This window comes from Gobio gobio (assembly GCF_949357685.1).
Source record: "Gobio gobio genome assembly, chromosome: 1".
Classification (NCBI taxonomy): Eukaryota; Metazoa; Chordata; class Actinopteri; order Cypriniformes; family Gobionidae; genus Gobio; species Gobio gobio.
Genome location: NC_137097.1, coordinates 4,271,348 through 4,415,526, shown reverse-complemented (window position 1 = coordinate 4,415,526; position 144,179 = coordinate 4,271,348). Strand labels below are relative to the sequence as shown.

At 39.8% G+C, this 144,179-nt stretch overlaps 4 protein-coding genes across 5 annotated transcripts in view; all 4 read left to right on the top strand.

The window, feature by feature from the left end:
- Positions 1 to 10,982, top strand: part of LOC307123694 (uncharacterized protein) — a 20,218-nt gene extending 9,236 nt beyond the window's left edge. Inside the window, exon 3 of the mRNA XM_079812336.1 lies at positions 6,638 to 10,982. Within this exon, the coding sequence (XP_079668462.1) occupies positions 6,638 to 8,052 (1,415 nt within the window). The 3' untranslated portion in view covers positions 8,053 to 10,982. The remainder of the gene's footprint in view (positions 1 to 6,637) is intronic.
- An 18,138-nt stretch (positions 10,983 to 29,120) lies between these two features.
- Positions 29,121 to 41,558, top strand: LOC307123702 (uncharacterized protein). Its single transcript, XM_079812350.1, has 3 exons — positions 29,121 to 29,176; positions 29,378 to 29,582; positions 37,857 to 41,558. Exons 2-3 carry the CDS (start codon positions 29,426 to 29,428, stop codon positions 39,269 to 39,271), a joined length of 1,572 nt encoding a protein of 523 aa, XP_079668476.1. The 5' UTR covers positions 29,121 to 29,176; positions 29,378 to 29,425; the 3' UTR covers positions 39,272 to 41,558.
- A 41,659-nt stretch (positions 41,559 to 83,217) lies between these two features.
- Positions 83,218 to 142,268, top strand: LOC307135464 (uncharacterized protein). Of its 2 annotated transcripts, XM_079831943.1 has the most exons (3): positions 83,218 to 83,374; positions 124,403 to 124,606; positions 141,149 to 142,268. In XM_079831943.1, exons 1-3 carry the CDS (start codon positions 83,254 to 83,256, stop codon positions 142,141 to 142,143), a joined length of 1,320 nt encoding a protein of 439 aa, XP_079688069.1. In that variant the 5' UTR covers positions 83,218 to 83,253; the 3' UTR covers positions 142,144 to 142,268. The 2 variants fall into 2 exon arrangements, 1 of the variants encoding a protein (XP_079688069.1); XR_013817692.1 differs by lacking the exons at positions 124,403 to 124,606; positions 141,149 to 142,268 and adding an exon at positions 109,752 to 110,208 and having other exon boundaries at positions 83,258 to 83,374.
- LOC307134298 (E3 SUMO-protein ligase ZBED1-like) lies at positions 95,746 to 98,779 on the top strand. The gene is made up of 3 exons (XM_079829922.1): positions 95,746 to 97,559; positions 97,674 to 97,821; positions 97,975 to 98,779. The coding sequence occupies exons 1-3, from the start codon at positions 96,253 to 96,255 to the stop codon at positions 98,386 to 98,388; spliced, it is 1,869 nt and encodes a 622-aa protein (XP_079686048.1). The 5' UTR covers positions 95,746 to 96,252; the 3' UTR covers positions 98,389 to 98,779.
- Positions 142,269 to 144,179: the final 1,911 nt, after the last annotated feature.

Here is a 144,179-nt window from a genome sequence, read left to right as displayed (position 1 = left end):
GTTCAGGAGTCTAATTGCTTGTGGGAAGAAGCTGTTCTGGAGTCGGCTGGTGCGTGTTCTGATGCTACGGTACCGTCTGCCTGATGGCAGCAGTGAGAGCAGCCCATGGCTCGGGTGGCTAGAGTCTCTGATGATCCTCTGAGCTCTCTTCACACACCGCCTGGCGTAAATGTCCTGGAGGGAGGGAAGCTCACCTCCGATGATGCAGCTGGCCGTGCGCACTACCCTTAGCAGGGCTTTGCGGCTGCGGGCGGTACTGTTGCCGTACCAGGTGGTGATGCAGCCAGTCAGCAGGCTCTCTGTAGTGCTGGTGTAGAAGCGTGTGAGGATGTGGCGGCTCATTCCAAACCTCTTCAGCCGTCGCAGGAAGAAAAGGCGCTGATGAGCCTTCTTCACAACGGCCTCGGTGTGGACGGACCATGTGAGTTCCTCTGTGATGTGGACACCGAGGAACTTGAAGCTGCTGACTCTCTCCACCGGTGCTCCATCGATGGTGATGGGGCGGTGTTCTCTCTCATTCCTCCTGAAGTCGACCACCAGCTCCTTGGTCTTGCTGACGTTGAGGGAGAGGTTGTGCTCCTGACACCACCGTGTCAGAGTGTGCACCTCCTCTCTGTAGGCCGTTTCATCATTGTCAGTGATGAGACCTACCACCGTCGTATCGTCAGCAAACTTGATGATGGTGTTGGAGCTGTGGGTTGCCACACAGTCATGTGTGTACAAAGAGTACAGGAGTGGGCTGAGAACACAGCCCTGAGGGGCTCCAGTGTTGAGAGTCAGTGGTGAGGAGATGTTACTGCCCATTCTGACCACCTGGCGTCTGTTTGACAGGAAGTCCAGGATCCAGCTGCATAACAAGCTGTTTAAGCCGAGAGCCCGGAGTTTAATGTCAAGTATGGAGGGCACAATGGTGTTGAATGCTGAGCTGTAGTCTACAAACAGCATTCTCACATATGTGTTCCTCTTTTCCAGGTGGGAGAGAGCAGTGTGAATAGTGGATGAAATGGCATCATCAGTGGAGCGGTTTTTGCGGTATGCAAACTGCAGTGGGTCCAGTGAGGGGGGGAGAACAGAGCAGATGTGGTCTCTGACTAGTCTCTCAAAGCATTTGCTGATGATGGGGGTCAGAGCAACAGGACGCCAGTCGTTTAAGCAGGTGGTAAACTTTAAAGACTTCTAACTGTGTACAGTATGCAAATGAGTTCCAAAGGGGAAAGAAGGGTATATTTATCAAACTTCTCATGTTAAGATGAAGAAATCTTATACCATTGCTTGATTTAAGTTCCTCTGGTGTTTGAAGCTGGGCCAGCTTTGGGCCAGGGTTGGGGTGAATGTTACCTGAAAGCAACAGCAGAAGCACAAGCACAAACCACTTTCTCCTCCCGTGCCGCAACTCCGATTGCTGTGCAGAAGGTCCTTGATCTGCAACACGCAGATGAAGGAACCTCGAAGTGAAGGTTTTGCTCTCCTGAGCTTAACCTTGTTGCAAATGTCTCTGTGTGTCTTCTGCCTCTGTGGGCCAGACACTCAAGACTTGGTCAATCCGCTTGGGTCTCTCTGGAGACTCGGGACGTGCTGTAGTCGTCTCGCTGGACGAAAACTCTGAACATAGTGTTTGTTAATGTCTCTTTCATCACAGGATGGAGGCTCAGAACGTGGTCGTATCTGTTGCTGCCTCACAAGCTGTAGACTCAGATCCTCGGATCTTTTGTTGTCTCTCTGGATTAACCAGAGGCTCAGAACTTGGTTGATCTGTTTCAGTCTCATCCTTGCAGGACTCAGACTCAGAACTTGGTAAACAGTTTGTCTCTCTGGATTAACCAGAGGCTCAGAACTTGGTTGCTCTATCACAGTCTCATCCTTGCAGGACTCAGAACTTGGTAAACTGTTTGTCTCTCTCAAGGAGAAACCCAGAACTGGTTGCTCTTTCACAGTCTCATCCTCGCTGGACAGACTCAGAGCAAGGAGTGTCTGTTGAAAGGGTACCTTTATCCTTTTCCGAATTGGAGGGGATTGCAGTTTGGCGCTTCTCCATTCCAGTGTTGCGATTGGCTGCTGGCATCAGAGGGCGCACACAGTTGGCCTACCCTTCTTTCCCCTTTGGAACTCATTTGCATACTGTACACAGTTAGAAGTCTTTAAAGTTTACCAATGCATTTCTCACTTTCCAATCCACCATCAGAATACCCTTGGCAATATTCTAAACAAATAGACACCAAACATGATAGAAAAAGATAAATAAGAACTGTTCATTACTTTGTTCAGTAACAGCTGAATCTGTGTAAGATTATGCATTACAAATAGCTGTCACTGAGAATACTTGTTTCTCTGAATAAGTATGAAATGGATGTGTGTGGTTTACATCAGTCTTAAGGTTTCCAAACATAGTTATGAATGGATTTGGATGGGTCATTGTGGTCTTTCTTTCACCCACTACTTCTAAGGTCCTGTGGAATTTTTATGGCAGTCACAGACCAGGACATTAGGGATTAGTCTCTAGGTGGGTGAAGGGCAGAAACTGCAAATGGACCAATGAGATGTCCTGTCTTTCCTAGGCTTTACCAGAGGTGGTCATCTTGGCCTCCAAGAGATGTCTGGCTGTTGTCCTAGCATCTTTATCTGGGGCCCGTTTCAGAAAGGAGGTTAAGTGAAAACTCTGAGTAGGTTAACCCTGAAATAAGGGAAACTCTGGGTTAACCCTGAAATAAGGGAAACTCTGGGTTTTCTGTTTTCTCCTCCCCCTTTTTAAAGCACCAGCAGTGTTTAAATAGTTTATTCATTCATTCAAACTGCACAAATGCTTTTCTTACTGAGTATTTTGGTCGTATTTCAAGTATAAATATAAAAAATGTATAAATTTAATCTAAATCTAAAGTAAGCGAAGTTTTCTTAAAACAAATTAAATTATCTGCCACTTGACAAAAATACAAAGTAAGAAAAGCATTCTTTGCAGTGCAGGAACATTCATTCATTGCTTATATTTTCATCATGAGGACTGTCAAAGTGACAAAAATGGCATGTCCTTTTATACAGGATCCTGACGTTCACTTGATAATCCTCTAGAAGTATCCCTAATAATTCGAATTTCCTTTAGGATTTCCAGTGGTTGGACGCATTGACACTCATATTCCCATCATCACACTTTCTGAAAACAGATTACTGTATGGAATGGAATGGAAGGATGCTGCCAGATGGTAGTACAAGATATATGCCATAACAACCACCACAGCTGTTAAATACATTTATTTACATTTTTTATAGTCATCTTTATTTCCTACAAGTACTTTATTCTTTTTCCTGTTGGATGTTAATATTCTTCCTCCATCTCCTCTTCATCTGTCAGTGGTGCTGGAGTTTGGCTGGCCTGAGTAGAAGTCAAATGTTAATGTCATTACCCTGAAAATGTAACAGCAGGGTTTTTCCTGGGTCAAAAATGGTCTTCCGTGGTGGCTGACAGACATGGTCATCCATACACACACACGCACGCACGCACAGTAAAAAGTACCCTACCCACGTGATCTGCAAGCGCAATACTGACAATACATTTTAAATAAATTCAAAGAAAGTTTGTAACTTTTGCTTATCTTATTTTGATCCCACATGAAAAAATACTGTAGTATATTATAGTAAAATTACTCTAGTAAATACTATAGTGTTTTTGAACCGTACTATAGTAAATATACTACAGTAAATTAACAAAGTGTAGTAAATACTATAATATACTAAAGTATTTTTTCATGTGGGATACCTTGATGTTTGTTTTTGTTCCTCATTTTTACACTATTTACTGATAATTGTTTTGTTATATAATCATATCAATATTAAAAAGTAGTAATAAAAAAAATGAACAAATAGCCAAATTTTCTGCCATATACAATTTCATAAAATGATCAGCTAGCTAACAACAACTTTGTTCTGGGTTCACCTCACTCCAGTCGAAACTAAGTGATTTATAGGCTATTTATTTTACTACACATTATGAACATAAATAAGCTGAAAGACTGGATAATTAAAACTAACTCTTACACCCACTCTTGCTAAATTGTGTAAGCCCACTTGTGTTTTCATTTCAGACGTGTTCAGATTAAATGATTAAGCTGATTCGTTAGTTCGGTGTTGGACAGATCAGTTGTTCTAACCAGTTGTCAGTTGTCGTTAAAATGATTCGGTTCAAAGGAGTCATTAGGTGGCGAATCGGACATTAGCAGACGCTTTGTGTGCGAATCCCGTCTGTTAGAACATCGCAAAAGATTTGTCAACACACAGAAAACACTTCATAACCGGATAGGATTTGTTTCCTGTTTATTGAAAGTATGGTATATGTCAGCTGGTCAGAAAATTCAGTCAATGTTTTTTGAGCGCATTTCACACCCAGCGTTAATTAAAGGAAAACATCGTCTGATAGCGCCACGTGAAACATGGATTCGGTCTTCCGACCTTTTGATTTTGATTAACGTAATATGTGAAATATTAGAAAGCTAAGAATGCTTATTTTGAAGACTGCGAGAATGCGAGAGGGGGAGGAGCTCTGATCGTTCTCTCTGTCACTCAGTTACAAGCGCAGCATCTATTCTACATCACTCATAAATCACAATAACTCATCAAATAAAGCTTTGGCGGGACAAAAATTTGTTTTGGCGGCCGCCAAAAAATTTTCAGTGTAGGAAAAACCCTGAACAGGTGGGATCAGAGAACATTTCATTATGTGAAAAGAGCATAGACCCTTTTCACATTTCTGGGTTTCCGAAGCTGAAGTCGTCATAGTTGGGTTAACTCTTATAGCGGTGAATGAGAGAATACATTAAATATATATTTTTGTGTCTCCATTTGCTCAAATAGCAAAAGAAAAACTCCACAATAGTGATTTCACAACTTTCAAAAAGATGGAAAAATTTGAGTGAGATTGATAACTGCAGTGAAAAGAGAGAAAGATGTTAATTTTAACTATCACTCCCATAGACGCTGTATTAGAAACGCTCTCACAGCAGCGGAAACTTGATTTTTGTAATTTAATGCAAAAGTAATATAATACAAAGTATTAGTGTTATAAATGTATACATGAAAAAAAAAATACAAAAAACGTTGCAGGATTTACGATATATTGATGACCATTAAAACACGTCATCACAGTCTGTGAAAAGGGTCTATGTGGGGAAAAGCTGCTGCACATTGGACACTGAATGATAATGTCAAATGTTTGTAAGAATTTAAACATTTTATGCTTAAAGCTTTTCCTGATTTAATTATGTTTTTTTTTTTTTTTTCATTTTTAGCTGCTGCCACATTCTTTGTTTGCCTTTTGGAAACCATGAAAATTAAACTTAATTAAAATAATTAAGAATTAAACTTGTATATTGACCCGGAAGTATGCAAACGTCTTTTTGTTGGGTGCTGTTGCCATGGTGAATCGTAATTTTGTAGCTCCATTGATCGTGGCTTTTCATAGTTGGAGTGCATGAGCATAACTCAGAGTCAGTCTACTCAGAGTTGATTGAACTACCTCAATTCAGCTGTTCTGAAACCCAAAACTCAGAGTTTCCCATCTCAGAGTAATTCAACTCAGAGTTCAGGTTTAAACTCAGAGTTGGTTGAACCTCCTTACTGAAACGGGCCCCTGATGGCGTTGGACAGTTTGTGTAAGTCCACCAAGATCTAATCAAAATGTAGCAAACCTTTGTCCACTGTTATGGACAGAGAGTGGCCCGGCCATAAACTGGGCCCTGGAATGTGCAAACTACTACAGTGTGATTGTGATAAACTCCCGACTTCTAGGATCATCTAACTGCGTGATGAAAATTACGTTATTGACACAGCTTCACATACTTCTGTAATTTATTTTGTTACGACCCCGTCTTCTATTGTTTTCTGAGGGTGTGATTGGCTGCAGACAACCACTCCTAAATGTTTAATTTATGGGCGTATAAGGAGTATAAAAGCGGTATTCACCTGCTAATCAGCACTTCCTCTGGTGGAACACCTCCAGAGAAGTAATTTTGCTCCATTTTGTTGTTTTTTTAGTTTATTTATTATTTAGCAACATTCCTCACCTTTTGGATTAATATCTTTCCTTTATTGTTTAAATCCCTAGACATGTTATATTTCACTAACAGATCACTCACTATCTTTATTTAATAAATAACCTTGCAAGTCAAACCATTCATGTGTGTGATCCTCTTTATGTGACGGCAGAGAACGAGCTGGCTGTGACAATTTGCATTCAATTATTTTAACGCATTAAGGACTTTAAATTAACCCGCAAACGCATTAGCATCACGACGGCATTGCTCTATTTTGTGCATGTGTCTACATTTAAAATAACGAACTTGAGTAAACAACCCCTTGATCAGTGGTTAGATCAGCGTAGCAGTCAATAAATGGGTAAAAGAAAGTCACATACAGGACATTTAGGCCCAATATACAGGATGCCCGAGCTAATACGGGACAGTTGGCATTTCAGAGTAGACTTCATGGGAGACCGACAGGAGAACGTGCTTAACTGTGCGAGACAGTGGCCCTCCAAGACCAAAGCTGCCCACCCCTGGTCCCTAGGATAGGATAGCTTGTAGATCATACTACCCTATACCCTGCTATTGATGCTTCAAATGTTTAAATTGTTTTATGTATGTTTCTGCCCTAGATCACATGGCATTGAAAGAGGCAAGTCATGAATTTAATGAAAGGGAAGAGGAGGAAGACCATTATGATAAACATCATGACTTCATGACTGGAGAAAGATCGACACAGGCTAAAAAGACTCCCTCACAAAGTTATTTCACCTGCAAAGAGTGTGGAAAGAGTTGCAGAAATAAAGGAGATCTTGACTTCCACATGAGAATTCACACTGGAGAGAAGCCTAACACCTGCCAACAGTGTGGAAAGAGTTTCAGTGAAAAAGGAAACCTTATAGTCCACATGAGAATTCACACTGGAGAGAAGCCTTACAGCTGCCAACAGTGTGGAAAGAGTTTCAGAGATAAAGGAAACCTTATAGTCCACATGAGAATTCACACTGGAGAGAGGCCTTACAGCTGCCAACAGTGTGGAAAGAGTTGCACAAGTAAAGGAAACCTTAAAGTTCACATGAGAATTCATACTGGAGAGAAGCCTTACACCTGCCAACAGTGTGGAAAGAGTTTCTCAAATAAAGGAGATCTTAAAGTCCACATGAGAATTCACACTGGAGAGAAGCCTTACACCTGCCAACAGTGTGGAAAGAGTTTCAGACATAAAGGAAACCTTGACACTCACATGAGTGTTCACTCTGGACAGAAGCCTTACACCTGCCAACAGTGTGGAAAGGGTTTCAGTGAAAAAAGAATTCTTGACAGGCACATGAGAATTCACTCTGGAGAGAAGCCTTACATCTGCCAACAGTGTGGAAAGAGTTTCAAACATAAAAGAAGCCTTGACAGGCACATGAGTGTTCACACTGGAGAGAAGCCTTACACCTGCCAACAGTGTGGAAAGAGTTTCAGACATAAAGGAAACCTTGACACTCACATGAGAGTTCACTCTGGAGAGAAGCCTTACATCTGCCAACAGTGTGGAAAGAGTTTCAGTGAAAAAAGAAGCCTTGACAGTCACATGAGAGTTCACACTGGAGAGAAGCCTTACACCTGCCAACAGTGTGGAAAGAGTTTCAGACATAAAGGAAACCTTGACACTCACATGAGAGTTCACTCTGGAGAGAAGCCTTACATTTGCCAACAGTGTGGAAAGAGTTTCAGTGAAAAAAGAAGCCTTGACAATCACATGAGAGTTCACACTGGAGAGAAGCCTTACACCTGCCAACAGTGTGGAAAGAGTTTCAGACATAAAGGAAACCTTGACACTCACATGAGAGTTCACTCTGGAGAGAAGCCTTACACCTGCCAACAGTGTGGAAAGAGTTTCAAACATAAAAGAAGCCTTGACAGTCACATGGGAGTTCACACTGGAGAGAAGCCTTACATCTGCACTGTGTGTGGGAATGGCTTCACTCGGGAAGTAAACCTTAGGGGACACATGAATATTCACTCTAGAGAAAAGCCATCTACATGTGATCAATTTTGAAAGAGTTTGAGATGTAAATTAACCCTTAATTGCCACATGAGAATTCACACTGAAGAGTAGCCATTCATAGTCTGCATTGTCTCTCCCCGGTTGCCTCACCGCCACTAATCGACATCCTCAATAAACCCGTCTCCGGCTTGATGCCTCTGATGTTTAGAATATTCCTATCTAATAATTGCCTCATCGGCACGGCATCCTCAATAAACCCGTCTCCGGCGTGATGAGACTGATCTTTCGAATATTCCTATCTAATAATTGCCTCATTGGCACGGCATCCTTAATAAAACCGTCTCCGGCGTGATGACTCCAATCTTTTGAATATTCCTACCTAATAATTGTTTAATCGTCACAACATCCTTAATAAACCCGTCACCGGCATGATGACTCCGACCTTTTGAATATTGCAATTTAATAATTGTTTAATCAACACGCAATCCTCAATAAACCCGTCTCCGGCATGATGACTCTGATCTTTCGAATATTCCTATCTAATAATTGCCTCATCGGCACGGCATCCTCAATAAACCCGTCTCCGGCGTGATGACTCCGATCTTTCGAAATATTCCTACCTAATAATTGCCTCATCGGCACGGCATCCTCAATAAACCCGTCTCCAGCGTGATGACTCTGATCTTTCGAATATTCCTATCTAATAATTGTTTAATCAACACGACATCCTCAATAAACCTGTCTCCGGCATGATGACTCCGATCTTTCGAATATTCCTATTTAACCCCTAGGATTCTGAGCAGTTTTGGGGCCCTTTAGAAGTTTTTACATGTTCTGATATTTGTGTTTTTTTAGTTGCTTATAAACACATTAATGGCAAAAGATTCATTACACTGTATTCAACACAAACTGGGCTACCATAATATGTGAGCAACATGTATGTATATGCTTGTATTTTTGAGAGAATGATGTTTGTGTGGTTTTTGAAAAAACAATATTGTTTTAAAATTAAGGCATATACAAGACTTTTAACTAAAGGGTGTATTTGCCTAGTTTTTGCTACAAACTGATGTGAGAATCGTTGAGCCTACACATTCACATAAAACAATACACCGATTTAATGCCAGTATGCGAGGAGGCGTGAACAATAATGATAATAATGAATAATAATGGGTATCACACCTGAGAGACAAAAGACCTGCATAATGACCTACATAATGATGAGCTTCAGGTGTGTGACAGAGAGCAAAAAAAATGCTCTTCTTATTTAGTTGAAATTGTACTTATCTAGTAAATGCATCTTGATTTAAGAATGTTTAAATATTTAGACTAGAAACAAGACAAAAATGACAATTTACTATTTTTTTGTTTTTGAAAGTAGTCTCATGCTAATTTTTTTTATAATAAATTAAGATACAATTTATACAATTCACAATTCACTTAAATTCACTGCAATTCACTTTCTACAAAACAAAAAAATCACTTTCTACCAAACAAAAGTCCAGAATCATTTATTTAGAATGTAGTCAACAAAGGCCTATTATATTTTAAATTATCAAAAGATTTGACTACACTGAAAAAAATGCTCTTCTTATTTAGTTGAAAATTGTACTTATCTAGTAAATATATCTTGATTTAAGAATGTTTAAATATTTAGACTAGAAACAAGACACAAATGACTTAAGAAGAGCATTTTTTGTACAATTTTTTTTTTTTAGAGAAAACCAAGCAAATCAAAACCAATTTTCAAAACCAAAAAACCAAGCACATGGAGGTCAATAAAATTCATTCTCAAACTAAATCTTGCATTACAGCATATTCTGATGCGTTATTAATGAAATATGATCCCAGAACAGCGCCACCCTCAGGTGAGTGTATGTAGCGACAGATCATACTGGACGTGTCATTACTGAACACACTCGTTCTCCAAGGACATCGTGAATTAGAGCACATTCTGAGGGGGGTGGAGTTCTGGGGATCATATTTCCATAATAACACATCAGAATATGTTCAATGAACGTTACCCCTCACATCCGTTCTGTTGTTTCTGCGCCAAAGCTTGTGCTTAAAATTCCCTCCAGAGCGCGTTTGCTCAGAGATATTAATGCCGTTCAGATAAGACAATCATTCCATCATTAGAAGCTAAAACTACAGCTAAAATACTCAATAATGTGTTCACAACTCATGTGTCGGGTGGCGGCAGATCAATGCCTTTATAACTCGCAATTGCGAGAAAAAAAGTCAGAATTCTGAGATAAAAAGTCGCAATTACTCTTAATTTTTTTTATTTAGTTTACAGGGGCAACAGACGCTGGCAGTAGCCGCGTTTCCATTACAGATTTATAAAGAAATCAAAATTTATAAAATTATATTTTCTAATGGTCGATAAAAAAAAACAGCGTTTTCATGAACTGATGTTATGCGACTAAAACAAATGTTTTCCTCTCGTGATAAGTCATTCCAAAAATTATGCTATGAAGGTTTTTAGGTTTATGTATATCCCAGCCACCGCTCGCCATTATTATTAATGGAAGGAAACGTGTGTGTGTGTGTGTGTGTGTGTGTGTGTGTTTCTCTCTCTTATCTGCTTCAAACTCTTGATAAATTGTGGCATTTGCTATTCTATTGTTTTTAATGAGTTTTCTTCTGTCCAAACACACCATCATCTGTAAAGAATGATCCACTTTTACATACGCAGGTTATTGAGACGCATTGCCACATACAGAGATGAGCGAAAAGTTTGAATGTGATGGTGGTAACTCAAAGGTTTTACCACTTCCTTATTTTGCCTTGTAATTTCGTTTGTTGGAAATATGAACTGAATTTAGAAATGCTTTTGAAATGAAAAACTTTGCGTTTAATGAACAAAATATATTTTTGAAATGAAGACAGCATTTGGAGTGCAGAATAATCTGTTCCCTGAGTCCAAGGCCTTTGCTGTTATTGTGAGTGTACACAAATAAAAGTAGACAGTTTACTGTTTATAATTATATCTTGCGTTTATCTGTATGGCGAAACATGATGGAGTATTGTGATTTGTTTCCGCTTTCATAAAGGAAAAAATCCATCAGAAGGTGCTGACGACTTCGTTGGACAGAGGGTTCAAGAAAACATAGTCTATTTAGTTTCATAGTTAGGCTATGTTTAAATATTATAATTTTTTAATTTCATATGTTGATTATGAAAAGTGAGCAGAATGAGTAAGGCACATACGCATATGTCTGGGGACATGGATTCTGAGCACTTCATTGAATTTTATTTTCTAGAAAGTCTTTCTTTAAAAATTAATTTTGTTTTGTATAAATTGTATTTTAATTTTGATCAATGTTTTATCAACTATTTGGCTGTATATTTAATAAATAAGAAGCAAACCAAAATCGTTGGGAATGGCAGGGTTTCCGCGGGGTCATAAAAAGTCATAAATTTAACAATATGAATTTAAGGCCATAAAAAGTCATAAAAACGTCCGGATTTTGCATACAAAGTCATAAAAAACATTTAGCCACGTCTTAAATTGATATACTCGTCCATTAATTTGTTCTTCCATCAAAATGCGCTCGCGGCGGCAATGGCATTCATTTGTTTCACCTGTTGTAGTTCTGTATGAGGAATCTGGGTGGTATCACACTGGTATCACAGCGTTCCAGAACTACAAAGTCCATGCGGCAGCATACAGACTCGTCGGAAGGATTTTCACAGAAACCCGTGCGAATTCCGAACATACTGTATCATACGGAGTCACTGCTTAGTTTAATTGAAATCATCCTGGCTATCACAATGGGAAAATGTACCTTTAACGATCTATGGCTCGAAGACGGTGCGTTTAGTAGCTGGCTCAAGCCCGTCGCTAGCATTTGGTATCAAGCCTATTGCACTCTGTGTAAGAAGAAGACGTTGGAGCTATCTAGTTTAGGCATAAAAGCCTTGAAGTCGCATGCAAAGTCGGAAAAGCATATCGTTGCTGTAAAAGGCTTGCAGCGGGTGCAGGCGATCCGTCAGTTTTGTTCGGCTCCGTCATTAACTTTACCCGGTCCAAGTACAGCGCGGGATTCCGTTTCTGTCGCATCCAGTGCCACACACAGTGGTTTCAGATCAACCTCCACACTGGTCCTGTGGGTGTTGAATACTGTGACTAAACACCAATCGTACAACGGGAACGAGGATATTGCCAAACTTTTCCGAACAATGTTCCCAGACTCTGACATAGCCAAAACATTTACGTGCGGGAAAGAGAAGACCTCATACATCACCTGGTTTGGCATGGCAGATTATATTAAAGTCCCTGTAAAGTCAAAACTAAACATGTGTTCTGAGTTCCTCACACCACAGATAAATGTGTTATTAACCACCCAGCCAAATTTGAATCATAAAAAAATCCGGGAAGTACATAAAATAGCTTATCACCTACCAGCATTCTCTGCTCTCAAACGCTGGGGGTGTGTCCGCTGTCGGCGCCGAAACCACGCCCACTCGCAGGAAAGCGGCAGTAGCACACAAGACAACACTCACTGATCACGAGCGTCTATGATCACGACGCACCAGATGTCGGCGGGACGGGAGGATGAAGGCCTGGGCGGGGGATAGTCGGTTCTGCAGCGGATTATCAGTGAATCCCAGTTGTCTTCGGTGAAAGCTTGTAAAACTATCCGGTGTAAAGTCACTGCAGAGGCAGGTGTCGGTGATGATCCTCAGCTCTCCATCAAGGTTGCTGTTCACAAAATTAATCCACCTCTTCATCGTTTTTGTTTTGTAAGCTGTTATGTAAGTTGTTGACTATAGTAACTAACAGTACTAACAGTAACTCGCGATCGAACTGATGCGAATGTGCTCTAGTTATGATCGTGTTAGGGGAGGAGCCAGGCTCGGTGGCTTCAGTGCGTCATCGAGCCACCGTTTTAGCCCCGCCCAGAAAATCCTGAACACAGCAACGGTGAAAAACTGTTTAACGGTCTAACTTCTGAATTCAGTACTTCATAGTTCACAGTCTTTGTAATGTGTTTCAGCAGTACATTTCTAACATTTATGATGTGTTTAGAAACAAATCTCAGAATTGCCTTTACAGGGACTTTAAAAAAGACCTCATCTCCAAGGTCTCGGGGCCTTATGTTCTCATGTTTGATGAAAGCTTAAATCACACAAGCAAGAAGAAACAGCTGGACATACACGTTCGGTTCTGGAATGACGACATGGTGCATTCCCGGTACCTGGGATCACACTTCATTGGCCATTCCATGGCCCAGGATTTGCTAAAGCACTTTAAAGTAAGTAATTAAAGTTTAATATTTAAAACAAATATGATTTCTAATGCTGCATGTAATATTTGAAATAATTTCATCTTCAAACCTACGACTATGAATAGCCTAAAACCTGTGTTTGATCCATTTATTCAAACCAATTTGGAGAGTAGGGAAACCGTAATATAATAATATATGTTAATGGCCTCTACTCTGCACCACTCTAGCCATACTCTTTTGAGAAAATAGAAAAATAACTATATATAATATAACTATATTTAATCAAAATATTTTAATTTGGTTCATCAATTGCATGGCGTGTGTGTGCATGTGTGTGTTAAGTGGTATATTTATTTATCCTCATCTTTTTATTGTTTTCCCTCAAGGAGTGTGTGCAACAGCTGAATCTCAGCAGGCTGGTCTCTGTATCGATGGATGGGCCCAATGTAAATTTAAAGTTCTTTGAGCTTCTCCAATCCGACTTAAATGAAATGTATGGGGGTGCTCAGCTGGTGTCCGTGGGGAGCTGTGGGCTTCATACTCTGCACAATGCTTTCAAGGCAGGTTTCTCCATGTGGCAGGTGGAAAAGCTGTTAAGAGCAATGCACATACTCTTTAACAATGTTCCAGCGAGGAGGGAAGATTCAAGATTCAAGAGTTTTATTTGTCACATACACAATATACAACTGGCAGTGAAATGTAAACAGGTCCGCTCCATGGACAGTGCAAATAACAGTTACAAGAACACAAGGGAAATTAAAATAGAAATAGAATAAAATTAGAATAAAAAGTATTAACATAAGTAGAGTTATAAATAAATCAAGTAAGATAAAAATAGGAAATAAGATAAAAATAAAATAAATAAAATAAAAATATAAAATATAAAGTAAGTGGATATGATAAGTGAGATAAACTGTAGACTTAAAAATAAGTGGTTAACATAAAATATATATATATATTTATATATAGAGAAGTATGATGTGCATGCAATAGGTATAATTGCAAATCGGAGTATAATGTGCAAACAGGAGTATGATGTGCAAACAGGTTTATTACAGGTTGTTACACAGTAACAATAGGAACGTAAAGTGCAGTGCAATGGCAGTATGTGAATGTTAATGTTTAAACTGGATGTTTATGCGTGTGCGGGGTGAAGTGAAGTCACGTGACTGAGTTCAGGAGTCTGATGGCCTGGGGGAAGAAACTCCTCCTGAGTCTTTCAGTCTTTGCCATCAGGCTACGGAAGCGCTTACCAGATGGCAGCAGGGTGAAGTGAGAGTTTGCAGGGTGATTTATGTCTCTGATGATTTTGGTAGCTCTACCTCTGCAGCGTTTGGTGTAGATGTCCTGCAGAGGCGGGAGAGCTGAGCCTGAGATGCGCTCGGATAAGCGCACCACTCTTTGCAGGGCTTTGCAATCGTGACTGGTGCTGTTCCCGTACCACGCTGTGATGCACTGAGTCAGGACACTTTCTATCGCCCCTCGATAGAAAGTTTTCAGGATGGCTGGTGAAACCCTGAATTTCCTCAGCTGGCGCAGGTGGTACAGTCTTTGCCTGGCTTTTTTCACCTGTGTCTGGATGTGTGTAGTCCAGGTCAGATCCTCGGAGATGTTCACACCCAGGTATTTGAAGCTGCTCACTCTCTCTACCGGTGTCCCGCTGATCATGAGAGGGGAGTATGACCGATGCTGTCTCTTCCTGAAGTCCACAATCAGTTCTTTGGTCTTGTTAACATTCAGAGAGAGACAGTTGTCCTGGCACCATGATGTCAGTTGCTCCACTTCGTCCAAGTATGCCGTCTCATTGTTGTTGGAGATGAGACCCAGGACAACAGTATCATCAGCAAACTTGATGATCGAGGTGGAGCTGTGTGTGGACAAACAGTCATGGGTGTAGAGAGAGTAGAGCAGGGGACTCAGCACACAGCCCTGTGGAGCTCCAACACTCAGGGTGATGGAGGTGGAGGTGAACTGGCCTACTCTCACCGCCTGGGGTCTGCCAGTGAGGAAATCTTCAATCCAGAGGCAGAGAGAAGAATTCAGGCCTAGATCCAGGAGTTTGTGTGTTAGCTTAATGGGAACTATGGTGTTAAAGGCTGAGCTATAGTCAATAAATAGCAGCCTGACATAGTTCCCACTTTTGCTGTCGATGTGAGTGAGGCAGGAGTGAAGGACGTGAGAAATGGCATCTTCAGTCGATCTATTGGGATGATAGGCAAACTGAAGAGGGTCCAAAGTGTCAGGAATGGAGGAGCAAATGTTGTTTTTAATGAGTCTCTCAAAGACCTTCATGACTAAAGATGTGAGAGCCACTGGACGATAGTCATTTAGGCAAGAGGGTTTACTGATCTTAGGTACAGGGATGATGGAGGATCGTTTGAAGGAGGTGGGGACAACAGATGTAGCAAGGGACTCGTTAAATATGGATGTAAAGAGCCCTGCGAGCTGATCAGCACAGGACCGCAGAACACGACCTGAAATACCATCCGGCCCAGCAGCTTTCCTGACATCCACACGTTTGAGTGCCCTCCGAACCTCGTCCTCCGAGACAGAGATCACGTGACCGTTGCTGCTCTGAGGGACTCTCTCTGACGCGTCACTCGCCGGAGTCGCGCTGCCGCGATTACCATCAAAGCGAGCGTAGAAAGAGTTTAACTCGTTCACCAGCAACGGATCAGCTCTCACCTCTGCAGAGGATTTAGTTCCAAAAGCACAGATGGTCCTCAGTCCCTGCCACATCCGCCGGGAGTCGTTGAGTTGGAAATGAGATTCCACTCTGTCTTTATAGCGGAGTTTTGCGGCTTTAACGGCGCGCCGGAGGGCGTAACATGAAGCTTTGTACTCCCTCATATCCCCCGTTAGGAGACCGGCATTGTAAGCGGTAGTGCGCGAGTTTACTGCAGTGCGAATTGAACTGTCCACCCACGGTTTCTGATTAGGGAAGGACGTTATAGTTATTGTTTGTGTGGCTTGCTCTGTCAGTGTGTTGATAAAGCAGAGCGCCACTTCTGTGAACTCGCTGACGTCTTCAGAACTCGCGCGGAACATGTCCCAGTCGACGTCATCAAGAGCTGCCTGTAGCGTGATCTCTGAATGGGATGACCAGCGTTTGAAGACTACGTGACAGTCACAAAGTCATCAGTGTTCCCGCTACCATAGCAGTGTTCCCGCTACCATTCTGAACCTGCCTGTGGTAGAGAGAGCTCTGGAGGTTTGGCCTTCACTTCAGCTGTATGTGGATGCGGTGAAAAGAAAGGAGCTGCCAAACTCTGGTACAGGCTCGTATGATACAATAGAGGCCGCTCAAAAGGATCCCCTGATCTTGGCAAAGTTGCATCTTAGATCTTAGATCCATAGTATTAATGTTTCCCGGGTAACCAGGGTGGCGTAGTCATGTTTAAGCTAGAGGTAGTATCCCTGTAATCGCTCCTCGTGTAGGAGAGGGAGCTCCGCTACATAAGCATATAGGTCACCAAAAATTAAAAGAAAATTAACTTACTTTGATATGCTGCAGCATGTCATCAGCTCTTGCGTGTCCCAGGAATTCGGAGGCAAAATATCTTGACTTGACACGACCATCCTCCCAAAAATGAATATGAATACCCATCTGTTTTTTTTATATATATAAATATATATATATATATATATATTTATAAATATATATATATATATATATACATTTTTACACTTATTTATGTTTTTGAGAGACAAAAATAAAAGGAAAATTACGTGTAAGTCGCATTTGATTGCATTCAGAAATAATACCGATAAATAAAGCGAAATGTTAAAATGTAGCTACTATAAACACTACAAACATAGCTATAGGCTATTTTAGTTCCCCTCACTCCACAATAAATCCTTAAAATGTAACGGCATTCAGAATAAGTAAGGCATGGAGTAAGAACAGATCAAGAATTAAAAAAATATAAGTAGGCTAGGCTATAACTATAAAACCAAAACAAAAATATAGCTGCAAGCAGCCATTAACGGGGCCAAGCGCAAAAGAAGCAAACAAGGAAGATAGCAGCAGACCAACTGAAAATTAGTAAAGACATTTGAAGCAAAACCGTTAAAACACCACATTAAAACATTGAGTTGTATAGTGCCAATGTCACGTTTTTTCTATTATAGCGCCACCAAGAGGTACAATCCTAAAAAACAAATGTATGTGTCCTCAGAGTGAGCCCATACATGTCTGGTGTTTTGGTGAAAATATCTAATTTCGTTTTGGAGTTATAGACATTTATATGAAAATACACGGCATTCAGAATAAGTAAGGCATGGACAAGAAACAATTGGTTTGTGCGAGAAACCTGACAGTATTTGTAATTTTTTTTTACCTCAAATACGTTCTATGTCCGACACCCGTTCAGCGCGCCATCACTTCCGGTAAGTGAGGTCAATGTACACAATCTGGCATAGAGATACGTGCGAGAGATCACTTCCGGCACTCTGTCTGATCATTTGCCAGCAGCCATTTCACCCTTTTGCCCAAGACTGGTTTCCCACTGAAGCTAAGCAGGGATGAGCCTGGTTAGTACCCGGATGGGAGACCTCTGGGAAAACCAGGTATATGTGTTAGTGAGGCCAGCAGGGGGCGCTCACCCTGTGGTCTGTATGGGTCCTAACGCCCCAGTAGGGGACACTATACTGTCAAAGAGCACCGTCCTTCAGATGAGACGTTAAACCAAGGTCCTGACTCTCTGTGGTCTTAAAAAAAAAATCCTAGGATGTCCTTTGGAAAAAGAGTAGGGGTGTAACCCCGGCATCCTGGCCAAATTGGCCTCTGTCCTTTATGGCCTCCTAATCATCCCCATATACCGATTGGCTTCATCACCCCATCTCCTCTCCACCAGCGCAATATGGCTGCTGTCGCATCATAAGGTGGAGCTGCACATCGGTGTTGGTTGATGAATTGCAGTCAGTGCAATTCAATTGGTTTGGTAATAGCAAGGGAAAATAGAATGAAGTGATCTCCAAAAAATAAGTACTTTTTTTTCCTTAAAAAATGTAATTAAGAAGAAGTAAAAGTATTGAATTTTAATTGTACTCAAGTAAAAATCCCCCAAAATAATACTCAGTAATCAAGTAAAATTACTCAAGTACTTTACGCCTCTGAGGCTAATGCATTCACTTGAAGCTTAAAATAAACAATTATGAGGTCTTGGGCGCTTGGATCACGTCCCTTTCCTGCATCAGCTAACTCTGTTTCCTCTCGACTATTTCTAGATGCACATTAGGCTCTGGCTCCGAACTAGCTCTAGCACTGCCTTGGTGGAAAAGGGGTATGAGATCTCCCGTGCCAGTTCAGTAGCGCAGAGTTTACTCTTTTTTTTTTGAAGGCTCAGAGTAAAGTGCTCCCACACTTTGGATGACTTTGTTCAATTAGTTTTATCTTCCGCTTTTTTCTTTCTCGAGCTTACTCCACTGCCGCCTGCCTCCGCCATCTCGCTGAATGCTGCAGAGACGCTGTGCGGGAAGCATGTGACATAAAACAAGGTCAGCTATTGGCTATTTGCTACTTCTCCTGCTGTACTGGCTGAATAAAACCTCCGGTGGCTCATTACTGCCACACTTTGGTCACCGCAGATTTAAAATATGCACGAAATGAGCCGCTTATGACAAATAAAAGTTATTTACCAACTAATCGATGACTAAATTAGTTGACAACTATTTTAATAATCGATTAAATCGATTAGTTGTTTCAGCTCTGCTCGGGACGTTCTGTAGTCGTCTCGCTGGACTAAAACTCTGAATGTAGTGTTTGTTAATGTCTCTTTCATCACAGGATGGAGGCTCAGAACGTGGTCATATCTGTTGCTGCCCCACAAGCTGTAGACTCAGATCCTCTGATATTTTGTTGTCTCTCTGGATTAACCAGAGGCTCAGAACTTGGTTGATCTGTTTCATCAGATCTGTTTCATTCAGTCTCATCATTGCAGGACTCAGACTCAGAACTTGGTAAACTGTTTGTCTCTCTCAAGGAGAAACCCAGAACTGGTTGCTCTGTCACAGTCTCATCCTCGCTGGACAGACTCAGAACAAGGAGTGTCTGTTGAAAGGGTACCTTTATCCTTTTCCGAATTGGAGGGGATTGCAATTTGGCACTTTTCCATTCCAGTGTTGCGATTGGCTGCTGGCATCAGAGGGCGCACACAGTTGGCCTACCCTTCTTTCCCCTGTGGAACTCATTTGCATACTGTACACAGTTAGAAGTCTTTAAAGTTTACCAATGCATAATTTCTCACTTTCCAAACCACCATCAGAAAACCCTTGGCAATATTCTAAACAAATAGACACCAAACATGATAGAAAAAAATAAATAAGAACTGTTCATTAATTTGTTCATTAACAGCTGAATCTGTGTAAGATTATGCATTACAAATAGCTGTCACTGAGAATGCTTGTTTCTCTGAATAAGTATGAAATGGATGTGTGTGGTTTACATCAGTCTTAAGGTTTCCAAACATAGTTATGAATGGATTTGGATGGGTCATTGTGGTCTTACTTTCACCCACTACTTCTAAGGTCCTTTGGAATTTTTATGGCAGTCACAGACCAGGACATTAGGGATTAGTCTCTAGGTGGGTGAAGGGCAGAAACTGCAAATGGACCAATGAGATGTCCTGTCCTTCCTGGGCTTTACCAGAGGTGGTCTTCTTGGCCTCCAAGAGATGTCTGGCTGTTGTCCTAGCATCTTTATCTGATGGCGTTGGACAGTTTGTTTGTGTAAGTCCACCAAGATCCAATCAAAATGTAGCAAACCTTTGTCCACTGTTATGGACAGAGAGTGGCCCGGCCATAAACTGGGCCCTGGAATGTGCAAACTACTACAGTGTGATTGTGATAAACTCCCGACTTCTAGGATCATCTAACTGCGTGATGAAAATTACGTTATTGACGCAGCTTCACATACTTCTGTAATTTATTTTGTTACGACCCCGTCTTCTATTGTTTTCTGAGGGTGTGATTGGCTGCAGACAACCACTCCTAAATGTTTAATTTATGGGCGTATAAGGAGTATAAAAGCGGTATTCACCTGCTAATCAGCACTTCCTCTGGTGGAACACCTCCAGAGAAGTAATTTTGCTCCATTTTGTTGTTTTCTAGTTTATTTATTATTTATCAAAATTCCTCACCTTTTGGATTATTATCGTCCCTTTATTGTTTAAATTGCTAGACATGTTATATTTCGCTAACAGATCACTCACTATCTTTATTTAATAAATAACCTTCTAAGTCAAACCATTCATGTGTGTGATCCTCTTTATGTGACGGCAGAGAACGAGCTGGCTGTGACAATTTGCATTAAATTATTTTAACGCATTAAGGACTTTAAATTAACCCGCAAACGCATGAGCATCACGACGGCATTGCTTTATTTTGTGCATGTGTCTACATTTAAAATAACGAACTTGAGTAAACGACCCCTTGATCAGTGGTTAGATCAGCGTAGCAGTCAATAAATGGGTCAAAGAAAGTCACATACAGGACATTTAGGCCCAATATACAGGACGCCCGTGCTAATACGGGACAGTTGGCATTTCAGAGTAGACTTCATGGGAGACCGACGGGAGAACATGCTTAACTCTGCAAGACAGTGGCCCTTCAAGACCAAAGCTGCCCTCCCCTGGTCTCTAGGATAGGATAGGTTGTAGATCATACTTCCCTATATCCTGCTATTGATGCTTCAAATGTTTAAATTGTTTTATGTATGTTTCTGCCCTAGATCACATGGCATTGAAAGAGGCAAGTCATGAACTCAATGAAAGGGAAGAGGAGGAAGACCATTATGATAAACATCATGACTTCATGACTGGAGAAAGATCGACACCCTCACAAAGTTATTTCACCTGCAAACAGTGTGGAAAGAGTTGCAGAAATAAAGGAGATCTTAACGTCCACGTGAGGGTTCACACTGGAGAGAAGCCTAACATCTGCCAACAGTGTGGAAAGAGTTTCAGAGATAAAGGAAACCTTATAGTCCACATGAGAATTCACACTGGAGAGAAACCTTACAGCTGCCAACAGTGTGGAAAGAGTTGCAGAAATAAAGGAGATCTTAAAGTCCACATGAGAGTTCACACTGGAGAGAAGCCTTACACCTGCCAACAGTGTGGAAAGAGTTTCAGTGAAAAAAGAAGCCTTGACAGACACATAAGAATTCACACTGGAGAGAAGCCTTACATCTGCCAACAGTGTGGAAAGAGTTTCAAACATAAAAAAACCTTGACAGTCACATGGGAGTTCACTCTGGAGAGAGGCCTTACACCTGCCAACAGTGTGGAAAGAGTTGCAGAAATAAAGGAGATCTTAAAGTCCACATGAGAGTTCACACTGGAGTGAAACCTTACACCTGCCAACAGTGTGGAAGGAGTTTCAGACATAAAAGAACCCTTGACAGTCACATGGGAGTTCACACTGGAGAGAAGCCTTACATCTGCACTGTGTGTGGGAATGGCTTCACACGGGAAGTAAACCTTAGGGGACACATGAATATTCACTCTAGAGAAAAGCCATTTACATGTGATCAATTTTGAAAGAGTTTGAGCTGTAAATTAACCCTTAATTACCAATTGAGAATTCACACTGAAGAGTAGCCATTCATAGTCTGAAGTGTCTCTCCCCGGTTGCCTCACCGACACTAATCGACATCATCAATAAACCTGTCTCCGGCTTGATGACTCTGATCTTTCGAATATTCCTATCTAATAATTGCCTCATCAGCACGGCATCCTCAATAAACCCGTCTCCGGCGTGATGACTCCGATCTTTCGAATATTCCTATCTAACAATTGTTTAATTAACACGACATCCTCAATAAACCTGTCTCCGGCATTATGACTCCGATCTTTCGAATATTCCTATCTAATAATTGCCTCATCGGCACGGCATCCTCAATAAACCCGTCTCCGGCGTGATGACTCCGATCTTTCGAATATTCCTATCTAACAATTGTTTAATTAACACGACATTCTCAATAAATCTGTCTCCGGCATGATGACTCTGATCTTTCAAATATTCCTATCTAATAATTGTTTAATCAACACGACATCCTCAATAAACAGGGATGCAAACACATGTATGGTCAAAAAAGAGAGAGGTAATCAAAGCCCTCTCCCCGCGGCAAATATCCAGATACATACATTGTCACATAGCCCTGCCATCCCCGGGCCACCCTTATAGGCACATAGAGTAAAATGAAATTCTGAAACATAGAACATTCCAAATTAGTGTCTATTTCATTTATTATTCTGAAACATAAACTCTTATTGAACCATCTAGCACTTCTTCTTGCTTTACTCCTTTTTCTTCTGCTATATATTTATATATGAATGCAAATTATTATATATATATATATATATATATGTGTTAGTCCTGGGCAATCAATTAATCGCATCCAAAATAAAAGTTTATGTTTACATAATATATGTGTATATATATATATATATATATATATATATATATATATATATATATATATATATATATATAAATATAAATATGTACACACACATGCATGTATATATTTAAGAAAGATACACATTAATTATACACAGTACAAACATATATATATATATATATATATATATATATATATATATATGTAAACACAAACTTTTATTTTGGATGCGATTAATCGATTGCCCAGCACTAATATATATGTATGTATATATATATATATATATATATATATATATATATATATATATATATATATATATATATATATATATATATATATATATATATATGCCTTCACAAATAATATACAATTACAAGATGTTTATTGTAAACGTAATGTGCAGCTTTTTAATGGGGCAAGAAAGATACGAGAGAACAAGATAGGCTTTTAATAATCTTTCAGTGCAGAAAACCATAATATGAAGCGCTTAAAAACAGAGCGGCACAAAGCGCTTATGCGCATCCCGGGTGCAGAATGATGCGCTTAAAGCAACATGGAGTCAGAGTCTATGGTCAGAGTGCGCATTGAAAAGTTCACGGAACAAAGAAAAGATGTTGAGCGCATAAATCCTAGTATATCTGTCCAACAGTTTACTGATAAACAAAAAAATCACTTTCTACCAAACAAAAAAATGCACTATCTACCAAACAAAACTACAGAATAATTTATTTAGAATGTATTCAACAAAGGCCTATTATATTTTAAATGATCAAAAGATTTGACTACACTTCAAAAAATGCTCTTCTTATTTAGTTGAAAATTTTACTTATCTAGTAAATGCATCTTGATTTAAGAATGTTTAAATATTTTGTAAAACCCCGCCCGCTGGTCCAATTCTCGGCGTCCAATGGCAGGGAGAAGGTGTTTCTGCGTATCGCTGTCTTTCCTTTTACACAATAAAACAGTTTAATTTAAACACATTCTTTTATATGTATTTACCTTGTTGTTTCATCTGACTCCATTAAATGAAAAGGTGTTAAATGATTTTGTTAACCATTAACTTTAGATTTATACTTTGTCTTTCAATTTAAATCGTTTATCTTATGTTATACTCAGCATTCAAGATTCCAGTAACGGTTTAGAGTTTCGCACCGGCCGGGTTTACGATCTCTGTTACGGACTAGTCAGTCTTGGTCATCAAGGCAGAGGCGACACACTGATATTCTGGACGCCCGTGCAATACGTTGATCATTCCAGAATATTTTTATTCAGTTCCCTTAGATCTGAATTCACTTAATTAATGCAAAACTGCTTCCAATCAGAGGCCATGACCATTATCACAGAATCAAGCGACCAACTTGCTAATTCTAATGATAACTTTCTATAATCATGCCGTGGTTTCCCACGTATACGTTAATTAGAACAATATTACAATAATCAGGAATTGAGGTTGCCCTATTTAGATTGGTCTAACAATTTATTATTGTTCTAAACGGAAAGACTTGTTTAGCCTATCAACCTCTGCAGTCCAAGTATACGTACCTAGTGCCAATGTGTTAGTCGGAGCTCTAAGACATCAATCCGGTGTGCTCTTTAAGCTTCACCAAAACCGTGTCTTAGTCCGTGTTAAACTAACCTGAGCATATATCCGTACTGTTATGGTTATAACATGAAATACTGAGTTAATAACACAAAATGCGTTGCAGTAAGTTTAAAACATAACGATTTATTAACCAGGTAAGAAACATCAATCAAAAGTCAACTCAAAGAGTGAAAAGCATCAATCAATCATATACAAAAACAATAATTCAAGAATCAAGGATTCTAGAAATCTTTACCTGGTCATGAAAAACTACACACAAGCAGTGTGGGAAATCTCAATACAGACTCCCCGATTCTTGTATCACCTTCCCCTAAATACCCAGATAATTCAATAAGTCTTTGAAGTGTTTGAGGTTATAATTAGATTTTGGTCCCTCATCCAGGGGGGTCACAAATGGGCAACCAGGATCTGTGTTTGAATGGGTTCTAGACATCTGCAAAGGAGGGCACTTATTTACATACAGGAGGCACATTTGAGTAGATGATCTGTGGGGGGTCACCTTTTGGTGAGACAGTATTTTTATCAACTTACATAACTTCTTGGAGGTTTGCATTATGATTAGGAGAATGAGACCATTTTACCAGACGCACTGATACGTTTCAAATGATACTAAACATGCATAGTTACACATTGTATACATTTAACGTTGCATAGATTTTGAATGAGTTTTCAGTGTGGGTGAGAGTGAGTTATACAGAGGGTGCTGTGCAGGGTGTGAATGTGTGGTGTGTGTGTGTGCCTCAGTGTGATGTGTCTCGGGTGGGGCTGTTGTGTATTTGGGGAAGTGTTCGAATGGTAATCTTTGGGAAAGTCCTTTGTTTCCGGGAAATCACAGTTTCTCTGTTCAGACTGAACGGCATCTCTCGGCCCAGACCGATCGGCACCACCTTACAATTTAGACTAGAAACAAGACAAAAATGACTTAAAGGTGAACTATGTAGGATTTTTGCAGTAAAATATCCAGAAACCACTAGGCCAGTGTTATACATTTTGTTCAGTTGAGTACTTAGAATATCCCAAATGTTTCCAACTATTTGTAAATCGTGAGAAATTGCTATTTTAACCAAGGAGCCGGGACGTGTGAGCTATGCGTGTGAGGGAGTCGCCTGTCGATTGCGTCATATCTGCGTCACCCTCAGTCTCCAGTTTTATTCAGTGAAACGCTTTACTCTCACTGCAGTGTGAACAAGTGTCATAGCAGCCGCCGAGCCAACGTCATAACTTCCTTTTCAACACACTCAGATATATCATATACGATAAACAGAGTTGCGTTACCTCATACTCATGACTGGAAAAGAGGAAGTGGCGCCGGCGACCGTGTCATAATAAAAGTCCCGCCAGCGACTATGCCATAATAACAGTCCCGCTCTTCAATCGCTCCTGCGGCCTTGCTCAGCTCCACAACACTCGGCCCTGCTCTGCTTCTCTACAGTGACGTTAATAATCGCATCCATGAACATGATTTCTGCCCGAGTCCTATCCTGACTGTTTTCCACCGGCTGTGAGGAGAAGAGCATTTTTTTTACTATTTTTTGACAAAACCAAGCAAATCAAAACCAATTTTCAAAACCAAAAAACCGAGCACATGGAGGTCAATAAAATTCATTCTCAAACGAAATCCTACATTACAGCATTATCTGATGCGTTATTAATGAAAATGATCCCAGAACAGCGCCACCCTCAGGTGAGTGTATGTAGCGACAGATCATACTGGACGTGTCATTACTGAACACACTCGTTCTCTAAGGACATCGTGAATTACAGCACATTCTGAGAGTGGTGCAGTTCTGGGGATCATATTTCCATAATAACACATCAGAATATGTTCAATGAACGTTGCCACCTCACATCCGTTCTGTTGTTTCTGCGCCAAAGCTTGCGCTTAAAATCCCCTCAAGAGCGCGTTTGCTCAGAGATATTAATGCCGTTCAGATAATAAGACAATCATTCCATCATTAGCAGCTAAAACTACAGCTAAAATACTCAATAATGTGTTCACAACTCATCATGTGTCGGGTGGCGGCAGATCAATGACTTTATAACTCGCAATTGTGAGAAAAAAAGTCAGAATTCTGAGATAAAAAGTCGCAATTACTCTTTTTATTTTTTTTTATTTAGTGGCGGAAATGGGCTTCCATAAATAAAATTAAAATAGTTAGCACATACAGAAAAGTTCTTTCCACAAAGAAAAAAAAAAACATACATTGCACCCACTGCTTTACTTTTTTAGTTTTCAAAAATATCTACATGTCAATGGTACTACTTACATCAGACTCCATTTCCCTTCCCAAAGCCAATGTCCAAAAATCAGCTCTTGTGAGGCATGTCGCTGCCCATGTCCAGGATGTATCTGAGCTGCAAAGGACAAAAGAAAGGACTTTGCCAATTAAATTGCTACATAATCTGTTTAGACAGGCAACATGTCCTGATAAAATGGACGTTTCAGCTGACGCAAATTATGGATGTTACAATAGAAGCTACTGTGGACAGTATGTTTTAGCATAACGATAGTAAAGACATGAACAACTACCAATGTGTCTTGTAGAGGAGTATGAGGCTTCTTCCAAGGTTGCGCTAAATACTCATTGGCATCCTCCACAATCATATGCTCATCCTCTTCCTCCATGGTCACATCTGCAGAGGTTATTATGGGAACAAAACAAAACCCTCTCAGTCACGCATAATGAACTGCAATGGAAAATCTATTGTTAGTTAGTGCAATTGCTTCATCCATACCCATGCCTTTTGCCCCTGTAACTGGCAGCAGCCGCCATTACAGATTTATAAAGAAATCAAAAAATATTTTCTAATGGTCGATAAAAAACTATTGCGAAATGACGGCGTTTTCATGAACTGATGTTATGCGACTAAAACTAATGTTTTCCTCTCGTGATAAGTCATTCCAAAAATTATGCTCCGAAGGTTGTTAGGTTTATGTATATCCCAGCCACCGCACGCCATTATTATTAATGGAAGGAGACGTGTGTGTGTGTGTGTGTGTGTGTGTGTGTGTGTGTGTGTGTGTGTGTGTGTGTGTGTGTGTTATCTAAGCACTGATGGATATGAGGTGTGTGTGTGTGTTTCTCTCTCTTATCTGCTTCAAGCTCTTGATACATTTTGGCATTTGTAATTCTATTGTTTTTATGAGTTTAATAAAGAACTCTGTCTTGTCTTCTGTCCAAACACACCATCATCTGTAAAGAATGATCCACTTTTACATTCGTCAGGTTATTGAGACGCATTGCCACATACAGAGATGAGCGAAATGTTTGAATTTGCATGGTGGTTACTTAAAGTTTTTTTTTAACCACTTCGTTATTTTGGCTTGGATTTTCGTTTGTTGGAAATATGAACTGAATTTAGAAATGCTTTTCAAATTAAAAACTTTGCGTTTAATGAACAAAATATATTTTTGAAATGAACAGCGTTTGGAGTGCAGAATAATCTGTTCCCTGAGTCCACGGCCTTTGCTGTTATTGTGAGTGTACACAAATAAAAGTAGACAGTTTACTGTTTATAATTATATCTTGCGCTTATCTGTATGGCGAAACATGACGGAGTATTTGAGTTGTTATTGTGAGTAGTTTAGTCTATTTAGTTTCATAGTTAGGCTATGTTTAAATATTATAATTTTTTAATTTCATATGTTGATTATGAAAAGTGAGCAGAATGAGTAAGGCACATACGCATATGTCTGGGGACATGGATTCTGAGCACTTCATGGAATTTTGTTTTCTAGAATTTCTTTTTCTAGAATACAAGGGCACATGACCACAGCCCATCCTCCTGGAGAAACTTCTATAGTTGTGTCCAATTGTTATAATTTCACAGTTACTCTCCAAATTAATGTAGAAACAACTATATATATTTATGTGAGTTGTAATTTGAAATAAGGTCAATTGATTGATCAATGTTTATTTATATGACTTTGAGGTTTGCTGTGAATGAAGTCCTGCATGTTTGGTGACCCCATGAATGAACTGAGTGTGTGTATTTCCACAAGCCGTTGAAACCCCGTGCTGAATATGTTACCGTTTGTTGATGTCGTTTCCTTCTCATAGTTAACCTGCTGCTGATTATTATCAGTCATTTCAAATCTCCAGTTGAACTGGTCCCATCATGATCGCATCAACCTGGCGCCCCCTGGGTTTTAATACTATTGTTCATAAAACTAGTGTTGCAGTTTAGTTTACAATGTGTGATTTTGGACATGAAATTAACCGTTTTGCCAATTGTGTGTTGGTGCGTTAAGAGTTTAGGAAATTTGTTTAAAGTATTGAAAAATTGTCACAGCGTTTGTAAAAAACTGTAAACTTCAAACCCTAAATTAACTTTTTCCAAATGTCAGGTCCAGCTTTATCAAGCTAACTTCAAAGTTTGTTTACTCATTGGTTAGACATTGTACACTTATTTTCAGGCATCTTTACACTCAAAGTAACTTTATAGCTATATATTATTAATATCAGGAGAAAAAAAAACACTGACATTTTTATCCATTTCAGTGCTGACACACACACACACACACACACACACACACACACACACACACACACACACACACACACACACATAAATAAATAAATATATATTTTATATTATATAAATTTAGACAAGTCTCTCAGTCTTTACTAGTTTCCTAATATTTTCAGCACATCACTGGACAACATGTCTTTAAATATGTATTTCACCAATACATTCAACTCTGAATTACTGTCATCTCTTGTATTATGTGTGTGTGTGTGTGTGTGTGTGTGTGTGTGTGTGTGTGTGTGTGTGTGTGTGTGTGTGTGTGTGTGTGTGTGTGTGTGTGTGTGTGTGTCCTTCTGTGAATGTAGACTGGAGTGTGTGAACGGGACTTTTATTTTGTTTTTGTGTATGACGTCATAAGCCCGCGCCGCGCTCCCGCATCTGTTGTGATTCTGCTGAAGAAAGGTTTGTTTTAAGCGTTTACAGTGTTTAAAGCGATAGAAACCATCTTCAAAGTTTTACAGGGCAGAGAGAATTAAACTCTCTATAGTGTTCATTATTAGTTTGTAGAGCTAGTTTTGAGTGTTACTGAGACTGAGCTGATACTGAACTAGAGATGATAGAGACTCACTCTTTTCTTTCTGTTATTATTCTCCTCTTAAACAGGACAAACACACTGAAAAACTCCTGGAGTCACACACTATTATTATAAAGATGGCCTTTATTAAAGAGGAGAATGAAGAGCTGAAGATTGAGTTTATTAAAGAGGAGACTGAAGAGCTGAAGATTGAGTTTATTAAAGAGGAGACTGAAGAGCTGAAGATTGAAGATGTATTCAGTTTGAAAGATGAAGAAACTGAGGAACACACAGGTTGGTTTTATTCTCAAAGCTGAACTCATTTGATCTTTATTCAGATCGGCATCTCTACAGAAATAAAGGATATTTGTTGAGAATGTCTTGTGAATGTCCTCAGTCCGGCTGGTTGGAGTAAACGTGTCTTTCTTCAAGTCTACACGCTCGCAGATCCTCTCATTATAACAAGCAAAGCTTATACTCAGTGTTTTATTTCAGTTTCCGCATTTCGTGAAATCAATGTTACGGTGGGATGTGTCCGTTCTTAAAGCGTAATTTATCCGACTATGGAAACACGTATTAAATGCTTTAAAAACTTAAACGATACACAATAATAATATATATTCATATAACACTGACTATCTCTTCATCTCCTGTTAGTGGGTGGGATATATTAGGCAGCAAGTGAACATTTTGTCCTCAAAGTTGATGTGTTAGAAGCAGGAAAAATGGTTTGAGAGTTTGACAAGAGCCAGATTGTGAAAAATATTTAGCCTGTGTTGTTTCTACATATTTTGGAACACTTTTAACACCAGCCATATCAAAATTCAAGAAATGTGTTTTTGATGCACCTTATATATATATATATATATATATATATATATATATATATATATATATATATATATATATTAGAGATGCAACAATACAGTTAGTCAATAGTTCAATACATACTTCAGTTTTTAACCACGGTTCGGTTCTGATGGCTTGTCACAATTTTTTTGCTATTCTATTCTTAGGCGACAGGAACAGCAAGAGGTTAGAGAGAAAAAAGACTATTTTTTATTTCAAAACTCTTTCTTTATTTTACTTAAAAGAATTGAAAAACCTTACTTAAACTTAAAACTTTACTTAAAAAAAACCCTTGTACACATTCCTAGTGTATTGGATAATATAAAATAAATATATATAAAGATTTACACTGGCAGCTCAGAGCTGTACAGCAGCATTTAAGTATGACATTGAATGAATGAATGTAAAAATAAAACACTACATAGACTTCACTATAAAATGTACACTGACTCTTATTAAAGCTACTGTATTAATGTTTTTCAGTCAAGAGCAGTGAGTGATTTTCTCTTTGTCTTTTATTGTTGTATTAAAGGGTTAGTTCACCCAAAAATGTAAATTCTGTCATTAATTACTTACCCTCATGTCGTTCGACACCTGTAAGACCTCCGTTCATCTTCGGAACAGAAATTAAAGGTCCTGTTCTTCGTGATCCCATTTTTCAAACTTTAGTTAGTGTGTAATGTTGCTGTTAGAGCATAAATAATACCTGTAAAATTATAAAGCTCAAAGTTCAATGCCAAGCGAGATATTTTATTTGACAGAAATTCCCTTTCAAAGCCTACAGCGAACGGCCGGTTTGTTCTACATCCCTGTACTTCCTGCTTTAATTACGTCAGTAGAACAGTAGAACAGACTAACCTCCGCCCACAAGAATACGCAAAAGAGGGGGCGTGGTCTTGTTGCTCCCACGTGGAGAAGAGGAAGTGTTGCGTTCGGTTCGGTTGCGTTTGTCGCCATCAGACGCTGTTATTTTCATCCCGGAGTCAAATCACCTTTGTTTGGCCTTCAGGGGCTGTACTTTGAGCGCGTTCATCTCCCCGTTATGGTAAGAGGCGTGACCTTTCCGGGCAACGTGCCCTAAGCTGCTGTCGAATCACAACACGGGAACCGCTGGCACAATCAGAACTCGTTACGTATTTCTGAAGGAGGGACTTCATAGAACGAGGAAATTCTCAGGCCGTTTTGAGGACAGTGAAAACAGCGGTATACAGATAAGTAAATTGTGTGAAAAAAACTGTGTTTTTTTACACATGAAACACGAACACATGTTATATTGCACACTGTAAACACAATCAAAGCTTCAAAAAAACATGAAAAACGGGACCTTTAAGATATTTTAGTGTAAATCTGATGGCTCTGAAAGTCCTCCATTGGCACAATGGTACTCTACACTCCCAAGACCCTTAAAAGGTACTAAAGACGTCGTTACAAAGTCCATCTCACTACAGTGGTTCTAAAATAACTTTATGAATCGGCGACAATAGACGCCCTAAATAACGTCTTACATAGTGATGACGATTTCAAAACAAAGCGTTATGAAGCTTCAAAGCGTTATGAATCAGTGAGTCGAATCATGATTCGGATCGTGTGTCAAACCGCCAAACTGCTGAAATTTGGCGATTCAAACCGCTGAATCGACTCGCTGATTCATAACGCTTCGAAGCTTCATGATGCTTTGTTTTGAAATCGTCATCACTATGTAAGTCGTTATTTAGGGTTTTTTTGCGCACAAAAACTATTGTCGCCGATTCATAAAGTTATTTTAGAACCGCTGTAGTGAGATGGACTTTGTAACGACGTCTTTAGTACCTTTTAAGGGTCTTGAGAGTGTAGAGTGCCATTGAGCCAATGGAGGCCTTTCAGAGCCCTCAGATTTCAACTAAAATATCTTCATTTCTGTTCCGAAGATGAACGGAGGTCTGACGGGTGTCGAACGACATGAGGGTAAGTAATTAATGACAGAATTTTCATTTTTGGGTGAACTAACCCTTTAACATTAAAGGGATATTTCACTCAAAAATTTTAATTCTGTCATCGAGAAATGAATACAGGTTTGGAACAATATTAGAGTGAGTAAATAATGACAGAACTTTAGAGGTGAACTGTCCCTTTATAGGTGAACTGTCCCTTTAAGGACCGCGTGTTCACTAGGCTGCGCTGCTGTCAATTAAAGACCTGCGTACATCTAATATACAGACACAATTGCGATTTTACTTTCACTTTAGACAGAACCGACTGTTTATGTTAACCTTGTGTGTATTTGACAGTATTAGTGCAGTAAGACGACTACTTAGTCCAGTAATCACGTGTTTGACAGGCGTTTAGTGCGCGCGCTCGGAGAAGCGCATGTTAAAACCACGCACGCGACTGAGCCGGCAAGGCTTTAAAATGCATGCAAATAATGAACTTTCTTGATTGTGAATATCTATAGTGTTCCGTGAGTATAACTCTACCACTAACGTGTGATGTGAATGTGTGTCGCGTTGTTCAGTATTGGGATGGAGGCAAATTATAGAATGATAGGCAAATTATGAAAATAATTAATTAAATGTGAAACCAAAAAAAACGCAATTCACAAGCGCGTATTGAACCGTGAATGCCGTACCGAACGGTTCAATATTATATTGAGAATTGTGGCACCCCTGATATATATATATATATATATATATATATATATATATAAATAATTTTTACATTTATTTATGTTTTTGAGAGAAAAATAAAAGGTAAATTATAGACGTTTTATGGCTGCTGTCGCATCATCAGGTGGAGCTGCACATCGGTGTTGGTTGAGATTTCCCCCTTCAATATGTAAAGCGATTTGAGTACCCAAAAAAGCACTATATAAATGTAACAAATTATTATTATTATTATTATGTACATTGACCACACTTGCCAGAAGTGATGGCGCGCTGAACGGGTGTCGGACATAGATCGTTTTTGAGGTAAAAATATTATATAAATACTGTTCGGTTTCTCGCACAAACCGATCATTTCATGTCTTGGGACATCAATGTGTCGTCACGAGCTGCGGGGTTTAATATGGATTTGTCTGTGCAGGTTTTTTTTACTCTCATAGATGATGCTAGTAATCATGTACCATTCACATGCATTATACGACTGACAGACTGCAACAGTTGAGTTAAACATCTTCATTTGTGTTCTACTGAAGAAACAAACACACCTACATGTAAGCAGATAAACATCACATTTTCATTTTTGGGTGAACTATCCCTTTAAGTAGAAGCTGATTTTCAAAATTGTGATTGTCAAGCGTCTTTTGGGGCTGAAAAGCCTCTCACTCTAATTTCCAGGGCTGCGTTTCCCAAAACTATCGTAAGCTTAGGTTGATCGTAGAACAATTGCCACCAATGGTCTCTACGATCAATTTAGGCTTACGATGGTTTTGGGAAACGCAGCCCAGGTCAAGGTGCAGTGCATTGTGGTAATTGATGCGACATGACGTCACTTCCAAAGGACCAATAAGCATGTCTGACCACTTTCATGGAATGTGAAAATGAATCTCATTGGCAGAATAAATACATTTAAATTAAACATTTAAATGAAACTGTGCATCAGCGAACCCATGAATTCAATTGGTGTGGTAATAGCAAGGGAAAATAGAATGAAGTGATCTCCAAAAAAGAAGAAGCACTTTTTGACTGTAAATAAAATTGTAAGGAGTAAAAAGTACTTTTTTCTTAAAAAATGTAATTAAGAAAAAGTAAAAGTATTGATTTTTAATTGTACTTTTTAAAAATAATACTTAAGTACAGTAATCAAGTAAAATTACTCAAGTACTTTACACCTCTGACGCTAATGCATTCACGTGAAGCTTAAAATAAACAATTATGAGGTTTTGGGCGCTTGGATCACGTCCCTTTCCTGCATCAGCTAACTCTGTTTCCTCTCCACTATTTCTAGATGCACATTAGGCTCTGGCTCCGAACTAGCTCTAGCACTGCCTTGGTGGAAAAGGGGTATGAGATCTCCCGTGCCAGTTCAGTAGCGCAGAGTTTACTCTTTTTTTTTGAAGGCTCAGAGTAAAGTGCTCCCACACTTTGGATGACTTTGTTCAATTAGTTTTATCTTCCGCTTTTTTCTTTCTCGAGCTTACTCCACTGCCGCCTGCCTCCGCCATCTCGCTGAATGCTGCAGAGACGCTGTGCGGGAAGCATGTGACATAAAACGAGGCCAGCTATTGGCTATTCGCTGCTTCTCCTGCTGTACTGGCTGAGAAAAACCTCCGGTGGCTCATTACTGCCACACTTTGGTCACCGCAGATTTAAAATATGCACGAAATGAGCCGCTTATGACAAATAAAAGTTATTTACCAACTAATCAATGACTAAATTAGTTGACAACTATTTTAAGTTGTCAACTCCCTCTGGCTCTCAGCGAAGGCGGACGCATTCTCTCCTCTCTCCTCTCGTCTTCCTCCTCCCTCCTCTCCTGCTTGCTTCTCTCGTCTCGTCTAGTCTACTGTTTTAAACTTGAGAGACTCTCCACGCACTGCTCTCGAACTAAAAATTATGGATTTGATCAACTGGTCTCTCAACGCAATTGACACCATCTTCTCGACGAGAAGCTTGGGTTCGGGGGAACCTGACTGCCCTGCCGGAACGTTTGCTGCTGGCTACACGATGGACGCGTGGGAGAGGTGGCATGTTGTGTGTCTAGCGGCACTTTCCGTAGAGGACATTGAAGACATCTACCTATTCGGTTTCATGGTAACAGGGTTTCTGCTGATTGGATCAGGCATTGCCCTGGGATATCGAAGAATTCAGGAAGCGGTGACAGCTGTTCAAAGCTCCACAAGGCTGCCCGTCATGATTGAAGCAGTGGGCAGAGCGGTAAACTGGGACTACTAACCGCAACATGGATAACATCATGGAGTTGCAACGCAAGATGGATATCATCACGGAAAAGCTCACTGCTCTGCAAAATGGTTTCAGAGACCAGAACGAACTAAGAGAGTAGTCATAAATTGTGGCTACTCGCTCCCAGACCAAACAAATTCCAATCTTATCTGCTTTCGGCTCCCTCAACCAGCACGGTCTTGGCCAAGGCCGCTGCTGAGACAATAACTCCCCCAGAAGAGCACTGCAGGAAGACGCTCTTGCACTCATCCCCCAACCACCTGCTGACTCGGCTGGGATCTGATCAAGGTTGTCTCCACAGCAACTTGCGGACTGGAGCACCGAGATTACGGTGCCAGGCGTGACTCTCCAGGCCTACACAAACATGCACATGAACTTTACAGACACACACACACACTTATGCACACACCCATCTCTCACCTTCGCCGCTTCGTACCCCCAGTCTGACAAGCGGGTCTGTGACCAGCGCCTGAAATGGCTGCAGGACCGGGACGCCTGGCTGTGCTGGGACACCTCAACCCCCCACTCCTCTCCCCTGTTGCAAGTCGTGTTTCATGTTGTAATGTGTGCTCATGTTGCTGAGATGTTTTTTTACTGTTCTCAAACTGTGCTCCCGTAGGAGCATAGTCTGGGGGTTGCTTTTTTTCATCTCCTCACCCCTCCCTACCTATCCTCATGTTATGCTGTATTTTCTGTCCAACTCAAGAAGGCGCCGCACGAATGGCGACTCGGTGTGACTCGCACAACACCAAAACACATTTCACTGCCAGCTGTATATTGTATATAACTGTGTATGTGACAAATAAAACTCTCTTGACTCTCTCTCTTGACTCTCTTAATAATCGATTAGTTGTTTCAGCTCTGCTCGTGACGTGCTGTAGTCGTCTCGCTGGACTAAAACTCTGAATGTAGTGTTTGTTAATGTCTCTTTCATCACAGGCTGGAGGCTCAGAACGTGGTCGTATCTGTTGCTGCCTCACAAGCTGTAGACTCAGATCCTCGGATCTTTTGTTGTCTCTCTGGATTAACCAGAGGCTCAGAACTTGGTTGATCTGTTTCAGTCTCATCCTTGCAGGACTCAGACTCAGAATTTGGTAAACTGTTTGTCTCGCTCAAGGAGAAACCCAGAACTGGTTGCTCTGTCACAGTCTCATCCTCGCTGGACAGACTCAGAACAAGGAGTGTCTGTTGAAAGGGTACCTTTAACCTTTTCCGAATTGGAGGGGATTGCAATTTGGCACTTTTCCATTCCAGTGTTGCGATTTGCTGCTGGCATCAGAGGGCGCACACAGTTGACCTACCCTTCTTTCCCCTGTGGAACTCATTTGCATACTGTACACAGTTAGAAGTCTTTAAAGTTTACCAATGCATTTCTCACTTTCCAAACCACCATCAGAAAACCCTTGGCAATATTCTAAACAAATAGACACCAAACATGATAGAAAAAGATAAATAAGAACTGTTCATTACTTTGTTCAGTAACAGCTGAATCTGTGTAAGATTATGCATTACAAATAGCTGTCACTGAGAATACTTGTTTCTCTGAATAAGTATGAAATGTTTGTGTGTGATTTACATCAGTCGTAAGGTTTCCAAACATAGTTATGAATGGATTTGGATGGGTCATTGTGGTCTTTCTTTCACCCACTAGTGCTACGGTCCTGTGGAATTTTTATGGCAGTCACAGACCAGGACATTAGGGATTAGTCTCTAGGTGGGTGAAGGGCAGAAACTGCAAATGGACCAATGAGATGTCCTGTCCTTCCTGGGCTTTACCAGAGGTGGTCTTCTTGGCCTCCAAGAGATGTCTGGCTGTTGTCCTAGCATCTTTATCTGATGGCGTTGGACAGTTTGTTTGTGTAAGTCAACCAAGATCCAATCAAAATGTAGCAAACCTTTGTCCACTGTTATGGACAGAGAGTGGCCCGGCCATAAACTGGGCCCTGGAATGTGCGAACTACTACAGTGTGATTGTGATAAACTCCCGACTTCTAGGATCATCTAACTGCCTGATGAAAATTACGTTATTGACGCAGCTTCACATACTTCTGTAATTTATTTTGTTACGACCCCGTCTTCTATTGTTTTCTGAGGGTGTGATTGGCTGCAGACAACCACTCCTAAATGTTTAATTTATGGGCGTATAAGGAGTATAAAAGCGGTATTCACCTGCTAATCAGCACTTCCTCTGGTGGAACACCTCCAGAGAAGTAATTGTGATCTATTTTGTTGTTTTCTAGTTTATTTATTATTTATCAACATTCCTCACCTTTTGGATTATTATCTTCCCTTTATTGTTTAAATCCCTAGACATGTTATATTTCGCTAACAGATCACTCACTATCTTTATTTAATAAATAACCTTCTAAGTCAAACCATTCATGTGTGTGAGCCTCTTTATGTGACGGCAGAGCTGGCTGTGACAATTTGCATTAAATTATTTTAATGCATTAAGGACTTTAAATTAACCCGCAAACGCATGAGCATCACAACGGCATTGCTCTATTTTGTGCATGTGTCTACATTTAAAATAACGACCCCTTGATCAGTGGTTAGATCAGCGTAGCAGTCAATAAATGGGTCAAAGAAAGTCACATACAGGACATTTAGGCCCAATATACAGGACGCCCGTGCTAATACGGGACAGTTGGCATTTCAGAGTGGACTTCATGGGAGACCGACGGGAGAATGTGCTTAACTGTGCGAGACAGTGGCCCTCCAAGACCAAAGCTTCCCACCCCTGGTCTCTAGGATAGGATAGGTTATAGATCATACTACCCTATACCCTGCTATTGATGCTTCAAATGTTTAAATTGTTTTATGTATGTTTCTGCCCTAGATCACATGGCATTGAAAGAGACAAGTCATGAACGTAATGAAAGGGAAGAGGAGGAAGACCATTATGATAAACATCATGACTTCATGACTGGAGAAAGATCGACACGGGCTAAAAAGACTCCCTCACAAAGTTATTTCACCTGCAAACAGTGTGGAAAGAGTTGCAGAAATAAAGGAGATCTTAAAGTCCACATGAGAATTCACACTGGAGAGAAACCTTACAGCTGCCAACAGTGTGGAAAGAGTTGCACAAGTAAAGGAAACCTTAACGTCCACATGAGAGTTCATTCTGGAGAGAAACCTTACACCTGCCAACAGTGTGGAAAGAGTTGCAGAAATAAAGGAGATCTTAAAGTCCACATGAGAATTCACTCTGTAGAGAGGCCTTACACCTGCCAACAGTGTGGAAAGAGTTGCAGAAATAAAGGAGATCTTAAAGTCCACATGAGAATTCACTCTGGAGAGAGGCCTTACACCTGCCAACAGTGTGGAAAGAGTTGCAGAAATAAAGGAGATCTTAAAGTCCACATGAGAATTCACTCTGGAGAGAAGCCTTACACCTGCCAACAGTGTGGAAAGATTTTCAGACATAAAGGAAACCTTGACAGTCACATGAGAGTTCACTCTGGAGAGAGGCCTTACATCTGCCAACAGTGTGGAAAGAGTTGCAGAAATAAAGGAGATCTTAAAGTCCACATGAGAATTCACTCTGGAGAGAAGCCTTACATCTGCCAACAGTGTGGAAAGAGTTGCAGAAATAAAGGAGATCTTAAAGTCCACATGAGAATTCACTCTGGAGAGAAGCCTTACATCTGCCAACAGTGTGGAAAGAGTTTCAGTGAAAGAGGAAATCTTGACAGGCACATGAGAATTCACGCTGGAGAGAGGCCTTACATCTGCCAACAGTGTGGAAAGGGTTTCAGTGAAAAAGGAAATCTTGACAGGCACATGAGAGTTCACTCTGGAGAGAAGCCTTACATCTGCCAACAGTGTGGAAAGAGTTTCAGTGAAAAAGGAAATATTGGCAGGCACATGAGAGTTCACACTGGAGAGAAGCCTTACACTTGCCAACAGTGTGGAAAGAGTTTCAAACATAAAGGAAACCTTGACAGTCACATGAGAGTTCACTCTGGAGAGAAGCCTTACATCTGCCAACAGTGTGGAAAGAGTTTCAGTGAAAAAAGAAGCCTTGACAGTCACATGGGAGTTCACTCTGGAGAGAAGCCTTACATCTGCCAACAGTGTGGAAAGAGTTTCAAACATAAAAGAACCCTTGACAGTCACATGGGAGTTCACACTGGACAGAAGCCTTACATCTGCACTGTGTGTGGGAATGGCTTCACACGGGAAGTAAACCTTAGGGGACACATGAATATTCACTCTAGAGAAAAGCCATCTACATGTGATCAATTTTGAAAGAGTTTGAGATGTAAATTGACCCTTAATTACCACATGAGAATTCACACTAAAGAGTAGCCATTCATAGTCTGCATTGTCTCTCCCCGGTTGCCTCACCGCCACTAATCGACATCCTCAATAAACCTGTCTCCGGCTTGATGACTCTGATGTTTAGAATATTCCTATCTAATAATTTCCTCATCGGCACGGCATCCTCAATAAACCCGTCTCCGGCATGATGACTCTGATCTTTCGAATATTCCTATCTAATAATTGCCTCATCTGCATGGCATCCTCAATAAACCCGTCTCCGGCGTGGTGACTCAGATCTTTCGAATATTCCTACCTAATAATTGTTTAATCGACACGACATCCTCAATAAACCCGTTTCCGGCGTGATGACTCCAATCTTTCGAATATTCCTACCTAATAATTGTTTAATCAACACGACATCCTCAATAAACCCGTTTCCGGCGTGATGACTCCAATCTTTCGAATATTCCTACCTAATAATTGTTTAATCGACACGACATCCTCAATAAACCCGTCTCCGGCGTGATGACTGCGATCTTTTGAATATTCCTATCTAATAATTGCCTCATCGGCACAGCATCCTCAATAAACCCGTCTCCAGCATGATTACACCGACCTTTGAATATTGCAATTTAATAATTGTTTAATCAACACGCAATCCTCAATAAACCCGTCTCTGGCGTGATGACTCCGATCTTTCGAATATTCCTATTTAACCCCTAGGATTCTGAGCAGTTTTGGGGCTCTTTAGAAGTTTTTACATGTTCTGATATTTGTGTTTTTTTTAGTTGCTTATAAACACATTAATGGCAAAAGATTCATTACACTGTATTGAACACAAACTGGGCTACCATAATATTTGAGCAACATGTATGTATATGCTTGTATTTTTGAGAGAATGATGTTTGTGTGGTTTTTGAAAAAACTAAATTGTTTTAAAATTAAGGCATATACAAGACTTTTAACTAAAGGGTGTATTTGCCTAGTTTTTGCTACAAACTGATGTGAGAATTGTTGAGCCTACACATTCACATAAAACAATACACTGATTTAATGGCAGTATGCGAGGAGGCGTGAACGATAATTATAATAATGAATAATAATGGTATCACACCTGAGAGACAAAAGACCTGCATAATGACCTACATAATGAATGAGCTTCAGGTGTGTGAGAGAGCAAAAAAAATGCTCTTCTTATTTAGTTGAAATTGTACTTATCTAGTAAATGCATCTTGATTTAAGAATGTTTAAATATTTAGACTAGAAACAAGACAAAAATGACAATTTACTATTTTTCTGTTTTTGAAAGTAGTCTCATGCTAAATTTTTTTTATAATAAATTAGGATACAATTCACAATTCACTTAAATTCACTGCAATTCACTTTCTACAAAACAAAAAAATCACTTTCTACCAAACAAAAAAATTCACTTTCTACCAAACAAAACTCCAGAATCATTTCTTTAGAATGTAGTCAACAAAGGCCTATTATATTTTAAATTATCAAAAGATTTGACTACACTGAATAAAATGCTCTTCTTATTTAGTTGAAAATTGTACTTATTTAGACTAGAAACAAGACACAAATGACTTAAGAAGAGCATTTTTTCTAAATTTTTTGTACTATTTCTTTTTTTAGAGAAAACCAAGCAAATCAAAACTAATTTTATGATCAAAACCGAGCACATGGAGGTCAATAAAATTCATTCTCAAACGAAATCTTGCATTACAGTATTATCTGATTATTAATGAAATATGATCCCAGAACAGCGCCACCCTCAGGTGAGTGTATGTAGCGACAGATCATACTGGACGTGTCATTACTGAACACACCCGTTCTCTAAGGACATCGTGAATTACAGCACATTCTGAGAGTGGTGGAGTTCTGGGAATCATATTTCCATAATAACACATCAGAATATCTTCAATGAACGTTGCCCCTCACATCCGTTCTGTTGTTTCTGCGCCAAAGCTTGCGCTTAAAATCCCCTCAAGAGCGCGTTTGCTCAGAGATATTAATGCCGTTCAGATAATAAGACAATCATTCCATCATTAGCAGCTAAAACTACAGCTAAAATACTCAATAATGTGTTCACAACTCATCATGTGTCGGGTCGCAGCAGATCAATGCCTTTATAACTCGCATTTGTGAGAAAAAAAGTCAGAATTCTGAGATAAAAAGTCGCAATTACTCTTTTTATTTTTTTTATTTAGTGGCGGAAATGGGCTTCCATAAATGAAATAAAAATAGCTAGCACATACAGAAAAGTTCTTTCCACAAAGAAAAAAAAAATGCATTGCACCCACTGCTTTACTTTTTTAGTTTTCAAAAATATCTACATGTCAATGGTACTACTTACATCAGACTCCATTTCCCTTTCTCAAAGCCAATGTCCAAAAATCAGCTCTTGTGAGGCATGTCGCTGCCCATGTCCAGGATGTATCTGAGCTGCAAAGGACAAAAGAAAGGACTTTGCCAATTAAATTGCTACATAATCTGTTTAGACAGGCAACATGTCCTGATAAAATGGACGTTTCAGCTGACGCAAATTATGGATGTTACAATAGAAGCTACTGTGGACAGTATGTTTTAGCATAACGATAGTAAAGACATGAACAACTACCAATGTGTCTGGTAGAGGAGTATGAGGCTTCTTCCAAGGTTGCGCTAAATACTCATTGGCATCCTCCACAATCATATGCTCATCCTCTTCCTCCATGGTCACATCTGCAGAGGTTATTATGGGAACAAAACAAAACCCTCTAAGCCACGCATAATGAACTGCAATGGAAAATCTATTGTTAGTTAGTGCAATTGCTTCATCCATACCCATGCCTTTTGCCCCTGTAACTGGCAGCAGCCGCCATTACAGATTTATAAAGAAATAAAAAAATATTTTCTAATGGTCGATAAAAAACTATTGCGAAATGACGGCGTTTTCATTTACTGATGTTATGCGACTAAAACAAATGTTTTCCTCTCGTGATGAGTCATTCCAAAAATTATGCTCCGAAGGTTGTTAGGTTTATGTATATCCCAGCCACCGCACGCCATTATTATTATTAATGGAAGGAGACGTGTGTGTGTGTGTGTGTGTGTGTGTGTTATCTAAGCACTGATGGCAAGGAAAGCACCTTATACTTGAGCGGCACATATGAGGTGTGTGTGTGTGTGTGTGCAGTGGTTAAAGTGGGATTTGGCAGGTGGGGGAACCCTCAATTTTGTGTAGGTGCAACAGGGAAAAATGACTCACCGTGGGACATTTTGAGCATCATGGTATAGCAATACTTTTTGGGACAAGAGTGTCACTGGCACCAAGTATCACAATACTTATTTACTTTATATTTTAATGGTTTTATTTTGGTCCATCTACATCTACACTGATATGATGATGATACTAATACTATGGAACACAACCTTGTTTTTCACATTGTAAATTCGAACATAAAAAGGGGAAGTATAAAAATTCTTAACATTTGACACACCAAAATGGCTGAAGACACAACTACAATAGAAATAAATCACAGCCTAAATAGACCTATTGCAGTCTCAATGTCAAAATGCAGAATCAAAATGTTTGCTGTAGGCCCTGAGGCAATAACAAACCCAAGGGCCCCATATTAGCTGATCTTGGTGCCACAACGTTTTCTACCACAGAATTTCATTTTTTTTACTAACTCGTCAAAGCACAGAGATAGACTGAGTATATAATGTCTGCATATTCAATTTTAATATTAAGTAGACCTATAAATATTCCAAGCTGCAACACATTAACATCATAAATTAATTAACTCCAGATATGAGGTCAAAGCAAACATGTTTCCAGAAACAGCAACAACTTTTGAGTATAAAACTGCCTTAAGGATTTTTAAAACCGGTGATGTCTCAAATTCGAGCTATTTAGGGGGGTTTGGGGGGTATGGTTCCCCAAGAACATTTTTATTTCTCTGATTTACATATGTGCATTTTAATGTGTTTGAATGCTAAATTTTTTTTATAAAAAGCTATTATCTTGTCACACCTGTTCTCTCCTCATTTCATCACTCTCATTTCCATCACTCTTTCTTTTTCTCTCAGTCGCCTTCTCTTGTCCTGTCTCTTCCCATCCTAAAGCTGAGCTCTGACTGGTCTCTTCATTTTCGCCTCAGTGAAGAAAGTAAACATATGGTCAACTGATATTTTAGCCTATATTTTATTAATTCACTGAAGGCTACGAATGCTAGGTAAATACATTTAATAAATTAATTCACAATATGTACACACACATTCATTATTCTATGCCTAATCTGGTTCAAATTATTTTACAACATTTATTATATAGCTACACCTCGGAAATATACCGGTGAGCGGACTACGGCCATGATTACAGTCGTGTAGGCAGCCTATAGTTTACCTCAACACTTCACTTTACAGGGTCGGAGCGGAGCTCTTCAGTCTGGGTCAGCTAGTTTCGCCACAGAGCCTTTACTGAACACTTGATGTTGCGCTTGTTTTCAAACGGATAAAGCGACTGCCTGGCGCTTGTTATCAGTTCAATAGAGCGGCGAAAGCGCCGAACAAGTTTCTCAGCGCTGTGCGTGAGATGATCCAGCTGCTCTTGCGCTGCGACCGCTGGATCTATTTAGTTATTCATTTATAGTAATCACAACACTAGAATGTACATTTCCTAGAGAAAATGTGAGTGGTGCTTGCCGTGGCAAAATCCGCCACCCGGATGCTACTGGGATGCAAAAAAAGACAAGCAACATGTCTGTAGGATGTTCTGGGGCTGAGATATGGCTTATTAATGTGTTTGTACGGTTGCTAGGGTACTGTACATGGTTGCTAGGATGTGTCTATACAGTTCATGGGGTGATATTGTAATACTATTGGCCAGTCTGAGTCAAAAGAGCCCACCCTCATGACTGTACAATGTTCTGGGGCTGAGATATGGCTTCTTTATTTTGCAATACATTGCTAGGGTGCTCTAAATGGTTGCTAGGGTGTGTCATTACAGTTCATGGGGTGATATTTAAAGACTATTGGCCAGTCTGAGACAAAAGAGCCCAACTCTGTATTTCTACAATGCTCTCGTGCTGAGATATGGCAATTTAATGTTGATATATGGTTGTTAGGGTGCTGTAACTGGTTGCTAGGGCGTGGCTAGAAGTTTGAATGCCGCAGTTCCGGCCCACTTTAACCCCTGTGTGTGTGTGTGTGTGTGTGTGTGTTTCTCTCTCTTATCTGCTTCAAGCTCTTGATAAATTGTGGCATTTGCTATTCTATTGTTTTTATGAGTTTAATAAAGAACTCTGTCTCGTCTTCTGTCCAAACACACTGTAAAGTTTTGTGTGTTTTCTGATTGACCACAGCTCTGCCCAAACTTGAAAACGGCTTTATCTCTGATGAACGCAAAGGACAACTCAAATCTGTTCACTTTATGATTTTTTATTCTCTTAAAGGTGGTCTGATTGATTTGAGATGAAACAGAATAGGTTGATAACCTTTAAGATACACAAACAAAACATGAATTAGTTACAAATAAATCTCAATAACACTTTCTCAAAGTAACAATACAAAAATGGTACTGAATCCTCAAACCAAACAAAGTAATTTAGATCTCTAAACCTAGGATCTCTAATAGTTAATAATTAAACAATACACATGATCCCATAATTAAATGTATAATAATTAAACAATGCACATGCTTAGAGTAATGTTACTTCTGTTAAGTTCTACATTCACATAATAAAGTCTGCACTATTTAATTTAAATTACACGTTACAACCAAGTCATATACTCACAATTCACAAAAAGTCATATACTATAGAAGCATGAACTCAACACATTCAAACACATTCAATCCTACCAGTTGCGTCTTTGGATGATCAGGAGCTGTGGTCACAGTATCTTTCTTCGGGAACAGGTGAGAGAGCCAACAGAGCTGTTGCAAACATTTTAATGCCATGCCCTCCCTGTGGGTGCGCAGGTAAATATGGTCCCAAGAGCACTTCCTAGAAGTTGGTTCCACCAACTCTGGTTGCATGGTTGCCCCCTGCAGTTTGGGAGTGCCCAGTACAACTTGTCCATGAATTGACACAACACCTCCCACTTGACCTCCTGGTTCTTCAACCCAAGGAGGTCACACCAGTACTGTGATATGTTGGATTTAGTTACTCCATTTTTGATCCTGTTGTTGCTGCTGGTCTTCAACTGGAAGCAGGACAACTATCCGTCTGACATCCCTGTGAAGAACTGTTGCAGGTATCTTGGTTGAATGTTTTTTCATCTTTTTGGTGGGCTTCTCAGTTGCGACTGGGTAGCTGGGGAAGGATCGGAGATATACATCCCTTACACTCCCTTCCTGTCAGTGTTGACGTCAATGACTCTGGCAAGCCTGAATTGACCTCTCAAGGCGTTCTGGTCAGCCAGCCAGATGACATCTCCAATTGCCACATTTCTGTGAGCTGTGTGCCACTTGGTCCGGACAAACAGGTTTGGTCCGGCTAACTGGCTCCATTTCCTCCAGAACCGGTCAACTTTTGTTTGGATGGTTCTTAACCTCTTGTAAGAGTACCCTTCAAAGTCAAAGGTCCCTGGATCTCCTCTGGGTCCAGTTCTTCCGAGCAGAAGTGAATTTGGGCTAATGTATTCTACACAGTCTTCCCGGCTCTGAGTCCTGGCATCAATAGGTCGTTCATTTGCGAGGTTGGAAGCCATATAAAGGAAAGTTTGGAACTCACCCCATGTAAAGACTCCATTACCCCCCAGATTTTGCAAAGCCCGCTTCACAGTCCGGACAGCAGCTTCAGCAGCTCCGTTTCTGTGAGGTGAGTCTGCTGGATGGATCTTCCAGCTCCATTCCGTGCCATGCTTGGAGACCTCATCTTCAAGCTTTGATTTCTCCAGTCGGCCCAGAAACATGTAGAGGTCTTTGAGGGCAGGTCTGGCTCCGACAAAGTTCTTTCCAGGATCCGACCACAATTTCTTTGGATGTCCTCTCAGTGCCGTAAATCTTTGGTAGGCTAACAGGAAGCCTCCAGCTGACTGGTCACTGACAAGGTCTGTGTGCATAGCTCTGGACGCCATGCAACAGAAGACGATTCCCCACACTTTAAGTTTCACCTTCTTTCTCACCTCATCCTTCACTTCGTAAGGTCCAAATAAGTCCACTGTTGTGTACTCAAACGGATTAGCTGGTGTTATTCGCTCCAATGGAAGGTCACTCATGATCTGTTGGCATCTTCGGGCCTTAAGTCTCCTGCATGTCACACAGTTATCAACGATCTTCTGAGCTAGTTTCCGGCCTCTTACCACCCATGCTTTTCTTCTCATCCGGAGGAGTGTACCTGCGATTTCTTCATGATTTGCCCTGTGGGCTTCTTGAGCTAGAAGAGTGGATATCCATGATGTGCAGGGCAAGATTGGTACTGCAGTTTTGTCTTTATTAAAGATTTGGAATCTTACGCCACAGAGCAAAAGTCCAGTGCTTTCTTCTCTGACCACAGCAAGCCTGCTGAGTGTGGTGTCTGGCAAAGTTACCTCCTTTTGAGCCGCAAGGAAGAGATCTCTGAGTGCATCTTCACACTCCATGATGGTAAGTGTAGCTTCCTTGACTCTGGTCTTGATCTCACGAGCTGAAGGAATTTCCTTCCTCTTTAGCTTGCTTGTGGTTGAGGTCTTGGTCAGCATTTCTTTCCACTTTGTGGCAGCTCTCCACACCCAGGCAATGACTCTTACCAACCTGGTTAAACTGCTAAACTTATTGACGTTAAGGATTTTCCTTACTGAAGAACCAGAAGGTGGCCTCCGAACTTGGATTTGGTGCCCTTTTCTGCTAGGGCTGTTTTGCAGGTCCTTGCTTTGGTCAGAGGTTGGAGACATTGGCATTGCAGTTGCAGGTGGAGCATGTTGTTTTTTTCTCACCTGTGCTCGGTTTAGTGCTGCTGTAAAACATTTCCTTTGGAGCTTGTTTATACCTTCTTTGGCATCTGCAGCAACATCTTTGGCTGACTTTGTCGGCCACTTCTCCACAGGTCGTTTCAGAAATTCTGGGCCATTTTGCCACACAGAGTTCTCTTTGAGGTCTTCTGGGGTTGCTCCTCTTGTTGTGAGGTCAGCAATATTTTGCTCACCTGGAATCCATCTCCAGTCTTCAACTGATGTGGACTTCTGGATCTCTCCCACTCTGTTTGCAAAAAAGCTCTGGTACCCATAACTATCCCTTTGGATTGCACCCAGCACAGTTTGACTGTCCAGCAGATGAAACCACCGTTCGACTTGCATCCGACTGTGCTTTTCAATGTATTTCTTGCAGCGAACACAGCACCACAGACCTCAGCCTTCACTGGTTCTCCCTTCTGGTCAAGTGGTGTGAGCTTGGCTTTGGACTCAACAAGCCGGACCAGGACACCTTGCTCGGTCTTCCACCTGAAGTATGCAACAGCTCCATAGCTCTGGTCGCTCCCATCTGAGAATGTTATTCCCCAGGGTTCTCCAATACTTTCGACTGGTCTGAGGCTTCTATGGAAGGTAATTTGGTTGAGGCGTGTGTACTCCTCAAACAGATGGATGGCTTCTTCTCTAAGCCTTCCAGACAGAGGTGTGTCCCATGTGTCTCGTGTTAGAGTTTTGCTTCCAGCTTCTTGAAATGCTTTTCTGACTAAAATGGCTCCTTTCTGTTTGGCAGGTGTAGCAAGCCCTATTGGGTCATACAAACTAGCTACTTGGCTAAGCAGTTGTCTTCTAGTCAGTGGATTTGGAGTTTTCCCTCTCACCTCTTCCCTGACGAGATTTTGACTGATTCTCATCTTCTGTTTTCTCTTTGAGAAGTTTATCGAGGTCATGAGGTACAGTTTGTCTGGTTCGACCAGGTAACCAACTCCAAGGGCTTTGTTGTCTCCTTCTCTCATTTGGTTAGGGAGAATGAAGACTTCATCTGATGATGCTGGATGGTCTGATGTAGACGTCTGCCTCCCACTTTGGCCTGATCGGACCCACGGCTTAAGAAAGAATCCACCTGCCTTCAGAATTTCTTCGACTTTTTTGGTGGTTTTGTCTAGCTTTTCCAGGTCATTATGGGATGTCAGGATGTCATCTACATAGGAATCCTCTTCAAGGACTCTTCGTTCCTCTTCCAGATGAGTGAACATGGGCAGCTTTGCTGTCTCTCTCATGGCCAGTTGTGCAATGCACCCTGCTGGTCGATCGCCAATGTTGACCCTGGTGATGGATATTCCTCAATTTCTCCATCTTCACTGTATCTCCAGAGAAATCTATGGAGGTGCATCTCCATATCTTCAAGCCACACAGAATTGTACATCTTCTTGATGTCGCCGAGGGCAGCATGGACTCCTTTCCTGAACCTTAGTAGCACTGCTTGGATGGGATTAAGTACATCAGGCCCTTTCAGGAGAAGGTCATTCATGCTGATTCCTCTAAACTTCTGGCTGCTGTTCCACACCAGTCGGACAGGTTTTGTTACAGAGTGTGGGTTTGGCGCCACCAAGTAACTGACGTACCATACTGGTCCTTTCCAGTCAGCAATGGTCTCTCTAGTGAGTTTCTTTGCAGCCTTCCTTTCCACCATCTCATAGACTTGAGTTGTGTATGCTGCACGCCACTCTGGTTCTTTTTTAAGCTGTTTCTCTGTCCTCAGAAACGTGGCTTCCACTGCGTTTCTGTTGTTGGGAAGGGAACTTGGATCTTCAATCCAAGGGTATTTTGTGTCCCAGTGAGGCTCCTGACTATGCGCATCTGACTTCACATAGCTGAGGCCTTGCCTGATCATCTCAAGCTCTCTTTCTTCACTCAGAGTCATGTCTTTGCCTCCTGGTTGACAGTTACCACACCGGCAGCCTCCACACATGGGTTCGCAGGCCGCACCAATGCTGTCCCATTTCCACCAGTCCAGCTCTAGATTCTTGCATCTCAGCAATTTCTTGATACTTTACTGCTGTGGTTCTCATTGATCGTGCAAAATGAGTCTCAGAGTTGTGCAAGGCCATGTCCACCATCTCACAGAGGTCTGGATGTGCTCCGCCAACGGTCTTTCCTAAAGGGCTTTCCCACAGGACAAGATCTCCTACCACCTTTACTCTCTGTGAAGCAAGTCTACCTTCACGGTGGCTTATGAGAAGCTCAACATGTTCTGGTCTGTGAAGATCTTCCAAGTTGGTGTCGGGGAAGAACTTCTTGAGTTGTTGTGCTTTGATTACTCTGTGAACTTTTGCAATTTCATCCAACCCATAACAGATCAGCTCATGAGCTCTCTCCGTGCCTCTAGGTGTCTTGACTCTTACCTTGAGTAAGTATCTTTTGGTCTTTACCTTCATGGCCATGCCTCCAACTCCATGGATGACAAGCGTGATCTTTTCACTTTGAAGCTTCAGTCTCCTGGCAGCTCTATGAGTGATGTAGTTGGTATCTGATGCTAAGTCAATGAGAGTTCCAATTTTCTGTCCTGCGTTGGTGGTTACTTCAAGAAGCATAAGAATAACTGGTAACTCACGTGTACTTGAGTCCATCACTCCAGGAAGGCTTCTTCCAGTGCAGTGTGATTTTTCAGCCATGTTGGTGAAGGCTCTCCTGAATTTTTCTGCTATGTCCGGGGTAAGCTCGGATATTAATTTATCTTGCTCCTCTGTGAATGTTTGCCTCCTGGTGCTGGGTTTTCCAACTTTCACAGATTCTTTTCCCTTGAATCCTCCTTTCAGGCAGAGAAAGAAATGGTGATCTGAAGAGCTTCCTCTTCTGCAGGCTCTGTTCCTGCACAGGTAAGTGTCCGTACATTCATCATCCTCTGCATGACATCTGAGGCATCTTCTGCATGCTCCCAGCCTTTCGACAGCATTCAGCTTCTCACCAGGCTCTAGTTCTTTAAACTGCTTACAAAAGAAGATCTTCTCACGGTGCTTTTCATCTCCACAGACAACACAACCTCCTTTCCTCGTGGACTTTGTGGAGGCATACCTCTTCTCCAGGTACGTAGCTTTCTTTTCAGGTTTTTCACCTACACCCAGTTGGTCTAGTTTTTCTAGAATGTCCTCTTGTGTCTTTAAGAATGTTAGAAGGGTGTCGAAGTGATTGTCAGGTGTGACTCCATTTCTTGGATTGACCATGAATGTCAGCCAGTCCCTCTTTATATTATCTGGCAACTTGCTCTCTATGGATCTGATCACAAGGGGATTCTTTATGGCTCCAGTGCTTTAGAGCACCGTGAGGTCATTCAGGGCCTTTTCCACAGCTTGAATTAGGTCAATTACCTTTCTTGGCTGGTGTGACTTTAAAGGAGAGATCCTCTCTAAGTCCTCAATTATCTCCAAGGCGATTGTTGGCTTGTTTCCATACCTGTTTTGAAGTACTCTAAATATGTCTTCAGCACTGTTGTATGTTGACAGGCTCAGGTCTCTACATATTCTCTCGTCCACACTGTCAAGGAGTTGGAACTTCTTCACTTCCACTGAGCCAGTCGGCTCTCCCTGCTTTTGCAGACTTTCCCAGTCTCTCCTCCATCTATGGAAATTCCTCCTAAACCCAGTGAATTTAGGTAGACTGGTTGGCTCTATTCTTACCACTGGTTGTGGAACTGCTGTTGGTTGAGGCTCTGGACCTCTTCTTTCCTCGTCTGCAATTCTTTGTACGGTAAGGAATTCTGCTCTTCTGGCCTCGAGGTTGCTGCCGAATGTTCTCAGGTCTTTTAATCTGACTTTCAGGTGTGCTGTCTGATCATGTGGGATCCTTTTTTCCCAGTCTTTCAGGCTTACAGTTGCATCATGGATTAGCGTCCTCGCTCTCTCCAGCTGCAGTTCATAGCCGTCTCTATTGATAGCAGTGATAGGGCTTGCTTGGGCTCTGTCACAGGCTTTTTCCCCTTCTTGGATTGCAAAGTCTACCTCCTCTTTACCATATCTTGGCCAGAGGTTGGATTGGACTGCCTTACGGATTTCCCCCAGTCTCATGTCGCACTCTTCCATTGTCCTTTCAAGCTCAGCCTCCTGGTGCTTGTCGAGCTTGACTTCTTCATCCTCCTCAGTTTCCGTTTCAGCCAGTAGACCAGCCCTGTAGTCATCATTTGCATCGCTGACATACCTTGCCAGGGAACTGAGCTTGCTGAACTCCTCTTGTAGTTCATGCTTAATCATACCATCTGCAGCTTTGCTCAGGTAGTTTGCTTGCTTGGTGAAAGCAGATTTAGCTAAGGTCCGCTCTTGCTTCAGTTGCTTGACTGTTTTCCCAAGAGTTTCCTTTGCCATGGTGAAGAGTTTCCAGTCAATTCTCCCTTTGCGTCGACAGCTTGACTTCAGGCCTTTGATCCTTGTTCTCACTGCCACGCTGGTTATCAACTGTCAAGTTTTGTGTGTTTTCTGATTGACCACAGCTCTGCCCAAACTTGAAAACGGCTTTATCTCTGATGAACGCAAAGGACAACTCAAATCTGTTCACTTTTAGATTTTTTATTCTCTTAAAGGTGGTCTGATTGATTTGAGATGAAACAGAATAGGTTGATAACCTTTAAGATACACAAACAAAACATGAATTAGTTACAAATAAACCCCAATAACACTCTCAAAGTAACAATACAAAAATGGTACTAAATCCTCAAACTAAAAGTAATTTAGATCTCTAAACCTAGGATCTCTAATAATTAATAATTAAACAATACACATGATCCCATAATTAAATGTATAATAATTAAACAATGCACATGCTTAGAGTAATGTTACTTCTGTTAAGTTCTACATTCACATAATAAAGTCTGTACTATTTAATTTAAATTACACGTTACAACCAAGTTATATACTCACAATTCACAAAAAGTCATATACTATAGAAGCATGAACTCAACACATTCAAACACATTCAATCCTACCAGTTGCGTCTTTGGATGATCAGGAGCTGTGGTCACAGTATCTTTCTTCGGGAACAGGTGAGAGAGCCAACAGAGCTGTTGCAAACATTTTAATGCCATGCCCTCCCTGTGGGTGCGCAGGTAAATATGGTCCCAAGAGCACTTCCTAGAAGTTGGTTCCACCAACTCTGGTTGCCCCCTGCAGTTTGGGAGTGCCCAGTACAACTTGTCCATGAACTGACACAACACACACCATCATCTGTAAAGAATGATCCACTTTTACATACGCCAGGTTATTGTGACGCATTGCCACATACAGAGATGAGCGAAATGTTTGAATTTGCATGGTGGTTACTCAAAGGTTTTTTTTAACCACTTCGTTATTTTGGCTTGGATTTTCGTTTGTTGGAAATATGAACTGAATTTAGAAATGCTTTTCAAATTAAAAACTTTGCGTTTAATGAACAAAATATATTTTTGAAATGAAGACAGCGTTTGGAGTGCAGAATAATCTGTTCCCTGAGTCCAAGGCCTTTGCTGTAATTGTGAGTGTACACAAATAAAAGTAGACCGTTTACTGTTTATATTTATATCTTGCGCTTATCTGTATGGCTAAACATGACGGAGTATTGTGATTTGTTTCCGCTTTCATAAAGGAAAAAATCCATCAGAAGGTGCTGACGACTTCGTCGGACAGAGGGTTCAAGAAAACTTAGCCTATTTAGTGTCATGGTTAGGCTATGTTTAAATATTATAATTTTTTTATTTCATATGTTGATTATGAAAAGTGAGCAGCATGAGTAAGGCACATACGCATATGTCTGGGGACATGGATTCTGAGCACTTCAATGAATTTTGTTTTCTAGAAAGTCTTTCTTTAAAATTAATTTCGTTTTGTATAAATTGTATTTTAATTTTGATCAATGTTTAATCAACTATTTGACTGTATATTTAATAAATATTCTCGTCGGGAATGGATTGACGTGCGTAACTGGGCTGTTTCCTTTGTCTTTGAGTACGGCTGAAACTACAGCATCTTTCTGTTTTAACACATTTCTTGAAAATATGTCTTAATTACAGTCGGCCTATAGATAGTTATGATATGTGTGGCTGCACCGGGGTCCGTCATTACTAGGTTAAAGTTACGCCACTGTCCTTATTAGGATACAATATGTTGTTTTAACGACATAAGATCTCGTTATTACGACATACTTGAGTGGGAAAAAAGAATAGGCCCTATGTGGGAGTAATGCGTGACCGTACCAGCTGACCTGTCAATGCGAAAAACTGTTTCCATTGCAGTTTTGCGAAAATGTCCTTTTTCTAATTGCCTGAAAAACCACCTCATGCGAGCGTAAAAACTTTTTTGCGATATATGGGAATTTTTGCGAAATTGACGCGTTTCCATTGGGCGTATTTTCAATGCGCAATTTGAAGGGTAATGGACACGCGGCTAATGATGGCAAATCCACTGCGCCACGAAGCTCTGAAGGCATGCAAAATTAGATTATTAGTAAATTACATAATACAAATGCATTACAAAAAATACAATACAATAATGACAGATGTAGACATCAATAAAATCTAGTGCAGAGATCTTCAGCTTTCCCTCCTTTGCCATCTTTATGTTGCCGTCTGTTGGGTCAGCTAGACGACCTTCGTGTGGCGTGAAGGTTAATGTCTCAGGATAGTGAAGATTGGTGTGTGTGTGTGTGTGTGTGTGTGTGTGTGTGGACAGTCCTCTTGTAAAACCATAGATGACTACATTGGGTGTGTGTTTCCATGAGAGGAGGATATCTGCAAAGTCTCTCGGACTCATTTTATGCTGTACACAATTCCACAAGGGCACATGACCACAGCCCATCCTCCTGGAGAAACTTCTATAGTTGTGTCCAATTGTTATAATTTCACAGTTACTCTCCAAATTAATGTAGGAACAACTATATATATTTGTTGTAATGGCATATTTTTATGAAGGCTAGTATCACTGATACTAAAACTGCTACTGATGTCTCTGAAATGTATATTTTTTAAAACATGAATGATAGACATTCAACATTACAGTATAAATTCCAAGTGAACTTAAAACCAAAATCATTATTATTATAACAATAAAAAGGACTCTTACTCCTTTCGGGGTGCGTGGTCAGTTGTAATTTGAAATAAGGTCAATTGATTGATCAATGTTTATTTATATGACTTTGAGGTTTGCTGTGAATGAAGTCCTGCATGTTTGGTGACCCCATGAATGAACTGAGTGTGTGTATTTCCACAAGCCGTTGAAACCCTGTCCTGAATATGTTACCGTTTGTTGATGTCGTTTCCTTCTCATAGTTAACCTGCTGCTGATTATTATCAGTCATTTCAAATCTCCAGTTGAACTGGTCCCATCATGATCGCATCAACCTGGCGCCCCCTGGGTTTTAATACTATTGTTCATAAAACTAGTGTTGCAGTTTAGTTGACAATGTGTGATTTAGAGGATGAAATGAACCGGTTTGCCAATTGTGTGTTGGTGCGTTAAGAGTTTAGGAAATTTGTTTAAAGTATTGAAAAATTTGTCACAGCGTTTGTAAAAAACTGTAAACTTCAAACCCTAAATTAACTTTTTTCAAATGTCAGGTCCAGCTTTATCAAGCTAACTTCAAAGTTTGTTTACTCTGGTTAGACATTGTACACTTATTTTCAGGCATCTTTACACTCAAAGTAACTTTATAGCTATATATTATTAATATCAGGAGAAAAAAACACTGACATTCAGTGCTGACACACACACACACACACACACACACACACACACATAAAAATAAATAAATATATATTTTATATTATATAAATTTAGACAAGTCTCTCAGTCTTTACTAGTTTCCTAATATTTTCAGCACATCACTGGACAACATGTCTTTAAATATGTATTTCACCAATACATTCAACTCTGAATTACTGTCATCTCTTGTATTATGTGTGTGTGTGTATGGCGTTATATATGTGCCTCAATCCTGAGCGCGTAATTGTACGTTTTGAGCGCAGAGAAATATATTTTGCAAGCACATTACATTATATTTTGAACAGAAATTAACAATCGCAAAAAAAAAAAAATTGAGCAAAGAAAAAAACGATTCAGTGCTCAATAAATGTGTTTGCTTGTTTGCTATTATCCATATTAGCGTGCAATAATAACCCCCCTCTCACGCAGTTTACTCAGGTGCTCTTTCACAAACTTTTTCTCTGCGCTCCTGTCAAGTCCCTCTCTCTCTCTCAACCTCTGAATTCTGTTCGCGCTGATCTCTTGACACACGCTCGCTCAACATACACAACAGCGTTACAAGTGTGCCACAAAACCAACCAATCAGAAAATTAAAGGTCAATTGTGATTGGCTGTTGGGGTCTCCAATCAAATCGCTAGTAGAACCAAAGCCCGTCTGAACTATCTATTCTACAGCATCCCGGAAGTTTACTGAAAAAAACAGCGAGACTAATGGATTAAAACACATTTTGGTAAGTATTTTTATTATTATTATTATCTTAAAAGTGCCTTGTTAGCTTTGTGTATTATAATCCTGTTGTGTTGTTTAACTTACAATATTATATCTCCTTTTGTGACTAAAGTTAGTTTGATTTATCCTTTTCAAGCAATCTAAAGCTAGCACAGCTGCAGACAATGTCATCAGAACAGCAACACCTAAATGTCACACAACAGCCACATGTGAGTAGTTTGTAATATTTTGGTTATATAGTTACTGTGTTTATTAACTTTATTTTGTTTGTCTGCATTCTTAGCTTGCAAACTACATTTTGTTGCTTACATTGGCAAACTAAGGGGATAATAAAGGCTTCACTTTGTTCTCCATAATGATTTAAACATTATTTATACTTATAATGTTACCTAAAATGCACATTGCTGCCAGAGATTTCAGATGTTAAATTGAAATTGGACCTGAGGCTTGGGGAGGATGTATGGGAGTTACGCAATTCAGGATACAAGTACATGTATTTCATTACAGGAGCAGGAATAGATATGTTAATAGTTACATTTAATAACATTTTGGATTATTATAATTAAAATATTAATTCATTTAAAAATAAATGTATAAATACAGTACTACCATGCAAATGCACAAAGACATTACACTTCACGAGTCTCACAACACCTCTGGTCTCCAGTAAAACCATAGCTCATCTTTATTATCATGGCCTCTATTGGAAAGAAAGTTTTTAGTAGGTGGACATTTCACTAAAGTTTTCCAGATTTGAAAATGCTTTATAGGCTACTGCATGAATTTAGGTCTACTTCATGAAAAATATTTTCTTTTCTTCTAATCTTACATTGGTATGTTGTCTTATAGAATAAACTGAAATAAAATTAATATACGTTTTTTCCCTTGTCTTTAATTGCATATTTGGTATTGAAGTAAAAGTTACCATTTGCAACCGTGCTGATAATCTACACATGCATAGCCAAAGTAAACTATCATCGGAGAAATTTAGTTATAAACTAAAAAACATGTTTTTAGAAAGCGTGTTCTACATCTTATTCTAAAGTTTAAATACAAATTCCTATTTGGCTATGGCCAGGATGCTATAAAGGATACAATTATTACTATCTTCCACCACACGTTATCTTATCTCAGTCGTGTACCAGTAGTTTATTCTCACATGTATATGGCTAACTATGAATCACTATTCTTTGCTAATCTGAGTGCTTTCTGTGTAACAGGACTTGCTGAGACAGCAGTTGATGGAGAGGCTTCTTACCAGAATGCAATCTGCCTTAAACCAACTACCACTAAATTTGGATTACTTGGAGTTTCTGACACGCCATGAGCTTATTCTGTTTGAATCGTTCTCTGAGCAGATAGGGAGTGTATCAAACATTACAGAAGCACTACAAAACCTCTATGATGTTATCAAAAGGGAAATTAATGCCAGATCTATGCCCATTGTTGAACAGGAAACAGAGGTTGGTCCAGGTTCTGGTCACCCCAAAATTGTAATAGAGAAAGAAAAACTAAAGAATATGCTTGACACACATCTGCCAGTCTCCTGCATTGCAAAATTTCTGTGTGTTTCAAGGAGAACAATTTACAGAAGAATGCAAGAATTTGGCTTATCTGTAAGGGGATCATACAGCACAGTGACTGACCAAGAGCTTGACAACATTATTTCAGCCATCAAAAGTCAGATGCCAAATGCTGGATATCGAATGGTTCAAGGCCATTTGGTGTCAATGGGTCTCCGCATTCAGTGGTGGAGAATGATGGCCTCTATGCATCTGATTGATGCTGCAGGGATCTTCTTACGGCTCACAGAACTAGGTTGTGTTGTGCGAAGAAGTTATTCTGTGCGAGGCCCTTTGTCCTTGGCACACATTGACACAAATCACAAACTGATCAGGTAGATTCAAATATAATGTTGATCTAATTATTTAAACACAGAATGTTGTGGTGTAGGAGGCATGTCATTCAAATCCCATACAAAGAGCTTTTAGTTATACTGTAACTTTTTTACCCTCTTGAACAGATACAACATTGTCCTCTTTGGAGGAGTGGACGGCTACTCAAGGAAGGTAATTTATGTGTTCTTGTTTTTTTTATTTTATTATTGTTAATGTTATCAGCCTAATATAGATCAAAATGGACCATAAAATACATATTGTATGAAGGGGTTTTTCCTATTTTTTACAATAATTCATCAATACTTTGTGCATAAAACAGAATTCATTCATTCATGAACTAACAGTAATGTGCAATAATTAACAGGATCTCATGCATGGCTTAATTTCTGAGTTATTAAGTCTGCTGTTAAGGACAGCCAAAAGAAAACTGAGCAGTCACAGTGTGCACATTGATGAACTCCAAGTGTTGTAATCATGATTAACTTAGCACTACTTTTTTATTACATCATGTTTGTGGCTATTCAAGAAAGTCATGAACAGTCCATCTCTAACACTGATAAATAACATCAGAATAACAGCTGAACATCATTAATAACTCCAACATCATAATTGAAATACTTATTTGTTGCATTATAATATTGTTAATGCATTAAGGTGTGCATGAGATACCAATATTTTTTAATTTTCCTCAAAGTTGAAATACAACAAATACATTTTGTTTTTGCATGAAGCCATGATAGTTGATGTACCCTTACCATAAATTGTTACTAATTCCTTTTCAAATTGAGGGTCTAAGGACAGAGGGTGTACAGATTAAAGCCTCCTGACACAAATTGTGATTATCGGGTATATAACATTTGACTTGACAAAAGCATCCAATCGTAATCAGCCGCTTAAGACATAACATTAATTATTATTGTAGGTTCGAACAATTAGTGTATATTTTATCTTCAGCGTAATGAGTAGAGTGTAATGATGGTTGATCATAATTTTATCATCAACTGCCAGTATTCCGAGTGCTCAGAGACTGCAAAGCCTGTAGAATGTTCACTAAACAAAACTAAAAGCTCAAGGCCAGCTATTAGGATGTAACTTTATAGCTGCAAGTAGAGTAACATTTTTCATGTGCTTTCATGTGGTTTTATTAGATCTTGTACTTGGATGCTGCAACAAATAACAAAGCATCAACTGCATTCTCATTCTTCCTGAGATCAACACAGCTTCATGGCTTACCATCAAGGTATTTTTGCCATGACAAAACACACATCTGGAGAAGTGGCAGTTTTTTATATTTCAGATTGTTTTATTCACTTATAATTGTATACCAGAAATGATAACTTCATATACTAAAGTAAACCTTGCTGAATGTCATTTAAATTTGTTTTTTATCTTAGAGTAAGGGGGGATCAGGGTGTTGAGAACGTGGACATCGCACACTTTATGTTCAAGTGTAAGTTGTGTTTTCAGTCTTGATATTTTTGACTGCATAAATACTTCTTGCAGTTTAATTGTTTAAATAAAGTACAAATTGCTTTAGAAATCCAAGTCAACTAATTAAAATGTCATTCTAGAATAGAGCGACTTTGGCGGGATGTCTGGGTTGCAGTCACTAGCAAGTACCACAATGTTCTTCACTCTCTGGAGGAAGACGGTCTGCTTGATATTTCTGATGAGGTTCACCTCTTTGGTGTCCACTACATCTTTGTCCCTCGACTCCGTGCAGACCTTGATACCTTCATTGGAGGATGGAATAAGCATCCTCTACGGACAGAAGGAGGTCTCAGTCCTGAACAGCTGTGGTATATGGGACACCAACAAGATCTAGATGAAGGGGAGAGTCTTGAGGTACAAAAATATAAAAAGGACAGTTCACAGTGTATATATTATATAATATATATATATATGTTAAGTTGCAAAAATTTGGCAGACAGACAAGTCTTGTTTTATGACAAAAATGTCAATATTATTATTAAGACTTATTAAAGAGTTATTTTTGTGTAAATGCTGCGGTTAAATATAGTTTATCTACAAATGCCTTTAAATACACTGAGAAATATATAAAATCCTTGGCAACAGCCATCTGTTCAATTACCAGCAGTTTTTATTTCTAAATTTAATGGTTTCAATGAACATTTGCACCTTTTTTGTATTTTATTTTTATTTTATTTTTTTCAAAAATATTAAATTATTTTAAATAGACAGAAAACATCACAAAAACGTTTAAAGGTTCAAAGTCTTAATTTATTTGAATTGTACTCTGGCTTTGTAGGAACTTCAAGATCCAGGCATTGAATGGGAGAGTGCAATGCTGCAAGGAAACACCAACAGTGCAGTTGTGGTTCCCGAAATTGTGTGCCCACTGGATGATGAAGCCCTGGCAGAACTTCAGGGAATTCTTGATCCTATGGAACATTCTCAGTCACATGGTCATGACTTGTACATACGATACTTGCACATAGTATCCAACCAACAATGACATTTAAACCTGAACTTCTTAGCTGGTTAAAATATTGCACTTGGCAAAAACATCTCATTATGTTTACTAATGAACCAGCAAAAAAAAAGGAGTGGCACCCTTTGGGATGTATAACTTGAGAGTAACAACAACTGTTATGAGTTTGATTTGAACTGTTGTATGAACTGTTTGATTTGAGTAGATCTCATTGTGTTAAACTCTGTGGAATCCACCACCATATTTTACTGCTTCACTCATGATTCTTCTAAAGTCAATGTAAGTGCTAAGATGCTGTACAGGAAAAGTCACAGTCTGAGTGCATGCACTCACAATTGGGTAGCAAACTGAGTGATCTCCTAGTCGCTCCCTGCAGTTGTGGTCAAAGTTGCATGTTATTTTGAAATTTCTCTTCTCATCAGGGAGGATAGGGATGTGGGACTGCCCCGTCATCCACTGGAGCACGTGTGGCACTGCAACAGCCTCTGCGTCACCAGCTGCACTCTCTGTCTCCCCATCTGTGATTGATGTATATTTCAAATAACATGAGAATCTATTCAAACTTACAGATAAAATAAATTTTTCAATAATGTGCTCAGTACATTCAAATTGTTATGTGTAATTGTGTATGCATGCTATAAAGTATATAGTACCTGAAATTTCAGCCTCCTGCAAGAAATCTTGCAGAAAGTTGATGATCTTCCGCTCAGTTCTCTCCTTAGAAGTCCCCATTTCACTGAAATTGGGCTGGACGCTCATCATTATGAAATCAGCATCAGGCTATAAAGAAACAGTGAATGCATATTTGGTTGAAATATAGGCTTGTAAAGGTTATACAAAATGGAAATTCCAATATATTACTAGGCAAATGTAAGAAAGGATTAAGTGGCAGTTAAAATTGATACCTTGATAATGTTCCCAGGAACAAACAGGGAGCGGCAAGCTTCAGGGTTTGTAGCCATCTGGTCCACCAGGCCATACAGTTCCAAGCCCTTTCGAATTTGCTGCAGCATTGGAATTAGTCTGGTAGTAGAATGTAGGACAATTGCTCTTTGGAGAAAAAAAAAACGTGGTTTGAAATGTTTAAAATTTTAAATGAAAAATATTTTGAAATGTAATATTCTTTTAAAAGTCTTACCGAATGATGCTTTCTTTGCTGTCCAGGTTGATCAGGCTCGTGTATCCGCAGCTTATAATTTAATCAGTGTTTAACATCAGACACTGAGCATCTGCAGAATCTTCAACCTGAGAAAAAAATAAAATAAGTTTTTTTTTTTTTAAATAAAGCAGCAAATAAAATAGGTGTTAAAACTAATCTTTATCTAATTTATATCTGAAAACTCTTAAATAGAGTGCTCACCCTGCTGATGAGTTGACAGGATTCTAGATCAGCCACATCTTCCTTAGACAGAGAAGTTAAGTCCACTTCTCCTTTGCAGAGGAAGCTGTAGCACCACCCTCTCAAAAAAGCAGGAGGTGGGCCACCTTGTGCAAGGCTGACTGCCATTATTTCACCAACAGTTCTGTGTGCAAGGTAGAAAACATCTTAGTTATAAAATCCTTACATGCAGTAATGTGAAAAAAAGTATGTACAAACCTGAAGTTCTCGTTATCAAGGTCTGTCAATGAGTACTTGGGATTTTTACCCTGGTTTCCAGCTCCTTCAAAGAATCTGTTTTCAATACCTGAAACCATATCTTAGACAAAACAGCAATACCCAGTTTTAGCTGATTGATTGGTTTTGTTTCATATTAGAACACAAGACAACTTACCTGTTAAAAACTCTTTCCTAAGGGCTCCTGTATCAATACCTGCCTCTCCTATATACACCACCTTGAGAGTACTGGCAGGAGCTGCAGCTTTCTTTCTTTTCCACTGTAGGATGCCCCTGTCTGGAAGGTCTTCTCGGTCCACACACAACTTGAATTCTTTTGTTGTGTCAACTTGATATATACTTGATATTTGATATAAACTCACACGAAAGGCATCTAAATAAAACATACCTCATTGATTTACATACTGGAGTTTGAGCATGGGTACTTGGGCCACTGCTATTTGCTTCAGAGGTCACTATAGATTCAAAGCTGTACATGAAAACAAATGCAGTTTCAAACACCTGTATATGTATACATAGACTTTAACCTGAAAAAAAAAAACATTATACAGAGAGCTGAACAAAGCAGATTACCTCTCTCCACAAAGGCTAGCATGGAATGTGATCTCTTCGTCTGGGAATTCTTTGGTGCAAATTGGACAAACCACCTGAAATTTGAAAGACAGTCGCTCCATGTTACATGCAACTGAAACAAAGATTACTGGTGCAATTAAGGCAATTAAGGTGATTTTAGTTTTGGCCTTACCTTGCACTTGTTCTCCACAACCCATAACTCATCAGAGGACTGCAGATTTACAAAACAGTATTTGAAGTAAAGTATTCATAATATTTTAATTTTCATTTACATTAGACAAACAAACTTGCTCTCACCTCTTCACCAGTCTCATCAAAGGTGAGTTTTCCCTTGCATGTCTTAATGTGTACTGCAAGCATATGCAAAGGCATCTCCTCATTACACTGGTAGCATATCTTCTTTGGCATTTTTGAAAAATGCTCTGAGTCAGGAGGCAGAGGAGAGGTGTCTAAAGTCTCCTGGAGTGGTACGATGTAAAAAGTTGCTTTGCCCCCTGCTGACGCAGCTCGCAGAGCTTTGACAGAATACCCCTCTGCTTCTGGTGGAATGACAGTCAGCTTTCGTCGACCACTGCCACCTTTATTTAGAGAGAGAGAGAGAAAAATGTCTTACATTTTGTCCGTCTGTCATCTCTAATGCTTGCAGCAAGTAATTAATACACCATAAGGGATTACATGCACCAAAAATAAATCGAAGATTGGCATTTGATTAATAGTAAATATGACAATTCAACAAACCAATCATAGACTTACAGACCTGTTGCCTTATGCAAGAGCCATCCCCCACAAAGATCCTCCATTTTTGCAAATGTGTTAGCCAGGTGCTTTGAAATCTTGGTTAGCAAGAAAGATAATTAAAATAAAGATACCCACAGAAAAATCCTTGACAGTGACAAGACTTATGTATATTTTACAATAAATATCTTTCGTTCAAGTCAAAAAGCTGGACTGGGATATGTACCTCTGTGTGGTCACCATCTTCTGGAAGAGACACTGTTTGTCTTCCCATACCCGCCTGGAGGAGTTCAAGCTCCTCAGTTGGCAAAGGTGTGTGGGATGTATTTTTGGGAAGAAGATCAAAATTGAGAGGAGTTGTTTTGCTTGTCTTTACAAGTTGCTTGGTGGCAGTCAAACACCTCTTTTTACCACGGCTGAAGTTTGATTTGAAATATCCTGGAAAAGATCTGTGGATTCAATTATAGCTTTATATAAGTTTATTATATATACAGTAAATATAACAATCAAGCTAATATTCTAAATAGCATATTTTCTACAAGGCAATTGGCCTAGAAATCAAGGTCATTGAATATACAGTAGACATCCAAGTAATTAAACCAACTGGACGTTACCAAATTGCATTTACCACGTGGACTTAAATAAAATTCGTCATGATTTGAAAATTGACTACAAGCATATCTTCAGTACTGTAGGTGAATAACGAACCTTGTCATTTCTTGAGGCACTGTTACAGGCACATTTCTAGGGACAGGGAGCTCTGTCTCTGATGGCCGTGTGGGGCTATTTGTGGCCATACTGTTTAGCAGCACAGACACCAAATTTCTGGCTGCTGACTCAACTGCACCATGACCCTAAATCATTAAAATTACAATAAATAAGTTAAAAGTAATATTCTACAAGAGTTAGCCATGCTTGCTGTCATGAACGCTAGCTGGTAAGTTAGGTTATTAGCTTATTATAACTATATCTTCAGCTATCTAGCAAACTTTATTTTTTACGAAACTGTTGGATAATATCAGGTTTCATCAAAGGCATAGAAAACCGTAACATCATAAAACTAGAAATTACTAACTCACCTGACGTTGTGGCATATTGTTGCCGTTTTCAACATTTGACTCTGTCATGTTTGCCTTTTTCGTCGTTTCCAGCAGGGTCTTTTCGTCTTCTTTGTGCTGCGATTTGATTGGAGACCCCAACAGCCAATCACAATTGACCTTTAATTTTCTGATTGGTTGGTTTTGTGGCACACTTGTAACGCTGTTGTGTATGTTGAGCGAGCGTGTGTCAAGAGATCAGCGCGAACAGAATTCAGAGGTTGAGAGAGAGAGAGGGACTTGACAGGAGCGCAGAGAAAAAGTTTGTGAAAGAGCACCTGAGTAAACTGCGTGAGAGGGGGGTTATTATTGCACGCTAATATGGATAATAGCAAACAAGCAAACACATTTATTGAGCACTGAATCGTTTTTTTCTTTGCTCAATTTTTTTTTTTTGCGATTGTTAATTTCTGTTCAAAATATAATGTAATGTGCTTGCAAAATATATTTCTCTGCGCTCAAAACGTACAATTACGCGCTCAGGATTGAGGCACATATATAACGCCATATGTGTGCACTTCTGTGAATGTAGCCTGGAGTGTGTGAACGGGACTTTTATTTTGGTTTTGTGCATGACGTCATAAGCCCGCGCCGCGCTTCCGCATCTGTTGTGATTCTGCTGAAGAAAGGTTTGTGTTTTAAGCGTTTACAGTGTTTAAAGCGATAGAAACCATCTTCAAAGTTTTACAGGGCAGAGAGAATTAAACTCTCTATAGTGTTCATTATTAGTTTGTAGAGCTAGTTTTGAGACTGAGCTGATACTGAACTAGAGCTGATAGAGACTCACTCTTTTCTTTCTGTTATTATTCTCCTCTTAAACAGGACAAACACACAGAAAAACTCCTGGAGTCACACACTATTATTATAAAGATGGCCTTTATTAAAGAGGAGAATGAAGAGCTGAAGATTGAGTTTATTAAAGAGGAGACTGAAGAGCTGAAGATTGAAGATGTATTCAGTTTGAAAGATGAAGAAACTGAGGAACACACAGGTTGGTTTCATTCTCAAAGCTGAACTCATTTGATCTTTATTCAGATCTGCATCTCTACAGAAATGAAGGATATTAGTGAAGAATGTCTTGTGAATGTCCTCAGTCCGGCTGGTTGGAGTAAACGTGTCTTTCTTCAAGTCTACACGCTCGCAGATCCTCTCATTATAACAAGCAAAGCTTATACTCAATGCTTTATTTCAGTTTCCGCATTTCGTGAAATCAATGTTATGGTGGGATGTGTCCGTTCTTAAAGCGTAATTTATCCGACTATGGAAACACGTATAAAATGCTTTAAAAACTTTAACGATACACAATAATAATATATATTCATATAACACTGACTATCTCTTCATCTCCTGTTAGTGAGTGGGATATATTAGGCAGCAAGTGAACATTTTGTCCTCAAAGTTGATGTGTTAGAAGCAGGAAAAATGGTTTGAGAGTTTGACAAGGGCCAGATTGTGAAAAATATTTTGCATGTGTTGTTTCTACATATTTTGGAACACTTTTAACACCAGCCATATATATATATATATATATATATATATATATATATATATATATATATATATATATATATATATATATTAGAGATGCAACAATACAGTTAGTCAATAGTTCAATACATACCTCGGTTTTTAACCACGGTTCGGTTCTGATGGCTTGTCACAATTTTTTTGTTATTCTATTCTTAGGCGACAGGAACAGCAAGAGGTTAGAGAGAAAAAAGACTATTTTTTATTTCAATACTCTTTTATGGGGGTAGATTTGTTGCATTATTCCAAACAAATAGATTGTTATCCACAAATAAATGTAAAGAGATTCACAAAAATGAAATAAATTCACAAATAAATAGAATGAGATCCACAAATATATGCAGGAGTTTCACAAAAATGAATTAGATTCACAAATAAATACAATGACATTTGTGAATAAAGAAAATATCCACACATATGTTTTTATGTCACAAACACAACTCTGCCTTGCATTCATTTGTGGATCTCTTCCTCTGCATTGGTGGATCTCTTCTTGCACATTTGTAAATCGCAGCACAGCGCGTGGATTTTGAAACATTTCTAGCGTCTACACTCACACAAATCCACAAATAGGTAGACTCCACCCACCGTCTACTTGAGCCAATCAGATAACGGCCATATTGTGCTGACTAGAGCCACAGAGCTCTCAATAGTTCCAAACAACTCCGCACTGTCAGACTGTTTTAATAGGGTTTAGCAGGATAGACAGCATTTTCACTGTATGTGCAGCGATTTCTGTGAAATATTTGCAGCGATTTCTGTGAAATATTAACACAATATGTGCATTGACTTCGATTAGGCTTTACAGTAGCATTTTATTCTGGGGAGAGATAAAGAAAAGACAACGTTAATCTTTTTTTGAGTGATCTGGTCATTTTATTTGGGTCATGACAGTACAACATGATTTTACAGCGTTGAGTATTGTAGTCAATCACGGTCATTTCTGTTGAAAATAATAACCAATCACAGTGTTTCCCACACATAGACATTTTTTAACGCTATTTAAAACGTTCAGCTGCATTTCCTTTCCCTGCTCTCCCTCCGTCTCTCTGTCACTCTCGCTCTCAAATTGCCAAACCTGCTTTTGATATGAAACAAAGTCTAAGCGTTTACATTTTTTCAAGTGGGTGTGGCGCTAATGTGTAAAGTCAGAGGCGTTGAAAAACGACCTGCTCTCATCTCCCGGCGGCACGCGCGGTCACGTGGTTCACAGAGCTCTCAGACGCTTTTGACTGAAAGATCTCAGAGAATCTAAAAACTGTTGAAATGACAGATAGCATCTGGATATAGTAGCTGTTGCAGTGCTGCTCACGTTATCTAACTGAAGTTAGAGTCTAACGATATATTATATAACACTAAACATTAACTCTAACGTGCTTCATAAAATACATCTTCTATCAATATTCCTGAGAGGTCAACTAATGCCATAAAATCTCAAAATATGCAGTAATTTCGTCAGTTTGCCAGGAGTGTGCTTGAGATAACCTACACTGAAATGAATGGGGTTCAGGGTTCAATGCTGGAACTATTATTGGTCACTCCATGACACGCTTTAAGTCTATGGGAGTGGTAACTAACGGCTCTGGCCAAAACGTGATTGGTTGGAGCGAGAATGTGCTACGATTGGTCTGCACAATATGGCCGTTATCTGATTGGCTCAAGTAGACGGTGGGTGGAGTCTACCTATTTGTGGATTTGTGTGAGTGTAGACGCTAGAAATGTTTCAAAATCCACGCGCTGTGCTGCGATTTACAAATGCACAGGAAGAGATCCACCAATGCAGAGGAAGAGATCAACAAATGAATGCAAGGCAGAGTTGTGTTTGTGACATAACATATGTGTGGATATTTTTTTTTTCACAAATGTCATTGTATTTATTTGTGAATCTAATTCATTTTTGTGAAACTCCTGCATATATTTGTGGATCTCATTCTATTTATTTGTGAATTTATTAAATTTTTTGTGAATCTCTTTACATTTATTTGTGGATGATAATCTATTTGTTTGGAATAATGCAACAAATCTACCCCCATACTCTTTCTTTATTTTACTTAAAAGAATTGAAAAACCCTACTTAAACTTTAAACTTTACTTTAAAAAAACCCTTGCACACATTCCTAGTGTATTGGATAATATAAAATAAATATATATAAAGATTTACACTGGCAGCTCAGAGCTGTACAGCAGCATTTAAGTATGAAATTGAATGAATGAATGTAAAAATAAAACACTACATAGACTTCACTATAAAATATACACTGATTCTTATTAAAGCTACTGTATTAATGTTTTTCAGTCAAGAACAGAGAGTGATTTTCTCTGTCTTTTGTTGTTGTATTAACATTAAAGGGATATTTCACTCAAAAATGAAAATTCTGTCATTGAGAAATGAATACAGGTTTGGAACAATATTAGAGTGAGTAAATAATGACATCATTTTAGAGGTGAACTGTCCCTTTAAGGACCGCGTGTTCACTAGGCTGCGCTGCTGTCAATTAAAGACCTGCGTGCATCTAATATACAGACACGATTGCGATTTTACTTTCACTTTAGACATAACCGACTGTGTTTATGTTAACCTTGTGTGTATTTGACAGTATTAGCGCAGTAAGACGACTACTTAGTCCAGTAATCACGTGTTTGACAGGCGTTTAGTGCGCGCGCTCTGAAAAGCACATGTTAAAACCACGCACGCGACTGAGCCGGCAAGGCTTTAAAACTCATGCAAATAATGAACTTTCTTGATTGTGAATAACTATAGTGTTCCGTGAGTATAACTCTACCACTAACATGTGATGTGAATGTATGTCGCGTTGTTCAGTATTGGGATGGAGGCAAATTATAGAATGATAGGCAAATGATGAAAATAATTAATTAAATGCGAAACCGAAAAAAATGCAATTCACAAGTGCGTATTGAACCGTGAATGAAATAATTTTTACATTTATTTATGTTTTTGAGAGAAAAATAAAAGTTAAAATAATAGGCGTTATTTGGCTGCTGTCGCATCATTAGGTGGAGCTGCACATCGGTGTTGGTTGAGGAGATCTCCCCTTCTATATGTAAAGCGATTTGAGTACCCAAAAAAGCGCTATATAAATGTAACAAATTATTATTATTATTATGTACATTGACCACACTTGCCAGAAGTGATGGCGCGCTGAACGGGTGTCGGACATAGATCGTTTTTGAGGTAAAAGTCTTATATAAATACTGTTCGGTTTCTCGCACAAACCGATCATTTCATGTCTTGGGACATCAATGTGTCGTCACGAGCTGCGGGGTTTAATATGGATTTGTCTGTGCAGGTTTTTTTTACTCTCATAGATGATGCTAGTAGTCATGTACCATTCACATGCATTATACGACTGACAGACTGCAACAGTTGAGTTAAACATCTTCATTTGTGTTCTACTGAAGAAACAAACACACCTACATGTAAGCAGATAAACATCACATTTTCATTTTTGGGTGAACTATCCCTTTAAGTAGAAGCTGATTTTCAATATTGTGATTGTCAAGCGTCTTTTGGGGCTGAAAAGCCTCTCTAATTTCCAGGGCTGCGTTTGCCAAAACTATCGTAAGCTTAAGTTGATCGTAGAACAATTGCCACCAATGGTCTCTACGATCAATTTAGGCTTACGATGGTTTTGGGAAACGCAGCCCAGGTCAAGGTGCAGTGCATTGTGGTAATTGATGCGACATGACGTCACTTCCAAAGGACCAATTAACATGTCTGACCACTTTCATGGAATGTGAAAATGAATCTCATTGGCAGAATAAATACATTTAAATGAAACTGGGCATCAGCGCAATTCAATTGGTTTGGTAATAGCAAGGGAAAATAGAATGAAGTGATCTCCAAAAAATAAGTACTTTTTGACTGTAAATAAAATTGTAAGGAGTAAAAATACTTTTTTCTTAAAAGTAAAAAGATTATTTTCTTAAAAAATGTAATTAAGAAACAGTAAAAGTATTGATTTTTAATTGTACTCAAGTAAAGTAAAAATCCCCAAAAATAATACTCAGTAATCAAGTAAAATTACTCAAGTACTTTACGCCTCTGACGCTAATGCATTCACTTGAAGCTTAAAATAAACAATTATGAGGTCTTGGGCGCTTGGATCACGTCCCTTTCCTGCATCAGCTAACTCGGTTTCCTCTCCACTATTTCTAGATGCACATTAGGCTCTGGCTCCGAACTAGCTCTAGCACTGCCTTGGTGGAAAAGGGGTATGAGATCTCCCGTGCCAGTTCAGTAGCGCAGAGTTTACTCTTTTTTTTTTGAAGGCTCAGAGTAAAGTGCTCCCACACTTTGGATGACTTTGTTCAATTAGTTTTATCTTCCGCTTTTTTCTTTCTCGAGCTTACTCCACTGCCGCCTGCCTCCGCCATCTCGCTGAATGCTGCAGAGACGCTGTGCGGGAAGCATGTGACATAAAACGAGGCCAGCTATTGGCTATTTGCTGCTTCTCCTGCTGTACTGGCTGAGTAAAACCTCCGGTGGCTCATTACTGCCACACTTTGGTCACCGCAGATTTAAAATATGCACGAAATGAGCCGCTTATGACAAATAAAAGTTATTTACCAACTAATCAATGACTAAATTAGTTGACAACTATTTTAATAATCGATTAGTTGTTTCAGCTCTGCTCGTGACGTGCTGTAGTCGTCTCGCTGGACTAAAACTCTGAATGTAGTGTTTGTTAATGTCTCTTTCATCACAGGATGGAGGCTCAGAACGTGGTCGTATCTGTTGCTGCCTCACAAGCTGTAGACTCAGATCCTCTGATCTTTTGTTGTCTCTCTGGATTAACCAGAGGCTCAGAACTTGGTTGTTCTGTCACAGTCTCATCCTCGCTGGACAGACTCAGAACAAGGAGTGTCTGTTGAAAGGGTACCTTTATCCTTTTCCGAATTGGAGGGGATTGCAATTTGGCACTTTTCCATTCCAGTGTTGTGATTGGCTGCTGGCATCAGAGGGCGCACACTAGGGCTGGGCGATATATCGCATGACATTGTTAGGCGCATCTCGTCAGTAAAGCCGGTTCCTTGATTAGTAGTAAATCGCCATCACCTGCTTTCAGATAGAGCGGCATTTACTACACGGACGTATCGCCTGCGATAATTAATGCGATATGGCTCAGCTTGTCAGTGAACTACGGCTCTGTGTAGTAAATGCCGCTCTATCTGAAAGCAGGTGATGGCGATTTACTACTAATCAAGGAACCGGCTTTACTGACGAGATGCGCCTAACAATGTCATGCGATATATCGCCCAGCCCTACCTCCAAGAGATGTCTGGCTGTTGTCCTAGCATCTTTATCTGATGGCGTTGGACAGTTTGTTTGTGTAAGTCCACCAAGATCCAATCAAAATGTAGCAAACCTTTGTCCACTGTTATGGACAGAGAGTGGCCCGGCCATAAACTGGGCCCTGGAATGTGCAAACTACTACAGTGTGATTGTGATAAACTCCCGACTTCTAGGATCATCTAACTGCGTGATGAAAATTACGTTATTGACGCAGCTTCACATACTTCTGTAATTTATTTTGTTACGACCCCGTCTTCTATTGTTTTCTGAGGGTGTGATTGGCTGCAGACAACCACTCCTAAATGTTTAATTTATGGGCGTATAAGGAGTATAAAAGCGGTATTCACCTGCTAATCAGCACTTCCTCTGGTGGAACACCTCCAGAGAAGTAATTTTGCTCCATTTTGTTGTTTTCTAGTGTTCCTCACCTTTTGGATTAATATCTTTCCTTTATTGTTTGAATCCCTAGACATGTTATATTTCACTAACAGATCACTCACTATCTTTATTTAATAAATAACCTTGCAAGTCAAACCATTCATGTGTGTGATCCTCTTTATGTGACGGCAGAGCTGGCTGTGACAATTTACATTAAATTATTTTAACGCATTAAGGACTTTAAATTAACCCGCAAACGCATTAGCATCACGACGGCATTGCTCTATTTTGATATTTCAAACCTGCTTTTGATATGAAACAAAGTCTAAGCGTTTACATTTTTTCAAGTGGGTGTGGCGCTAATGTGTAAAGTCAGAGGCGTTGAAAAACGACCTGCTCTCATCTCCCGGCGGCACGCGCGGTCACGTGGTTCACAGAGCTCTCAGACGCTTTTGACTGAAAAAGACCCCTTGATCAGTGGTTAGATCAGCGTAGCAGTCAATAAATGGGTCAAAGAAAGTCACATACAGGACATTTAGGCCCAATATACAGGACGCCCGAGCTAATACGGGACAGTTGGCATTTCAGAGTGGACTTCATGGGAGACAGACGGGAGAATGTGCTTAACTGTGCGAGACCGTGGCCCTCCAAGACCAAAGCTGCCCACCCCTGGTCTCTAGGATAGGATAGGTTATAGATCATACTACCCTATACCCTGCTATTGATGCTTCAAATGTTTAAATTGTTTTATGTATGTTTCTGCCCTAGATCACATGGCATTGAAAGAGGCAAGTCATGAACTTAATGAAAGGGAAGAGGAGGAAGACCATTATGATAAACATCATAACTTCATGACTGGAGAAAGATCGACACAGGCTAAAAAGACTCCCTCACAAAGTTATTTCACCTGCAAACAGTGTGGAAAGGGTTGCAGAAATAAAGGAGATCTTGACGTCCACATGAGAAGTCACACTGGAGAGAAGCCTTACAGCTGCCAACAGTGTGGAAAGAGTTTCCCAAGTAAAGGAAACCTTAACGTCCACATGAGAGTACATTCTGGAGAGAAGCCTTACACCTGCCAACAGTGTGGAAAGAGTTGCAGAAATAAAGGAGATCTTGACGTCCACATGAGAATACACACTGGAGAGAAGCCTTACACCTGCCAACAGTGTGGAAAGAGTTTCAGACATAAAGGAAACCTTGACACTCACATGAGAGTTCATTCTGGAGAGAAGCCTTACAGCTGCCAACAGTGTGGAAAGAGTTGCAGAAATAAAGGAAACCTTGACAGTCACATGAAAGTTCACTCTGGAGAGAAGCCTTACATCTGCCAACAGTGTGGAAAGAGTTGCAGAAATAAAGGATATCTTAAAGTCCACATGAGAATTCACTCTGGAGAGAAGCCTTACATCTGCCAACAGTGTGGAAAGAGTTTCAGACAAAAAGGAGATCTTAAAGTCCACATGAGAATTCACACTGGAGAGAAGCCTTACATCTGCCAACAGTGTGGAAAGAGTTTCAGTGAAAAAGGAAATCTTGACACTCACATGAGTGTTCACACTGGAGAGAAGCCTTACACATGCCAACAGTGTGGAAAGAGTTTCAAACATAAAGGAAACCTTGACACTCACATGAGAGTTCACACTGGAGAGAAGCCTTACATCTGCCATCAGTGTGGAAAGAGTTTCAGTGAAAAAAGAAGCCTTGACAGTCACATGGGAGTTCACTCTGGAGAGAAGCCTTACATCTGCCAACAGTGTGGAATGAGTTTCAGACATAAAAGAACCCTTGACAGTCACATGGGAGTTCACACTGGAGAGAAGCCTTACAGCTGCACTGTGTGTGGGAATGGCTTCACACGGGAAGTAAACCTTAGGGGACACATGAATATTCACTCTAGAGAAAAGCCATCTACATGTGATCAATTTTGAAAGAGTTTGAGCTGTAAATTGACCCTTAATTACCACATGAGAATTCACACTAAAGAGTAGCCATTCATAGTCTGCATTGTCTCTCCCCGGTTGCCTCACCGACACTAATCGACATCCTCAATAAACCCATCTCCGGCTTGATGACTCCGATCTTTCGAATATTCCTACCTAATTATTGCCTCATCGGCACTGCATCCTTAATAAACCCGTCTCCGGCGTGATGACTCCGATCTTTCGAATATTCCTACCTAATTATTGCCTCATCGGCACTGCATCCTTAATAAACCCTTCTCTGGCGTTATGACGCAGATCTTTCAAATATTCCTATCTAATAATTGTTTAATCGCTTTGACTAAACTTTAAGCGAGTTAAGTCCTGTAAGACCCATATGTAAATAATATAATGATGCAGCATTTACGTGGCGTTTTTCACTTGTAACTTCATGAAACATTCTCCGACCGTTAAACATGACACATCCGTATTTACAGCAGATTCTTACGATTAAAAAGAGACCAAGGACACCATAATCCGTCACTTGGATCATAAATGATCACTTATGGAATTAGAACACATTAAAACCTAACAGCCGCACATACTCTAAATAAGCTATTGTTGCACTAAGTCGCGTTTATGCTTGTAACTTCGTGAAACATTATCTGATCGTTGGAAATGGCACAACCGTATTTACAGCAGATTCTCATGATTAAAAAGAGACCAAGGACACCATAATCCGTCAGTCGGATCATAAGTTATCACTTATGGAATTAGAACACAGTATAGCCTGACAGGAGCACATACGCTAATAAACAGTAGCTTTAAAGTCATGTTTACACCTGTAACTTCATGAAAAATGCTCAGATCGTTGAAAATGGCACATCAGTACTTACAGTTGATGCTCCCGATTGAAATGAGTCCAAAATCAACATAATCCATTGTGCCGATCACGAGATATTCCTCACAGATTCTGTGTTGATCAGTGCAGTTTTGAAGAATATGGCTATTTATGTTATATAGCAGCTAGGGGGCGCCCGCGGGCGGTACACTCCGGTTTAGATGAGTAACTCAACGCTCGTTTTGAATTTATCAAAAAGGATAGATGCATTGGAAAGCTGAGATTCTAAGCTTTAAAATGATACCCATTGTGTGTTATTATATATATATATATATATATATATATATATATATATATATATATATATATATATATATATATATATATATATATATATATATAGTATAATATACATAATATTGTAATAATATGTCTTTTATCAGCAGTTTCTCGGCAGGAGATTGTCCAAATGTAATAATAATTTATATTTTCTAAAAATATTAAAAGTGTTTTAACAAATTATACATACTTTTTGACTCTCCTTGCTATAGTTTGAGTTATGAGTCTTTAAATTTGTGTATTTCACTCAGAAAACAACAGTTTTGTAAATGTCAAGGACTGAACAAAAAGGCTACCTTTGTTCTAAATGCTGTAACTTTTGATTACTTTGATATCGCCACAAAATTTGATCCAGATTCAGACCACATATAGGGGACATCACCAAAAAGCACCAACGTATTTCTGCTGACTTATTTACTTGCTGAGTTATTGAATGTTAAATAAGAAATATTTGTAAAATTATTATTAAAAAGAAAAATTCAATTGCCTTTTATCAGCGGTTTCTCAGCAATATATTGTCCAAATATAATCAAATTTATATTTTTTTAAAATATAAAAAGTGTTCTAACAAATGATACCTACCATTTGACTCTCCTTACACAACTTTAAAGACTCATAACTCCAAAACTATAGTATGTCACTCAGAAAACAACAGTTTTCAAAAAGTTTTCAGGGTGTCAAGGACTGAACAAAAAGGCTACTTTTGTTCTAAATGTTGTAACTTTTGATTACATAATCACCACAAAATTTCATCCAGATTCAGACCACATATAGGGGGAACATCACCAAAAAATAATTTTTCTGCTAACCTATTTCCTTCCTGAGTTATTGAATGTTAAATAAGAAATATTTGTAAAATTATTAAAAAAATATTAAAAAATTGCTTTTATCAGCAGTTTCTCAGCAATATATTGTCCAAATATAATAAAATGTATATTTTCTAAAAATATAAAATATTCGCTAACAAATGATACCTACCATTTTACCCTCCTTGCTATAGTTTTGGAGTTATGAGTCTTTAAAGTTGTGTATGTCACTCAGAAAACAACAGTTTTCAAAAACAAATTCAGCGTCTCAAGGACTGAACAAAAAGGCTACTTTTGTTCTAAATGCTGTAACTTTTGATTACTTTATGCAATCACCACGAAATTTGATCAAGTCAAAGTCAAGTCAAGTCAAGTCAACTTTATTTATATAGCGCTTTTAACAATGTAGATTGTTTCAAAGCAGCTTTACAGAGTTAAACAGGAAAATAATGCAGCATAATTTTATTCAGCTGTATAGCCATTCTGGAAAAAACGCTGATGTCATCAGTTCATTTCAATTATCATACAGTGACAGTGTGGGCTTTAGATCAATAATTAGATCAGTAATTTAGTTTATATGGTTAATTTAGATTTATTTCGATGTTTAGTTGAAAAATGTAGTGTCCCCAACTGAGCACGCCAAGCCAGAGGCAACAGTGGCAAGGAAACTAAAACCCCAGACCACATATTCAGACCACATATAGGGGACATCACCAAAAAATATTTTTTTTCTGCTGACCCATTTCCTTCCTGAGTTATTGAATGTTAAATAAGAAATATTTGTAAAATTATTTTAAACAAATATTTTTAAAAATTGTCTTTTATCAGCAGTTTCTCAGCAATATTTTGTCCAAATAAACCTTACCTGTAATAAACCTTGCACATTATACTTCTTTATATATACATATTATATATTTTATGTTAACCACTTATTTTTAAGTCTACAGTTTATCTCACTTATCATATCCACATATTTTTTATATTTTTATTTTTATCTTATTTCCTATTTTTATCTTTTACTTGATTTATTCATAATTCTACTTATGTTAATACTTTTTATTCTAATTTTATTCTATTTCTATTTAATTTCTTGTAACTGTTATTTGCACTGTCCATGGAGCGGACCTGTTTACATTTCACTGCCAGTTGTATATTGTGTATATAACTGTGTATGTGACAAATAAAACTCTTGAATCTTGAATCTTGAATCTTGAATCAAATACAATTTATATTTTCTAAAAATATAAAATATTTGCTAACAAATGATACCTACCATTTGACTCTCCTTACTATAGTTTTGGAGTTATGAGTCTTTAAAGTTGTATATGTCACTCAGACAAAAAAACTCTAAAAATACCTTCAGGGCTTAAGGGGTCAATAAACCCGTCTCCGGCATGATGACTCCGATGTTTCGAATATTCCTATCTAATAATTGCCTCAGTGGCACAACATCCTCAATAAACCCGTCTCCGGCATGATGACTCTGATCTTTCGAATATTCCTACCTAATAATTGTTTAATCGACACAACATCCTCAATAAACCCGTCTCCGGCATGATGACTCTGATCTTTCGAATATTCCTATCTAATAATTGCCTCATCGGCACGGCATCCTCAATAAACCCGTCTCCGGCGTGATGACTCCGATCTTTCGAATATTCCTATTTAACCCCTAGGATTCTGAGCAGTTTTGGGGCTCTTTAGAAGTTTTTACATGTTCTGATATTTATGTTTTTTTAGTTGCTTATAAACACATTAATGGCAAAAGATTCATTACACTGTATTCAACACAAACTGGGCTACCATAATATTTGAGCAACATGTATGTATATGCTTGTATTTTTGAGAGAATGATGTTTGTGTGGTTTTTGAAAAAAACTAAATTGTTTTAAAATTAAGGCATATACAAGACTTTTAACTAATGGGTGTATTTGCCTAGTTTTTGCTACAAACTGATGTGAGAATCGTTGAGCCTACACATTCACATAAAACAATACACCGATTTAATGGCAGTATGCGAGGAGGCGTGAAAGATAATTATAATAATGAATAATAATGGTATCACACCTGAGAGACAAAAGACGTGCATAATGACCTACATAATGAATGAGCTTCAGGTGTGTGACAGAGCAAAAAAATGCTCTTCTTATTTAGTTGAAATTGTACTTATCTAGTAAATGCATCTTGATTTAAGAATGTTTAAATATTTAGACTAGAAACAAGACAAAAATGACAATTTACTATTTTTCTGTTTTTGAAAGTAGTCTCATGCTAAATTTTTTTATAATAAATTAAGATACAATTCACAATTCACTTAAATTCACTGCAATTCACTTTCTACAAAACAAAAAAATCACTTTCTACCAAACAAAAAAATTCACTTTCTACCAAACAAAACTCCAGAATCATTTCTTTAGAATGTAGTCAACAAAGGCCTATTATATTTTAAATTATCAAAAGATTTGACTACACTGAAAAAAATGCTCTTCTTATTTAGTTGAAAATTGTACTTATTTAGACTAGAAACAAGACACAAATGACTTAAGAAGAGCATTTTTTCTAAATTTTTTGTACTATTTTTTTTTTTTAGAGAAAACCAAGCAAATCAAAACCAATTTTATGATCAAAACCGAGCACATGGAGGTCAATAAAATTAATTCTCAAACGAAATCTTGCATTACAGTATTATCTGATTATTAATGAAATATGATCCCAGAACAGCGCCACCCTCAGGTGAGTGTATGTAGCGACAGATCATACTGGACGTGTCATTACTGAACACACCCGTTCTCTAAGGACATCGTGAATTACAGCACATTCTGAGAGTGGTGGAGTTCTGGGGATCATATTTCCATAATAACACATCAGAATATGTTCAATGAACGTTGCCCCTCACATCCGTTCTGTTGTTTCTGCACCAAAGCTTGCGCTTAAAATCCCCTCAAGAGCGCGTTTGCTCAGAGATATTAATAACATTCAGATAATAAGACAATCATTCCATCATTAGCAGCTAAAACTACAGCTAAAATACTCCATAATGTGTTCACAACTCATCATGTGTCGGGTGGCGGCAGATCAATGCCTTTATAACTCGCATTGGAAATGTATGGAAGCACGTTTCCGCCACTGAATAAAAAAAATAAAAAGAGTAATTGCGACTTTTTATCTCAGAATTCAGACTTTTTTTCTCACAATTGCGAGTTATAAAGTCAGAATTCTGAGATAAAAAAAGTCGCAATTGTGAGAAAAAAAGTCTGAATTCTGAGATAAAAAGTCGCAATTACTCTTTTTATTTTTTTTATTTAGTGGCAGAAACGGGCTTCCTTACATTTCCAATCTGCAATAAATAAATAAAAATAGTTAGCACATACAGAAAAGTTATTTCCGCAAAGACAAAAAAAAATATATGCATTGCACCCACTGCTTTACTTTTTTAGTTTTCAAAAATATCTACATGTCAATGGTACTACTTACATCAGACAACGTTTTCTACCACAGAATTTCATTTTTTTCACTAACTCGTCAAAGCACAGAGATACACTGAGTATATAATGTCTGCATATTCAATTTTAATATTAAGTAGGCCTATAAATATTCCAAGCTGCAACACATTAACATCATAAATTAATTAACTCCAGATATGAGGTTAGAGCAAACATGTTTCCAGAAACAGCAACAACTTTTGAGTATAAAACTGCCTTAAGGAATTTTAAAAACGGTGATGTCTCAAATTCGAGCTATTTAGGGAGTTTGGGGGGTATGGTCCCCCAAGAACATTTTTATTTCTCTGATTTACATATGTGCATTTTAATGTGTTTGAATGCTAAAAAAAAAATTATAAATAGCTTTTATCTTGTCACACCTGTTCTCTCCTCATTTCATCACTCTCTCATTTCCATCACTCTTTATTTTTCTCTCAGTCGCCTTCTCTTGTCCTGTCTCTTCCCATCCTAAAGCTGAGCTCTGACTGGTCTCTTCATTTTCGCCTCAGTGAAGAAAGTAAACATAGGGTCAACTGATATTTTAGCCTATATTTTATTAATTCACTGAAGGCTACGAATGCGAGGTAAATACATTTAATAAATTAATTCACAATATGTACACACACATTCATTATTCTATGCCTAATCTGGTTCAAATTATTTTACAACATTTATTATATAGCTACACCTCGGAAATATACCGGTGAGCGGACTACGGCCATGATTACAGTTGTGTAGGCAGCCTATAGTTTACCTCAACACTTCACTTTACAGGGTCGGAGCGGAGCTCTTCAGTCTGGGTCAGCTAGTTTCGCCACAGAGCCTTTACTCTACACTTGATGTTGCGCTTGTATTCAAACTGATAAAGCGACTGCCTGGCGCTCATTATCAGTTCAATAGAGCGGCGAAAGCGCCGAACAAGTTTCTCAGCGCTGTGCGTGAGATGATCCAGCTGCTCTTGCGCTGCGACCGCTGGATCTATTTAGTTATTCATTTATAGTAATCACAACACTAGAATGTACATTTCCTAAAGAAAATGTGAGTGGTGCTTGCCGTGGCAAAATCCGCCACCCGGATGCTACTGGGATGCAAAAAAAGACAAGCAACATGTCTGTAGGATGTTCTGGGGCTGAGATATGGCTTATTAATGTGTTTGTACGGTTGCTAGGGTACTGTACATGGTTGCTAGGGTGTGGCTATACAGTTAATGGGGTGATATTTAAAGACTATTGGCCAGTCTGAGACAAAAGAGCCCATCTCTGTATTTCTACAATGCTCTTGTGCTGAGATATGGCAATTTAATGTTGATATATGGTTGCTAGGGTGCTGTAACTGGTTGCTAGGGCGTGGCTAGAAATTTGAATGTTGCAGTTCCGGCCCACTTTAACCCCTGTGTGTGTGTGTGTGTGTGTGTGTGTGTGTGTGTGTGTGTGTGTGTGTGTGTGTGTGTGTGTGTGTGTGTGTGTGTGTGTGTGTTCTCTCTCTTATCTGCTTCAAGCTCTTGATAAATTGTGGCATTTGCTATTCTATTGTTTTTATGAGTTTAATAAAGAACTCTGTCTTGTCTTCTGTCCAAACACACCATCATCTGTAAAGAATGATCCACTTTTACATTCGTCAGGTTATTGTGATGCATTGCCACATACAGAGATGAGCGAAAAGTTTGAATTTGCATGGTGGTTACTCAAAGGTTTTTTTTAACCACTTCGTTATTTTGGCTTGGATTTTCGTTTGTCGGAAATATGAACTGAATTTAGAAATGCTTTTGAAATGAAAAACTTTGCGTTTAATAAACAAAATATATTTTTGAAATGAAGACAGCGTTTGGAGTGCAGAATAATCTGTTCCCTGAGTCCACGGCCTTTGCTGTTATTGTGAGTGTACACAAATAAAAGTAGACAGTTTACTGTTTATAATTATATCTTGCGCTTATCTGTATGGCTAAACATGACGGAGTATTGTGATTTGTTATTGTGAGTAGTTTTGTCTATTTAGTTTCATAGTTAGGCTATGTTTAAATATTATAATTTTTTAATTTCATATGTTGATTATGAAAAGTGAGCAGAATGAGTAAGGCACATACGCATATGTCTGGGGACATGGATTCTGAGCACTTCATTGAATTTTGTTTTCTACAAAGTCTTTCTTTAAAATTAATTTTGTTTTGTATAAATTGTATTTTAATTTTGATCAATGTTTAATCAACTATATGACTGTATATTTAATAAATATTCTCGTCGGGAATGGATTGACGTGCGTAACTGGGCTGTTTCCGCGGCCTTTGAGTGAAACTACAGCGTCTTTCTGTTTTAACACATTTCTTGAATATATGTCTTAATTACAGTCGGCCTATAGATAGTTATGATATTTGTGGGAGCAATGCGTGACCGGACCAGCTGACCTGTCAATGCGAAAAACTGTTTCCATTGCAGTTTTGCGAAAATGTCCTTTTTCTAATTACTGAAAAACCACCTCATGCGAGCGTAAAAAACGTTTTTGCGATATATGGGAATTTTTGCGAAATTGATGCGTTTCCATTGGGCGTATTTTCAATGTGCAATTTGAAGGGTAATGGACACGCGGCTAATGATGGCAAATCCACTGCGCCACGAAGCTCTGAAGGCATGCAAAATTAGATTATTAGTAAATGCTTTGCAAAAAATACAATACAATAATGACAGATGTAGACATCAATAAAATCAAGTGCAGAGATCTTCAGCTTTCCCTCCTTTGCCATCTTTATGTTGCCGTCTGTTGGGTCAGCTAGACGACCTTCGTGTGGCGTGAAGGTTAATGTCTCAGGATAGCGAAGATTGGTGTGTGTGTGTGTGTGTGTGTGTGTGTGTGTGTGTGTGTGTGTGTGTGTGTGTGTGTGTGTGTGTGTGTGTGTGTGTGTGTGTGTGTGTGTGGACAGTCCTCTTGTAAAACCATAGATGACTACATTGGGTGTGTGTTTCCATGAGAGGAGGATATCTGCAAAGTCTCTCGGACTCATTTTATGCTGTACACAATTCCACAAGGGCACATGACCACAGCCCATCCTCCTGGAGAAACATCTATAGTTGTGTCCAATTGTTATAATTTCACAGTTACTCTCCAAATTAATGTAGGAACAACTATATATATTTGAAATATTTGTTGTAATGGCATATTTTTATAAAGGCTGATACTAAAACTGCAACTGATGTCTCTGAAATGTATATTTTTTTAAAACATGAATGATAGACATTCAACATTATAGTATAAATTCCAAGTGAACTTAAAACCAAAATCATTATTATAACAATAAAAAGGACTCTTACTCCTTTCGGGGTGCGTGGTCAGTTGTAATTTGAAATAAGGTCAATTGATTGATCAATGTTTATTTATATGACTTTGAGGTTTGCTGTGAATGAAGTCCTGCATGTTTGGTGACCCCATGAATGAACTGAGTGTGTGTATTTCCACAAGCCGTTGAAACCCCGTGCTGAATATGTTACCGTTTGTTGATGTCGTTTCCTTCTCATAGTTAACCTGCTGCTGATTATTATCAGTCATTTCAAATCTCCAGTTGAACTGGTCCCATCATGATCGCATCAACCTGGCGCCCCCTGGGTTTTAATACTATTGTTCATAAAACTAGTGTTGCAGTTTAGTTGACAATGTGTGATTTAGAGGATGAAATGAACCGGTTTGCCAATTGTGTGTTGGTGCGTTAAGAGTTTAGGAAATTTGTTTAAAGTATTGAAAAATTGTCACAGCGTTTGTAAAAAACTGTAAACTTCAAACCCTAAATTAACTTTTTCCAAATGTCAGGTCCAGCTTTATCAAGCTAACTTCAAAGTTTGTTTACTCTGGTTAGACATTGTACACTTATTTTCAGGCATCTTTACACTCAAAGTAACTTTATAGCTATATATTATTAATATCAGGAGAAAAAAAAAACACTGACATTTTTATCCATTTCACACACACACACACACACACACACACACACACACACACACACACACACACACACACACACACACACACACACACACATACATAAATAAATAATTTTATATTATATAAATTTAGACAAGTCTCTCAGTCTTTACTAGTTTCCTAATATTTTCAGCACATGACTGGACAACATATCTTTAAATATGTATTTCACCAATACATTCAACTCTGAATTACTGTCATCTCTTGTATTATGTGTGTGTGTGTGTGTGTGTGTGTGTGTGTGTGTGTGTGTGTGTGTGTGTGTGTGTGTGTGTGTGTGTGTGTGTGTGTGTGTGTGTGTGTGTGTGTGTGTGTGTGTGTGTGTGTGTGTGCGCACTTCTGTGAATGTAGCCTGGAGTGTGTGAACGGGACTTTTATTTTGTTTTGTGTATGACGTCATAAGCCCGCGCCGCGCTCCCGCATCTGTTGTGATTCTGCTGAAGAAAGGTTTGTGTTTTAAGCGTTTACAGTGTTTAAAGCGATAGAAATCATCTTCAAAGTTGTACAGGGCAGAGAGAATTAAACTCTCTATAGTGTTCATTATTAGTTTGTAGAGCTAGTTTTGAGTGTTACTGAGACTGAGCTGATACTGAACTAGAGCTGATAGAGACTCACTCTTTTCTTTCTGTTATTATTCTCCTCTTAAACAGGACAAACACACTGAAAAACTCCTGGAGTCACACTATTATTATAAAGATGGCCTTTATTAAAGAGGAGACTGAAGAGCTGAAGATTGAGTTTATTAAAGAGGAGACTGAAGAGCTGAAGATTGGAGATGTATTCAGTTTGAAAGATGAAGAAACTGAGGAACACACAGGTTGGTTTTATTCTCAAAGCTGAACTCATTTGATCTTTATTCAGATCTGCATCTCTACAGAAATGAAGGATATTTGTGGAGAATGTCTTGTGAATGTCCTCAGTCCGGCTGGTTGGAGTAAACGTGTCTTTCTTCAAGTCTACACGCTCGCAGATCCTCTCATTATAACAAGCAAAGCTTATACTCAGTGCTTTATTTCAGTTTCCGCATTTCGTGAACTCAATGTTATGGTGGGATGTGTCCGTTCTTAAAGCGTAATTTATCCGACTATGGAAACACGTATTAAATGCTTTAAAAACTTAAACGATACACAATAATAATATATATTCATATAACACTGACTATCTCTTCATCTCCTGTTAGTGGGTGGGATATATTAGGCAGCAAGTGAACATTTTGTCCTCAAAGTTGATGTGTTAGAAGCAGGAAAAATGGTTTGAGAGTTTGACAAGAGCCAGATTGTGAAAAATATTTAGCATGTGTTGTTTCTACATATTTTGGAACACTTAACACCAGCCATATCAAAATTCAAGAAATGTGTTTTTGATGCACCTTTATATATATATATATATATATATATATATATAGAGATGCAACAATACAGTTAGTCCACGGTTCAATACATACCTCGGTTTTTAACCACGGTTCGGTTCTGATGGCTTGTCACAATTTTTTTGTTATTCTATTCTTAGGCGACAGGAACAGCAAGAGGTTAGAGAGAAAAAAGACTATTTTTTTATTTCAAAACTCTTTCTTTATTTTACTTAAAAGAATTGAAAAACCTTACTTAAACTTAAAACTTTACTTAAAAAAAAACCCTTGTACACATTCCTAGTGTATTGGATAATATAAAATAAATATATATAAAGATTTACACTGGCAGCTCAGAGCTGTACAGCAGCATTTAAGTATGACATTGAATGAATGAATGAATGTAAAAATAAAACACTACATAGACTTCACTATAAAATGTACACTGACTCTTATTAAAGCTACTGTATTAATGTTTTTCAGTCAAGAGCAGTGAGTGATTTTCTCTTTGTCTTTTATTGTTGTATTAAAGGGTTAGTTCACCCAAAAATGTAAATTCTGTCATTAATTACTTACCCTCATGTCGTTCGACACCTGTAAGACCTCCGTTCATCTTCGGAACAGAAATTAAAGGTCCTGTTCTTCGTGATCCCATTTTTCAAACTTTAGTTAGTGTGTAATGTTGCTGTTAGAGCATAAATAATACCTGTAAAATTATAAAGCTCAAAGTTCAATGCCAAGCGAGATATTTTATTTGACAGAAATTCCCTTTCAAAGCTTACAGCGAACGGCCGGTTTGTTCTACATCCCTGTACTTCCTGCTTTAATTACGTCAGTAGAACAGTAGAACAGACTAACCTCCGCCCACAAGAATACGCAAAAGAGGGGGCGTGGTCTTGTTGCTCCCACGTGGAGAAGAGGAAGTGTTGCGTTCGGTTCGGTGCGGTTGCGTTTGTCGCCATCAGACGCTGTTATTTTCATCCCGGAGTCAAATAACCTTTGTTTGGCCTTCAGGGGCTGTACTTTGAGCGCGTTCATCTCCCCGTTATGGTAAGAGGCGTGACCTTTCCGGTAACGTGCGCTAAGCTGCTGTCGAATCACAACACGGGAACCGCTGGCACAATCAGAACTCGTTACGTATTTCTGAAGGAGGGACTTCATAGAACGAGGAAATTCTCAGGCCGTTTTGAGGACAGTGAAAACAGCGGTATACAGATAAGTAAATTGTGTGAAAAATACTGTTTTTTTACACATGAAACATGAACACATGTTATATTGCACACTGTAAACACAATCAAAGCTTCAAAAAAACATGAAAAACGGGACCTTTAAGATATTTTTGTGTAAATCTGATGGCTCTGAAAGTCCTCCATTGGCACAATGGTACTCTACACTCCCAAGACCCTTAAAAGGTACTAAAGACGTCGTTACAAAGTCCATCTCACTACAGTGGTTCTAAAATAACTTTATGAATCGGCGACAATAGACGCCCTAAATAACGTCTTACATAGTGATGACGATTTCAAAACAAAGCATCATGAAGCTTCGAAGCGTTATGAATCAGTGAGTCGAATCATGATTCGGATCGTGTGTCAAACCGCCAAACTGCTGAAATTTGGCGATTCAAAATGCTGAATCGACTCGCTGATTCATAACGCTTCGAAGCTTCATGATGCTTTGTTTTTCAAATCGTCATCACTATGCAAGTCGTTATTTAGGGTTTTTTTGCGCACAAAAACTATTGTCGCCGATTCATAAAGTTATTTTAGAACCACTGTAGTGAGATGGACTTTGTAACGACGTCTTTAGTACCTTTTAAGGGTCTTGAGAGTGTAGAGTGCCATTGAGCCAATGGAGGCCTTTCAGAGCCCTCAGATTTCAACTAAAATATCTTCATTTCTGTTCCGAAGATGAACGGAGGTCTGACGGGTGTCGAACGACATGAGGGTAAGTAATTAATGACAGAATTTTCATTTTTGGGTGAACTAACCCTTTAACATTAAAGGGATATTTCACTCAAAAATTTAAATTCTGTCATCGAGAAATGAATACAGGTTTGGAACAATATTAGAGTGAGTAAATAATGACATAACTTTAGAGGTGAACTGTCCCTTTATAGGTGAACTGTCCCTTTAAGGACCGCGTGTTCACTAGGCTGCGCTGCTGTCAATTAAAGACCTGCGTGCATCTAATATACAGACACGATTGCAATTTTACTTTCACTTTAGACATAATCGACTGTGTTTATGTTAACCTTGTGTGTATTTTACAGTATTAGCGCAGTAAGACGACTACTTAGTCCAGTAATCACGTGTTTGACCGGCGTTTAGTGCGCGCGCTCGGAGAAGCGCATGTTAAAACCACGCACGCGACTGAGCCGGCAAGGCTTTAAAATGCATGCAAATAATTAACTTTCTTGATTGTGAATATCTATAGAGTTCCGTGAGTATAACTACCACTAACGTGTGATGTGAATGTGTGTCGCGTTGTTCAGTATTGGGATGGAGGCAAATTATAGAATGATAGGCAAATTATGAAAATAATTAATTAAATGTGAAACCGAAAAAAACGCAATTCACAAGCACGTATTGAACCGTGAATGCCGTACCGAACGGTTCAATATTATATTGAGAATTGTGGCACCCCTAATATATATATATATATTAGGGGTGTAACGGTACACGTATTCGCATTGAACCGTTTCGGTACAGGGCTCTCGGTTCGGTGTGTGCGTGTACCGAACGGTTATGAATGCAATCTTTAACAGTTTACAGTCGGCTTGTTTAAAGCGCGGAATACACTTCAATCCGAGTTCCCACACGAACATATTGAGTATTCAGTCCATTTTATCACGAAATTCAAACGATAAATGCAGTTTTAACGCTCTATAATATGACGTGACTGATAGATTTTTTAGATTAGATTCAACTTTATTGTCATTACACAAGTACAAGTACAAGGCAACGAAATGCAGTTTAGGTCTAACCAGAAGTGCAATAGCAGCAAGTGCAGGATATACAACGTTTGCATAAGTGCAGGACATGGATATGTACTGAGTATATATAAATATATCTATAAATAGAGAGATGGTTATTACTATAAACAGAATTTACAGGTGAATATGTACAGTGAATAATATACAGATGGTTAATACTATAAACAGAATTTACAGGTGGATATGTACTATGAATATAATATAATATACAGATGGCTATTACTATAAACAGAATTTTACAGATAGAGGTATACAATGATATGTTAGGCTAAAATGAGGAATATGGCAGTGGATTAAGGTAGTGCAATAAATTATGGACAGAAGCTATCCGAAAAAAGTGTAAAAGTGCGGTGAAAAGTGATTGCATATTACAGTTAGAAGTACGGTGCAAAATGCAAATGTAAACAGTTGGTACTGTAAATAACAGTCGGCAGTGCAAATGAGCATAATACAGTTAAGGTATGGTAGTGCAAAATGAATAAGTAAACAGTTGTGACTGTAATAAACAGTCAGTAGTGCAAATAACAGAGTGAAGGCGGATGTGAGGTAGGAGAGTTATCAGTATGTGAGGGAAGTGGATCAGCGGGGGTTTGAGTTCAGTAAAGAGACAGCTCTGGGGAAAAAACTGTTCTTTAGTCTGCTGGTCCTGGTCCGGTGGATCCTGAAACGCCTGCCGGAGGGCAGGAGAGAAAACAGTCTGTGGGCTGGGTGAGAGGAGTCCTTGAGGATGCTGCGAGCTCGATGCAGACAGCGTTTCCTCTGGATGTGCTCGATGGCATGTAGTGGAGTCCCTGTGATGCGCTGGGCAGTTTTCACCACCCGCTGCAGTGCCTTGCGCTCCGCAACAGAGCAGCTCCCATACCATACTGCCACACAGTTGGTCAGGATGCTTTCTATTGCGCAGCGATAGAAGTTCACCAGGATAGCCGAGGAGAGCTGATTCTTCCTCAGTGTCCTCAGGAAGAAGAGGCACTGGTGAGCCTTCTTGACCAGGCTGGAGGTGTTGGTCGTCCACGACATGTCAGCCGAGATGTGGATCCCCAGGAACTTGAAACTGGAGACACGTTCAACAGCCATTCCATTGATGTGGATGGTGTCGTGTGTGCCTCTTGACTCCTTCCTGAAGTCCACGATGAGCTCCTTCGTTTTGGTGGTGTTGAGGAACAGGTTATTTTCAGCGCACCATGTGGCCAGGTGCTGGATCTCCTCCCTATAGGCAGTCTCATCGTTGTTGCTGATGAGACCAATCACCGTTGTGTCGTCCGCAAACTTGACGATAGAATTAGATCCATACACAGGCTTGCAGTCGGCGGTGAAGAGGGAGTAGAGAAACGGGCTTAGCACACAGCCCTGTGGTACACCAGTGTTAATAGTGATGGATGTGGAGCAGGTGAATCCTGAACGAACATTCTGGGGTCTGTCAGTTAGGAAGTCCAAAATCCAGTTACACATTGAAGTGTTGATGCCCAGGTCTCCAAGTTTAGCTATTAATGCTTTGTAGTCACTGATGGCCTGGATGCCCTGCCACATGCGTCGAGGGTCAGAGTTGGAAAAGTGACCCTCTATTTTTAGCTTGTAGCAGTGCTTGGCCTGTTTGATTCCCCTCTTCAGGTTTGCCCTGGACGTACTGTAGGCTTGTGCATCTCCTAATCTGAAGGCAGTATTGCGTGACTTCAGCAGGAGTCGCACTTCCCTGTTCATCCATGGCTTCTGATTTGGGTATGTGGTGATCTGTTTCTGGGTTGTAACACTGTCAATGGTGGTATTGATATGATCCAATACAGAGGAGGTGTAGAAGTCAATGTCTGTGTGAGCACCACTGGTGGCTTGAGAAGCAAACACACTCCAGTCTGTGTGTAGAAACCTTTCCTGGAGTGTGGAATCAACCCCCACAGGCCACACCTTGATGGTCTTCACTGATGGCTTCACACGGTTGATGAGGGGTGCATATTTGGGGATGAGGAACAAAGAAAGGTGATCTGACTGTCCCAGGTGGGGGAGGGGTGTCGCAACGTAAGCGCCAGCCATGTTTGTGTAAACATGGTCTAAGGTTTTGTTTCCTCTGGTGTGGCAGGAAACATGCTGATGAAACTTGGGTAGCACTGACTTTAAGTTTGAATGATTAAAGTCACCTGCAACAATAAAAGCAGCTTCCGGGTGATCAGTCTGTTGTTTACTGATGGCTGCATGAAGTTCTTTCATAGCAAGCTTGGCATCAGCATCCGGGGGAATATAGGCTGCCGTTATAATGGTGGAAGTGAACTCCCGAGGTAGATAAAACGGTCTACATTTAACCATGAGAAACTCGAGGTTAGCTGAACAATGCTAACCTTGCTAGACGCGTATCAGTTCAACTTCAAGCGGCGCGCGAGTGAACGCGATCAGGAAGAGATGATTGCAATCACTGGCGCGCCGCGCGCTGCCGCTTGAGAAAGAATAAATATAAATTAATATCTTAAGGTATGTTGAGGATACATTACAACTTGCTGAAACGTATCATATGTTGTGTAATCGCTCCATCGGTGTTTCAACCGCGGAAAGACAATAAAACAGATGTAAACAATGTCGTGTAGAATCACGTTTACCTCAGAAGTCATTCAGTGTCCACAGCTGTGAGTTCACTAGACTAGAGAGATTAACTCTTTCACTGAATACATGCACTATATTAGCCTATATATTCATTATTTACTACTTAGCCTGTTAGTGATGTCTTGTTTATTTAATGTATGTTTAAATAAACCTGTCATGAAAATTACAGCCACTAAATGATTATATTTCAACAACAAATTGGAGAAAAAAATTATTATAATTAGATTTAGAAGTTAATGCAAAAACTGCCTAATGTGAAGCTTATGAGTGTTGTTGATTATTATACCTAAAAATAAATAGCAACTGAATTTAGGCTAATAGTTTGGGCTCTGTTGTTAATCTTTCATTGCAATATGTAAGTAAGGGCTCCCTATATAGTTTACAGCATTATCTTTAAGAAACTTTTAGTTCTAACTGAATTAATTTAAGGACAGACACATTTTTTTTTCTCATTTAACCACTGTTGAATAAAAATTAATAAAAAGCAACTGTGTAAAACTGCTGTACCGAATCCGTACCGAACCGTGACTTCAAAACCGAGGTATGTACCGAACCGTCAGTTTTGTGTACCGTTACACCCCTAATATATATATATATATATATATATATATATATATATATAATTTTTACATTTATTTATGTTTTTGAGAGAAAAATAAAAGGTAAATTATAGGCATTATATGGCTGCTGTCGCATCATCAGGTGGAGCTGCACATTGGTTGAGATTTCCCCCTTCTATATGTAAAGCGATTTGAGTACCCAAAAAAGCACTATATAAATATAACAAATTATTATTATTATTATTATTATTATTATTATTATTATGTACATTGACCAACACTTACAGGAAGTGATGGCGCGCTGAACGGGTGTCGGACATTGATCGTTTTTGAGGTAAGAATATTATATAAATACTGTTCGGTTTCTCGCACAAACCGATCGTTTCATGTCTTGGGACATCAATGTGTCGTCACGAGCTGCGGGGTTTAATATGGATTTGTCTGTGCAGGTTTTTTTTACTCTCATAGATGATGCTAGTAGTCATGTACCATTCACATGCATTATACGACTGACAGACTGCAAAAGTTGAGTTAAACATCTTCATTTGTGTTCTACTGAAGAAACAAACACACCTACATGTAAGCAGATAAACATCACATTTTCATTTTTGGGTGAACTATCCCTTTAAGTAGAAGCTGATTTTCAAAATTGTGATTGTCAAGCGTCTTTTGGGGCTGAAAAGCCTCTCACTCTAATTTCCAGGGCTGCATTTCCCAAAACTATCGTAAGCTTAAGTTGATCGTAGAACAATTGCCACCAATGGCCTCTACGATCAATTTAGGCTTACAATGGTTTTGGGAAATGCAGCCCAGGTCAAGGTGCAGTGCATTGTGGTAATTGATGCGACATGACGTCACTTCCAAAGGACCAATTAGCATGTCTGACCAATTTCATGGAATGTGAAAATGAATCTCATTGGCAGAATAAATACATTTAAATTAAACATTTAAATGAAACTGTGCATCAGCGCAATTCAATTGGTTTGGTAATAGCAAGGGAAAATCGAATGAAGTGATCTCCAAAAAAGAAGCACTTTTTGACTGTAAATAAAATTGTAAGGAGTAAAAAGTACTTTTTTCTTAAAAGTAAAAAGATTATTTTCTTAAAAAATGTAATTAAGAAAAAGTAAAAGTATTGATTTTTAATTGTACTTAAGTAAAGTAAAAATCCCCAAAAATAATACTCAGTAATCAAGTAAAATTACTCAAGTACTTTACGCCTCTGACGCTAATGCATTCACTTGAAGCTTAAAATAAACAATTATGAGGTCTTGGGCACTTGGATCACGTCCCTTTCCTGCATCAGCTCACTCGGTTTCCTCTCCACTATTTCTAGATGCACATTAGGCTCTGGCTCCGAACTAGCTCTAGCACTGCCTTGGTGGAAAAGGGGTATGAGATCTCCCGTGCCAGTTCAGTAGCGCAGAGTTTACTCTTTTTTTTTGAAGGCTCAGAGTAAAGTGCTCCCACACCTTGGATGACTTTGTTCAATTAGTTTTATCTTCCGCTTTTTTCTTTCTCGAGCTTACTCCACTGCCGCCTGTCTCCGCCATCTCGCTGAATGCTGCAGAGACGCTGTGCGGGAAGCATGTGACATAAAACAAGGCCAGCTTTTGGCTAAAGAGTTTCAAACATAAAGGAAACCTTGACAGTCACATGAGAGTTCACTCTGGAGAGAAGACTTACATCTGCCAACAGTGTGGAAAGAGTTTCAGTGAAAAAAGAAGCCTTGACAGTCACATGGGAGTTCACACTGGAGAGAAGCCTTACACCTGCACTGTGTGTGGGAATGGCTTCACACGGGAAGTAAACCTTAGGGGACACATGAATATTCACTCTAGAGAAAAGCCATCTACATGTGATCAATTTTGAAAGAGTTTGAGATGTAAATTGACCCTTAATTACCACATGAGAATTCACACTAAAGAGTAGCCATTCATAGTCTGCATTGTCTCTCCCCGGTTGCCTCACCGACACTAATCGACATCCTCAATAAACCCGTCTCCGGCTTGATGACTCTGATCTTTCAAATATTACTATCTAATAATTGCCTCATCTGCATGGCATCCTCAATAAACCTGTCTCCGGCGTGGTGACTCCGATCTTTCGAATATTCCTATCCAATAATTGCCTCAGTGGCACGGCATCCTCAATAAACCCGTCTCCAGCATGATGACTCCGACCTTTGAATATTGGAATTTAATAATTGTTTAATCAACACGCAATCCTCAATAATCCCGTCTCCGGCATGATGACTCTGATCTTTCGAATATTCCTATCTAATAATTGCCTCATCGGCACGGCATCCTCAATAAACCCGTCTCTGGCGTGATGACTCCGATCTTTCGAATATTCCTATTTAACCCCTAGGATTCTGAGCAGTTTTGGGGCTCTTTAGAAGTTTTTACATGTTCTGATATTTGTGTTTTTTTTAGTTGCTTATAAACACATTAATGGCAAAAGATTCATTACACTGTATTCAACACAGACTGGGCTACCATAATATTTGAGCAACATGTATGTATATGCTTGTATTTTTGAGAGAATGATGTTTGTGTGGTTTTTGAAAAAACAAAATTGTTTTAAAATTAAGGCATATACAAGACTTTTAACTAATGGGTGTATTTGCCTAGTTTTTGCTACAAACTGATGTGAGAATCGTTGAGCCTACACATTCACATAAAACAATACACTGATTTAATGGCAGTATGCGAGGAGGCGTGAACGATAATTATAATAATGAATAATAATGGTATCACACCTGAGAGACAAAAGACCTGCATAATGACCTACATAATGAATGAGCTTCAGGTGTGTGAGAGAGCAAAAAAAAATGCTCTTCTTATTTAGTTGAAATTGTACTTATCTAGTAAATGCATCTTGATTTAAGAATGTTTAAATATTTAGACTAGAAACAAGACAAAAATGACAAAAATTTACTATTTTTCTGTTTTTGAAAGTAGTCTCATGCTAAAAAAAAATGTATAATAAATTAAGATACAATTCACAATTCACTTAAATTCACTGCAATTCACTTTCTACAAAACAAAAAAATCACTTTCTACCAAACAAAAAAATTCACTTTCTACCAAACAAAACTCCAGAATCATTTCTTTAGAATGTAGTCAACAAAGGCCTATTATATTTTAAATTATCAAAAGATTTGACTACACTGAAAAAAATGCTCTTCTTATTTAGTTGAAAATTGTACTTATTTAGACTAGAAACAAGACACAAATGACTTAAGAAGAGCATTTTTTCTAAATTTTTTGTACTATTTCTTTTTTTGAGAAAACCAAGAAAATCAAAACTAATTTTATGATCAAAACCGAGCACATGGAGGTCAATAAAATTCATTCTCAAACGAAATCTTGCATTACAGTATTATCTGATTATTAATGAAATATGATCCCAGAACAGCGCCACCCTCAGGTGAGTGTATGTAGCGACAGATCATACTGGACGTGTCATTACTGAACACACCCGTTCTCTAAGGACATCGTGAATTACAGCACATTCTGAGGGTGGTGCAGTTCTGGGGATCATATTTCCATAATAACACATCAGAATATGTTCAATGAACGTTGCCCCTCACATCCGTTCTGTTGTTTCTGCGCCAAAGCTTGCGCTTAAAATCCCCTCAAGAGCACGTTTGCTCAGAGATATTAATAACGTTCAGATAATAAGACAATCATTCCATCATTAGCAGCTAAAACTACAGCTAAAATACTCAATAATGTGTTCACAACTCATCATGTGTCGGGTCGCAGCAGATCAATGCCTTTATAACTCGCATTGGAAATGTATGGAAGCACGTTTCCGCCACTAAATAAAAAAAATAAAAAGAGTAATTGCGACTTTATCTCAGAATTCAGACTTTTTTTCTCACAATTGCGAGTTATAAAGTCAGAATTCTGAGATAAAAAGTCGCAATTACTCTTTTAATTTTTTTTTATTTAGTGGCGGAAACAGGCTTCCATAAATTTCCAATCTGCAATAAATAAATAAAAATAGTTAGCACATACAGAAAAGTTCTTTCCGCAAAGTCAAAAAAAAAAAAAAAAACATACATTGCACCCACTGCTTTACTTTTTTAGTTTTCAAAAATATCTACATGTCAATGGTACTACTTACATCAGACTCCATTTCCCTTCCCAAAGCCAATGTCCAAAAATCAGCTCTTGTGAGGCATGTCGCTGCCCATGTCCAGGATGTATCTGAGCTGCAAAGGACAAAAGAAAGGACTTTGCCAATTAAATTGCTACATAATCTGTTTAGACAGGCAACATGTCCTGATAAAATGGACGTTTCAGCTGACGCAAATTATGGATGTTACAATAGAAGCTACTGTGGACAGTATGTTTTAGCATAACGATAGTAAAGACATGAACAACTACCAATGTGTCTTGTAGAGGAGTATGAGGCTTCTTCCAAGGTTGCGCTAAATACTCATTGGCATCCTCCACAATCATATGCTCATCCTCTTCCTCCATGGTCACATCTGCAGAGGTTATTATGGGAACAAAACAAAACCCTCTAAGCCACGCATAATGAACTGCAATGGAAAATCTATTGTTAGTTAGTGCAATTGCTTCATCCATACCCATGCCTGTTGCCCCTGTAACAGGCAGCAGCCGCCATTACAGATTTATAAAGAAATAAAAAAATATTTTCTAATGGTCGATAAAAAACTATTGCGAAATGATGGCGTTTTCATGAACTGATGTTATGCGACTAAAACTAATGTTTTCCTCTCGTGATAAGTCATTCCAAAAATTATGCTCGAAGGTTGTTAGGTTTATGTATATCCCAGCCACCGCACACCATTATTATTAATGGAAGGAGATGTGTGTGTGTGTGTGTGTGTGTGTGTTATCTAAGCATTGATGGCAAGGAAAGCACCTTATACTTGAGCGGCACATATGAGGTGTGTGTGTGTGTGTGCATTGGTTAAAGTGGGATTTGGCAGGTGGGGGAACCCTCAATTTTGTGTAGGTGCAACAGGGAAAAATGACTCACCGTGGGACATTTTGAGCATCATGGTATAGCAATACTTTTTGGGACAAGAGTGTCACTGGCACCAAGTATCACAATACTTATTTACTTTATATTTTAATGGTTTTATTTTGGTCCATCTACATCTACACTGATATGATGATGATACTAATAATATGGAACACAACCTTGTTTTTCACATTGTAAATTCGAACATAAAAAGGGGAAGTATAAAAATTCTTAACATTTAACACACCAAAATGGCTGAAGACACAACTACAATAGAAATAAATCACAGCCTAAATAGACCTATTGCAGTCTCAATGTCAAAATGCACAATCAAAATGTTTGCTGTAGGCCCTGAGGCAATAACAAACCCAAGGGCCCCATATTAGCTGATCTTGGTGCCACAACGTTTTCTACCACAGAATTTCATTTTTTTCACTAACTCGTCAAAGCACAGAGATAGACTGAGTATATAATGTCTGCATATTCAATTTTAATATTAAGTAGGCCTATAAATATTCCAAGCTGCAACACATTAACATCATAAATTAATTAACTCCAGATATGAGGTCAAAGCAAACATGTTTCCAGAAACAGCAACAACTTTTGAGTATAAAACTGCCTTAAGGATTTTTAAAACCGGTGATGTCTCAAATTCGAGCTATTTAGGGAGTTTGGGGGGCATGGTCCCCCAAGAACATTTTTATTTCTCTGATTTACATATGTGCATTTTAATGTGTTTGAATGCTAAAAAAAAAAATTATAAATAGCTTTTATCTTGTCACACCTGTTCTCTCCTCATTTCATCACTCTCTCATTTCCCTCACCCTTTATTTTTCTCTCAGTCGCCTTCTCTTGTCCTGTCTCTTCCCATCCTAAATCTGAGCTCTGACTGGTCTCTTCATTTTCGCCTCAGTGAAGAAAATAAACATAGGGTCAACTGATATTTAAGCCTATATTTTATTAATTCACTGAAGGCTACGAATGCTAGGTAAATACATTTAATAAATTAATTAGGGCTGGGTAAAAATATCGATTCATCAATGCATTGCAATTATTTGTTTCTCAATTCAATATCGATTCATCAAATCCTATGAATCGATTCAGCCCACCGGCCAGTGGCGGCGCTGTGGGTAACACTCTAGTGAGAGCGTTCAGTGCGGTTCAGCGTTGTACAAGACGCGCTTTACAAAAACGGCAAGATGGCAGACAGCAGCTGCGCTCTGTTCAAGCCTGCACCGGCAACGTTAAAAGCCGACATTTGGGCTCATTTTGGATTTCACTGTAAGCCGGGAACAAATGAAGAGGTGGATAAAACCAAAGTGGTCTGTAAGCATTGCCACACTGTTCTTAAATATTGTAACAACACAACTAACTTGTGCAACCACCTAGCTCGACACCATGCAGATTTAATGCAACAAAAACAATCCAGCGTGGCTAAGCCGGATGATTCTAAACAGACACAACTCGACAAAGCCTTTCACTGCAAATTTCCTTCAGGCTCCGTTCGTGCACAGAAGATAACAGCAGCCGTGGCCGTCTACATCTGTAAAGACTTACGGCCATATAGTGTTGTTGAAAACGTGGGCTTTAAATACATGGTCAACACACTTGAACCACGGTACGCCATACCTACGCGTAAACACATCACAGAAGTGACCATGCCAAAGCTTTACATGGAGGTTAAGACGGAGGTTTTGGAGTCCTTAATGTCGGCGGAAAAAGTGGCGCTTACCTGTGATGGCTGGACCTCCAGAGCAACCGACCCGTACGTAACCATCACATCTCATTTTATTTCAAATGATTGGGTCCTTGTGTCAAACACCCTGCAGACCAGAGCGCTCTTTGAAAGCCACACAGGGAACAATATTGCTAAATTGCTCACAGAGGCAATGAATGAATGGGGCTTGAATGACAAAGTGCCAGCAATTGTAACAGATAACGCAGCTAACATGCTACGAGCAGTTGGACTGACAGAGACATTGCTCATTGGCTGTTTTGCACATGTCCTAAACTTGGCATCACAGGCTGCTCTCAAGATACCTGCAGTATCAAGGCTTCTAGGCAGACTGAGGCGGATCTCCGCATTTTTCCACCGGAGCACCATAGCCAGCCACGAACTAAAAAAAAAACAGAAACTGCTGGACCTGCCACAGCACAAGTTAGTGACCGACGTACCAACGCGTTGGAATAGTGCATTTGACATTTTGGAAAGATTTTTAGAACAGCAAGCTGCTATCTCTGCTGCACTACTTGCCCCTGAGATAAGAAAACAAGAGAAAGAGCTGAGCTCCCTTACAGAGGCAGACATAACAGCAGCAGAGGCTGTTGCACTGGCTCTGAAGCCACTGAAGAAAGCCACCTTAGTCATATCTCAAGAAGGAACCCCAACTCTCTCTGTCATCGCCCCTCTGAGAGCAAGACTTCTGGAAGAGATGCATCCGACCCCGAGTGATCCTGTGATGGTGAAGGAGATGAAATCTGCTGTGCATCAGGATCTCCAGAAAAGGTATTTATTATCATTATGACACTTAATTCTAAGACAGTTGTTTTGTATTATACTAATTTAATTCACTAATTTTTATATTTTTTTGTAATAGAAATGTATTATATTTATTTTAAGGTACACAGGCTTAAAGGAACAACTCTACTTAGCTTCTGCCCTGGACCAACGCTTTAAGGCCCTGCCTTTTTTGACTGATGATGAGCGTGAGGAAGTCTTCGCCCAACTCACTGATAACACTAAGACACTGGCAACTGAAAAAAGCTCAGTAAGTACTGTATAGTGTGAATAAAAACATGATGTATTTTTATTATTAATGATACACTGCAATTATGAATTTAAACCTAAGTATATTGTTATATACACTATTTCAAAAAGGGTGATAACTATTTACAATACAATTCCTTTGCTTTCTCAACAGAGTGGACCAATAAATGCAGAGGCCAATGAAGCAGAACCAGCTGAGGACTCTGGACCCCCATCTAAGAAGAAAAGAGACTCTTGTGCATTGGCAGATCTCCTTGGGAAGTCATATACCCCAGAAGCAGACTCCATAAAAACAAGAGATGATGAAGTAGATGAGGTGATGAAGTACAAAGAGGTAAAACCAGTACCACTCAGCACAAATCCACTCAGCTGGTGGAAGGAACATGAGGTGGAATTCCCTCTTTTGTCATGCCAAGCTAAGCGATACCTCTGTATTCCTGGTAGTAGTGTACCAGCTGAGAGAGTCTTCTCAACAGCTGGTGGCATTGTCACAGCGCAGAGAAGTGCACTAACGCCTGAACATGTAGACCAGCTGCTTTTTTTGAACAAAAACCTGCATGTGCACTAGTTTGATAACAAATGCTTCAGAGTTCACATGTTATTGTACTAAAATGTTATGAGTTATATGATGGAAATGTCTAATGTATCCTACATATAGGCACAGTAAATAAGCCAAAGGTTCTCTGATCAGCTGTTCAGTGTTATTTGTGTTGACAAAATAGCCCTTTGTAATGTTATATCTATGGTTGCACTTTCTTTCATGAGTATGCACATTTTGTGCTTCTGTTTACATTTATATACTTTATAACTTGAATGTATAGGAAGAAAAATGTACTTTCTACTACTTACAGCTACATGCACTTTAGAGGTGTTAATAAAGCACCTGTTTGTTACAGTTGTGGTTTTTATTCAACACATGTACAATATTGTACGGTTTGTTCTGCTTAATAAACCATGACAGGAAACATGCTGGGGTCAATCTGTACTTAAACATTGGTAATACTGCACACATTATTTAAAAATATACTTAGGTACTTCATTACTTGTGTATTTACTTATTATTGAATCGATATCGAAGCTAATAAATCAATATCGAATCGAAGCCTCAAGAATCGAAATCGAATCGAATTGTCAAATTCCTAACAATACCCAGCCCTAAAATTAATTCACAATATGTACACACACATTCATTATTCTATGCCTAATCTGGTTCAAATTATTTTACAACATTTATTATATAGCTACACCTCGGAAATATACCGGTGAGCGGACTACGGCCATGATTACAGTTGTGTAGGTAGCCTATAGTTTACCTCAACACTTCACTTTACAGGGTCGGAGCGGAGCTCTTCAGTCTGGGTCAGCTAGTTTCGCCACAGAGCCTTTACTCTACACTTGATGTTGCGCTTGTTTTCAAACGGATAAAGCGACTGCCTGGCGCTCGTTATCAGTTCAATAGAGCGGCGAAAGCGCCGAACGAGTTTCTCAGCGCTGTGCGTGAGATGATCCAGCTGCTCTTGCGCTGCGACCGCTGGATCTATTTAGTTATTCATTTATAGTAATCACAACACTAGAATGTACATTTCCTAAAGAAAATGTGAGTGGTGCTTGCCGTGGCAAAATCCGCCACCCGGATGCTACTGGGATGCAAAAAAAGACAAGCAACATGTCTGTAGGATGTTCTGGGGCTGAGATATGGCTTATTAATGTGTTTGTACGGTTGCTAGGGTACTGTACATGGTTGCTAGGATGTGTCTATACAGTTCATGGGGTGATATTGTAAGACTATTGGCCAGTCTGAGTCAAAAGAGCCCACCCTCATGACTGTACAATGTTCTGGGGCTGAGATATGGCTTCTTTATGTTGCAATACGGTTGCTAGGGTGCTCTAAATGGTTGCTAGGGTGTGGCTATACAGTTTATGGGGTGATATTTAAAGACTATTGGCCAGTCTGAGACAAAAGAGCCCAACTCTGTATTTCTACAATGCTCTCGTGCTGAGATATGGCAATTTAATGTTGATATATGGTTGCTAGGGTGCTGTAACTGGTTGCTAGGGCGTGGCTAGAAATTTGAATGTTGCAGTTCCGGCCCACTTTAACCCCTGTGTGTGTGTGTTTCTCTCTCTTATCTGCTTCAAACTCTTGATAAATTGTGGCATTTGCTATTCTATTGTTTTTAGGAGTTTAATAAAGAACTCTGTCTCGTCTTCTGTCCAAACACACCATCATCTGTAAAGAATGATCCACTTTTACATACGCAGGTTATTGAGACGCATTGCCACATACAGAGATGAGCGAAATGTTTGAATGTGATGGTGGTTACTTAAAGTTTTTTTTAACCACTTCGTTATTTTGGCTTGGATTTTCGTTTGTTGGAAATATGAACTGAATTTAGAAATGCCCCAGACAACATTTATATGTGGGGCCCATGTGGGTATGAAATGGGCTGAAAAATGGGCTCAATATGGGATTGTCCGCGGGTTCCATAATGGCCCCATGTTAGTTGCCCACATAGATTTCATATAGGATGGCACTTGCGACTAAGTGGGACCCAAGTGGGCAACATACCGAAGACCCATCTCGTTCCCAGCTTTAACCCAGACAACATTTATATGTGGGGCCCATGTGGGTTTTAAATGGGCTGAAAAATGGGCTCAATATGGGATTTTTCCGCGGGTTCCATAATGGCCCCAGATTACTTGCCCACATAGATTTCATATAAGATGACACTTGCCACTAGTTGGGACCCAAATGGGCAACATACAGAAGACCCATCTCGGTCCCAGCTTTAGGTTTTATGTGGGTACTAAATGGTTTCTATATGGGCTGAAATACGGGCTGTAAGTGGATTTGTCCACGGGTTCCATGTTGGCCCCAGCAACTTGTTCATGTGGGTTTTAAGCAGGATTTCACAGGGTTTTAGGGAGGGCACAACTAGGGATCATACGCATGGGGCCCCATTAAGGATCATCTGTGTTCCATCTAAATGAGTAGCAACACCACACAAATACATTTTAAAGCATTAGAGCACACAGTGAGATTAAAAGTTTTTCAAATTTCAATTTTATTGAAACTACCAATCACATTATGCTATATTCTGACATTTCCGGAGACAATATTTAAGCTGTTTGAAGAGTATCTTTTTAAAGGTATGTACCTAATGTTTAAATAAATTAGGGGTGCTCCGATCGATTGGCAACCGATCTCGATCGGTCGATAATCGCTTTGGGATGATTGATCGGCGGTCTCCAAAAAAGCTGATCTCATGAACCGATCGCACGCTGACGACACATAAACCCGCACCTGCTGTGAGAGCGAGGGCATGATATGCAGCGACACCGTCTCATTCTCTTTCCAGCGCGGGTAAAATACTTATAATGCTGAAGGTGAGGTACAATTCATATTTCTATATTAAATAACTTACGCAGTCATTTGAAAACGTTCTGTGGGACGTAAATTCACAAACAGCGCGTGTGAATCACCGCGTGCGCGCGCTCTCTCTCCCTTTCAAAATGCTCAAATGGCTTCACATCAGCGCATCGCATGTGCTCTAAAATCGAGCTGCACAGTTGACACAGGATTTGCCACTTTGCACAATCGAGGCAGTGTCGCATCGTCACTAAAGTTTATCATTTGCATTTATTTTTAAGTCTTGCCAGTGTTCAAACTGCACTCGCGTGCACGGTCTGAAGAGACACACACACACACACACACAGACCATCTCACAAAAAGCTTGCGAGTACAAATTGCGCTGAAATGGTCAGATACACACAAATGTATGTACTAAATGACCGTCTTGACGAGTATGCACGTAAACCCCGTCGTGACTCGCGAGTGAACGTTTGTGCAGCTGCATGTAACTGTAACCGTGTTCACTCTTAAAGTGACAGCTGTCGAATAAACTGCTGCTGTCTCTGAGTTTCTCTTTGTCTTGTGTTATTTGATGAACCTTTATGACACTCGCTGCTCTTGAATGACTAACTTTTGCAACCTTAAGTGTAAGGATTAATCTAATTTAATTTATTCAGGGAAGACCAATATTAATTTACATTTGATTTTTTATTAAATGTCTTTAGTATTTCTTACCTCAATACTAATGTTAGACCTACCTGAAAAATTGTTTTTAAAAACAAAAATGCACTGCATGATCAAATATTTAGGTGAGATAATTATATACATTTATTATATACATTTATTTGGGAAAGATGGCCTACAGTAGCCTTAAGTTATCTCATTTTCTAAAATAAACACTTGGTGGTTCTTCAAGATCTTGACTCAGTTAATTTAGAGTTAGTTTCATTTCTACAAATGATGCAAACTCTGCAAGATTATAGATAAAAGATTGCCATTCCCCTGCCATTCTGTGATCGGCAGTGATCGGCAATCGGCAGATCATGATCTTGGTGATCGGTAATCGGTGATCGGCCCCAAAAATGCTGATCGGAGCATCTCTAAAATAAATGTAATAATTAAAGTTAATAGACATTTTGAACCTGTATTTAAACAGTCTTTACTCAAAGCTTTGGGCATTTGAACAGGAAATACAGTGAATTAGTGTTGTCAAAAGTACAGACCGCAATACCAAGTCGGTACTGAAATTTAATAAAATGAGACGCTTTGAGCGCTGTTGAGCAGAATCGTAAATAACTCTGATTGCCCATTGTGCTCACACGCTCATCAAATGTGATTGGCTACAATGACCAGCGCTTCAAAAACATAAATATAAATCAATTATGCTTTTCACGGAGAGCTTAAACAGATACACACGGGAGTGTTTGAATGCAGGTGCCTATCAACCTACCGGTCCGCTGGTTGATGCCTGCTTGTGCTTTCAAATGCTCCCGCTTTGAAAACACTTTCAAACACATCTTTCTGCTTTCAAACGCTCCCGTGCGTTGATCATTGTATCCAATCACAGACACATCCAATGAGTGTGTGAGCACAATGGCCAGTCAGAGGTGTTTACAATTACAGCTCAACAGCGTTCATAGCGGCATTTTTAACATTTCAGTACCGACTTGATATCGCAGTCGGTACTTTTGACAACACTAAAATACATACAGTGGGGACAATTATAAGCAGCAGCCACTATACATTTTTCAGTACTGCTTACACTGTAGACAGTCATTTGTGCATTCTAGACACCCTCAGTCCTCCTCCGTCTCTTGTCCCAGTGAACCATTTTGAGAGTTCCCACTCAGCTTCTTGCCGGTTGATCTTTGACATCACCAGTGCAGTCTTTTTGAGAGCCTCTGCAAAACAATTTGTTTTTTAGATATAGCTATACAATATAACATTAAAAATATCACTTTTTTTGCTTGGTTTAATCAGGGTAATATTAAAAATTGTGCTAAATCTGAATAAATTTTATTTTCTGCAGTCGATTTAAAATGTTTCATGTAAAAACTGTTTGAATTAGGGCTGTCAAGTAATTAAATTTTTTTATCTAATTAATCGCACATAAAATTTGCCTGAGAAGTTAGTCCCAAAATATAATTTAAAGTAATCAAATAGAAATATTTTTGGGTGAACTTTAATGTTTGTTTTTATTCATATGGAAATATGAAAATATACTCTAAATAATAAACTAAATGTCTAATGGAGTAAGTCATTGAGTCATTCATTCGATTCGCTCAAATGTGAACACAACACAGACCCGGGTGGGCAAGAAAAGTAATCTGCGCATACGTTTTATCAGATGATGATGTATTTAATTCAATAAAACACATGTAAGGGATGGTGTTGATGATTTACCTTGGATAAACCTTGGATTACCTTGGAGTCTGCAGTGTATTCGCACACAGCACCGGCAGGAACATCGCGCTCTGACACGGACAGTGTAAAAACGCCCAGAGACTGAAACATTTTTGCCCCATATCTTGCATTTTAGGCTCACTGTTTTCTTAGGCCTTTTATAGAATTGCATTCTATAGGGTTCATTACACAGTCAGTTGCCCTGCATCATATTTTTCATGACCTAAGTAGGGACGGGGCAAGTGCGCTAAATGCGTTAATAATTTTAACGCGTTATTTGTTACCGTAAGTAATTAATCAAAATGTATGCGTTAAATCGACACCCTAGTTTGAATGAATGATTTAATGACTCACTAAAATACATGTTTCATTACTTTTTTTTAACAAATCTCTTGTCGCCACCTACGGGTGTAACAATGTGACAATTTTTATTTTAAGTGTCAAGTTCCTTTCAAAAGGTGATTTACTTGCTACTGTAGACAGTGTTTATATCTAAACCATAAACTTTTATCTCAGTACTTCTGTGATCATTTGAATAATTGTAACACAGAAATAACAATAGTGTGGTTAAAAAGACCTGGATATTAAGTTGGCATTTTAAAACAAAAAAGGATGGTTAGTATGCAGACCTGCAAACTCCTCAGAGTAAAAAAGGTGACAGTGGGGGGTGGGGGGTGGTGGGTGCGTGAATAATTTTTTTTGTGTGATTTTAATATGCAAATTACACATTTCTGAGCGTGACTTAAAGAGAATGACATTTAATATTTTAAAAATAATTTTATTTACAACAAAGAAACGCCTGCAACTCAGGGAAGTGTTGTGACGCATGACACAAATAAAAAATAAAAGACTGACAGTAGGGGTGTAACGGTACACAAAACTGACGGTTCAGTACCTTGGTTTAGAAATCACGGTTCGGTACGAGTTCGGTACAGCAGTTTTACAAAATTGCTTTTTATTTATTTTTATATTTAACAGTGGTTTACTGAAGAAGAAAAAGTGTCTGTCCTTGAATGAATGCAATTATATCTAAAAGTTTATTGAAGACATTTCTGTAAATTATATAGGGAGCCCTTACTTGCACAATAATATTAAAGTTGAACAACAGAGCCCAAACTATTAGCCTAAATTCATTTGCTATTTATTTTTAGGTATAATAATCAACACTCAAATAACACATTGTATGCAAACATGCAAACTTCACATAAGGCAGTTTTTGCATTAACTTCTAAATCTAACTATAAAATTGTTTTTTATCCAATTCATTGTTGAAATATAATAATTTATACACAGTGTCTGTCATTTTCATGACAGGTTTATTTAACATGCTTGAAATAATCAAGATATCATTAACAGGTTAAGTAGAATATAATGAATATATAGGCTAATATAGTGTATAGTATATATTTATTGAAAGAGTTGATTTCTCTAGTGAATTAAATTCTGTGGACACTGAATGACTGCCTGAGGTAAATGTGATGCTAACGTTATATGACAAGATGGGCATTCATGTTTATTGGTCAGTGATCAGTCACACCACATAGAGCGTCAAAATGGCATTTATCGTTTGAATTTCGTGGTAAAATGGACTGAATACTTAATATGTTCGTGTGGGAACTCGGATTGAAGTGTGTTCTGCGCTTAAAACAAGCCGACTGTGAACTGTTAAAGATTGCATTCGGAAACAGTTCGGTAACGTTACACGCTTGTGACATAAACGCACACATCAACCTGATCACTTTATTTACTTTATTTCTACTGGCAGTGACAACGCAGATATGAATGTTAGCTGTACAACGAATCGTTGTCATTTCGGAAAAAATGTTTGAAGCGAGATCACAATTATTTAACAATTAATCAGTAGCTCTATTTTCTGATAATATATGTGGCTCTGTACATTTCTGATATGTAGAACTATTACACTTATTTCAAAATCCTAACTACACATTGTATTATGTTAATTGTGTAAAATCTAATTAAGTAAGTACATTTAAAGGAACACTCCACCGTTTTTAGAAATAGGGCTTAGGTATTTCCTACATTTAGATATGTGGGCAAATGCATTTTTGTCTCAGTGCATGCATTGTTTTAGTTTGGCAGGGTCGCCGCTGGCTTAGCTTAGCATAATGAATGGAATCCTATGTTGCCAGGTAGCATGTCCTGAGTAAACGTGATAAAAAAAAACCCCAACCTAATTACTTCTTGTGGCCTGCATATTCACAACGAGTACAAAGAGCGATGCAGATTAAGACTAGGCGATTTCCTAGGCAGATATTGACTTTGGACTATATTATGGGGAAGCACAGGTGAAGCACTGCTACTTGGGCGCAGAGATATCACACAACACATGAAATACCCAAACTTCCGTCAACATACCGGCGTGAATAGTAGGTGGCTATTTTTCATACAGTACATGAATGGCGATGAACATGGCTGATTTTGTTAGAGACGAATAGGGTTACTTAGAAAGTCAAGATCCAGAACCATAGCTTGAGTTTTCAGAAGAGGAGCTACGCCTGCGTGCTTTGGAAATAGAATGACAAGAGGAGGAGGTTGCGATCGCTCAACAGCCGGAGGACATGAGGAGGATTTTTCCGGTGTGATAAAGTGAACTGGAAAAAACTGCATCGCTATTTGTACTCGTTGTGTATACGCAGGCCACAAGAAGTAATTAGGTGGGTTTTTTTTTTTTGATCACTTTTACTCGGGACATGCTACCTGGCAACATAGGATTCCATTCATTATGCTAAGCTAAGCTAGCAGCGACCCTGCCAAACTAAAACAATGCATGCACTGAGACAAAAATGCATTTGCCCACATATCTAAATGTAGGAAAGATGTTGAATAAGCCCTATTTCTAAAAACGGTGGAGTGTTCCTTTAATTAAATTAAGTAAAATCAAAACACCTCACATATCACAAAAGGTTAATGAATCCATTCCATACCAGAAGTGATAGTGCAGCAGTGCTCCATGCAGTGTAGCAGGAGAAGAACAATCCTCCACCAAATCCTCCATAAATCCCAGCACATAGAGACTCTTTCACCTAGATATTATCATATAGAGACTGTGTCTGTTCCCCGAATTAGTAAATACAAAAAAACATTAAAACCATTCAACAGTAAAAATTTAATTGATGTCCAACAAATAAACAAAAGATATAATACAGATGAAAAATGTATTAAGCTTGGGTTGCTGAATATTAGATCCCTTTCCCCAAAAGCGCTTATTGTTAATGATATTATTACAGATAATAATCTAGATGTACTCTGTTTGACAGAAACCTGGCTAAAACCTGACGACTACATTACTTTAAATGAGTCCACCCCCTAAGATTATTGTTATAAACATGAGCCGCGTCTGAAAGGTAAAGGGGGAGGGGTTGCTGTAATTTATAATAATATCTTCAGTATTACTCAGAAGTCTAGTTTCAAATATAATTCCTTCGAAGTTTTGGTGCTTTATGTAACGCTATGTAGTGTACATGATAAAACCCGTTTAACATTTGTGTTAGCTACTGTATACAGGCCACCGGGGCATAATACAGACTTTATCAAAGAATTTGCTGATTTTCTATCAGAGTTAGTACTGGCCGTAGATAAAGTACTAATTGTTGGTGATTTTAATATCCATGTAGACAACGGAAAAGACGTATTGGGATTAGCATTTAAAGACACACTAAACTCTATTGGAGTTAGGCAACACGTGTCAGGAGCCACTCATCGCCATAATCATACTTTAGACCTAATATTGTCACATGGAATAAATGTTGATACCGTTGAAATTCTGCAGCAGAGCGATGACATCTCAGATCATTACTTAGTATCATGTATACTTAATTTAGCTAAGGTTGCAAAGCCGCCCCCTCGCTTCAAAAATGGCAGGACAATCACTGCCGCTACTAAAGATTGCTTTTTAAATAATCTTCCTCATCAGTATCATCTGCTCAGCATCCCAGATAGTATAGAAGAACTCGATGTTGCAACAGAAACTATTGACTCTCTCTTTTCCAGTACTTTAGACACAGTTGCTCCTCTGCGCTTAAAGAAGATTAAAGAAGATAGTCCAACGCCGTGGTACAACGAGCACACCCGGGCCCTTAAAACAGCAGCCAGAAAAATGGAGCGCAGCTGGAAGAAAACAAAATTAGAGGTATTTCGTAATTCGTGGAAAGAGCACATGATCACATACAGAAAGGCCGTAAAAACTGCTAGATCTGCTTATTTCTCAACTCTCTTGGAAGAAAACAAACACAACCCAAGGTATTTATTCGATACAGTAGTTAAATTAACCAAAAATAAAGCTTCAACTTCTGATGATTGTAAACAGCACAGCAGTAATGACTTTATGAACTTCTTCACATATAAGATTGATAATATTAGGAAAAAAAATTTAACCATGCAGCCGTCTACTACAGTATCACATCAGACAGAGCATTGTAGTGTCACTGAGGAAAAATTACACTCATTCACTGCTATAGGAGAAGAAGAATTGGCTAAACTCGTTAAATCATCAAAATCGACAACATGTATGCTCGACCCTATACCGACTAGGCTATTAAAAGAGATGCTACCAGAGGTCATAGATCCTCTTCTTAATATAATTAATTCATCTTTGTCATTAGGATATGTACCGAAAACTTTTAAGTTGGCTATTATTAAACCACTTATTAAAAAAACACAACTTGATCCTACAGAATTAGTCAATTATAGACCAATCTCAAATCTACCCTTCCTGTCAAAAATACTTGAAAAGGCAGTGTCTTCACAATTATGTTCCTTTTTAGAAAGAAATGGTATCTGTGAGGATTTCCAGTCAGGATTTAGACCGTATCATAGCACTGAGACTGCTCTCATCAGAGTTACAAATGATTTACTCTTATAATCCGATCGTGGCTGTATCTCTCTATTAGTGTTACTCGATCTTAGCGCTGCATTTGATACTATCGACCATAACATTCTTTTGAATAGACTCGAAAATAATGTAGGTATTAGTGGAACTGCTTTATCATGGTTTAAATCATACCTATGCGACCGTTATCAGTTTGTAGTAGTAAATGAAGATATGTCACACCGATCGCAAGTTCAGTATGGAGTACCACAAGGCTCGGTGCTAGGACCGCTACTCTTCACCCTGTACATGCTACCACTGGGAGATATCATTAGGAAGCATGGCGTTAGTTTTCATTGTTATGCTGACGATACTCAGCTCTATATTTCTTCACGCCCTGAAGAAACTTACCAATTCACAAGATTAACGGAATGCATAGCTGATATAAAACATTGGATGACTGGTAATTTCCTGCAACTCAATTCAGAAAAAACTGAATTTTTAATTATTGGACAAAAAAGCTCCACAAGTAGTAACCTAGAATACTGTCTAACACTTGATGGCTGTTCTGTCAAGTCCTCGTCGTCAGTGAGGAACCTGGGTGTGCTCTTTGATACCAATCTTTCGTTTGAAAGCCACGTTTCTAGCATCTGTAAAACTGCTTTCTACCATCTTAAAAATATATCTAAATTACGGCACATGCTCTCAATGCAAAATGCTGAACAGTTAGTTCATGCGTTCATGACCTCAAGGTTAGATTATTGTAATGCTCTACTGGGTGGTTGCCCTGCTCGCTTAATAAATAAACTCCAGCTGGTCCAAAACGCAGCAGCTCGAGTTCTTACTAGAACCAGGAAGTATGACCATATTAGCCCAGTTCTGTCAACACTGCACTGGCTGCCTATTAAACATCGCATAAATTTTAAAATCTTACTTATTACTTACAAAGCACTAAATGGTTTAGCTCCCCAATACTTGAGCGAGCTCTTAACATATTATACTCCATCACGTCTACTGCGGTCTCAAAATTCTGGCCAGTTGATCATACCGAGAATATCCAAATCAACTGCAGGCGGTCGATCCTTTTCCTATTTAGCTCCAAAACTCTGGAACAGTCTTCCTAACATTGTTCGGGAAGCAGACACACTCTGTCAGTTTAAATCTAGACTAAAAACACATCTCTTTACTGTGGCATACACATAAAACACTTTTTCAATGAAATGATTGTTAGGCTGCATTAACTAGGTCAGCCAGAACCGGGAACACTTCCCATAACACCTGATGTACTCGTTACATCATCAGAAGAATGGCATCTACGCTAATGATAGTCTCTCTGTTCTATCCCGAGGTTTACTGCAGTCAGCCGGATCCGGGCCGTATCCAGTTCAGATGGTGGACCTGCGCCCAGAGAAGACCAACACAGGACACCGAAGTGTCTGCAGAGACCGTGATTAGACTCCCCCTGCAACTGCCTCATCGACACGGCATCTCAATAAACCCATCTCCGGCGTGTTGACTCAGATTGTTCGAATATTACAATTAAATAATACTTAAATCGATATGTCATCCTCAATAAACCCGTCTCCAGCGTGTTGCCTCCGATCATTCGAATATTGCACTTTAATAATTATTTAATCAACATCATCCTCAATAAACCCGTCTCCAGCGTGTTGCCTCCGATCATTCGAATATTGCACTTTAATAATTATTTAATCAACATCATCCTCAATAAACCCGTCTCCAGCATGTTGCCCCCGGTCCCTCGAATATTCTGATCTATTATGACCTCTGAGCTGTAAAGCTGCCAAAATAATAATAATAATACGCTGTTTGTTAATTGGCCAGAGGAGAACTGGCACCCGACTGAGCCTGGTTTCTCCCAAGGTTTATTTTTCTCCATTAGGTCACCTAATGGGGTTTTGGTTTCCTTGCCACTGTTGCCTCTGGCTTGGCATGCTCAGTTGGGGACACTCAATTTTTCAACTAAACATTGAAATAAATCTAATTAATGAACTAAATTAACCATTTAAACTAAATTACTGATCGAATTATTGATCTAAAGCCCACACTGTCACTGTATGATAATTGAAATGAACTGATGACATCAGCGTTTTTTTTTTTCAGAATGGCTATACAGCTGAATAAAATTATGCTGCATTATTTTCCTGTTTAACATTGTAAAGCTGCTTTGAAACAATCTACATTGTTAAAAGCGCTATATAAATAAAGTTGACTTGACTTGACTTGACAAATCGCCATTAATCAGCTGAATCCTCGGTCAATCTGGGGTGGGGTCGGCTGACAAGTCCTTAAAAAAAATGTATTGAAAAATACAACAAAATGTATTGAAATTCTAACAACATTTGCCATTATAAAACATTCAGACAACATGAACAAATGGTGAACTTTGAGACTTAGTTTGTATACAATTAAAATGTTAAACATATTTATATTCATATATAAAAAAAATGAAATACCCAAATTACATTGGATTCACAACAACGGTCTCTTTTCCTAGATGTATCATAACAAGGTAAACAAAATTGTAGCTTTAAAAAAGCCAAATGGCACACAGATATCAAACAATCTAATAAATTTACCTGCAGCCGCATTTTTCCTGTCATGACATCTCTCAGAGTCATGAGGGTCTTTCCCTTGATGTTCTCCAGTGAATTAAATAAAGGACTGATGATGGTGACAAGTTCTTCTTTCTTTATGTCACTTCAGAGGAAGAAAAGACAAAAGTTACTCAGATTTATTATCACTAGTGGAGGAAAAGGAAATGTCTTACAAATGTAATTTTGATGATGAAAATAACTTTTAACTACATTAATCCCAATGTAAGGTTTAGAAACGTCTCGGTTACGTATGTAACCCTCGTTCCCTGAAGGAGGGAACGGAGACGTACGTCGGAACTAACCGACGAATTGGGATCTGATCTCAGAGACCAATCTACTTCGAGTGTATTAAAAACGAGCCAATGGAGATTGGCATGCGATCCACGCATTCCACGCACCGCCCTGCAGCGCGGGTATAAATAAGGAAGTGGAATGCTTGATCATTGCTTTTTTCTGTTGAGGAGCCGAACTAGTGACTCGGCCCCCTAGCGGAAGCACAGCACCTGGCGACGGGACGTACGTCTCCGTTCCCTCCTTCAGGGAACGAGGGTTACATACGTAACCGAGACGTTCCCTTTCAGTCGGTCACGTTCGACGTACGTCGGAACTGACCGACGAATTGGGATCCCTACCAAAACGCCAGGGCGCTGGCCCTTCCAGCGCCCTGCTTGAGCGCACTGGACCGTCTTAGATGGTACGGAAGTCAGGGCTCCAAGCAGGGAGGTCAGTCACTGCTGTTTCTGCAAGACCCACTCAGTGTGACTATTGGATAACGCTGGGAAAGCGTGCCCGTCTCGGGAGATGGTACGCTGCGGAGCCACGTCCTTCAGTAGAAGGCTAGGTGGCAGAATACACATAAGGACTAACCTGGCAGGGTAGTGCAACATATGGCAGTCTCTGGGGTGGTTCCAGCCTGGTCCCAGGGGGGAAAGAACACGCCCAGAGACGACAGAGCGGGCTCTGTCAAGGGAAAGACACGGGGCTAGCCGAGTAGGGTAGCTGGTACCGTGGAAGAATACACATATGGGGTAGCCGTGAGGGGACCGCTACATATGGAACCCAGCCTACACACACGTTTCACAAGCATACGGGTGCAGGCCTGGCGCCAGACGGCCGCAACGTCTGGCACCGCAGGGGTGACGGAGGAGCTCGACAGGGTTAGCCGTTTCCGGGGAACACAACTGGAGAAAATAAACACACGTATCCGGCCCAGAGGGCGGGAGTGGCGTTGCAAGCCGACACTAGAACGGGCACTTAGCGCTACTGGCCACTGGGGGCGAGGATGCGGGAAGATACCGGCTCTACACGGAGGCTATAGAATCTAGCGAACGTGTTAGGTGTCGCCCAGCCCGCAGCTCTACATATATCTGTCAGCGAGGCGCCTTGAGCCAGCGCCCAGGAAAAAGCAACACTCCTTGTTGAGTGTGCTCGCAACCCGAACGGGCAAGGCACGTCTTGGGACTGGTAAGCCAAGACTATAGCATCCACTATCCAGTGGGCCAACCTCTGCTTGGAGACAGCCTTTCCCTTCTGCTGGCCTCCGTAACAGACGAAGAGTTGCTCTGAGGTCCGAAAGCTTTGAGTCCGGTCGACGTAAGCGCGGAGAGCGCGGACGGGACATAACAAAGCCTGGGCTGGGTCTGCCTCCTCCGAAGGCAGCGCTTGCAGGTTCACTACCTGGTCCCGGAAGGGAGTGGTAGGAACCTTGGACACGTATCCAGGCCGGGGTCTCAGGACAACGTGAGAGTTGGCCGGCCCGAATTCTAGGCACGATTCGTTGACCGAAAGTGCATGCAGGTCCCCTACCCTCTTGATGGAGGCCAATGCCGTCAGAAGCACTGTCTTCATTGACAGGATTTTAAGCTCCACAGACTGCAAAGGTTCAAAGGGAGGGCTCTGAAGTGCTCTTAGCACTAGAGCTAAGTCCCAAGAGGGTAACGAGTTTGGACGAGGAGGGTTTAGCCTCCTCGCACCTCTGAGGAACCTGACGATTAAGTCGTACTTTCCTACGGACTTACCTTCGACTGCGTCGTGATACGCCGCTATTGCTGCGACGTACACTTTGAGGGTGGAGGGAGACAGCCTTCGCTCCAGCCCATCTTGCAGGAAAGAAAGCACGACACTAACCGAACACCTTCGGGGGTCTTCCCGGTGGGAAGAACACCATTCAACGAACAGGTTCCACTTCAAAGCGTAGAGGCGCCTCGTAGAGGGGGCTCTAGCAGAAGAGATGGTGTCCACCACTGCCTGTGGTAGACCACCTAGAACCTCCGCGTCCCGTCCAGGGACCAGACATGGAGTTTCCAGAGGTCTGGACGCGGGTGCCATAGAGTGCCCCGTCCCTGAGAAAGAAGGTCCCTCCTCAGGGGGATCGGCCAAGGAGGGGCTGTCGCGAGGAGAGTTAGTTCTGGGAACCAGGTCCGGTTGGGCCAGTAGGGCGCAACTAACAAGACCTGCTCCTCGTCCTCCCTGACCTTGCACAGGGTCTGTGCAAGAAGGCTCACTGGGGGAAACGCATATTTGCGCAGGTCCCGGGGCCAGCTGTGCGCCAGTGCATCCGTGCCGAGGGTGCCCCCGGTCAGGGAATAGTACCACTGGCAATGGGTCGAGTCCGGAGAGGCAAACAGGTCTACCTGTGCGGCTCCGAAGAGGTCCCATATCAGCTGGACCGCCTGGGGATGGAGTCGCCACTCCCCCGGAGGTGTCGACTGGCGAGAGAGCTCGTCGGCTGTCTGGTTCAGCGCACCTGGGATGTGAATGGCACGAAGCGACCTCAGATGCTTCTGACTCCAAAGGAGGAGGTGGCGGGCGAGTTGGAACATGCAACGGGAGCGTAGACCACCCTGACGGTTGATGTACGCAACGGCCGCAGTGCTGTCCGTACGGACCAGTACATGCTTGCCACGTAGCGGCCCCTTGAGGCGGCGCAGTGCCAAGTGTACCGCTAACAACTCGAGGCAATTGATATGCCAATGCAATTGAGGTCCCGTCCACAGACCTGAAACTGCATGCCCGTTGTACGTGGCCCCCCAGCCCGTGGAGGAGGCATCCGTGAAGAGCACAGCATGCCTGGACACTTGTTCTAAGGGCACTCCGGCCCGGAGAAACGAAGCGTCGGACCATGGGCTGAAAGTTTGGCGGCAGTAAGGAGTCACTGGGACCCGGTACTGGCCGCTCTGCCACGCCCACCTCGGGACTCAGCCATGGAGCCAGTGTTGAAGCGGTCTCATATGAAGCAATCCGAGCGGCGTTACCGCGGCTGCAGATGCCATATGCCCCAGGAGCCTCTGAAAAAATTTCAGTGGGACCGCCGTCCTGTTCTTGAACGAATTCAAGCAGTTCAACACCGACCGGACCCGCTCTTCCGTGAGGCGCGCAGTCTGGCTGACCGAATCCAGCTCCATACCGAGATAAGAGATCCTCTGTGCGGGACAGAGTTTGCTCTTCTCTCGGTTGACCCGAAGGCCCAACAGGCTGAGGTGACTGAGCACCATGTCCCTGTGTTCGCACAACTGCTCCCGAGACTGGGCGAGTATAAGCCAGTCGTCGAGATAGTTGAGGACGCGAACGCCGCGTTCTCTGAGCGGAACAATGGCTGCCTCTGCGACTTTCGTGAAGACGCGAGGCGACAGGGACAGCCCGAAGGGCAAGACTTTGTACTGATATGCCTTCCCCTCGAACGCAAAACGTAGGAACGGTCTGTGTCGAGGAAGGATAGAGACATGAAAGTACGCGTCCTTCAGGTCGATCGCTGCAAACCAATCTTGGGGACGGATGCATTCGAAAATGCGTTTCTGCGTTAGCATCCGGAACGGGAGCTTGTGCAGGGCCCGATTCAGGATACGCAGGTCCAAGATTGGCCGTAACCCACCCCCTTTCTTGGGTACAATGAAGTAGGGGCTGTAGAACCCCGCCTTCATATCGGCTGGAGGAACCGGCTCGATCGCGTCCTTCGCCAGCAGGACATCGATCTCTGACCGCAAGACCTGGGCATCGCTGCTCCGCACGGAGGTGAAGAGGATGCCCCTGTACTTGGGAGGCCGGCGAGCGAACTGAATCGCGTAGCCGAGTCTGATGGTACGGATGAGCCAGCGAGACGGCCTGGGGAGCTGAAGCCAAGCCCCCAGAGACCGTACAAGCGGGACCAACGGCACCACAGACGTACCCGGGGTGGGGCAGCGAAGTGGAATAGACAGACCCGACTCGGGAGGCCCGGAGGCGGCCCGGAGTGTTGTCCGAATATTCCAGGGCGGGGCAGAGTGTGGGTGAGAAGGCCCGGGGGCGTTCTCGGTGCCCACACTGCTGCCCCCTGGCGAGGGGGAGAGGGGAGGAAAGGAGTGGCAAGGCCCGGGGGCGTCGCACACTGCCAACCTGGCCCTCTTGGGGCCCAGGGAAAATAGAAACTGCTCTTTTATTGAGAATGTGGGTGCCGCTGGACTCCGGAGAGCCAGCGGCAGAGATGTAACACCAGTCGGGGCCCCCCGGTCCTCCTCCGGGGGGTGGGAGAAGGATGCGGACATCATCTCCCTCAGAGCAGCTCCCGTCTTCCCTGGGCTGCCCGTCTCAGGGCCGCTTCCCCTTGCGCTTGCCGGCTGGTTTAGCGGAGCCCTGAGCGGGTTGGGCGCCTCCCTTACGTCCGGCACCCTGCTTTCCCGGTGGAGGCTGCTGCTTGGGTTTCGCAGGGGCGGAGGCGGACGCAGGGGGACGCCCTCGGCGACGAGCAGGCGGAGGTGCTGCCGACGACGACTGGGTGGAGGCAGCAGCGGGTCGTCGTGGCAGGATGTTTTTGATGGCCTCCGTCTGCTTCTGGGCCACCGAGAACTGCTGGGCGAAGCTCTCGATGGCGTCGCCGAAGAGGCCGGCCTGACAGACAGGGGCGTTGAGAAACCGGACCTTGTCGGAATCACGCATGTCTGCCAGGTTCAGCCACAGGTGGCGTTCCTGGACCACTAGTGTGGACATCGCCCGACCCAGGGAGCGTGCAGTGACTTTCGTCGCCCGGAGAGCGAGGTCAGTCGCCGCACGCAGTTCCTGCATAACACCCTGGTCGGAACTACCCTCGTGCAATTCCTTTAGCGCCTTGGCCTGGTGGACCTGCAGGAGCGCCATGGCATGCAAAGATGATGCGGCTTCCCCGCAGGCGGTGTAAGCCCTGCCCGTGAGACCGGACGAGAACTTACACGCCCGGGAGGGGAGACGCGGGGCACCCCGCCAGTCCGCAGCGGTCTTGGGACACAGTTGCATCGCCACAGACCGCTCGACTGGGGGGATTCCCACGTAGCCCTTAGCCGCACCACCATCGAGAGTAGTGAGGACGGAGGAGTCAGTCGACCGTGAGCGAGCGTTGTAAGGCGCTACCCACGATTTCGTGATCTCCTGATGCACTTCCGGGAAGAAAGGAACCGGGGCGGGGCGCTGAGAACCAGCACGGGCCGTCCCGAGAAACCAATCGTCCAACCGCGAGGGTTCGGGACATGGTGGAGGGTTCCACTCGAGCCCGACACTCGCGGCGGCCCGGGAAAGCATAGCCGTAAGCTCTGGGTCGGACTCGGGCAACGCTGTCACACCCGAAGGGGGCAGCGCAGCCGAATCTTCATCCTCAGAGCCCATTAGCTCGTCCCCCGATGCTGCAATCGACAGCATGTCCTCAGCCGGAGCCCCAAAAGAAACGCCTGGGACCTCCCGGGGGAGGCCAGCGCGCTCTTCTGGAAGCTCCACCGGCGCAGCGGAGGGGGGAGGGGCCCGAGGAGCCGTTTGACCCGTCGGGGAAGCCCTCACAGTAACCCTCAGGTCCCCACCAAGGCCATCAGCCAAAGTAGCAGCCCTCTGCTTTGCAGCGGGAGGACCACTAGATCGGGGGATGCGCAATGGTGCTCCGCCTCTTTCGAGGTAATGGAGTCTGGACCGTAAAACTGCGATGGTCATGTTCCCGCAATGGGAACATGAGTCATTCACGAACGCAGCCTCAGCGTGCTGAACGCCCAAACACGTGAGACAACGAACGTGACCGTCAGCTGGGGACAGATATCGACCGCATCCAGAAACACACGGTTTGAATGACATCTTGAAAAAGACGCAGGGTCAAACCGTGTTGCTCTTTTAGAAAGGAAACTGCTCTTTTTACGTGCTGAAGCACTCAGGGAGATGACCGCGGCACCACACAGTACAAAGGTGCAAGCCTGTGTGTGCACTCAGAAATAGGAAACGCCCAGCGAACCAACAGCTGATCTCCGTCTGAAGCGGCACTCGCTGACGCGCTGTCACACCCGCACTGGAAGCAGATCCTCTCACGAGACTCGTCAAACACTCTTCGTAGAAACAGGAAACAGGAAACATTCGCTGTTCGGCTCCGAAGTAGAAAGCAATGATCAAGCATTCCACTTCCTTATTTATACCCGCGCTGCGGGGCGGTGCGTGGAATGCGTGGATCGCATGCCAATCTCCATTGGCTCGTTTTTAATACACTCAAAGTAGATTGGTCTCTGAGATCAGATCCCAATTCGTCGGTCAGTTCCGACGTACGTCGAACGTGACCGACTGAAAGGGAACAATGGTTAAAACAGACTAATATCTTACTGCAGTTAATAAATGGATTCGTTTCTGGATCTTCTTCCAGTGCTTGATCAAAAATAAATAAACAGACATCTTATCATTAGCAGTTGGCTGTGTTCTACATAGAGTTTCCTAAATGATGGTTTTATCAGTCACTTTACTAATTCCAATGTCCCTCGTTTTAAACTAACGTTACAACATTATGATACATGAGAGGAAACATTGAAATACGTGCAAATACGCTAATCGCGATTAGCATCTCATTTCAACATCTTTAATGAAGCACTACACAGACACTGCAGGTTGTAACGTTACGTCTGTTACCCATTTCTAAAGCTCTCATGTGTACACAGAGCATTTATTTAAGTTAATGAACACCGTTAACACAAGATTTGTTTATCTGCAATATTTAATATTCCATTTAATATATTAACACGCTCATCCGATTATTTTAATTGGATACCTTTTAAACAAATATATTTATTTAGGCTATTCATTTATCTGTGTATCTAAAATTATATTGGGATACATACATTAAGTAACGTTACATGAACACACAACACAACTTTACTATGACTGAAACATTTTCTCTTACCTGATATTGCATATGTTTGCAGCACCTCACAGATCCAGTCTGACCCTTCCTCTGTGTTCTCATTCCAGCTTTTGTTCTCCGTTAACATGCCACAACTCAAATTAGTTAAAAAATATTAACTTAACAGACATTAATCGGGGACTGACAGAAATCTTGCTGAGCAGTAGCACGCGACTCGTTACCAATTCAAACTCACGTATTTTGAAACTCGACCGGTAAAAGGGCGCGCACAGTTGTCATTGGCCAGTTACGTAGATGACAGTACGATTAACCAATCATGATGCAAAGAAGCAAGGTGAAACAACCAATAGCAATTGTTTCAGCATGGTAATGGAAAGATTATTTTATTTTTCAAAGAAATGTATGTGTTTAGTGTTATTTGTAGGCTGTATTATTTGATTAGCTGGTCGAATAGTATTTTCATGACAAAGTATGAATAAAATACATTACTGCATGGTAAACTATAGCCTCACACACAAAATTGTACACAAAATCACACAAAAAGTTTATGCTGCACTGCTCTCCAGGTTTAAATGACATCCATTATTATTATTGATACTTATAATAACTATATTTTAACATATACATTTGGATTTTTGAATGGTTTTGAAAGAAATAGATAAAATGCTAACAAAATAATAATTTGAAAGGCATATATTTCTTGAAGACATGACATTGAGTCAACATACAGATCTGGTAAAAAAAAAAAGTATATTGATTTATAAGGGTTTTTGTTAACCTTTTTCAACAGCTTAGCACTACATGTTATATCAACATTGTGTCAACGTTGAAACAACAACTTACATTATTTGAACCATATTTAAACTTTGAAGGAAAGTGCTGACTAGGATTGAAAAAGAAAATTAAACTGCACTTTGTTATGTAACGTTTGCTTTATTAAAAAAGTTTGTTTGCTGCAAGTATGATTTCTTGCAGTTTTTTATTCGCTTTGGTACTATTTTCACAAGCAAGGTGTACATTTTCAAAACTCATAGTGCTAATATCACAACAGATCATCAAAAGTTTTTTTCAAACATTTCAGCATATTTTCAATTGTGTGAATACAATACACAAAACCACAAATTATCCTTTTCACTATACAAAATAAGTGTTTCATCTTTATAAATGTTTAATTCACAGTTAATTGGACCGAAATATTTGCAATTTGTGAATAGAGCAGAATAGAGTATAAGGGAGTGGAAATAGTCAATGACGGTGTAACATCAGACAGATGGCATGAAATATAGCATTTTACATTACAGTATGTATGCCATGTGATACTGTAAACCGATTACCATGGTAGAGACTGTCACATTACTGTAACTGTAACCCTTATAAAGCTCAACTATACAGTAGATTCAGTCATATACAGTGAGAACATTTATTGGCAGCAAACTCTGATATAGCACAGAACCTCATGGCAGTGTCATAACTTTATCACACCAGGTAACACACTGAATACTATTACAAACATCATGGGTTCAATGACACAAGTTAGGTAATGTAAGTGTATTTTCTAATGAGGCATATGTAGCCTGTGTTACTGTAAATAATTCAGCAACGAGGGAGATTTGAAACAAGTATCTTGCATTGTTCGCTGTTGGATGAACTGATTGTTTAAAGTACTAAACTGAAAGAAGATAATATTGTTGTGTTTCGGTGATTAAACCAACATATTATAATAATCTTGTGTTTGAAACAATGATTATGTGGGCTGAAAATATGTGCAACTGAATGAAAGCATGAGATCAGGTTTTGAAAGAATGACTAGCTGTGTTACAAGTGTGAGCAGTTTGGATTTTTGGATTTTTAAGAGTTTTGAAAATGTACACCTTACTTGTGAAAATAGTACCAAAGCGAATAAAAAAAAATGTAATTTACATTGGATTCCCTTCAAAAATATGAATTTACATTCTATCTTTCTTTACTTGGGCTATTTCACCATTTGAACTGATGAGCCTTACCTTTCAATGTTCAAGATAATATACCTCATCATTTATATACTGAATTATATACCCAGGTAGAAGAAATCAAAACTAGCAACAACCATGTGCAACAGCCATTATAATCTCATTATTTTGATAGATTTAAGTAGCCTTTTGTAACCCATTCTTCATTTTCATATTCTTCATATCAAAATATTTTGAACAATTTGTATACATTTTAAAATAACTGTATGGAGATAAGCATTTGCTGTAACTCACAAAATCAGGCACTATAATTGACACATTTGATATTTAATGTTAATGACTGTCTCTTGCCCAATTTCAGACACTAAAATATGTGTACCAGGCCATTTCTGACACCACCAGGGTTTGACCTAGTTTACCTCTACCAGGGTTCTACCTTGGACCCATGTAGGCAGCCTATATGGAGCTGATTGTGTGTCCTACTCATATGGTTTTTCAAAGCGGGCCCCATATGAGTTTGCCCATTCAGAACCCATATAGAGGTTACCTATGTGGGTACTACCTTGGGCCCATGTAGGCAGCCTATATGGGACTGTTTGTGTTTGCCCATGTCTCACCCATATGGTTTATCAAAGCGGGCCCAATATGAGTTTGCCCATTCAGAACCCACATAGAGATTACCTATGTGGGTTCTACCTTGGGCCCATGTAGGCAGCCTATATGGGACTGATTCTGTTTGCCCATGTCTGAGCCATATGGTTTGCCCAAACGGGCCAAATATGTATTTCCCCATTCAGCAACCATATAGAGGTTACCTATATGGGTTCTACCTTGGGTCCATGTAGGCAGCCTATATGGGACTGATTGTGTTCACCATGTCTGACCCATATGGTTTGCCCAAGCGGGCCAAATATGTATTTCCCCATTCAGCAACCATATAGAGGTTACCTATATGGGTTCTACCTTGGGCCCATGTAGGCAGCCTATATGGGACTGATTGTGTTCACCATGTCTGTCCCATATGGTTTTCCCAAGCGGGCTAAATATGTATTTTCCCATTCAGAACCCATATAGAGGTTACCTATATGGGTTCTACCTTGGGTCCATGTAGGCAGCCTATATGGGACTGATTCTGTTTGCCCATGTCTGAGCCATATGGTTTGCCCAAACGGGCCAAATATGTATTTCCCCATTCAGAACCCATATAGAGGTTACCTATGTGGGTACTATCTTGGGCCCATGTAGGCAGCCTATATGGGACTGATTGTGTTTGCCCATGTCTACCCCATTTGGTAAACCCATATGGGGCCCATTTGTGTTGCCCATTTTAAGCCCATGCACTCATTTCCCATTTGTGACCCAGCTAGGACCCACATTGGTAGCCCACCAGTTTTCTCCCATATGGGACCTACTTAGCTGACCCGAGTGGGCCCCATATAAGATGCCCATTTTTGGACCATGCCCACTTGGTTCCCATGTAGCCCAAGCATAAACCACGTGGGGCCCACATATACATGTTGGCTGGGGCTTTTGAAATTTAAAACTTTGCGTTTAATAAACAAAATATATATTTGAAATGTACAGCGTTTGGAGTGCAGAATAATCTGTTCCCTGAGTCCAAGGCCTTTGCTGTTATTGTGAGTGTACACAAATAAAAGTAGACAGTTTACTGTTTATAATTATATCTTGCGCTTATCTGTATGGCTAAACATGACGGAGTATTGTGAGTTGTTATTGTGAGTAGTTTTGTCTATTTAGTTTCATAGTTAGGCTATGTTTAAATATTATAATTTTTTTATTTCATATGTTGATTATGAAAAGTGAGCAGAATGAGTAAGGCACATACGCATATGTCTGGGGACATGGATTCTGAGCACTTCATTGAATTTGGTTTTCTAGAAAGTCTTTCTTTAAAATTAATTTTGTTTTGTATAAATTGTATTTTAATTTTGATCTATGTTTAATCAACTATTTGACTGTATATTTAATAAATATTCTCGTCGGGAATGGATTGACGTGCGTAACTGGGCTGTTTCCTTTGCCTTTGAGTAAGGCTGAAACTACAGCGTCTTTCTGTTTTAACACATTTCTTGAATATATGTCTTAATTACAGTCGGCCTATAGATAGTTAAGATATTTACATTTACATTTATGCATTTGGGCAGACGCTTTTATCCAAAGCGACTTACAGTGCACTTATTACATGACTACATATTTGTGGCTGCAATGCGTGACCGGACCAGCTGACCTGTCAATGCGAAAAACTGTTTCCATTGCAGTTTTGCGAAAATGTCCTTTTTCTAATTACTGAAAAATCACCTCATGCGAGCGTAAAAACGTTTTTGCGATATATGGGAATTTTTGCGAAATTGATGCGTTTCTATTGGGCGTATTTTCAATGTGCAATACAATAATGACAGATGTAGACATCAATAAAATCAAGTGCAGAGATCTTCAGCTTTCCCTCCTTTGCCATCTTTATGTTGCCGTCTGTTGGGTCAGCTAGACGACCTTCGTGTGGCGTGAAGGTTAATGTCTCAGGATAGCAAAGATTGGTGTGTGTGTGTGTGTGTGTGTGTGTGTGTGTGTGTGTGTGTGTGTGTGTGGACAGTCCTCTTTTAAAATCATAGATGACTACATTGGGTGTGTGTTTCCATGAGAGGAGGATATCTGCAAAGTCTCTCTGACTCATTTTATGCTGTACACAATTCCACAAGGGCACATGACCACAGCCCATCCTCCTGGAGAAACATCTATAGTTGTGTCCAATTGTTATAATTTCACAGTTACTCTCCAAATTAATGTAGGAACAACTATATATATTTGAAATATTTGTTGTAATGGCATATTTTTATGAAGGCTTGTATCACTGATACTAAAACTGCTACTGATGTCTCTGAAATGTATATTTTTTAAAAACATGAATGATAGACATTTAACAATGTAGTATAAATTCCAAGTGAACTTAAAACCAAAATCATTATTATAACAATAAAAAGGACTCTTACTCCTTTCGGGGTGCGTGGTCAGTTGTAATTTGAAATAAGGTCAATTGATTGATCAATGTTTATTTATATGACTTTGAGGTTTGCTGTGAATGAAGTCCTGCATGTTTGGTGACCCCATGAATGAACTGAGTGTGTGTATTTCCACAAGCCGCTGAAACCCCGTGCTGAATATGTTACCGTTTGTTGATGTCGTTTCCTTCTCATAGTTAACCTGCTGCTGATTATTATCAGTCATTTCAAATCTCCAGTTGAACTGGTCCCATCATGATCGCATCAACCTGGCGCCCCCTGGGTTTTAATACTATTGTTCATAAAACTAGTGTTGCAGTTTAGTTTACAATGTGTGATTTAGAGGATGAAATTAACCGGTTTGCCAATTGTGTGTTGGTGCGTTAAGAGTTTAGGAAATTTGTTTAAAGTATTGAAAAATTGTCACAGCGTTTGTAAAAAACTGTAAACTTCAAACCCTAAATTAACTTTTTCCAAATGTCAGGTCCAGCTTTATCAAGCTAACTTCAAAGTTTGTTTACTCTGGTTAGACATTGTACACTTATTTTCAGGCATCTTTACACTCAAAGTAACTTTATAGCTATATATTATTAATATCAGGAGAAAAAAACACTGATATTTTTATGTATTTCAGTGCTGACACACACACACACACACACACACACACACACACACACACACACACACACACACACACACACACACACACACACACACACACACACACACACACACACACATAAATAAATAAATAAATATATATTTTATATTATATAAATTTAGACAAGTCTCTCAGTCTTTACTAGTTTCCTAATATTTTCAGCACATCACTGGACAACATGTCTTTAAATATGTATTTCACCAATACATTCAACTCTGAATTACTGTCATCTCTTGTATTGTGTGTGTGTGTGTGTGTGTGTGTGTGTGTGTGTGTGTGTGTGTGTGTGTGTGTGTGTGTGTGTGTGTGTGTGTGTGTGTGTGTGTGTGCACTTCTGTGAATGTAGCCTGGAGTGTGTGAACGGGACTTTTATTTTGTTTTTGTGTATGACGTCATAAGCCCGCGCCGCGCTTCCGCATCTGTTGTGATTCTGCTGAAGAAAGGTTTGTGTTTTAAGCGTTTACAGTGTTTAAAGCGATAGAAACCATCTTCAAAGTTTTACAGGGCAGAGAGAATTAAACTCTCTATAGTGTTCATTATTAGTTTGTAGAGCTAGTTTTGAGTGTTACTGAGACTGAGCTGATACTGAACTAGAGCTGATAGAGACTCACTCTTTTCTTTCTGTTATTATTCTCCTCTTAAACAGGACAAACACACTGGAAAAACTCCTGGAGTCACACTATTATTATAAAGATGGCCTTTATTAAAGAGGAGACTGAAGAGGTGAAGATTGAGTTCATTAAAGAGGAGAATGAAGAGCTGAAGATTGAGTTTATTAAAGAGGAGACTGAAGAGCTGAAGATTGAAGATGTATTCAGTTTGAAAGATGAAGAAACTGAGGAACACACAGGTTGGTCTCATCCTCAAAGCTGAACTCATTTGATCTTTATTCAGATCTGCATCTCTACAGAAATGAAGGATATTTGTGGAGAATGTCTTGTGAATGTCCTCAGTCCGGCTGGTTGGAGTAAACGTGTCTTTCTTCAAGTCTACACGCTCGCAGATCCTCTCATTATAACAAGCAAAGCTTATACTCAGTGTTTTATTTCAGTTTCCGCATTTCGTGAACTCAATGTTACGGTGTGATGTGTCCGTTCTTAAAGCGTAATTTATCCGACTATGGAAACACGTATGAAATGCTTTAAAAACTTAAACGATACACAATAATAATATATATTCATATAACACTGACTATCTCTTCATCACCTGTTAGTGGGTGGGATATATTAGGCAGCAAGTGAACATTTTGTCCTCAAAGTTGATGTGTTAGAAGCAGGAAAAATGGTTTGAGAGTTTGACAAGAGCCAAATTGTGAAAAATATTTTGCATGTGTTGTTTCTACATATTTTGGAACACTTTTAGCACCAGCCATATCAAAATTCAAGAATTGTGTTTTTGATGCACCCTAATATTATATATATAAAGAGTTCAGATGCTAAAGTCTCTATAAGTTCAAAAATGAGATAATGATACTGAGTGAATGCTCTCCGTATAAAGTATAAGTTCATAAAATACTTTCACTTCAAACCCACTAAATCCCAGCCTCAGCCCGTTCAGAAGTACTGGTACTTGGGTAGAAACCGATACATAGAAGCCTGACAAAAATGCTTATTTTAATAAAAAAAACGTCAGATGGACTTAGAGGCTTTTGCATCTGAAGTCTTCACATATATATATATATATATATATATATATATATATATATATATATATATATATATATATATATATATATATATATATGTATGTGTATATATATATATATATATATATATATATATATATGTGTGTTTTTGAGAGAAAAATAAAAGCTAAATTACGTGTAAGTCGCATTTGATTGCATTCAGAAATAATACCGATAAATAAAGCAAAATGTTAAATGTAGCTACTATAAACACTACAAACATAGCTAAAGGCTATTTTAGTTCCCCTCAATCCACAATAAATCCTTAAAATGTAACGGCATTCAGAATAAGTAAGGCACGGAGTAAGAACAGATCAAGAATTAAAAAAAATATAAGTAGGCCAGGCTATAACTATAAAACCAAAACGAAATCATTTAATGATAAACTCAAAGTAACCAGCGTCTCTGATCATTAATCTAAATGCAGTAAGAGAGTAGGCTAACACTTGAATTAAAGAGTAACTCTCATTTTATATTGTAGATCTCATTTTTTATCTCTCATTCATATTCGCAATGTATTTGAAAGCTAAACCATTATTTATTATAGGCTTTGTAGAACTCGCGTCCCAATATTGATGGAAAAAATCCTCCTCTTCACACGCGAAAACGTTCAGCGGAAACACCACTACTACTGACTATTTAAACTGAGCTGTGTAACTTTTTTATACGTTAGATTGATTATTTTATGTTGAACAGGCTGCGATATAAGTTTGCAATGCTGTAATATGTTGTGTGTGCGCAGTGAACGAGCAGAGGAAACAGGCCTACAATACTCCGTCATTCTGGCCATACAGATAATAAGAGTAGGACAACGCTCAAAATTGCAAAGTGTTTGCTTACATTGTGCTATTGTAAAATAAAGAAAACAAGATGTGCTTTCTGTCGTCTGGTTTCCTTTCTGTGAACTTGTTTGAGGAGCCACGCCTCACAAAATAATAATTTCACACTAAAACATTCAACAAAAAACAGCAAATTAATTAAAACTGCAACATGATTCAATCATTTTACACTGCAATAGATGTTTGAACATATTCAAAGAAGGAATTGTTTCTAATGGGGTAGTAACTTGAAAATAATTCCATAACCATGGAGCATAATAAGAGAGAGATGATTGTCCATGCTCCGAGTGTATCCTAGGCACTACTAATTTAATCCCATTAGATGATCTAGTGCTATAGTTCTTTCCACATAGGCATACAAGACTAGTAATGTAATTTGGAAGCATACCTAATAATATTTTATTAACATATGTGATTTCCTTCTTTGATATAAAGACGACCAACCTACATAATTGTATAACAAACAGTGATGAGTACGTGAACAAGCATTTGTTATAAAACGCAGTGCAGAATGATAAACACCATCCAGCCTTTTCAATAAATATAAAGAAGCATGCATATAAATAACATCTCCATAATCTAAAATAGATAAAATTGTACTCTGTATAATTAGCTTTCTTGCTCCAGAGGAAAAGAAACCCTAATCTTGAGGAATTACATTAGTTGATAGACTCCGATTAGAAATCGATGCAATAGATTCGGCTATAAGGTCTGCAGACACTTAAAAAAAAATGGTTCAATTTTATCATACCTAGCTGATTTTTTTACAGCCTAAATTTGATAGTAGTTTATGAACTTGGGTGGGTGATATAGGGGTAAAGAAAATAAATCTGAATCACTATAGTGAGACAGCTCGTCAATTCCCTGTTCAGCAATGAGTTACTAGAATCTGTTATCGAACTAACTGAATTAGAATGACTATTAAATATATCTGTGTCTGTAATTAATCTTTGGATCATTTTTAAAACTTTTGGAAGATCAGTTTGAGATTTATTTATTTATTCTTTATTTGACAGGGACAATGGACAATACAATATTACCCCAGAATTAGCTACAAAGCTAAATTTCATCTGTTGTCCCTGGGCAGGAGTACACCAAATTATCAATTAAAATACCATACAGATTAGAAACAATAGAATACAAAAAAATAAAATAAAAAAACATATTCAAAAATCGTTTACCTTGTATAATTAATGATCACAAACCTGACTTGCCTTTAAAAATATTTTCAAATGTAATTTAAACTGGACAAAGGTAGTACACTGTCTAATATCAGTTGGTAAACTATTCCAATTATTAACAGCCTTTACAGAAAAGGCTGATCGACCAAATCTGTTTTTCTAAAATGCGCTTCACAGTCACCTCTTAATGAGGCTCTTGTCGGTCTTAAACTGCAAGATCATTCACAATTTTATACATTAAACTACAGTTGTGAAATACTACAAAGTTATTAAAGGTAAAAAGATTATGATTTTGAATTATAAGACAATGATGATGTCTGTCAGGTTTCTTATCAAACACTTTTATAGCACGTTTGTATAAACTATGCAAAGGTCTAAGAGTAGATTTTCCTGCTTGGGACCATGAAGAAATGCAGTAAGAGAAGTGAGGAAAGATTAAAGAGTGCAGAAAGATTCTTGCAGCTGAACTGTACAAACTATTTTTTAACATGCTTTTCAAATGTTAAGTGAGTGTCTAAAATAACTCCAAGATATTTAAAATCCGATACAATTTGTAATCTTTTGCCATTTACTAATATATCTGGTATAACCTCCTCCATCTTTCTAATTAACGATAAACAACACAGATTAAGCCAATCTGAGATTTTGGTCATGACAGCAGAACATTTTTGTGATACCTGTTCAGTTGTTTTAGCATGTACATAAATCACAGTATCGTCTGCGTACATTTGAATAGATACATCAAGACAAACATCTGGAAGATCATTCAAGTACAGACTAAAAAGTAGAGGTCCTAGTATGGACCCCTGTGGTACCCCTGCTGAACAGTGTCTTATTTGAGCCTACAAGAGATTTTGTTAATTTCCAAAATTTAGAAGTATCGTTCATGTTATTTTTAATCAGATTTAAATAATACTGACTTTTTGAACTTTTTATCAATTTTGTACATTTATTCCGTAATAATCTATATTGGGCCCAGTCCTCATCACTATTTGTTTTCTTTGCTTTAGACCAAGCCCCATTTCTTTGCTTAATAAGCTTAGAAACGGATTCGTTGAACCAAGGGTTATTTCTTCCACTCACCCTAAACCTACGTAAAGGAGCATGTTTATCACAAATTTCTAGAAAAATAGATTTAAAATATTCCCAGGCATCAACCACATCCGGTAAAATTGAAACTAACTGTAAATTACTATTATACACATCATTCAAAAAAGCTTGTACATTAAATTGTTTAAAATGATGTTTAAATATAAATCTAGGTGAAATTTCTCAAAAGAGATTGCACAGTGATCGCTAATATCATTACAAAAAATTCCTGTTGCAGAGAAAACATGGGGTATATTTGTTAAAACCACATCAATCAAGGATGATTTGCTCATATCCTTTCCATTTAGGCGAGTTGGTGAATTTATCAATTGATCCAGACACAAGGAATTACAAATTTCCTTAACCCTCTGAGGTTCTTCGTTTTCCAGTCACACTCAGGACAAGGACCCGACCCCTGAAATCAATTATTATTATTTTTTTTGTCAGTAAAATCAATTAAATGTATTTTTGTTCAATAATATATATATATATATATATATATATTTTTTAGGTCATTTTATGATGATAATGAATATTTATGCAATAATTATGATCCATTTTCCCCCATTGAATATAATAGAATTTTTTTATATATAATTTAAACATTTCTTTTTTTATTAATGCTGTATTTCAGGTTAAAGTAGAGACTAGGCCTATAGAATTTTTTTTAAATCAGATTGGTGCCATCTGGTGGAAGCAGTGAGCATTATTATCATGCAATATCACATGTTTACCACTAGATGGATTTACAGCTCCCAGGCTTGTGAATTCTAGTTGTTTCTGCACTAGGGATGGGCGATATCTTATCGTTTGCGATATACCGGTAAAAATTCTCCCCACGATAAGAATTTGTCTTCCCGCGATAATAACGATAAAGCCTAGTTGATGGCGCGACCCATCCGCACAGTGCCGTCGCTGGCCGTGTTGATGCCCTAAGCGTTATTACTTTATGATGGCCGTGGTGGCTGCGTTCGTCACTTAGTATATATGAACTTTTCTTGTGGTGCTCCCCGCAGCACTTACGCGGAGCGCGTGATGGGAGCGGCGGCACTGAATCCGCATCTCACGTGCAGAGCTGCGGAAGAGTTCATAGCTAAACGAGGGGCTACCTGAGGGCAATCTGAACCTGTACATACAGATGTATTTTCACTCGCTGAGCACTTGGACTGACCGCTTAAGAGATTCGCTCCGTCTCAATCGATCGGTAAAGCACACTATTTCAGTTCATCTCAATGAATGCGCGCAGTGTATTTGACGCACATTAAACACTAGTGTGAGGCGCGCGACTGAGAGCGCTCAGTGTTACACACACACTCAAAGAGAGAGCGAGAGAGTCTTACACAACACAGAATTGACGTGCTACATGTAAACAATATCCTTTGTTGTATTTTCCTGTAAAATAAAGGTGTTTATTTGGAATTATTCAGTCTTTCGTGAACAGGAAGAGACGAATGCACAAACCAAACGGGAATCTCATAGGCTGTGCCTGTTTTGATTTCAGCAAATCAGTTCGAATGAGCGCTGACAACGTGATTAATATTCATGAACCCAGAAGCTCATTAATCCTTAGTGCAGTTTATTTTTATTAGTTGAAGAATTCGTGGTATTATTTTATCAACTCAAATGACTGAAGTTCTATAATTAAATCCTTATTTGTAACTTTTTCGTAATCTGAAGACATGGTTGGGATAATTACTTTAGCTGTTTCTGCTATTTTTACCACTGTTTGCACCATGAGTGTATGAATACAGAATCGGTTTACATTTAAAACTTGTCATTGATTTGAATTATTATTGTTTGTATTGTGTGATGTTTTTCAGCACAGTTGCACTATTTAAACATTACCTGCACTTTTACAGAAGACAATTATATCTGCAACTTTTCCATTTCTGAAAAGGCTGGTGTGGAATTTTACATAAAAAAAATAAATGTATATATATTATGTATTATAGGAGCCTATTTGATGACAGGTACGTTTTAAGTAAGATCATTTGTTTTTCTGAGTCTGCATGCAGAATGCATGCAGCTCTCACTTGTATCCAAAAACATGGGGAATGATACTACATTTATCGTCATTGATATCGTTATCGCAATAAATACTAGAAAATATCGGGATAAATTTTTAAGTCCATATCGCCCATCCCTATTCTGCACATATTTGCCTATTTTTTTTTTTTTTTTTTTTTCAGGTTGTGGATTTTAATATATAATAAGCGATTCTCAAAGACTATTTTTGTCAAGTTTTTTGTTTGTTTGCTTGGTTTAAATGGTCATTTGAAGTGCCAGTTTTACTTTATAATACAGTCAAACCTGAACATTGAATTAGAAAGAGAACAAATGGAAAGCATTTTGTTACCCATTGTTTTAATTATAAATAAAATTGAAAAAATTCAATTCTTTCAGTCATCAAATTTTTTATTAACCTTTTATAATAAACATTTTCATTAAAATATTTTTTTGTACAATTCAATGAACAGTAACTCTAATAATAAAATAAAATTGGCAACAGCAATTATGAACAAAAAACTAAACAGCAAAAGTATAATAATTATCAAACAGTAAATGGAAATCTTACACTGTGTGTGTGTGTGTGTGTGTGTGTGGGTGGGTGGGTGGGTGGGTGGGTGTGTGTGTGTGTGTGTGTGTGTGTGTGTGTGTTCAAGAGAGAGACATGGTGTGTGACTTTTGCATTTTGGATCCAATGTCTCCCCTTTATTTGATTCATTGATTTTATTTCACATTTCTCTGTCACACTCAGGACCTTCAGGTCAAAAATGACCCGACCCCTGAAATCAATTATTATTATTTTTTTTGTCAGTAAAATCAATTAAATGTATTTTTGTTCAATAATATATATATATATATATATATATATATATATATATATATATATATATATATATATATATATATATATATATATATTTTGAGGTCATTTTATGATGATAATGAATATTTATGCAATAATTATGATCCATTTTCCCCCATTGAATATAATAGAATTTTTTTATATATAATTTAAACATTTCTTTTTTTATTAATGCTGTATTTCAGGTTAAAGTAGAGACTAGGCTAGGCATGTGCCGGTATCAAATTTTCATGTTGCGATTAATTGCTGAAGCTTTTATCACGGTATACGGTATTATCACGATATTGAAATAAGTTGCAAAAAAAGTGTTGTCATACTACAACAGGTTAAATCACTTTCTTATTACAAAAGAACCAAACATTTAAATACAATAAAGCAATACACAAAAATGTATAAAGTAAAGAAATATTTAAAACAGATTAAAGTGCAAAAGAATTATAAAGAACAATAGGTATGCTGAAATGTACATTTAACATAGATTAATACATGCTTTAGAAGTATTTTTCATTGTCAGTTTGTTAATGAAGGAACTAATGTTAAATACTGGAGCCTTGTAAAGTGTGTGATTGAACAACAGTCAGAACATATTCAAACAATATCTAGGGCATGTAATTTAGTCCAGATTAAAATATAAAATGCAAGTTTGAAAATGAATAGCCTTAAGTCTTTAAGTATTATGTATTAGGTTATGTGATTACTGGGGAAACGACTGCATTTCTGCTGTTCCGTCAGCGCCCTCTGCTGTCAAAGAATGAATGTGCACTTCAGCGTGTCTCCTCATTCCGCCATGTGCTCGGCTCATGCACGGTCTATTTATATCATTGCACGTTCCTCTTGGTCTATTTACATCAGTGCGCGTTCCTCTTTGACGTGTTGTTCATTTTAAACGGTTGATGGGTAAAGTATTCTTAAAATTAATTCTAAAAATCGGAATAATTCGTAATAAATAATTATTCACGGTATTTTGAAGTGCCCACGATAACTATATTGTGCATGTTCATTATTGCGGTATATTGTATTACCGTTTACCGGCACATGTCTAGACTAGGCCTATAGATTTTTTTTTAAATCAGATTGGTGCCATCTGGTGGAAGCAGTGAGCATTATTATCATGCAATATCACATGTTTACCTCTAGATGGATTTACAGCTCCCAGGCTTGTGAATTCTAGTTGTTTCTGCACATATTTGCCTATTTTTTTTTTTTACAATTCAATGAACAGTAACTCTAATAATAAAATAAAATTGGCAACAGCAATTATGAACAAAAAACTAAACAGCAAAAGTATAATAATTATCAAACAGTAAATGGAAATCTTACACTGTGTGTGTGTGTGTGTGTGTGTGTGTGTGTGTGTGTGTGTGTGTGTGTGTGTGTGTGTGTGTGTGTGTGTGTGTGTGTGTGTGTGTGTGTGTTTGTTCAAGAGAGAGACATGGTGTGTGACTTTTGCATTTTGGATCCAATGTCTCCCCTTTATTTGATTCATTTATTTTATTTCACATTTCTCTGTTACAGTTTCACCAGTCTCATATTTCCCCTATATGTGTGTTTGTGTGTGAGAGAGTGTTTTTGTCTGTTTTGCACTCTTGATGTTTTAGAGATTCACCCCTTCACTGTTGTGTGCTCTTTCTGCATCCTGACTGATTTGTAGATTATAAGCACAAAAAAACTCTGTATTTTAATTTTTTGGCCAATTTCCCATTCATTTCCTATGGGGTCATTTTTGACCCGAAGACCCTGAGTGTGACACTTTTTTTTATGACCACTTAGACTTTTCAAATCCTGTCCCCAATTTGTTTGTGTGTTCATATACCAAGTACCAATAAAGTCACCAAGTTTAATACCATTCCGGTGAATACAAATACAATTCATATTTACTTTAGTATAAACTGCAATCCCTCCTCCTTTTTTACTACGATCAGCTCTAAAAACATTATGTGTACCATATCGTCTGTAATTGATTTTTTCAGCTAAGTCTCTGTGATTATTATTATATCAGCATCAGTTGAATCTACCCAGATTCGCACTGTATCCATCTTATTTATCAAACTTCTCATGTTAGGATGAAGAAATCTTATACCATTGCTTGATTTAAGTTCCTCTGGTGTTTGAAGCTGGGCCAGCTTTGGGCCAGGGTTGGGGTGAATGTTACCTGAAAGCAACAGCAGAAGCACAAACCACTTTCTCCTCACCGTGCCGCAACTCTTATTGCTGTCGCCGCAAATAGATGTAGCATGATGGGTCAGTTTTCTGTTTCCTCTGACCAAGAGGCAGTGTAACCCTTGTGGTGAATCTCGTGACCAAACAGTCCACCAGAAGGGAAATTCAAGAGCCCTCCACGACACATCCAAAACTCTAGTCCGTTTCGTAGCGGTCTCCCACAGCCCAAGTGCGGGTCTCTCCCAGCCGCCAACAAACCGCACATCGCCCACAGGCGGCTCCCCGATCCGCAGCAGCCTCAGCACACGAGGCCCACGGCCAAAGTAGGCATATCTTCATATATACCCACATTTTTTCGGCATAGGATGGTCTGGCGTTAATAAGCAAAACCAAAAAATAAAAGGAGCATAAAACAGGTAGCATAAACACATCAATAACAACTAGTGAAACTTTAAAAACTTTAGATAAATGAACACAAACACACACGTGCGGCCATCTTGGATCAGGGATTATTTAAAGGGCGTGTTAGTAATATGCACCTATAGGTGGGTCATCAGATGACCACCTTCCCCCTCTCTTAGTTTGGGACACTTTTACCGTGGCCCTATGAGATCACTCCACACAGGAGGCGATTCAATCATTTAGATTGAATGTAAAGTGGGGAGAGTTGATCAGCTGATTTATCTGAAAGATTGGTGAGATTTCTAACTTGTTGAGCCTCTTCTGTATTATCAGCTCAAGTAAGACACAATTGTAATTAAATAGATTTTATTAACAAAAGATAAATAAGAATAAATAACACAACCCCGGATCTGTGTCATATTCTCGCGCATGCGTCGTGGAGGCACACACGGAAGGCAATAACAAGTTGGATAAAGGTGTTATTTTGATTTTTTTTTTTGCGCACAAAAACTATTGTCGTCGCATCGTAAGATTATTGTAGAGTCACTGTGGTGAGATGGACTTTGTAACGATGTTTTAAGTGCCTTTTATCGGTCTTGGGAGTGAAAATGTACTGAATGCCAATGGAGGCCTATCTGAAGCCTTTTTTTTACACTAAAATATCTTAATTTGTGTTCCGAATATGAACGGAGGTCTTACGGGTGTCCAACGACATAAGGGTGAGTAATTAATGACAGAATTTTCATTTTTGGGTGAACTAACCCTTTAATACAATGAATGATAAAGGAATAAAGTGCATAAGACACATAAAATACATGTGATTAAGTTGAGTGTGGCTATGGAAGAGTTGCGTTATCTTATGGAAAGATAAACTGTTGTTTCTCTGAAACTAAGGTCAAGAACCTTATTATGCATCAAACAAATAAACAAAAGATTATTTGTTATTAACTAGCATCAGTTGTATTACCTCTAATTTAAATTAGAAAATCAGATACTGATAATATACAACAATGCCAACGTTTCTGGAAAGATGTTTGGTTAAGTGATATTTATGTTCTACTTGGTTCAGTAAGCAGTCTGATGGCGGTGATTCTTCCACTGGTTGTGCTGGGTGACAATACAGTGGGAAAAGGAGCAGGAATCCGTTTCAACAGTCTTGAACACGAAGATCTGTGGGATGCTGATCTCCTGGAGCACCAAAGGGTCCTAAAATCTGGAACACGCAGACGAGGCCCTGAAGTAGGTGCAGAAGGTGCTTAATCTGGAACACGCAGATGAGGCCCTGAAGTAGATGCAGAAGGTGTTTAATCTGGAACACGCAGACGAGGCCCTGAAGTAGGTGCAGAAGGTCCTTAATCTGGAACACGCAGATCTGTTCCAGTTCCAGGCCCTGAAGTAGGTGCAGAAGGTCCTTAATCTGGAACACGCAGATGAGTCCCTGAAGTTGGTGCAGAAGGTGCTTAATCTGGAACACGCAGATGAGGCCCTGAAGTAGGTGCAGAAGGTCCTTAATCTGGAACACGCAGACGAGGCCCTGAAGTAGGTGCAGAAGGTCCTTAATCTGGAACACGCAGATAAGGCCCTGAAGTAGGTGCAGAAGGTGCTTAATCTGGAACACGCAGACGAGGCCCTGAAGTAGGTGCAGAAGGTCCTTAATCTGGAACACAGACGAGGCCCTGAAGTAGGTGCAGAAGGTCCTTAATCTGGAACACGCAGACGAGGCCCTGGAGTAAAATGGTAAATGGTAAATGGACTGCATTTATATAGCGCTTTTAACAGACCAATGGCCATCCAAAGCGCTTTACACATTGCCTCACATTCACCCATTCACACACCGACGGCGGTGTCTGCCATGCAAGGCGCCATCCAGCTCGTCGGGAGCAGCTGGGGTTAGGTGTCTTGCTCATGGACACCTCGACACTTGGTCAGGTGGAACCGGGGATCGAACCACCAACCTTCCGGTTTGTAGACAACCTACATGAACCACTGAGCCACTGCCGCCCCAGTAATCTGGTAATCTGGAACACGCAGATGAGGCCCTGAAGTAGGTGCAGAAGGTCCTTAATCTGGAACACGCAGATGAGTCCCTGAAGTTGGTGCAGAAGGTGCTTAATCTGGAACACGCAGATGAGGCCCTGAAGTAGGTGCAGAAGGTCCTTAATCTGGAACACGCAGACGAGGCCCTGAAGTAGGTGCAGAAGGTCCTTAATCTGGAACACGCAGATAAGGCCCTGAAGTAGGTGCAGAAGGTCCTTAATCTGGAACACGCAGATGAGTCCCTGAAGTAGATGCAGAAGGTCCTTAATCTGGAACACGCAGATTAGGCCCTGAAGGAGCAGGAATCCGTTTCAACAGTCTTGAACACGAAGATCTGTGGGATGCTGATTTCCTGGAGCACAAAAGGGTCCTAACATATGTAACACGCAGATGAGGCCCTGAAGTAGGTACAGAAGGTCCTTAATCTGGAACACGCAGATGAGGCCATGAAGTAGATGCAGAAGGTCCTTAATCTGGAACACGCAGATGAGGCCCTGAAGTAGGTGCAGAAGGTCCTTAATCTGGAACACGCAGATGAGGCCCTGAAGTAGATGCAGAAGGTCCTTAATCTGGAACACGCAGATGAGACCCTGAAGTAGGTGCAGAAGGTCCTTAATCTGGAACACGCAGATGAGACCCTGAAGTAGGTGCAGAAGGTCCTTAATCTGGAACACGAAGATGAGACCCTGAAGTAGGAGCAGAAGGTGCTTAATCTGGAACACGCAGATGAGGCCCTGAAGTAGATGCAGAAGGTCCTTAATCTTGAACACGCAGACGAGGCCCTGAAGTAAATGCAGAAGGTCCTTAATCTGGAACACTCAGATGAGGCCCTGAAGTTGGTGCAGAAGGTCCTTAATCTGGAACACGCAGATGAGGCCCTGAAGTAGGTGCAGATGGTCGTTAATCTGGAACACGCAGATGAGAACCTGAAGTAGGAGCAGAAGGTGCTTAATCTGGAACACGCAGACGAGGCCCTGAAGTAGGTGCAGAAGGTCCTTAATCTGGAACACGCAGATGAGGCCCTGAAGTAGGTACAGAAGGTCCTTAATCTGGAACACGCAGACGAGGCCCTGAAGTAGATGCAGAAGGTCCTTAATCTGGAACACGCAGATGAGGCCTTGAAGTAGGTGCAGAAGGTCCTTAATCTGGAACACGCAGATGAGGCCTTGAAGTAGATGCAGAAGGTCCTTAATCTGGAACACGCAGATGAGGCCCTGAAGTAGGTGCAGAAGGTCCTTAATCTGGAACAGAGACGAGGCCCTGAAGGAGGTGCAGAAGGTCCTTAATCTGGAACACGCAGATGAGGCCCTGAAGTAGGTGCAGAAGGTCCTTAATCTAGAACACGCAGATGAGGCCCTGAAGTAGGTGCAGAAGGTCCTTAATCTGGAACACAAATGAGGCCCTGAAGTAGGTGCAGAAGGTCCTTAATCTGGAACACGCAGATAAGGCCCTGAAGTAGGTGCAGAAGGTCCTTAATCTGGAACACGCAGACGAGGCCCTGAAGTAGGTGCAGAAGGTCCTTAATCTGGAACACGCAGACGAGGCCCTTAAGTAGGTGCAGAAGGTCCTTAATCTGGAAAACGCAGACGAGGCCCTGAAGTAGGTGCAGAAGGTCCTTAATCTGGAACACGCAGATGAGGCCCTGAAGTAGATGCAGAAGGTCCTTAATCTGGAACACGCAGACAAGGCCCTGAAGTAGGTGCAGAAGGTCCTTAGTCTGGAACACAGACGAGGCCCTGAAGGAGGTGCAGAATGTCCTTAATCTGGAACACACAGATGAGGCCCTGAAGTAGATGCAGAAGGTGCTTAATCTGGAACACGCAGATGAGGCCCTGAAGTAGGTGCAGAAGGTCCTTAATCTGGAACACGCAGATGAGAACCTGAAGTAGGAGCAGAAGGTGCTTAATCTGGAACACGCAGACGAGGCCCTGAAGTAGGTGCAGAAGGTCCTTAATCTGGAACACGCAGATGAGGCCCCGAAGTAGGTACAGAAGGTCCTTAATCTGGAACACACAGACGAGGCCCTGAAGTAGGAGCAGAAGGTGCTTAATCTGGAACACGCAGACGAGGCCCTGAAGTAGGTGCAGAAGGTCCTTAATCTGGAACACGCAGATGAGGCCCCGAAGTAGGTACAGAAGGTCCTTAATCTGGAACACACAGACGAGGCCCTGAAGTAGGAGCAGAAGGTGCTTAATCTGGAACACGCAGACGAGGCCCTTAAGTAGATGCAGAAGGCCCTTAATCTGGAACACGCAGATGAGGCCCTGAAGTAGGAGCAGAAGGTGCTTAATCTGGAACACGCAGACGAGGCCCTGAAGTAGGTGCAGAAGGTCCTTAATCTGGAACACGCAGACGAGGCCCTGAAGTAGGCGCAGAAGGTCCTTAATCTGGAACACGCAGACGAGGCCCTGAAGTAGGCGCAGAAGGTCCTTAATCTGGAACACGCAGACGAGGCCCTGAAGTAGGTGCAGAAGGTCCTTAATCTGGAACACTCAGATGAGACCCTGAAGTAGGCGCAGAAGGTCCTTAATCTGGAACACGCAGACGAGGCCCTGAAGTAGGTGCAGAAGGTCCTTAATCTGGAACACGCAGACGAGGCCCTGAAGTAGATGTAGAAGGTTCTTAATCTGGAACACGCAGATGAGGCCCTGAAGTAGGCGCAGAAGGTCCTTAATCTGGAACACGCAGACGAGGCCCTGAAGTAGGTGCAGAAGGTCCTTAATCTGGAACACTCAGATGAGACCCTGAAGTAGGCGCAGAAGGTCCTTAATCTGGAACACGCAGACGAGGCCCTTAAGTAGATGCAGAAGGCCCTTAATCTGGAACACGCAGATGAGGCCCTGAAGTAAATGCAGAAGGTCCTTAATCTGGAACACTCAGATGAGGCCCTGAAGTAGATGCAGAAGGTCCTTAATCTGGAACACGCAGACAAAGGAACCTCGAAAGTTTGCTCTCCTGAGCTTAACCTTGTTGCAAATGTCTCTGTGTGTCTTCTGACTCTGTGGGCCAGACACTCAAGACTTGGTCAATCCGTTTTGGTCTCTCTGGAGACTCGGGACGTGCTGTAGTCGTCTCGCTGGACTAAAACTCTGAATGTAGTGTTTGTTAATGTCTCTTTCATCACAGGATGGAGGCTCAGAACGTGGTCGTATCTGTTGCTGCCTCACAAGCTGTAGACTCAGATCCTCGGATCTTTTGTTGTCTCTCTGGATTAACCAGAGGCTCAGAACTTGGTTGATCTGTTTCAGTCTCATACTTGCAGGACTCAGACTCAGAACTTGGTAAACTGTGTGTCTCTCTGGATTAACCAGAGGCTCAGAACTTGGTTGCTCTGTCACAGTCTCATCCTTGCAGGACTCAGAAATTGGTAAACTGTTTGTCTGTCTCAAGGAGAAACCCAGAACTGGTTGCTCTTTCACAGTCTCATCCTCGCTGGACAGACTCAGAACAAGGAGTGTCTGTTGAAAGGGTACCTTTATCCTTTTCCGAATTGGAGGGGATTGCAATTTGGCACTTTTCCATTCCAGTGTTGCGATTAGCTGCTGGCATCAGAGGGCGCACACAGTTGGCCTACCCTTCTTTCCCCTGTGGAACTCATTTGCATACTGTGCACAGTTAGAAGTCTTTAAAGTTTACCAATGCATTTCTCACTTTCCAAACCACCATCAGAAAACCCTTGGCAATATTCTAAACAAATAGACACCAAACATGATAGAAAAAGATAAATAAGAACTGTTCATTACTTTGTTCAGTAACAGCTGAATCTGTGTAAGATTATGCATTACAAATAGCTGTCACTGAGAATGCTTGTTTCTCTGAATAAGTATGAAATGGATGTGTGTGGTTTACATCAGTCTTAAGATTTCCAAACATAGTTATGAATGGATTTGGATGGGTCATTGTGGTCTTTCTTTCACCCACTACTGCTACGGTCCTGTGGAATTTTTATGGCAGTCACAGACCAGCACATTAGGGATTAGTCTCTAGGTGGGTGAAGGGCAGAAACTGCAAATGGACCAATGAGATGTCCTGTCCTTCCTGGGCTTTACCAGAGGTGGTCTTCTTGGCCTCCAAGAGATGTCTGGCTGTTGTCCTAGCATCTTTATCTGATGGCGTTGGACAGTTTGTTTGTGTAAGACCACCAAGATCCAATCAAAATGTAGCAAACCTTTGTCCACTGTTATGGACAGAGAGTGGCCCGGCCATAAACTGGGCCCTGGAATGTGCAAACTACTACAGTGTGATTGTGATAAACTCCCGACTTCTAGGATCATATAACTGCGTGATGAAAATTACGTTATTGACGCAGCTTCACATACTTCTGTAATTTATTTTGTTACGACCCCGTCTTCTATGGTTTTCTGAGGGTGTGATTGGCTGCAGACGACCACTCCTAAATGTTTAATTTATGGGCGTATAAGGAGTATAAAAGCGGTATTCACCTGCTAATCAGCACTTCCTCTGGTGGAACACCTCCAGAGAAGTAATTTTGCTCCATTTTGTTGTTTTCTAGTTTATTTATTATTTATCAACATTCCTCACCTTTTGGATTATTATCTTCCCTTTATTGTTTAAATCCCTAGACATGTTATATTTCGCTAACAGATCACTCACTATCTTTATTTAATAAATAACCTTCTAAGTCAAACCATTCATGTGTGTGATCCTCTTTCTGGACGGCAGAGAACGAGCTGGCTGTGACAATTTGCATTAAATTATTTTAACGCATTAAGGACTTTAAATTAACCCGCAAACGCATTAGCATCACCACGGCATTGCTCTATTTTGTGCATGTGTCTACATTTAAAATAACGAACTTGAGTAAATGACCCCTTGATCAGTGGTTAGATCAGCGTAGCAGTCAATAAATGGGTAAAAGAAAGTCACATACAGGACATTTAGGCCCAATATACAGGATGCCCGTGCTAATACGGGACAGTTGGCATTTCAGAGTGGACTTCATGGGAGACCGACGGGAGAATGTGCTTAACTCTGCAAGACAGTGGCCCTCCAAGACCAAAGCTGCCCACCCCTGGTCCCTAGGATAGGATAGGTTATAGATCATACTACCCTATACCCTGCTATTGATGCTTCAAATGTTTAAATTGTTTTATGTATGTTTCTGCCCTAGATCACATGGCATTGAAAGAGGCAAGTCATGAACTTAATGAAAGGGAAGAGGAGGAAGACCATTATGATAAACATCATGACTTCATGACTGGAGAAAGATCGACACAGGCTAAAAAGACTCCCTCACAAAGTTATTTCACCTGCAAACAGTGTGGAAAGAGTTGCAGAAATAAAGGAGATCTTGACGTCCACATGAGGGTTCACACTGGAGAGAAGCCTAACACCTGTCAACAGTGTGGAAAGAGTTTCAGAGATAAAGGAAACCTTATAGTCCACATGAGAATTCACACTGGAGAGAAGCCTTACAGCTGCCAACAGTGTGGAAAGAGTTGCACAAGTAAAGGAAACCTTAAAGTCCACATGAGAGTTCATTCTGGAGAGAAGCCTTACACCTGCCAACAGTGTGGAAAGAGTTGCAGAAATAAAGGAGATCTTAAAGTCCACATGAGAATTCACACTGGAGAGAAGCCTTACACCTGCCAACAGTGTGGAAAGAGTTTCAGACATAAAGGAAACCTTGACACTCACATGAGAGTTCACTCTGGAGAGAGGCCTTACATCTGCCAACAGTGTGGAAAGAGTTTCAGTGAAAAAATAAATCTTGACAGGCACATGAGAATTCACACTGGAGAGAAGCCTTACACCTGCCAACAGTGTGGAAAGAGTTTCAAACATAAAGGAAACCTTGACACTCACATGAGAGTTTACTCTGGAGAGAGGCCTTACATCTGCCAACAGTGTGGAAAGAGTTTCAGTGAAAAAAGAAGCCTTGACAGTCACATGGGAGTTCACTCTGGAGAGAAGCCTTACATCTGCCAACAGTGTGGAAAGAGTTTCAAACATAAAAGAACCCTTGACAGTCACATGGGAGTTCACACTGGAGAGAAGCCTTACACCTGCACTGTGTGTGGGAATGGCTTCACACGGGAAGTAAACCTTAGGGGACACATGAATATTCACTCTAGAGAAAAGCCATCTACATGTGATCAATTTTGAAAGAGTTTGAGATGTAAATTGACCCTTAATTACCACATGAGAATTCCCACTAAAGAGTAGCCATTCATAGTCTGCATTGTCTCTCCCCGGTTGCCTCACCGACACTAATCGACATCCTCAATAAACCCGTCTCCGGCTTGATGCCTCCGATGTTTAGAATATTCCTATCTAATAATTGCCTCATCAGCATGGCATCCTTAATAAACCTGTCTCCGGCATGATGACTCTGATCTTTTGAATATTACTATCTAATAATTGTTTAATCAACACGTCATCCTCAATAAACAGGGATGCAAACACATGTATGGTCAAAAAAGAGAGAGGTAATCAAAGCCCTCTCCCCGCTGCAAATATCCAGATACATACATTGTCACATGCCCCTGCCATCCCCGGGCCACCCTTATAGGCACATAGAGTAAAATGAAATTCTGAAACATAGAACATTCCAAATTAGTGTCTATTTCATTTATTATTCTGAAACATAAACTCTTATTGAACCATCTAGCACTTCTTCTTGCTTTACTCCTTTTTCTTCTGCTTTATATTTATATATGAATGCAAATAATTATATATATATATATATATATAGTCCTGGGCAATCAATTAATCGCATCCAAAATAAAAGTTTATGTTTACATAATATATGTGTGTATAAATATATAATATATACACACACATGCATGTATATATTTAAGAAAGATACACATTAATTATAGACAGTACAAACATTATATATATATATATATATAGAGAGAGAGAACAAGATAGGCTTTTAATAATCTTTCAGTGCAGAAAACCATAATATGAAGCGCTTAAAAACAGAGCGGCACAAAGCGCTTATGCGCATCCCGGGTGCAGAATGATGCGCTTAAAGCAACATGGAGTCAGAGTCTATGGTCAGAGTGCGCATTGAAAAGTTCACGGAACAAAGAAAAGATGTTGAGCGCATAAATCCTAGTATATCTGTCCAACAGTTTACTGATCATTTGTTTCTTCACCGTTTTAAATTCCAGTTATTGTGCACGTGATGCTAATTGTCACCCGAGCGAGTACAACATCGTTCAGAAACAGCTAACGTTATTAACTCCAGCAAGATAAAGTCATTTTATGCAAATCCACAGCCCCTTTATCTACAGTATCAGGTATTATAATGGGAATATAATCTTGGAGAGTTTTACCGCATTGCCTGTCGTAACCGGACGAGGCGTCCTGTTTGAATGCTGAACGGAGAATGATTGACAGCTGCAGTGGAGGGAAGACTGCCGCGTAATTCTCTATGCTGGTAAAACCCTGTGTATAATAACATTTATAAACCAAAAATATCCTAAACTCCAGTGATCTCACCAGTTGCTAGTAAGACAGGAAGGCGCAGCACCGAACTCTGGTCTCAGGGGGAGATTTGTTGCAGTGGCAGTCAGATAGCTGTTGTGAACTTCAGTTGTTTGTTGAAGAATAGACCAGGAGACGTCGGATCAAACAGAAGTTATTCTTTTAATGAGAACTCTCTGTGCTGCAGGTCATCCGAAAACAGTCTGATTTTAACAGTACAAAATAAGGCAATTTATCTACATTTTAGGGGGAGTCGTTATACAGCAGAGGAGGAGACATTCAAACAAAGGAATGCATATGTTGTGTAGGTAAAGGACACACCCTACATAACTGTGGCCCTCGTCCAGATTCAATCAGCATAACAGTGCCTTTCAAATGCATAGATGCTAATCCAATCACTCAGGCAGCATTGCTCTAAACTTGTCATGGTAAATAGTCAGGAAATTGCATAGAGACAAAAGACTTAATGTCTCAACCACTTACACAGCCTGACGTCATCTCCTTAGAATTTCCTCAAGTTTACTTCAAAATGTAAAACACAAATATAGATAATGTTTTCAGTTATATTCTATTACATTTGAACCTAGATATAACAATGTATAAATTTGTAATTCAACATAGCGTATCATAGACAGTAAAGACACGCCGCAAAAAGAAACACATTAGTGGTTCACACGCACGCACATTCGGCTGTTTAGGCGCGCAGT

What these genes read in the sequence shown, in the direction of transcription:
- LOC307135464 (XM_079831943.1), top strand. Translation starts at nt 83,254, where the DNA reads ATGGCCTTTATTAAAGAGGAGACTGAAGAGCTGAAGATTGAGTTTATT. An exon ending in AGAAACTGAGGAACACACAG is followed by an intron (nt 83,375 to 124,402) that starts GTTGGTTTTATT and finishes CCTCTTAAACAG; the next exon opens with GACAAACACACTGGAAAAAC. An exon ending in AGAAACTGAGGAACACACAG is followed by an intron (nt 124,607 to 141,148) that starts GTTGGTCTCATC and finishes TTTCTGCCCTAG; the next exon opens with ATCACATGGCATTGAAAGAG.
- LOC307134298 (XM_079829922.1), top strand. Translation starts at nt 96,253, where the DNA reads ATGGCAGACAGCAGCTGCGCTCTGTTCAAGCCTGCACCGGCAACGTTA. An exon ending in CATCAGGATCTCCAGAAAAG is followed by an intron (nt 97,560 to 97,673) that starts GTATTTATTATC and finishes ATTTATTTTAAG; the next exon opens with GTACACAGGCTTAAAGGAAC. An exon ending in TGGCAACTGAAAAAAGCTCA is followed by an intron (nt 97,822 to 97,974) that starts GTAAGTACTGTA and finishes CTTTCTCAACAG; the next exon opens with AGTGGACCAATAAATGCAGA.
- LOC307123702 (XM_079812350.1), top strand. Translation starts at nt 29,426, where the DNA reads ATGGCCTTTATTAAAGAGGAGAATGAAGAGCTGAAGATTGAGTTTATT. An exon ending in AGAAACTGAGGAACACACAG is followed by an intron (nt 29,583 to 37,856) that starts GTTGGTTTTATT and finishes TTTCTGCCCTAG; the next exon opens with ATCACATGGCATTGAAAGAG.